This window comes from Capra hircus, chromosome 27 (assembly GCF_001704415.2).
Source record: "Capra hircus breed San Clemente chromosome 27, ASM170441v1, whole genome shotgun sequence".
In the NCBI taxonomy this organism is placed as follows: domain Eukaryota; kingdom Metazoa; phylum Chordata; class Mammalia; order Artiodactyla; family Bovidae; genus Capra; species Capra hircus.
The window spans coordinates 26197143-26318766 of NC_030834.1; the positions used below are offsets into that span (position 1 = coordinate 26197143).

Sequence of the window (121624 nt, forward strand, 5' to 3'; positions counted from 1 at the left end):
CCTTGACGGACTCCTTTTCCTATTTGGAACCAGTCTGTTGTTCCATGTCCAGTTCTAACTGTTGCTTCCTTACCTGCATACAGATTCCTCAAGAGGCAGGTCAGGTGGTCTGGTATTCCCATCTCTTTCAGAATTTTCCAGTTTCTTGTGATCCACACAGTCAAAGGCTTTGGCATAGTCATATATATGTATAAATAATATATTCCAGTCTCTTTTCCTTTATTTGCCTATTCTAGTATTCCAATAATCCCTCTGTAGCCTCTATGAGTGAAATAAGACTTCCCTGGCCACTTGCCCTACCCCTGAGCTCATCCACCTAGGCTAGATGTCTTCCTATGTGTTTCCTCTCTTACATCACACGTCACTATATCATGTACTAGAATTTTTCTTGTCATTAAAGACTGACCATGGACTTTTTTCTTGCTTCTCTATCCACAGCATCTAGTATATACATATCATACAATAGAGGCTCAAAAATATTTATTGTTCATGGAACAATCCCCTGTGTGTAATAGTATATAATAAAAGATTCAAACTTGGTAACTTAAATGAAGTACTCACTACTGGGCCTAGTACACATATGACATAAATTTTAGTTTCTTATTGTCTTGAAGCAGGAATAAGCCTATTGAGTTTAATCTATAGAGAGTGAGGAAGCAATATATACACACAGATAATTAAAAGTTTCACGTGCTAAGTCACTTCAGTCATGTCTGACTCTTTGCGACCCCATGGACTGTAGACCACCAGGCTCCTCTGACCATGAGATTCTTCAAGTAAGAATACTGGAGTGGATTTCCATGTCATGACCCAGGGATCAAACTCACGTCTCCTGCAGATCCTGCATTCAGATTTTTTACTGCAGAGGCACTGAGGAAGACCTACTAGTTTCTAATTTGCTAATTTAGATGGAGAAGGAAGAAAGTGATTTTTAATAATCCAAAATTATTTGTGAGATGGGGAAGAGGTGAATCTGGAGACAGTATCCTGCTCTTAAAATAATTTTCTAACAATGCCAAACTCACGTCGAGCAGAATGAGAATTTTATATTCCAATAAAGAAAGGTAACAGAAGCTTCTGCTTTGATCTATAATGGAAGTGCTTGTAGCAGAACAAAATTGTTACCAAGAAAAACATGAACACTTAGGAAAATAAATAAGACTATCTGTATGAAATCATCAGGAGTCACGAAGGCAGTCAGGGCTTAAGGGGCCAGACCATAAAGAGAAGAAAGCTGCCCACAGTCATCATACAAGAAATGTAAATTATTCTTGGTTTTTAAAAAAGCATAAACAGTTGATGAAAGCAAAAATTACACATAGGAAAAGTGCACAAATCATTAGTATATAGTTCAATGAACTTTCTCAAACTACTTTTTCTGTAGTGTAGACATTCTGGTGATTGATTTTTCCATTTTTTTACATCTGAAAATATTTCTGCCTTAGTTTCTGAAAGGTATTTTGCTGCATATAGCATTCTCACCTGCATTATTTCAACAAGAAATGCTCTAGTATCCTTGTTTCTCCCTAGGTAACACTTGTTTTTTCCGTCTTGCTGGTTTTAAAGGAACTAAGTCTGTCCATTCAGATTATATTCTCCAGGAAGCTAACTGTGAGATAGAGTTTTGTTCTTCGGATATTCATGAGGGAGTGGCTTGTGATCCATCCCTGTGGAAGGGAGCAGGTTTGGGTAAAGGGAGAAGCTAGGTAGAGTTTTGAACTAATACGGCCCATCAGAGGTACACTGTTTTGAGCCAAAACTGCTGGACCTTACTCCCTGCTTGATGGGACATGACATATGGGCTACCCAGGGAGGCAAGAGACCTTGGCCAGAGGTGGCTCTCTATACTGAGGGAACCCTTTAAAGGGCTGACAGCACACCCAGCAACAGGGCTACAAATTCTCCCTTGAAGTGGTCATCTGGAGGCGATGCATCACCACTTTGATTACACCTACGGATATGGTCGCAGGAATTATTCATTCACTTGGTGGAAGAGAGCAGAGTCTATTAATAGATACCCAATAACAGAAAGGAAAGGAAAGTGAAGTCGCTCAGTCGTGTCCAACTCTTTGCGACCCCATGGACTGTAGCCTACCAGGCCCCTCTGTCCATGGGATTTTCCAGGCAATAGTACTGGAGTGGATTGGCATTTCCTTCTCCAGCGGAGCTTCCCGACCCAGGGATCAAACCCGGGTCTCCCGCATTGTAGAGAGACCCTTTACTGCCTGAGCCACCAGGGAAGTATACAAAAAGCTCTTTGTAACCCAGATAACCATGATGGTGTGGTCACTCACCTAGAGCAAGACATCCTGGAGTGTGAAGTCGAGTGGGCCTTAGGAAGCATTAGTGCAAACAACCTGGTGGAAGTGATGGAATTCTAACTGAGCTGTTTCAAATCCTAAAGATGATGCTGTTAAAGTGCTGCGTTCACTAGGCCAGCAAATATGTAAAACTCAGCAGTGGCCACAGGACTGGAAAAGGTAAGTTTTTATCCCAATCCCAAAGAAAGGCAATGCCAAAGAATGTTCAAATTACCATACAATCACACTCATTTCACATGCCAGCAAGATTATGCTCAAAATCCTTCAAGGTAGGCTTCAGCAGTACATGAACTGAGAATTTCCAGATAAACAAGCTGGATTTAGAAAAGGCGGATGAATCAGAAATCAAATTGCCAACACAGGCTGGATCATAGAAAAAGCAAGGGAATTTAAAAAAAAATCTACTTCTGCTTCATTGAATATGCTAAAGTCTTTGACTGTGGATTGCAACAAACTGTGGAACATTCTTAAAAAGATGAGAATACCAGACCACCTTGCCTGTCTCCTGAGAAATCTATATGCAGGACAAGAAGCAACAGTCAGAACTGGACATGGAACAACAGACTGGTTCAAAATTAGGAAAGGAGTAACATCAAAGCTATATATAGTCATTCTGCTTATTTAATGTATATGCAGAGTACATCATGTGAAATGCCCGGCTGGATGAAGCACAAGCTGGAATCAAGATTGCTGGGACAAATATCATAACCTCAGATATGCAGATGATACCACCCTTATGGCAGAAAGTGAAGAAGAACTAAAAGGCCTCTTAATGAAAGTGAAACAGGAGAGTGAAAAAGTTGGCTTTAAAACTCAACATTTAGAAAACTAAGATAATGGTATCTGGTCCCATCACTTCATGGCAAATAGATGGAGAAACAATGGAAACAGTGACAACTTTACTTTTGGGGGCTCCAAAATCATTGCAGACGGTGACTGCAGCCACGAAATTAAAAGACGCTTGCTCCTTGGAAGAAAAGCTATGACCAACCTAGACAGAATATTACAAAACAGAGACATTACTTTGCCGACAAAGGTCCATATAGTCAAGGCTATGGTTTTTCCAGTAGTCATGTATGGATGTGAGTTGGACTATAAAGAAAACTGAGTGCTGAATAATTGATGCTTTTGAACTGTGGTGTTGGAGAAGACTCTTGAGAGTCCCTTGGACTGCAAGGAGATCCAACCAGTCCATTCTAAAGGAAATCAGTCCTGAATATTCATTGGAAGGATCAATGCTGAAACTGAAGCTCCAATACTTTGGCCACCTGATGCGAAGAACTGACTCATTAGAAAAGACCCTGATGCTGGAAAAGACTGAAGGTGGGAGGAGAAGAGGATGACAGAGGGATGAGATGGTTGGATTGCATCACTGACTTGACGGATATGAGTTTGAGCAATCTCCGGGAGTTGGTGATGGACAGGGAAGCCTGATGTCCTGCAGTCCCTGGGGTCGCAAAGAGTCGGACATGACTTAGTGACTGAACAACAACAATATTCCATTGTATGTATATACCACATCTTGTTTATCTATCCATCTGTTGATAGATATTTGGGTTGTTTCCACCTGTTGGCTACTATAAATAATGCTACTATGAACATTGGTATACAACATATCAGTTGCTTTTTAATCTCTCCATGACTAATAAAGGATAAAAGAGAGCAAGAGGCCAAAATATGAACTATGAACTTCAATTGGGGAATTCAGTGTCAGATTTTGAGTTTTAGGTCATTCAAACTATATGAGAATTAAAAGCAGGTTTGCAAAACAGGTAAGTGTCTTAAAAAGGACTGTTCAGCTTTCAAAAGAATAAAAGTCCAGGAAAGATCTGAACAAACTCATGTTTCCTCCACCCCAGCCAAACTGGATGTGTGCCATTTCCCAAATACAAACTGTACTTTCTGTTTCTGTACCTTTGCCCATGCTCTTCATTAAGCGTGCAGAAAACTTTCCTCAAAGGACCTGTGATAGTCAACTCCAACCTTTGCTCGGAACAGAGCAAAATGCTAATAATTATTTTCCTATTCTGAGGCAATTTCATTTAGCATCTTTTCATTATACTGTTAATGCCTGTTTCGACTTATTCCTTTTTTATTTTTCAGTTTGTCTTTTAAATACTACATCATACATATTACAGCCAACGAAAGTTGTACGTTCTAGATCATAAGGTTCTTATGTGCTGTGATCAGATGGTCAGTCATGTCTGACTCTTCGCGATCTCATGGACCATAGCCTGCCAGGCTTTTCTGTCCATGGAATTTTCCAGGCATAAATACTGGAGTGGGTTGCCATTTCCTCCACCAGGGAATCTTCCCGACCCAGAGATCAAACCCAAGTCTTTTAAGTCTCCTGCATTGGTAGGTGGATTCACTAATCAGTGACCAGTTCTGCATCATCCACAGTCAGCAGGCAGCCCCAGACAACAGCCCTGTCTAGTTAACTGAACTGTCTGGTTATCTGCAGTTCTTCTGCCTCCCAGCTTCTGTTCCTCCTCTCTAATAGCATCTCTATTTCTGTCTGGGCTTCTCCATAACTTTTTGGGGAATTAATTCTGTGCTTAAGGTTCCCTGGTGGTTCAGACGGTAAAGTGTCTGCCTACAACGCGGGAGACCCGACTTCAATCCCTGGCTTGGGAAGATCTCCTGAAGAAGGAAATGGTAACCCACTCCAGTATTCTTGGCTGGAAAATCCCATGGACAGAGGAACCTGGTAGGCTACAGTCCATGGGGTTGCAAAGAGTCGGACACGACTGAGCGACTTCACTTCACTTCCACTGCAGGAGCCAGAGGACAGTGGGCTGAAGGTGCTAGATGCTTTTCCAGAATTTGCCCATTTAAGGAGGGACACAAGGAGATTATGCATCCCAGGAGAGCAGAGGAGGCAGCATGCTGGCCAAAAGGCCCAGGATATGACACAGCTGCTCTACCCTCTGCTTCCTGCTTCTTGGCTTTCCAGAGCTCCCTTAATTTCTGTGCATCCTGAAGTCTGATGGTCCCAGATGCATTATGATTATGTGAGCTCCACAGTTTCCAGTAAACTTCAATAAAATTGCTTAAATTAGCCAGTCAGAAATAGGAACTCTGATACATTAGTATTTTCCTGCTCCTACTCATCTCTCAAATTTCTGTTCTGCTCTGGCCTGTATCTGTTTTTAAAATTGTATATATAATTATATATACATACATTATATATATAAAACATATATATATATTATATATATCAGATTGATTATATTCTTTGCAGCCAAAGATGGAGAAGCTTTATACAGTCAGCAAAAACAAAACTGGGAGCTGACTGTGGCTCAGATTCATAAACTTCTTATTGCAAAATTCAAACTTAAATTGAAGAAAGTAGGGAAAACCACTAGACCATTCAGGTATGACCTAAATCAAATCCCTTATGATTATACAGTGGAAGTGACAAATAGATTTAAGGGATTAGATCCAATAAACAGAGTGCCTGAAGAACTAAGAACGGAGGTTCATGACATTGTACAGGAGGCAGTGATCAAAACCATGCCCAAGAAAAAGAAATGCAAAAAGGCAAAATGGTTGCCTGAGGAGGCCTAACAAATAGCTGAGAAAAGAAGAGAAGCTAAAGGCAAAGGAGAAAAGAAAAGATCTACCCATTTGAATGCAAAGTTCCAAAGAATACCAGGGAGAGATAAGAAAGCCTTCCCCAGCGATCAGTGCAAAGAAATAGAGGAAAACAGTAGGATGGGAAAAACTAGAGAGCTCTTCAAGAAAATTGGAGATACCAAGGGAACATTTCATGCAAAGATGGGCTTGATAAAGGATAGAAACGGTATGGACGTAACAGAAGCAGAAGATATTATGAAGAGGTGGCAAAAATACACAGAACTATACAAAAAAGATTTTAATGACCCAGATAACCATGATGATGTGATCACTAACCTAGAGCCAGACATCCTGGAATTCAAAGTCAAGTGGGCCTTAGGAAGCATCACTACGAACAGAGCTAGCGGAGGTGATAGAATTCCAGCTGAACTATTTCAAATCCTAAGAGATGATGCTGTGAAAGTGCTGCACTCAATATGCCAGCAAATTTGGAAAACTCAGCAGTGGCCACAGGACTGGAAAATGTCAGTTTTCATTCCAATCCCAAAGAAAGGCAATGCCAAAGAATGTTCAAACTACTGCGCAATTTCACTCATCTCACATGCTAGCAAACTAATGGTTAAAATTCTCCAAGTCAGGCTTCAACAATACATGAACTGAGAACTTCCAGATGTTCAAGCTGGATTTAGAGAAGGCAGAGGAACCTGAGATCAAATTGCCAACATCTGCTGGGTCATGGAAAAAACAAGAGAGTTCCAGAAAAATATCTACTTCTGCTTTACTGACTATGCCAAAGCCTTTGACTGTGTGGATCACCACAAACTGTAGAAAATTCTACAAAAGATGGGAATACCAGACCACCTTATGTGCCTCCTGAGAAATTTGTATGCAGATCAAGAAGAAACAGTTAGAACTGGACATGGAACAACAGACTGGTTCCAAATTAGGAAAGGAGTACATCAAGGCTATATATCGTCACCCTGCTTATTTACTTAAATGCAGAGTACACCATGAGAAATGCTGGACTGGATGAAGCACAAGCTGGAATCAAGATTGCAGAGAGAAATATAAATGACCTCAGATATGCAGATAACACTACCCTTAAGGCAGAAAGTGAAGAGGAACTGAAGAGCCTCTTGATGAACATGAAACAGGAGAGTGAAAAAGTTGGCTTAAAACTCAACATTCAAAAAATCAATATCATAGCATCCAGTCCCATAGCTTCATGGCAAATAGATCAGGAAACGATGGAAACAGTGATAGACTTCATTTTCTTGGACTCCCAAATCACTGCAGATGGTGACTATAGCCATGAAATAAAAAGATGCTGCTCCTTGGAAGAAAAGCTGTGACCAACCTAGACGGCTTATTAAAAAGCAGAGACATTATTTGCTGACAAAGGTCCATCTAGTCAAAGCTATGGTTTTTCCAGTAGTCATGGATGGATGGGAGAGTTGGACTATAATGAAAGCTGAGCACCAAAGAACTGATGCTTTTGAACTGTAGTGTTGGAGGAGACTCTTGAGAGTCCCTTGGACGGCAAGGAGATCAAACCAGTCAATCCAGAAGAAAATCAGTCCTGAGTATTCATTGGAAGGACTGATGCTGAAGCCAAAGCTCCAATACTTAGACCACCTGATGCGAAGGACTGAGTCATTTGAAAAGACCCTGATGCTGGGAAAGATTGAAGATAGGATGAGAAGGGGACAACAGAGGATGAGATGGTTGGATGACATCACCAACTGGATGGACAGGAGTTTGAGCAAGCTCCAAGAGTTTGTGATGGACAAGGAAGGCTGGCATGCTGCAGTCCATGGCGTTGCAAAGAGCTGGTTATGATTGAGCGACTGAACTGAACTGATATAGATGAAAAGTAAAAGTGTTAGTCACTCAGTCATGTCCAGCTGTTTGCGACCCCATGGACTGTAGCCCATCCAGCTCCTCTGTTAATGGAATTCTCCAGGCAAGAATACTGGAGCGTGTTGCCAGACCTTTCTCCAGGGGATCTTCCGAACCTAGAGATTGAACCTGGGTCTGCTGTATTGTCAGTGGATTCTTTATCATTTGAGCCATCAGTGAAGCCCATATATATATATATATATATATATATATATATATATGATATAGACATATTTGTATATGAATACATAGATGTAACTTTAGACACAGATTGGTGTAGACAAACATTATCTATTTACCTACCTCTCATCTCGAAAAATGAAGGATCAGATTTAGAAACAATGAAAAGTGAAGGACAAAAACATAAGTTGGCAGTTGGCTTTTATTGCTTTTCCCATTTCTTTTCAGAATAGCCTTACCCTAGGCTACTCATCTGATGAAAGAGTATTATTGGCACAAAGACAAACAAGCAAAAAACATAGCTTGTGTTTTAACAGCCATGTACTCAGTTTGGAAAGAGTTTAACAAAAGTGACAAAGTATGATTTGTTTGGAAAAGTCCAAGACTCAGAATTGGAAAGCTTGGGATAATGTTCTAACTCAGAATCTATTTAGATCGGGGTACCCCCAAAGCAAAGCCTGAGAGACAAAGTTTTGTATGCAAGTAGTTTACTTGGGGGATGATTCAAGGAATCATAAGTGAGGGACTAGTCGAGGGAACAGGGAGAAAAGCTAGTAAAGGGTGCCGAGTGAGTGGGGGCACAGCCCTAGGCAAATGGGGCTCAAAGTGCTGGACCCTCTCAGACCCACATCAGAACCTCCCCTCATGTGGCGAGAGACCTGGGGTATATATCCACCCGCTCCAGCCCCTCATTGCTTGAGGGTTGCTTCTGTAGGTACTGGCTCCTCTGTTTGAGTTCTTTCCTTCTATCTAAACTCTGAATCCCAGCCCCTTTCTTCTCCTTATCTTCCTCTTTCTCACTTATAGCATCACTCTCTCTGCCCATATTCTTGTCCCCCTTTCATCCTAAAGACAAGTTCAATTTTTTTAAACCCTAGAAAATGAAAATGTCCCTTATTCCCATCTCTAACTACCCTCTAATTGTTCTCTCTCCTTTCCAACCAAACTTCATAAAAAGGGCACTCTACATTCACTTCACAGCAGATAAATGGGGAAACAATGGAAACAGTGACAGACTTTATTTTCTTAGGCTCTAAAATCTCTGCAGATGGTGATTGCAGCCATGAAATTAAAAGGCACTTGCTCCTTGGAGGAAAAGCTATGACCAACCTAGCTGCTGCTGCTACGGCTGCTAAGTCGCTTCAGTCGTGTCCGACTCTGTGCGATCCCATAGACGGCAGCCCACCAGGCTCCCCCGTCCCTGGGATTGTCCAGGCAAGAGCGCTGGAGTGGGTTGCCATTTCCTTCTCCAATGCATGAAAGTGAAAAGTGAAAGTGAAGTCGCTCAGTCGTGTCCGACTCTTAGTGACCTCATGGACTGCAACCTACCAGGTTCCTCCATCTATGGGATTTTCCAGGCAAGAGTACTGGAGTGGGTTGCCATTGCCTTCTCCAACCTAGACAGCATATTAAAAAGCTGAGATTACTTTGATAACAAAGGTCTGTACAGTCAAAGCTATGGTTTTTCTAGTAGTCATGTATGGATGTGACAGTTGACCATAAAGAAAGCTGAGTGCTGAAGAATTGATGTTTTTGAATTGTGGTATTGGAGAAGACTCTTGAGAGTCCCTTGGACAGCAAGGAGATCAAACCAGTCCATCCTGAAGGAGATCAGGCCTGAATATTCATTGGAAGGACTGATGTTGAAGCTGAAACTTCAATACTTTGGCCACCTGATTGGAAGAACTGATTCATTTGAAAAGACCCTGATGCTGAGAAAGACTGAAGGTGGGAGGAAAAGGGGTTAACAGAGGATCAGATGATTGAATGGTATCACTGACTCCAAGGACATGAGTTTGAGCAAGTTCCAGGAGTTGGTGACGGACAGCGAAGCCTGGCATGTTGCAGGCCATGGGGTCGGACACAAAGAGTTGGACACGACTGAGTGACTGAATCAAACTGAACGTTCACTGACTCTGGTCTCACTTCCTATTAATCCCACAACTAAAGCCAGTGACTTCTGATCTTTTCACTTTGCTGCAGCTGCTTACTATGAGATTGCAAGCCTCTTCAGAGCAGTTTATTGATTTCTCAGACTGCTCCTTCTTCTTCAAGACTTACTCTTCAAAGAGTTTTCCTAAAACCCTTCCCTCTTAGCTCTCTGGGTGTCCTCCAAGTTTTTCCTCTTTTCTTTATAGAATAGTTACTCTTCCTCTGCTAGTCCGCTGAAAGTCAGTGTTTACCCACTCCCAAATTTCTAACTCCAGCTTTCATTCCTATCTGTAACTCTAGAAGTGTTTGACCAACAATCAACTCATAGCCTCGTTCTCTTCTGTTCCCCTAGAAGAAAAGTCTTGCCTTTGCGAGAACACAGCGAGTTGGTAAAACTCCTACTTATTTACTTATTTAGTTCAAAAACCTTGGCATTATCAGACATCACTCCTCTCCCTCATCCGTTATTTCCTTAGTAAGTCTTACTGAATCTACCTCCTAAATCTGAATTCTCAGCATCATCCCCTTGGTTACAACCTCATCGCCACTGCAATCTGAATTTATGTCTTCACCATCTTAGCTTAGTATAATCTGTTGGTAGCTACTCCTTTCTCCAGGGGATCTTCCCAACCCAACAATCAAACTGGGGTCTCCTGCATTGCAGGTGGATTCTCTACCAGCTGAGCTACCAGAGAATCCCATAATCTGTTGGTACCTCCTCTGTGATCAATCTGTTTCTAGTTTCCTTCCCATGGTGAATATTTCCTATGCAGTTAAAAAAAAAGTTATCTGTATAAAAACAAATGTGACCACATCACTCCTCTAAGACTCAAGTGGCCCTCCATAATCAACAAGGTAAAATCCAGTTTCTTTAATGTGGTGATTTTGTCTTGGTGTCAGTATCCATTGGTAGTCAAGTAGTCCCTATGGTTAAAGCCATCTGTGACTTAGCCAACCTGGCATACTGTGAATGCTTTGAAACCTCTGCTAAAATGTGATGTAGGAATGGGTCTTGAAAACTTGAGGCCCAAGTCAGTATTGACACAGAGCCTTCTTTGCAAGCTTAATAAGGGTAAACATTTATATCTGTTTTCTGTGTATTAATTCATTTAATTCTCATAACAGCTCTTTGAGAAATGTATTTCTTATTTTTATTCCCATTTTTTCCAGTGAGGTAACTGAGACATGAAAAAGGGCAAATAACTTGCTAACGGTGGTCACATATACTAGAGTTTGACTTGAAATAGTCTGGACCCAGAAGCATGTTTCTCATCCACTTGCTGAGGCACTCTGCTAGCTTTACACAAAGGCAGTGGGGTCACCCAGCCTTAGAACATCATTGCAGCCTGTCCAGGGATCTATGCTAATCAGAGGCAAAGTGTGGGGGCTTGAGTCAATGGCAGCTGAGTGCAACCTAAACCTGGAGCATAACATTTTAAGGAGAATCCTTGTCTCCACGTCTTCCCAGTGCCCCCAACCTCCCCCTCGCCAGCATTCCATGAAAAGCTCTGAGAGCCCAGAAGTGGAGTCATTGCTGCAGGGGATAATGATGACCACAGATCATACAGGGATGTTTTTAAAGAATGCAAGCTGAGGGCAGTGGAACAAAGAACAAAACGTAGGACCTGTCTGGAAAATCAGGCATAGTCTGCCCTTCTCTCTGGGTTTGGACTAGACTGACTCTTAAGAACCGAGTTAAGCATCCTCCACTCCATTCTTGAATATTAAGGGAGGAGATGTCAGGGAAGTGGTTCAGTTCAGTTCATTCAGTTCAGTTGCTCAGTCATGTCTGACTCTTTGTGACCCCACGGACTGCAGCATGCCAGGCCTTCTTGTCCATCACCAATTCCCAGAGCTTACTCAAACTCATGTTCACTGATTCAGTGATGCCATCCAGCCACCTCATCCTCTGTCATCCCCTTCTCCTCCCGCCTTCAATCTTTCCCAGCATCAGGGTCTTTTCAAATGAGTCAGTTCTTTGCATCAGGTGGCCTAAGTATTGGAGTTTCAGCTTCAACATCAGTCCTTCAAATGAACACCCAGGCCTGATCTCCTTTAGGATGGACTGGTTGGATCTCCTTGCAGTCCAAGGGACTCTCAGGAGTCTTCTCCAACACCACAGTTCATACCATCAATTCTTCAGTGCTCAGCTTTCTTTATAGTCCAACTCTCACATCCATACATGACTACTGGAAAAGCCATAGCCTTGACCAGATGGAAGTAGAGGGACATATTTCTTCTTACAGTCTCTGCTAATCAGGATAGTTAAGTCTTAATTGCAGCATTCAAAGAAGACACAACTTTCTTAGAACTTCATGCTGAGGAAATGGGTCACATTAATTCCTGTAGCAGAAGAAGAACATTGTTTATTTTAATGGTAGGTCTAGCTGGGGCAGGCTAGAAGCAAGACCAAGGGAAAAACACTGTTCTGACAACAAGGAATTACTGAAGAATTTGTAGTTTCCATGGGGAACCCAAGAGGAAGAGGGTGAAAAGTGAGGAGTGAGTGAGATAAGAATGGGGAGTAGAATGTGAAGAATTCATCAAGATGACAAAGTTCATGAGCGGTAGCCAGTGAGAAATTCCAGCTATGGCCAAAGATCTTTATAGAAAGGGGTATTGATATCCATTTTTAAGATGTTTGCTGAAGCACGAAGTCCTCTTTCTCTTCACCCCCTTGCACTGCTAGCTTTTCTTCAGTGAAAAGCTACCAGACACAGGTGCCTTGTGTCCATGGTATTTTGAGAAAATAAAGAGGAAGAGGCTGTGTTTGCCTTGGGAATGATGTGGGATGAAGAAAAAGAATAGCCAAAAGAGGCTAGACTTGAGAATTCAGCAGCAGCAAAAAATAATAGAAAAACATAAGCTCCAAGGATTCCAGAAGATGTTGGCAAATGAGACTAGTTTCCTGCTGTACCTGTGACTGCGATGTGGTTACCCCTGCAGCCTCGAGGGCTTGGGATCCTTTAGGTAGCTGACATCTGAACTGTGTAAGTAAAGTGGGTATATTTCTTATGCCACAAACTTACATGAGAAAGATAACTGTAATTCTTATTTTTCCAATTGGATTTCAAGACTATATTCTATGGGCTTGAAGAAACTGAGTCTCACTTGCATTGATTTCTGGGGCTTATGTGAGGTCTCATTGGGCAATGAGAACCATCTAGTCCTGTTGCAGACACTGGCCCCTCTGAGTTCTCCTCAGTCATCAGTCCACACAGACTGCTGCTAAACCTTCCTCCCCTTCCTTTTCAGAGATGAAAGGGACGGCATCTAACTCTTTTGACTTCCCATCAGTTCTTCCTCTTTCCACAAATTCTAAGGGGTAGAAACTGCTCTGATTTTTTTTTTTTTGAAAATTTTCTGTCTCTGACTGTGACCACCCTTCACGGAGGCAATGCATACCTATAACTAACCCAAATGAGGGAAAAGAAAATACATAAGAAAATGAAACAAACTAACACCTACAAATACTGTTCAGTTGCATTTGCTTGATATTCTCCCTTTCTTCATTAGTTCAAAAGATTCCTCGAAAAATGATCACCCTGCAAAGTAGTGAAACTGTACTTTCTTTTTCTGTTGCTAACTTCTCCTTTGATCTATCATTAATTATCTAAAAACTTAAAAGTTCAGTACTCTATATCAGGGGTCAGCAAACTATTGCACCTGGGTTAAATTGGGCCCACTGCCTATTTTAATATTTTTAAGTGGTTGGAAAAAAATTAGGTGATTAATATTTTGTGACTTGTGAAAATTATATAAAATTTAAATTTTAGTGTTTTTTAAAAATATTTTATATAAAACAATATATTTTCAAAATATTGTTATGTTGCAACACAGCCATGCTCATTTATTACATATTGACTGACTGCTTTCACTGCACAATTATTAAGTAATGGGGCTGTATGGTCCACAGTACCAAAAATATTTAATATCTAGCCTTTCACAGAAAAAGCTTGTCAACCCCTGCCCTACATCATTCTGTTGCTCCTACTGGCAGGGTTTTATTTTTTTCCTTTTCTAGACTGGACTGTCCATCATTCAATATCTTCCAGTTTTTAACTCTGGAAATTTTGTACTCTTCTGCTATAGAAAAAACATTCTGACTTCTCTTACCTGATTAATCTGAGTTCACAAGTTTTGCCAATTCTCCCTGACCTTAGAGTCTTTCTTATGGAAGGAGGAATGTGGTGTGGGAAGTATTTTTATGGTAAAAGAGCAGAAATCACAGCAAATATAGATGGAGTCTCTCTAAATAATGGAGTGAATTGAAAATGACTCAATGTAATCCCAATCATGTTGGATACATTATCCCACCCTTTAGTTTCATGCATATACCAAATCTAGTTGTCACCTACAATCTCCTTATTTATTGGAGAAAAAAGCACCCAGAGTTCATCTTTTACTGAGTTACTCCAGATTACTCCTTTATGCCCATGGCAATTGTTGAGTTCTTATTTCATGTAATTTTAGTTTTAATAACAGGTTTTTAAAAGTAAAAGCTGAAGATTACTTTTCATAACTTTATAATATTTTTCATATGAATTAGGGCATAAAATCTCTATTAGCCTGTATTTCCATAAGGGGCTTTCTGAGTAGCTCAAATGGTAAAGAATCTGCCTGCAATGTGGGAGACCTGGGTTCGATCCCTGGGTTGGGAAGATTCCCTGGAGAAAGGAAGGGCACCTCATTCCACTATTCTTGCCTGGCAAATTCCATGGATAGAGGAGGCTGGTGGGCTACAGTCCAAGGGGTTGCAAAGAGTCAGAAACCACTGAGTGACTAACACTTTCACTTTTCACTTTCCATAATTACTACTTAATTACATGATTTCATTATTAACAACCTACATCTAGTTATTTTTACTACTTTTCTATTGTAGGGTTGGTGGGAAGCTCATAAAAAAATATAGATTATTTTCTTTCCAGTTTTTTTATTGCTACTCAGAATCTTTTTTTTTTTTTTTAATTCTTCATTTTTTGGTCAAGAGCATGGAGGATGCATACAAACATCCTGTGTGACCTTGGGCAAATGATTTAACTTCTCTGTGCTTCCATTTCCCTATTTTCCCCTCCACCCCTTTTTTGGCCATGCTACTCAGCATGTGGAATCTTAGTTTCTGCACTAGGGGTTGAACCCACATCCTTGCAGTGGCAGTGCAGACTCCTAACCACTGGACCACCAGGAAGTGAAAGTTAATTTGCTCAGCCGTGTCCGACTCTTTGCAACCCCGTGGACTGTAGCCCACCAGGCTTCTCTGTTCATGGGATTCTCCAGGCAAGAATACTGGAGTGGGTTGCCATTTCCTTCTCCAGGGGATCTTCCCGACCCAGGGATCGAACCCAGGTCTCCCGCACTGCGGGCAGACGCTTTAACCTCTGAGCCACCAGGGAAGTCTTTTTTAAATCCCTCTAACTTGATTTTTCCTGGGAAGCAAGCATTGTACACAGGAGTGCATGACTGCAGCTCTGATCAGGTTTACAGTGAATAGAGAAGGAGGGGTAAAAACATACAGACTTCCCAGGAATATATACAAGCAACATAGATGAAGAAGGGTATAGTAATTATAACTCTACATTTGGAAAGCCATGTAAAGATTGATCACCTGCAAATATGTATGGGATTGTTGGAATCACAAGGATTGCATATATTGAATGAGTGAATTTTGAAAGAAAAGGACCATAAATTGGTTCGGAAGGAAAGAACAGTTTGGATTGATGTAAATGTTATTATTATACGTCGGAAGGGGTGATTAGATATTTTGGAATCTAGAAGTTAAAGCATCTGCCTGCAATGCAGGAGACCTGGGTTCGATCCCTGGATTGGGAGGATCCCCTGGAGAAGTAAATGGCAACCCATTCCAGTATTCTTGCCTGGAAAATCCCATGGACGGAGGAGCCTGGTGGGCCTCAGCCCATGGGGTCCCCAAGAGTCGGACACGACTGAGTGACTTCACTTTCACTTTCAGTAAAAAGTCTGAGCTAAACAGTAACGAGAGATGTCATGGTAATTAGATATGGGGGAAACAGACAATGGTAAGAAGAGCCTTGAAACATTACTTATGCATGTGGAGTTGATATAATTATGTGATGTAATTATATAGTAATTAATTGATTTAATTATTTATAGTAATAATTAATATAATTATTTAGTTCAGGTTTTCTGAGCAAAAGAAGTACATAAAAATTATAATTAACACAGTGGTTTCTCATTGCAAACACTAGACAGTGTTTCCCAACTGGGAATGATTTCGCCCTCACCTCCCCACCCCACCCTGACTTTGGAGGGTATTTACCTATGTCAGGAGACATTTTTGACTGTCACAGCTGGGGAGACAGGGTGCTACAGGCATCTCGTGGGAAGAGGCCAGGGGTCCTGCCATGCCCAGGACAGCCCCCCACAGCAAAGAACATCCAGCCCCAAATGTCAATCATGTCAAGATTGAGAAACTCTGGGCTTACTTAAGGCAGAACAGTAAAATGCTCAGATTTAACCAAAAGGTGAAAAAACTAGGCCAGAGGTCTCCAACTAGTATCCTGTGTGACATGATCAATCTTTTTTTCATCAAAAAGCTATTTTACTCACAAAGCTAAGATAAATAGTAAAGACAAAATCAGTTATATTCAATTGGAGAACTATCCAAAAATTAATTTTACATTCTGCTCTTAATAGATCTTGTGTTTCTACCCATCAACATGGATGAATCTCAGAAATGTTAACAATGAGTCAAAAAGCAAGTCGAGCAAGAAAATAATCAGCATGATATGCATATGAAGGTTGAAAACAAACAAAACTAAAAAACATACTATTTAGGGATATATAAATATAGTAACACAAGGAAAATGAAGGAATTATAACACCAATGTCATTTAAGATAGTATTTATGTCTGCAAAGAAGAGGAACAAGCTTGGTGGAATGCAAAAGAATCCTCAAATATACAGATTATATTCTACATTTTCTGTTAGTAAGTGGGTTCTTCAGTGTTTCTTTTCTTATTGTACTTAAAAATTTCCTTGGGTATATCAAAAATCACATAAAAACAATCTTAAATTCAGTTATAATAGTAGTATACTTTGGCCACCTGATGCGATGAGCTGACCCATTTGAAAAGACCCTGATGCTGGGAAAGATTGAGGGCGGGAGAAGGGGATGACAGAGAATGAGATGGGTGGATGGCATCACCAAGTCAATGGACATGGGTTTGGGTGGACTCCGGGAGTTAGTGATGGACAGGGAGGCCTGGTGCGCTGCAGTCCATGGGGTCGTATCTGACTGAACTGAACAGTGGTCACTGAAGGGTTTTCCTTTAAGTTCTGTTGCCACCTGCAGGTTATAACTAAGTACTGCAAAAATTGTCTTCAATGAACATCAAAATTAATGAACATCAAAAGGCCTGGCGTGCTGCGATTCATGGGGTCGCAAAGAGTTGGACACGACTGAGCGACTGAACTGAACTGAACTGAAAACAAATGAACTTCACAAGGCATATACTTCACAAAGAAGCATAAAAGGCAGGGTTTCTTCTCAAGCCACACTTAAAATCTATCTGTGGATAAAGAACTTACAGAACACATTAAAGAGATAAACAATATAGCACAAAACATTATATTTTAAGTGCCCCCTGGTCAGTGTCATACTGAAACTCAGTAACACATTTTGATATTTTACACAGCATGACAACTGATTTAATTAACTATCAGATTCCAACCCCTTGACTTGATTCATTCTGCTACCACCTTAGGCCAGGCCTTAATTACTTCATGCCAGTTACCACCCATTCTTTGTCTCTCCTCTGTCCTCTCCCTAGTCAGCTCTAAACATTGCCACTAGATTAAAGTCTTAAAATGACTACTTCGCTATATCATTGCCTCTTCCAAATCCTCATCTGGTTCCACACTACCTTATAGAACAAAGCCCAACCTTTCAGATCAACATTTAAGATTGTCTTTTTAGCTTGGCCCTAACCTGTTCATCCATTTTGCTTTCTTCTCCTGTTTCCCCATTCCCCGCCACATGAATTCTCTATTTGACCCTGTCTGTCTTCTGCATTATCTATTGCTTATTTTGGACGTACTATCTAACTTATAGCTCTTTTTCCTTGAACATCATTCTTCCATTTAGGCCTTCACACCCATCTTTAATACACGTTAAGTTTTTCTTAAATGTGGAAAACTGAGATGTAGTTTCAACCTGTATCTCTTAGAGGCCACTCATTCTTTATTTACATTTCCACCAGGGTGTTGCCCCTAACTTCACCCTACATAGATATCATAGAACTATCACCATCTTTGAGGCAATGGAGCATACTTAATTCAACAGAGCGTCCCAGTGATAAAGCATCTGTTTTCCAAGGTGGGAGATGCAAGAGACGCGAGTTCAGTCCCTGGGTCTGGAAGATCCCCTGGATGAAGAAATGGCAACCCACTCCAATATTCTTGCCTGGAAAATCCCATGGACGGAGGAGCCTGGTGGGCTACCACCGGCCCAGAGGGTCACAGAGTCAGACACAACTGAATGGCTGAGCACGCATGCATTTACTAGAACATACTCTTTCTCTGCATTCCTAAAGCACTTTCTGTATCATTTATTTGCCATATTCATACACTAACACTACCGATGCTAAACTGGTTTATTTGCATCGTTGTTTTCTAAATTAGATGTGAAGTTTTTAGAAATTGGGGATAATTTCATCATTTTGGGGTTCTCTCCTCTGTCCACTGCCCATACTTATTTTGAGGTCCCAATTTTAATATAAACATTTATCAGGCTCCTCCCACCACCAGATATAAGAGTATTAGCCTTTTTTTAGGGTTCGTAAATTTTAAAAAAATATAAAAAATAATGACCACAATTTCAGTAGTGCTTTTGAATTCATTTGAATTGTTTCAATGCCAGTAGCTTCTATCACCATTTTGTTTTATGCATATATGTTATTATAGGCATAAAACAAAATGGTGATGAGGATGGCTTATTTTTTTTTTTCCCATGCATTTTCTTAATTAAAAAATTCTTTCAAGGGGACAGTAGACCTCAGTTTAAACCTGGGCTCTCCCATTTGGAGCCGTCAGAATTTTGACGATTTATTTAACCTCTCATTAGTGAAATGGAACTGATGCAGAACCAGTTATCTTCTTAACAGATGTGAGAATTAAAAAAATTACAACAGATGAAATGCTGGAACCGCTGTCCAGTACAGAATTAACGTTACTTTAAGGGGGTGGGGGGGAAGCCTTCCAAGGTAGGCAACGTTACTAGCTCTTGTCCCTCATTTCATGGATGCGGCAACTGAAGCTCAGGAAAGTTAACTTGCCCAAGGTTTTAGTGGGCTAGAGTAAATACCTAATCCATTATCCCATCGGTGGTGTGAGTTCTCACAGCACTTTGTTTTCTTATAAAAAGAATTTATTTACATCATACCTTATTTCTTCATCATTCAATAAAATACCTCTCAAAGGGCAGGGACTAAGTTTTTGTTACCTAAATAATGTACTTAAAAATGTATGACGAAGTGTCAAAGATCACTGCACTGAAACTGAACCTAGATTCAGTTGCAAATTACAGTAGCAGGAAGGGCTTTATTTATCTGAATTATGTATTGACATGCAGTTCTACTAATCTGTTTTGCGAACAATTTTTATTGGTGACTGAGCGCCAAAGAATTGATGCTTTTGAACTGTGGTGTTGGAGAAGACTCTTGAGTCCCTTGGACTGCAAGGAGATCCAACCAGTCCATTCTGAAGGAGATCAGCCCTGGGATTTCTTTGGAAGGAATGATGCTGAAGCTGAAACTCCAGTACTTTGGCCACCTCATGCGAAGAGTTGACTCATTGGAAAAGACTCTGATGCTGGGAGGGATTGGGGGCAGGAGAAGAAGGGGACGACAGAGGATGAGATGGCTGGATGGCATCACTGACTCGATGGACGTGAGTCTGAGTGAACTCCAGGAGTTGGTGATGGACTGGGAGGCCTGGGGTGCTGCGATTCATGGGGTCGAAAAGAGTCGGACGCGACTGAGCGACTGAACTGAACTGAGAACAATTTGCTCTTTGAACTCGGTGCGTATTCTTCATTCCTCCTACCCTTATCTTGCTTAAAACAAAACTATCCCGCATCTGCAAACTGTCGAAAAATAAAATGCTCTCGTACGCAAGAAAAACTGAGCAATGTTTAAAGCTTTCAGTTAGCCACACCGAAGACCTTAACTATCACTTTACTCATTTTGGGGGGTTTACGAGAGAACCTGTCAATGTATTACTAACCTTAACAGTCGCTGGTGAGAGAAGAGAGTATATACACAGGGAATTCAGAGACTATAGTTTCAGATAACATTTCTTGAGATTCAATTTTGATGAAAATCATCTGGCTTTTCTAAGACCAGCAGGGCATGAATTCAAGCTGGCATTAATTACTGACTGATGATGCTCCCACTGACCAAATGGACGATTTCGGCTAACAAACTTGCGTGGGTTTATCTCCTCAGGTGTAAAATTAGGCCCAGATTGTAAAGGCCCTTTTGGTTCCATCCCTTCCCGACCCACATACAGGTGGAGAGCGACCCCAGTTTCTGGTCTCTCTCCTTCTTCCGACACTTCCAGAGGCTGGCATCTCCCTCCCCATCCCCCGCCCCAAGGAAAAACGAGATCGCGCCTCCGCTCCTTTTCCATCTGCCAAGGCCGGTCTCCAACCACTTCCTCAGAGGCCTCGCCCTCCTTGTGGAGGAGCCGGAAGTGCACAGCATGCTGGGATTCGTAGTCACATCTGTCTCGGCGAACGAGCGGGAGCGTGTAACCCGAGATCGAGCTGGCATTCTGGGATATGTAGTTTCTGGTGGTTCGTTTGTGGACTCGACACCGGGCTCCGGAGCGAGAGGTGACACCACCGACTCCAGCGGGTCACATGACTCCGGTCTAGCGCGCGGATCGCACTGCGGCTCCCGCCCGGGCGAGTTTCGCCACCGTGCGGCCGTTGCCGAGGAGACGGCGCATGTCTCCCGGCGCGTTGCCCCCTCTGCAGTCCCCCCGCCCGTCTTCTCCCACCACAATGAGATCCTAAGATGGCGGTGGCTGCGGCGGTTGGCGCTGAGGAGCTGAGGTAGACGAGGCGGCCATTGGGCCCTTAAGCAGCCAGGGAACTTGGGGCTTCTCCCTGCTGCGGTCTCTAAGGGCGGCCCGCTGCCGGTGGCGGGTCGCGGGGGCGCTGACCGCTACTCTGCCTTTGGCAGGAGCGGCTGCTTCGTTTACAGGTAATGCCTGCGCGTTCCCAGCCCTTGGCAACCGAGGGCAGCGCGGCGCCGGGGCGGGAGAGCAACGGCCCTGGGACACTTGATCCTGGAGAGCCTGGCCTCAGGCCCGCGCCTCTGGTGGGGCTCCTTGCTGCTTGCTTCCTGTCCCCTGGGCGGGCCGATTGCCCCTTCCCCCGGACCGAGCGATGCTGATCTCGGGGTGAGCATCTAGGGACGCGTCGGCGACTGCAGGACCCCCTGGTTGCCTCCCCGCCCCTCTTGCTGGCCCCGGGGAGGAGGCCGCCCTGGGGACTCGGGCGCCCCAGGAATGTCCCTCGCGAGTAGAGGAAGCGGCGTCGGGGTTACGGTTTGGTTGGGAGGGGGAGTCTCGTTTTCCATAGCAAGGGGCCTTGGTGGGCCATAATCTGCACCTCTTCTACCCTACCCCCCAAATTCCGTTCCGTGGGGCTCTCGAGCTCCAGAATTTGGAGTGGAGAAGAGCGGGTTAGGAGCGATGCGACTTTGGGGTTGGGCCGTGAGCAGCAGGATTTACGCCGTCCCCGGCGTTTTAGAGCAGAAGGGCCGGGGGAGGCGTTCCTGACTTTGGGGTTCCTACTGGCGAGGCGAATGCTAATTTCACCGCGCTTCCCTCCGCCCTCCCGCGGCGCCCCTTCGCCATCCCTTACTGCAGGTCCAGTTTGGATGGGCCCCGGGTGGGGAAATACTAAAGGCCAAATGGATTCGAGGAACGTTGCTTGCTCTGCAGAAACGAGTGTTTGGGGATTAGGTCGTGGGCCCCGCTGGGGAGGCGGGGCCTCCAAACTTTTAAGCCCCGCGGCTCATTCCTCTAGAGCTCATCCTATCTGGGGGCGGGGGGGGATATATATATATATATATATTCTATATTTCACCAATTCGAGGTCTGTGGCGGGGGCTCTCCGGGTGACGGATCGTGTTTTGACGCTGGAAAAAGCGGGGTTTCTGGGCGCCACTTCCACCCCCGCCCCATAACTGCCTTCCAGACTCCGCCTTGTGCTATTCTCTGGTTACTGGAGTGGGTGGTGGTGTAAAGCTCTGGGTGCACCTGCTTCTTTCTTTCCCTAACACCTTCCCGGATAGAGCCGCTAGAAACCATTATAATTCTGAGTTTTTGAACTGAAATGTAAACCTTGCGTTTCTGTAGTGACAGTTATTTTTAAATGAAGTTGCTAGCTTTAAAATAAAAAAATGTCCTCATCAACGGGGATGCAAAGTTCTGGAATAGTTTTGCGTGACAGGAAGTTAATGACTGGGTCAATCTGAAAGAGTAATCTTTTGCTTGGATTTTAACATTGATGGAGAAATCTGTATGATGATTGCATTATAGTGTTTTTACATTATAATTTCATTGTATTCCCAAGTAGATATTAAGGTATCACAGTGCTGTTTGGTAGGCTCTTAACAGGTTTGGAGGATTTAAACCTGTTGAGCGCCTTGTTTTCCTAAAGAATTAAAGTACGTTGAATTTAAAATATTGATTAATTGGATTTTTCCTTTTCTGTTGATTTTCTGAGCACACTTTACGTTATAAATACTGTTTGGTATTCTGTACATCACGGTCAAATGGGCTAAAATGATTTTTTTTCTTTTTTTTTTTAAATCATAAGCACACAACAGCTTTGAAGTGTGAAGCAGGAAGGGAGCTGTTTCTGAGCTACGAAAACTAGATTTTAAACAGGTAATTAGACATCATTGTATGTGTTATTGGCTTTTGTATTCCATTTGAAGAAGGCTTGATGCTGAATACTGTTATAAAATACCAGTGCCTCTAGTAAACTAACGGCCTAGGTTTGCTGCCCGGTTTGGCCTGCTTTTTGGTGTGCCACTTGGGTCTGTCTTCATACTTTTGTTTGAAAAGAGCCATGTCATTCGCAATTATTAAATGCTGCGATAGTTTATGTAACATTTTAAAAAATGTCTTTGTCTTCACAGTTTCTTCATCTGCTCATTTGAGTTTGAATGTTTCCTGTAGCAACTATTTGGATAGCCTCTTGTTCCCAATTCATTTACTCTTAAGTCATCTGGTACAACTTTTCTATTAATTGGCTATTTTTGTTTTTTTATTGACAAACTCCTCTACGTTTTGAGCTTATGTATACTGTCGATTGAAGTTTGTTAGTTTCAGTTGTCTAAACTTACTTTAAACTTTAGTTTCTATACACAGGGCATTCTCAAATGCTGGTTATGTAAAGATACTCTCTGACCAGCAGGAAGAAGTCAAGTTCAGTTCATTGAGGGAAAGTTAAGAAATTGTTTGTTAAGGACAATTTAGAAATTAAATGACTAGAGCATGAGGATTAGAAGAAATTTTTGTTAGAACCGTTTTAGCAATAATTACTCTTTTAAAGATTTCAGAAAATTTAGTTCTCCTGTTAAAATTTTGAAGATAGCCTGTCTCAAAATATGATGAATATATCCTTGCTTTCTAGGAAGGCAGACAAATCTTCAACACACTTATGCAGTAGGTTATCATAAGAATATAGATTGGCCATTGATTTATATCTTAATTGTACTTCTTGGTATCTTTTTCTGTTAGTTGAAAGACTATAATAGAATAAGACAAGAAAAATAGAACTCAGAGGAAATGTCAGATATGAGTCTGTGTTTTAGAGTCTTTAACACTGGAGTATTTGGTAAAATAAAAAGTTGTACAATCAGTCACAATTTTCCTTTTAACACTTTAGCGAAGATGGATAAAATAGAATAAAAATACAAAGCAGTTGAGTTAAACTTGCTTTAAAAGACCTTGGTTTTCTCAATAGGACATTTGGCCATTTGTTGGAAAAAGAGGTAAATGTATGAGATTTGGGAAAAATAGAGTGTTCAGAGTAATCACACTAGGGAATTTATTAAGAAGCCAGAAAAGGGTAACATAGCAGTACATTCATCATACAAATTTAACTGAGTGCATACAATGTGTTACTTCATGGCTACAAAGACCTAGAGATAGGGCAGTGAGCAAAACAGGTAAAGTGCCTTGCCTCAAGGAGTAAACCTACATTTTGAAAGTGTCAATGTGTAGTATACCTTAATATTGGACACAGTCAATGCCATTTTATAATTATTTGACAGTTTTGAGAGTACAAACAGAAAGAGAAATGAGGTTTATGAAAAATTGAGTTGATAAAATGGGCAAATTGATGAGGAGGCCAAGGATGCTAGCAAGGCATTTTTGGAAGTGGCATTCATGGGTTAAGTAAGAAAGTGAGAAGTGAATGGATTCTTGGAAAGGAAAATGATCAAGGGACAGGAGGTATTCAGCAGGGCCAAGGGGTAAATTCAGTAGGAATGAGCAGGTGAGACAAAACAGAATGCAAGGACTTAGGTTCAGAAAGAGGTATTTCAGAAGTTTAGGATGTTGAACAAATTACCTGTCCAGAGTAGAAATAGTATTGGAATAGAGCAGATGAGATGGATGTTGTAACTGAGGTCAGAGTCTTAGAAAAATCATTACAAATGTTCGGGTCATGAAAGCAGAGAGTAACGTGGAGAGTGAAAACCACAAGCCAGTTAAAAGTGTAAGACTGTCTTGGGGTGAACAGTAGGAAATGGTACCCAAGATAGGGAGAGTGGTGTTTTTGATGGTTAATTTGTTCAAAAGAGGAAGGCTAAGCATTGTTAAATAAGAATAGTCTGTAAATGATACTCTTTCCCCATGAATCTGAGAGACTAGGAAGAGTAACATCTTCTAGAAAGGATTTCTAAGGAAATAGTGCTTTCAGAGTGGTTTGGGATTTTAATGAAGCCAAAGAAGTAGGAGGAGTGTTTGGGAATAGATCGAGGTTGTATAGTAGGGAGTGAGTTTGTAATGGTCCATTGGAAAGGAATCACAGGAAGAGCTGTTATCAGTGGAGAGTATGGGATGGAATGGCATTGAAGATTGGGGTTGGTTATAGCAGGATGTATAGATTTGCCTAGGGAGGTATCAATGACAAGGAAGTGACAGATTTCAAATATAAGCTGCAGAGAGAGATTTTAACAAGCCGAATTTAGTTGACCTCAGGGTTCTCATTTGCTTTTGTAGTCAGCGAGGATATATTAAATTTTCTTGGTGTGGAAACGTTCTACGCAGAGTAACTGTACCATAAGATAGACCAGTACAGTACATGGTGAGGTCTAATCAAATTTTTGTTGATTCAGATTGAGTGTTGTATGGCAGTCTATTCATTTTCTTCCCCTCAGTACCTAAAGAGCTTTTGTTTTTTTTAAAGAGGGTAATTATAAAGAGACACCTTAAGTTCTAAAAAATTACTGAAATTTTTAATAAGTGTCAAACTCAAAGAACTATGCAAAAGATCTGTATGGTTTTTAGGTACAGAGAAGAAAATGAGAAATTCCTCAAATGAAACTAAACAACACATAATGCCAAAAACTTAGACGTTTTCTTCTCAGTTTCCATTAAACGTGCTTAGTGTGGTTGTGCACTATGTTAAGGCTTTCAAAAGAGTATACTGGATATTTCCTTATATAACTAGTAAAAGAAATAGCTCAGCTAATTCAACCTTTAGAAAACTTGTACAGATGATATAAGATACCAGCTCTGGTTATTTTGTGACTCTAAGCAAATGTAAAAAAAAAAAATATATATATATATACTTTCTACAATATTTTATTTGGATGTGCTTAGTTGCGTCCGACTCTTTTCTACCCCATGGATTTAGCCTGCCAGGCTCCTCTATCCATGGGATTCTCTAGGCAAGGATATTGGAGTGGTTTGTCATGCCCTCCTCCAGGGTTACATCCCAACCCAGGGATCAAATATTCATCTCTTGCATTGGCAGGTGAATTCTTTACCCCTGAGCCACCAGGGAAATCCTTTATTTTGGTTTACAACTGTCAGTTGAGATGTAAGATATTTCCAAAGACACTTAGGAGTCATTTAATACCATTTGAGAAATAATATCTGAATTTTAAAGATTTTAGGAAAAATAATTTTTTCTTGATTAATTTGTATTTTTATTTCAAAGGTAACTTTAATCAGTCATGGGTATTTTCATGGTAATTAATACTGTGATATTCCACTTAGATATCTGTAATACTTATAGTAAGACTTCTACATCAGGATTTTCTTCAGAAAGATCAGTCACTGAAAGTAGCTTGTAAATTGCCATGATATTTTTGCATTTCCTATCCTTGTAAGATGAGGAAACCAAATAAGACTGTCAAAAATAGCAAAATGAAACTTATAAATAATAGTTTCGACTTAACTTTAGTAGGTCATAGGATGGATGAAAGTGCTTGTTTGAAGTAAAAGAATTTTATCTCCATTCTGCTTCACATACGATCATCCATCACTTGTGCTAATTATTTTCCAGTGGCTTCAGCTTTCCCATCTCATTGTTTTTCTATTAAACCTGTCCGGCAAAATCCCAACCTTGGACAGATTCAGTGGAATCCACTGCTTTACATCAAGGCTGATGAGCACTTCTGGGGAAAAAAATGGAAACTGCAGATTAGTGTTACATTAGTGCTAACAGTGAATGTTCTCTGCTCTCGTCTGAGTCCTTAGTGCTGCTCATTCACTCTCGTCACCCTTCCCCAGCCTCTCAGACACTGTCATCTTACCCTCACATATTTAACGAGCAATCTGTTTTGCTTCACAGCAATTAACAGACTCTTTCAACTTCCTACCACCAAATCTGCTAACTAGCCTGTATCCAGTTCTATCCTTTCTTTCTTTCATTTCAGTGAAAGGGGTGTTCTTTTGCCTGTCTAATGCTAATCATGTTTCTTAAGCCCTAGATCCCAGTTGGTCCCAATTTTTCAGAGACCACACACAGTTTGCATCTTTGTCTCCCTCTATGAGCACTGTCCTGACAAATTTTAAATGTACTCAAGATACCTCCCTCTTTCCCCCCTGGTTAGATATATATTTATCAGTTTTATTAGTATTTTTTTAATTTTATTTTTAATTGGAAGATAATTACAATATTGTGTTGGTTTCTGCCATACATCAGTATGAATCAGCCGATGGTATACATATGTCCCCTCCCACCCCTCTAGGTTGTCACAGAGAACCAACTTTGGGTACCCTGCATCATGCAGAATGCATTTGAGTCAGTTCTACTGAGGTGGACAAACCTAGAGTCTATTACACAGAGTGAAGTAAGTCAGAAAGAGAAAGACAAATATATATTAATGCGTATATATGGAATCTAGAAAGATAATACTGATGATCCTATTTGCAGGGCAGTAAAGGAAACACCGACTTTTGGATACAGTGGGGGAAGGGAAGAGTGTGGGATGACTTGAGAGAGTAGCGTTGAAACATGTGCATTACCATATGTAAGATGCCTCCATTTTAAGGAATCTTTCTACTTGATCTTCTCTGCCTGTTTTCCTTCACAGAATGGTTTTTTGAAAAAATCACCTAATTATTTCCCTTAGTTTTTTCTCTTCCCCATCAATAAATACATTTCAGTTATGGAATTGATTTTTACCAAGGTTGTCAGTAACCTCCTTGTTGCTAAATCCATGTGTACACTTCTCACTAGTTTGTTTACATGGTAAAGTAATACTTGGCATTCTTATCATACCCTCCTTTACATACTTCTCCCACTTTCTAGCACATTCTTCTGGTTTTGGTTTCCCTCCTGTCTTTCTGTATACCTTCTGAGTGTTCTTTTCCTTTCTTTTTTAAATATCTATGTTCTTCAAGGGTTAGTCTTCTCTTACTCTTTATCTTCTCCATTAGCCTTCTGTTCCACTTTACATTCTTTTATGAATTGATGATTTGCACATCTCTGTAGCCTAGATTTCACTTCCGAGAGATGGCTGTTTGCCCGCTGGACAAATTTAATTGGGTATGGAGAAGGCAATGGCACCCCACTCCAGTACTCTTGCCTGGAAAATCCCATGGATGGAGGAGCCTTGGAAGGCTGCAGTCTATGGGGTCACTGAAGGTCGGACATGACTGAGTGACTTCACTTTCACTTTTCACTTTCATGCATTGGAGAAGGAAATGGCAGCCCACTCCAGTGTTCTTGCCTAGAGAATCCCAGGGACGGGGGAGCCTGGTGGGCTGCTGTATATGGGGTCGCACAGAGTCGGACACAACTGAAGTGACTTAGCAGTAGCAGTAGCAGTAGCAGTATGCAATAGATATCTCAAACGTCTCTAAAACTGAGCTCATCTTTTTCTCTCATTAACAGAAATGTGTTTCTTTTCAAATTACTTTAAATGTATCATCATATACCCTGTTTTCAAGCTAGAAACCCAGGGGTCACCTGTTAACTCCTTTCTCCCTGCCTCATCTCCCACTCCATTATAATTGCTAAGCCATATTGATTCGGCCATCAAAATCTTCCTTGCATTGGTCCTCTTCTCTTACACACCTAGTGTTTTGATTATTAAAAGTCTTTCTATACAAATAATAGTTTATAATAATCATAATATAATCAAAAACTATATAAATTATATTAATGTGTTTACAGAATAAAATTTAGAGGATAGATATCAGTAGTTTTAAAGGCGACTTTGAAAAAAAAAAAAAGGCGACTTTGAAGAGGTTAAAGAGGTTGACATAAGAAAGAAATGACTTGCCTTTGTTTTCTACCTGTTATAGGGTGAGATAGCTACTCCCGTAAAGAAAGCAGCTGAATACAGTGAGAATTGATCCACAGGCAGTAACTTCATTATCTTCATGCTGATAATTTTATTTCTGTAGGAGTATGCCTTCTCAACCATTTGGTATCATTATTACTGAGATATAAATACTCAATATCATCTTACATCAATCACAGCTAGACAAAGTTGTTTGTAAACTTCGTAGACTTTATTTAGTAAATGGTCTTTAAAAATGATTTTTAAGAAATAGTTGATATATTTTCCCCAGACTAATTTTAATATGTTTTAAATTGTTTTAGAAACTTGTGTTCAAAGTCATTAGCTTATCACTAGATCCTTAGGAAAAGCTCATTTTAGGAAGAATTCATCCTAATAAAAAAATGAGTATAAAACATCTCTTTGAATATATTTTTAATTTATCTTAAAGTTACTTTATTATTACTCTCCTGATAGAAAATGTAACATACTGTATTTTACCAAAAAATTGGTTAGAGTTTTTACTTAAATATTTTAGTAATTTCTCTTCTAATCTCCACTTTAAGATAAATTGTTTTTTGTAATGTTAGGTATTGTTTTCACCTCTGTTGCTTATGTATTTTTTTGAGCTCCTATTCTTTAATATTACAAATTACATCAGTGCATCTTAGAAAAAGGTAGATGTAAAATGTTTCATTTTAATGAGTCAGTTCACTGGACATACCTCTTTATGAGTATCAGTTATTTTGCAAAGTTCTTAAATATATTTCTAGTATAAAAAATGTTGTAAAATATTGCTGAAAATATATAAGGTAAAGAGCAAAAATCACATTCCTACCCCATAATCAACAACTGCTTTCACACAAGCATTTTTTAATATAGTAAAGATATTAATTATATACTTCATATTTCTTTCAGATTTTTTTCCCAGCTTGTCATTTACTATTTATTCTCAGTATACGTAGGATTCACTTGTGCGTGAATAAAATTGGTTGAACATATTCCTTTTTATTTCCACATTCCAAATTAGTAAAAATCTCTATTTTTAAAGCTTGTTCTTTTTTCTTTTATTTTATTTGACTCTTTAATCTTATTCATCTATTTTTAATCTACTGGATAGTATCTTGGTTTATGGTGTAAGGCTGACTTTTTCATCTGAGGGGAATTAAGCTCTAATGCTCTAAGGCATCTGTTGTTTACTATGAATTAATTCTTGTGTGTGTCTGGAATGGTACTGGGTATGTACCATCCTTGGGAGAATTGAGAAAATAGTCACTGAAATCATTTTTCTGTGTTTTGTGTTTAAGATGATGAATCCTAGTTTAGGAAGTCTGTTAAAGCTTTAAATAAACTTTTTTCCACATTGTTAGCAAATTGTCCCATCAATTGAATAATCTTTTACCACTCAATTATTGCAAAGGTTAAATGATAAAAATGTTTAGCATTAGCACTTGGCATATAGTGAACAAAATTGATGTTAGCTATAGTTAATTTTTGTCATTAAATTTTTTGATTTGGGTATATTTGAGGATTTTCTTTATGAGTGGTGCTTATTGAACCATATAGATACTTAATGTGGTTTAATATCTTGGGATTAATTTTCTACTCTCTTGACTACTACAGCAACTCTTGCTTTTATTTTTCAGGTAATTTTTTTTTAACTTGTTTGTTCTTCCAGATGGTTTTTAGAATTGTTCTGTCAAATTCCAAGAATCCCAGTGGGTATTTAATAAAGTCTATAAATTCAGAAAAAATGGTTAGTTTTCTCATTAAGGAGATAGTATGTCTTTCTACTTATTCACATTTTCTCTTGTGTTGTTTTATAGAGTTTAATAGTGCTTCTTGTATGTGTTTAACTGAATCACTTTACTGTACAGCAGAAATAAGCACAACATTGTAAATCAACTATACTTCAATTTAAAAAACAATGTGTCTTTACATAGGGCAAAATTGTGTTATTTCTAGATAATTTTACTTTTTGTCGCTATTATAAGTGATGTCATTTCCATCCAGTAACTTTTTCCTACCTCTTTACCTTTTTGGTGTCAAATAAATTGAGTAACCTTAAAGGATGCAAGCCTGCAGAAAGAGTGGATATTCCAAGGTTTTTTCCTTCCCCTCCCCATCACTTCAGCTACTTAATGCATGCTAAACATACTATGCCTGTGGCAGCTAAATCATTTTGTGTGTGGTTGACAGTGCCTCTTTCCTTTCATAAAACCAACTTTTCTGATACTTGTTTCTATTGCTAAGCTTCATGGAATGATTTATATATTACAGTTTTGTTTTTATATGTTAAAAAGTTAGTCTTCACTTGTTTTGCAGAAGATTAATTGTAAAAGCCAGTATGGCCACAGGAGGAGGTCCTTTTGAAGAAGGTGTGAATGAGCAGGATTTACCAAACTGGAGCAATGAGAGTGTTGATGACCGACTTAACAATATGGTAAGATATCTTATTATTGATGGTGTGTTGTTGGCTACTGATGTTAAAATGCAACTTTCCCCTGACTTAGCCAAGTCATCCTCACTGAAACTGTGTAGACACAGTTTTTCTTGCTGGCCGATATATTAAATGACCCTGGGCTATTTGGTGTATTAGTTGAAGACATTTTTGTTTGCAGGTAACATATCAACTTGAGTTAGCTTAAACTGAAAAGGAAGGAGGTTTATTATAAGAGTATAAAGATGTTTTATGGAAAATAAGTTAAAGGAATATAGCTAGGTTTTAGGAAGGGACTAGAAAAAGCAATCAAAAGTTGTCAAGAATTACTTTTTCACTTCACTAACTCTGCTTCTGAATGCCTCTACTAAACCCAACTTTATTTTCATAGACCAGTTTTCTCTATCGTCTTGTCCACATGATATCCTGTGGCTGCCCCTTCATTCTACAGTTTTCAGTTATGGCTGCTGTTATAGACTGACTAGTTATCTGTTAGTTTCAATTTGAAATTTTAAAGTATGATTATCCTAACTTGTATTAGATATGCATCTCTTTTCCAGTCACCTGTGGCCAAGATTGGGTGGGGTAAGTAGAATAGGAGGTTGGCAGGAACATTCACATGTGAATTGTGCTGGAGGGACAGTGTATAGAGAAGGAAATTTTATTACAAGAGAGAAAAATATCCCAAAAGGTGTTAGTAAAGTAAAACTAAAACATTCTTCTAATATGGATAAGGTGGGAATTTATAGAACTTTTGAATGTGTTATGTAAGTATAGCTAAGTAAATAAACATATTTTCTGGTAAAACATTCAGTTCAGTTCAGTCGCTCAGTCTTGTCAGACTTTTTGCGACCCGATGGGCTGCAGCACACCGGGCCTCCCTGTCCATCACCAACTCCCGGAGTTTACTCAAACTCATGTCCATTGAGTCAGTGATGCCATCCAACCATCTCATCCTCAGTCGTCCCCTTCTCCTCCTGCCCTCAATCTTTCCCAGCATCAGGGTCTTTTCAGATGAGTCAGTTCTTCCCATCAGGTGGCCAAAGTATTGGAGTTTCAGCTTTAGCATCATTCCTTCCAAAGAACACCCAGGGCTGATCTCCTTTAGAATGGACTGGTTGGATCTCCTTGCAGTCCAAGGGACTCTCAAGAGTCTTCTCCAACACCACAGTTCAAAAGCATCAATTCTTTGGTGCTTAGCTTTCTTTATAGTCCAACTCTCACATCCATACATGACCACTGGAAAAACCATAGCCTTGACTAGACGGACCTTTGTTGGCAAAGTAATGTCTCTGCTTTTGAATATGCTATCTAGGTTGGTCATAACTTTTCTTCCAAGGAGCAAGCATCTTTCAATTTCAGGGTTGGCAGTCACCATCTGCAATGATTTTGGAGCCCCCCAAAATAAAGTTTGTCACCATTTGCACTGTTTCCCCAACTATTTGTCATGAAGGATGGGACCAGATGCCATGATCTTAGTTTTCTGAATGTTGAGCTTTAAACCAACTTTTTCACTCTCCTCTTTCACTTTCATCAAGAGGCTCTTTAGTTTTTCTTCTCTTTCTGCCATATTCTTTTTTATCATTTCATATCAGACCTTATCATGTAGTACATTGTTGTTCCCTATAGAAAATAATAATAGATAACATCGGTTGCTTACTACATGCTAGGCACTGTGCTGGATGTTTTATATATGTTATTTTAAATTGTGTTTTAAAGGTGACGCTATTTTAGAGATTAGGAAACAGATTTATGAAGGTGAAATAAATTGCCTAGGGTCACACAGTGGAGCATTTCTTCATATAACAGTAATTGCTTTAGAACACAGGTTGATTCCTGATCTATCTATACATGTTGACTTTAAAGGAGACCAGTGAAGATATCTATAATTTTATTTCACTAATCAGTTTATAAATAATAAGGAACCATTTTAAAAAATGGTTTGAAAATACTTAGACTGATGCTAGGGTTAGAGGTTGGGTATTTATTAATGATTTGTGATAGGGAAATAGTTATTTTCTGAATAATTACAATAATTTCAGCACAGTTTACAATTTAGGCTATGTGTAATAGAGGGAAAATGGGCTAATGCAGGTAAGTAATTGTCTCTAAGACTGTGTATTTATGTGAAAAATGTTTTGTCATTTCTAACTTTAAGACCCCAAATTTTACAGCATACCAAAATATTTTCCTGATTTGATAGAGGCCATATTAACATTTGCCTTTACTTTTTTAAAGGATTGGGGCAGCCAGCAGAAGAAGGCAAATAGGTCATCAGAAAAAAATAAGAGAAAATTTGGTGTAGAAAGTGATAAAAGGGTAACTAATGATATTTCTCCGGAGTCATCGCCAGGAGTTGGAAGACGAAGAACAAAGACTTCACTGACGTTTCCACATAGTAGATACATGACTCAGATGTCTGTTCCCGAGCAGGCAGAACTAGAAAAACTCAAACAGCGCATAAACTTCAGTGATTTAGATCAGGTTTGTAAATTACTTTACAAATCAAGTTATGACTATGGAAAGTATTTGCCATAGATAAATCATTTGTCTTAATGAAATTGAACTGTTTATTTCTTTTTCTTAGTTTCTGTGCATATGGAAAGAATGTTAATCAGTGCTGATGGTACTGTGTTCTTTGGAAGGCAACAAAGTCCTTATTTCTAAACTTGCTGAGGACAGGTTTTACAGAACTTTATTATTACAGTGTTTGGCTGACTTAAATGATTTCATTTTGAAACTAAAATTTGCATGCTACTAACTGGGTAAGATAGCTATTAAGCAAAAGAGAAGATCCAGTTTAGAATATTTATCATTGGCTAAGTGTGGAATGTGCTGTTATCTCAAGTTTAGAGTAAAACTGTTATTTGTATTTATAATCACCGAAGTCAAGTTTTGAACTAAAAGCAAGTAGAAATGAAAATGAACTTTTCACATTTTATTGTCTGATCTGTATTTGATAAAGTTTCTCTAAATATGCATAAAGATAGATTCTAGTCTGGTATGATGACAGTGATGATCATATATCATTTAGTCACCTTTGTATCAATTATTGAACAGTTACTATATGCCGGGCACTAAGTTGAATAATTTATCAGACAGTGCTTCACGTTGACACATCCTTACGTTAATGTTTGTGTTAATTAACATTGATTCATTAGGTCCAAAGCCTATGTTGTATTCTGTGATCAGGTATGACTAGCAATCTGAGTTATAAATATGGTTCATAATAGTTTTGTGGGTCTGAAGCTGCTCTGAATCTTATGACAGATCTTTTATATATATCTCCTGAATCAATATCTGATGATGAAGCTGACTAAGAACATTGGATTTTTTTTTTAAATTTTGAAAGATTAATGTTTGTGGGATTTGGTTTTTCTTTCATATATAGAGAAGCATTGGAAGTGATTCTCAAGGTAGAGCAACAGCTGCTAACAACAAACGTCAGCTTAGTGAGAACCGAAAGCCCTTCAACTTTTTGCCTATGCAGATTAATACTAACAAGAGCAAAGATGCCACTATAAGTCCTCAAAAGAGAGAAATGATTGGATCAGCACAGTGTAAAGAGTTGTTTGCTTCTGCTTTAAGTAATGACCTTTTGCAAAACTGTCAAGTCTCTGAAGAAGATGGAAGAGGAGAGCCTGCAATGGAGAGCAGCCAGGTGATATATTTCTTTTACTCTTTGCTTTCATAAACCTCAAAGTAGAAGCATGAAGATTTTAAAAAATACTTATACACATAGAAATTTCTGTTAGGTAGAATTAAAGTACTTCCCAGGTTTCCCATGTGGCACTAGTGGTGAAGAATCCACCTGCCAGTGCAGGAGTCATAAAAGACAAGGGTTTGATCCCTGGGTCAGATAGATGGCCTAGAAGAGGGCATGGCAACCCACTCCAGTGTTCTTGCCTGTAGAATACCCTGGACAAGAGGAGCCTGGCGGGCTACAGTCCATAGGGTCGCAAAGAGTTGGACACAACTGAAGTGACTTACCTTGCACTCAAAGTACTTCCTTAACTTTTTGCTCATTAATCCTGTCAGGTTTATTCAAAACTGTATAAATTTATTTTTACAAAAATGATTGTAGAAGTGGCATAGTCAGGTAAATTAAGACTTTCTGTTCACCTGTGAAATGCTGTATTGTTAATTTTTAGTAAAGAGAAGTAGGAGTAATGTGATGAATAGATTGTTGTAGAAGTTTCTTTAAATGGTTATATAATTCATTTGAAAAGATAATTCTGTTTTTAAAGTATTTTAACTTTTAAAATTTATAAAGAAATATATAAACACTAGAAGAATTTATATAAACAATAGTTTAATATGCTGTTTTATAAAGTTAAGTTTTCAAGTAATGTAAATTAAAACTAATTTTGAAATTAATGGAAATTGGAGTTGTTAGTATTTCCTATTAAGTTTTGATTCAATTGTAAACTTGGTTCAGATCTTTTGCATGTATGAATTCATGCGATAAACCTAGAAGTATCTTTGGTTATTTGAAATTAAAATCTATAAAGTTGTTGCTATTCAATAAATTATGCTCATTTTCACATCCTATTTATTTTCTTGTCCTCCCCCCACACCCCTAATATTTCCCCTGCAGATTGTAAGCAGGCTTGTTCAGATTCGTGAGTATATTACTAAAGCTAGTTCCATGAGGGAAGACCTTGTAGAGAAAAATGAAAGATCTGCTAATGTTGAGCGCCTCACTCATCTAATAGATCACCTTAAAGAACAAGAAAAGTCATATATGAAATTTCTCCAGAAAATTCTTGTAAGTTTTGAACCTTTTACATAACTTACTGAGTGATTTTTGTAGTACATCAGTGTGTACCTATGGTGATGACATTCTGATTGCCACCCCAGAGGAGTTAATATATTTAAAAATCGTGCCATCCCTTGTAACATTTTATTGCCCTTTTTAATAGTTGTATGATTTATACCACTAAAATATTTCAGGCTAGAGAAAATGAGGAGGAGGATGTTCGGACTATAGATTCAGCTGTGGGATCTGGTTCTGTAGCTGAGAGCACATCGCTAAACATAGATGTGCGGTCTGAGGCTTCAGATGCCACGGTAAGCGGCTTTTTAGTAATTAAAGTGCTGGAAATGAAGATAAAAACTTTCCCCTTATTTTTCACAATAGTACTTTTGTAGGCATTCCTTAATGAAAAATTTATCTCAGGGAAGAAACCCTCAGATTGTTAATGCTGTATATATTCTTTTTGAACATGGAAATTTAAAAGTTTTATTAATATGAAAAGTAGTTTTAATGGTTGATTAATAATTTCTGGTCTTCAGCTTGCAAAAACCTGGGTTTCCTCATCTGTATTATTAAGCACAGCTTTGCTCATTTTAAGAGGCATTGGGAGAGTTAAAATTCTTTGTAGATGTACTAGTTACGAGGACAGTGTCATTGCTTGGCATATTGTCTTTTGGAAAAGCCTCCCAAGTTTCTCTGCCATTGAGGACCCATTTGAAGGCTGTTAGGATTTTCATTTGTCAGACTAGCCTAGAACTGAAGCCAAAGCAGATGGCTGATAAACTGAGCTGAAAATGGGACAGGTTAGCATTTACTTTGGGATTTATTTAGTGAGAAAAGTATATAAATTTTAACTCTGCAAAATGAGATGTATCAAAATACTGTCTTTTGGGAAAATCAGAAATTTTCAGAACTTCGAGGCAAGATTTGTAAAACACACTTCGTTAAAGTTAGTATGAAACTAGTATACTTGTAAACATTTTAATTTTAGCAACTGCTCCTATAACCATGCATTAGTAAACTTGAAACCCTGTTGTCAGTAATGCCTTTCTTGTGGAAGGACAGACCATGTGTATTGTTGATTTCTGAGGTATGTTTCCAATTTCTAGTCAGCATTAATCTGAGGGTTTGTTTCCTTTCAGCATCGCCCTGCATAGTTTCTTATCTGCCTCCTTTCTCATCCTGCCCTTCCTGATTCGAAGAGGAAACTTGAATTTTTTTTCCTCCATTATTTTCACCAGGAGGTGCTCAGAGGGCTTGATCCAAACGGTTGTTGAAAAATGCAGTCTACTGTGGGGAAATTGTTTTTCTGTTTACAGTGGTGTGGGGAATGATTTCTTTCTCACATTTCATTCCAGCAGAAATGGAAGGGTGGGGGCATGTGTGTAAAGGAATTGTGTTTGAGAGGGGTGGGAAATGGTATAATTGATTATAATAATTTATCTGTATATCTAGTGTATACAGTGTTCACCACGATGAGATTTTCTTTCATAGCATAAAATCAGGACATTTTGGAAATCAGTAACGTATAATAAATGTTAAAATATGCTTCAGTGATTGTTATATAGCTTGGAAATTGCCTAAGATATGATACTTATTTAGAATAAGCCAATAGTCTAGTCTATGGGAATTTAAAAGTCTAAAATTTTATTGCCACTTGGGGAGAGGGTGGATTAATTTTCTAAATCATGGATTGGTAAATTTTCATATTTATTTACAAGGCTGGCTTGTATGTTAAACAGGAGTTTGTATTAAGAAATTAATATGCTACACTATTTAATAAAGGAGGCATCTTTTAGTCTGAGAATTCGGCCGTGCATTGAGGACAAGCTAGGGAATTCAGCTTCACAGGAACAGGTTTCAGACACTGACGTTACTACAAGTCCAAAGGGGAAAGGTGGCAGACCTTCTCAGCATGGCAGGGAGCTGAGGCCTAATAGGAAATGTAGCCGGAAACGTGGATTTCCCTCAAAGGTATACTTTACAATATTAACTTGGGAACCCTCTAAATGAGCACATCTTTTGTTCATATTTCCTCTTCCTTATTTGCTTTTCTGTTATTGCTGTAACTTTTAAATTTGTATGTTATTAACATGGTTAGTTGTACAGTAATTTGCATTAGTAAAAATCCTTTAGTGTTTTTCTTCTTTTCTGCTTTCTTATTCTTTTCTTCATGGACTATGTGTGGCAGCTGTTTTTAATTTGCATTAACAAAAGACTTGAAATTTAATCCATTTTCCTTTTTTTTTTTTTTTGCTATTGAGAGCTCAAAATATAACACATTCTTAAACCCTGATCATTAGTTGCCTTTTGTTTCTGATATTTGTGTCGGTGGATTAAAATGGTCCTTTTAAATCTTGTCTTAATTCCTTAGTCACTTATTAAAGAGAAAAAATGGAGCAAGCTGTTAGCTTTCCTTTTTTTAAGGATGAAATATTTTTATAGTGTTTTTGGTTTATATTTTTCCTTCCCATTGGAAATCCCTTCCCTTCCTTTTATTTTAGAAAAATTTTTTATTAGTCAGTTGACTTATTTCCTAGTGTTTTTGCTCCTTTTTTTTCTCCAGTGTTTGCTCTAAATGTTCTTTCTTTAGAAATTTTCCATGACTTGCATCAAGACATTCAGGAAGGGTTTGAAGACAACTATTTGTGTAGCTCCACTTAAAACAGTTTGAATAAAAAATAGCATTTGTGAAAGTGCTCCCGTCCATTTGACAAGAGTACAGTACTATTTTAATAATTGATTATAAATAAGACCAATTTTATATGTTTTATTACTAGCTTATTGCCTAGGCCTAGTCTTTATCTTTGGAGAAAGCAATGGCAACCCACTCCAGTACTCTTGCCTTGGAAAATCCCATGGACGGAGGAGCCTGGTAGGCTGCAGTCCATGGGGTCGCTGAGAGTTGGACACGACTCAGTGACTTCACTTTGACTTTTCACTTTCATGCATTGGAGAAGGAAATGGCAACCCACTCCAGTATTCTTGCCTGGAGAATCCTAGGGACCGGGGAGCCTGGTGGGCTGCTGTCTATGGGGTTGCACAGAGTCGGACACGACTGAAGCAACTTAGCAGCAGTAGCAGCAGTCTTTATCTTGGAGAAGGAAGTGGCAACCCACTCCAGTATTCTTGCCTGGAGAATCCTGTGGACAGAGGAACCTGGTGGACTGCTGTCCATGGGGTCACACAGAGTTGGACATGACTGAAGCGATTTAGCATGCATGCATGCATTGGAGAAGGAAATGGCAACCCATTCCAGTTTTCTTGCCTGGAGAATCCCAGGAACGGAGGAGCCTGGTTGGCTGCCTTCTGTGGGGTCGCACAGAGTCAAACACGACTAAAATGACTTAGCAGCAAAAGTGACCCCAAAAAATTAAAATGACTGAACTTAACCTCTAGTTATTTTGGTGTCCTACCCCAGCTCCCACAAGGTTTTTAAGATATGGTTTCAAACCAGCTGAGCTTCCCTGGTAGCTCGTAAAGAATGTGCCTGCCAGTGCAGGCAACAGAGGTTTGATCCCTGTATCGGGAAGATCCTCTGGAGAAGGAAATGGTAACCCACTCCAGCATTCTTGCCTGGAGAATGCCATAGACAGAGGAGCCTGGCTGGCTACAGTCCAAGGAGTCGCAAAAGAGTTGGACGTGACTTAGCCACTAAACAGCAACAACATAGTGATCTTACTATAAAATGTTAAGTAAAAGGTGTCCCAATTCAACAGAAGAGTAAAGTAGCTGATTATTTTTAAAACTACTAGCCCTGGAGAAGAAAAGGTGAGTGGGGGAAAATAGATATCCTTTAGAACTTAGTGTTCCTTTCTTCTGAAGTCTTTGAATAGCAACAAGCAGAACTTGAGTTGACAATTACAGTAGCATAGTATCTGCTAGCTTTTTTCCGTAAGGCATTATGTTTGCTTTTAAAAGCTATTGTTCTGTTTTTAGGTTTCTTTGAATAATGACCTTATAAATGAATATGATTTTCTCTTGAACTTCTGTTTTGGAGTTTATTTTAATTTGCTTCTTCTGAATCTTTTGATTCTTAGGGCCTTCCTAGGATAGTTCTGTCAGTACTCTGTTCATAAAGTGATTTCAGTGTCTTAAAAAAACCCCTAATTCCCACTGACTGTCTTTATCCTTTCTCTGCTATGCAGAATCTCTTGTCCTCCCCACCTGCCTTCATTCCCTCCTTAACATGTTTGAAAATCTAGTATTCTGTTACAAGATTAGGGAAAAAAGTTGGCATCTTAACCGAGGTTCCAAGCTTAAAGCAACCTTGTGAATTGCAGCTTAATAGGAAATAATTGATATTCTTGAGTTGCCTATAAGGGCAGAGTCTATTTCTTGAAATATTTTATAGACATGATATCATTGCATAATTTCTTAAAAAAGCCTTCCCAGAATGCTTTCATTGTTTTCCCACACATCCTCCCCCCATACTTAAATCTTACTTCTTAGAGAATTCATAAGCTTTTCAAAATGCCATCTACCCATTTTTTGCCATTAATATTATTTTTTTATCATTTCTGATTATTTCATGTGGGCTAGATTTGTCTCCCAAGCCAGATTATGCTTCTTCAGAGATAGTTCTAAGTAAATAAGACATAATCTAAGGATGTAATTTGTGTAAGAAACCATGATATTAAATTGTTTAGTAAATTCTTTAATCTAATTTTGAGAGATGAGAAAATTATGAGTTGGTTGGAGATACTGCATTCTTGGTGGAGAAGGCAGTGTCACCCCACTCCAGTACTCTTGCCTGGAAAATCCCATGGACGGAGGAGCCTGGTGGGCTGCAGTCCATGGGGTCGTTAAGAGTCGGACACGACTGAGCGACTTCACTTTCACTTTTCACTTTCATGCATTGGAGAAGGAAATGGCAGCCCACTCCAGTGTTCTTGCATGGAGAATCCCAGGGATGGTGGAGCCTCGTGGGCTGCCGTTTATGCGGTCTCACAGAGTCGGACATGACTGAAGCGACTTAGCAGTAGCAGCAGCAGCAGCAGCACATTCTTGATGGTTTTTTCCCTAGGTGAATTATTGTCTTAATATGTGTAATGTTTCTTTTCTAAGTTATTTACCGTTGATGCTTTATTGGAGTATTTGATTGATGTCAATCTGGAGATAGTTCTCTGAATCTTTCCAATTGAAATCTGTACCTAATTGGATCTGGTTTATATTTTACCAGTGCCTTTGATGAAATTGCTTCCCTTGTGGCTCAGCTGGTAAAGAATCTGCACGCAATGCGGGAGACCTGGGTTTGAGACCTGGGTTTGATCCCTGGGTTGGGAAGATCCCCTGGAGAAGGCAAAGGCTACCCACTCCAGTATTCTGGCCTGGAGAATTCCATGGACTGTATAGACCTTGGGGTTGCAAAGAGTCGGACATGACTGAGCAACTTTCACTTTTTGATGAAATTAATTTGGATCAAATCTGAGATGACTCGCTATAGCAGATTCATAGTTTTCTCTCACCTTTCAAGTTATTTTATGAGATGTAAACAATCTTAAATTGAGCCAGAACTAAGAAGATGACTTTTTATAGGAATGAGTGTAATGTTAACAGAGTAACTCCACTTGTGTTGGATGGGAGAGAACTGAGTAAATTGTTGTTGATTTGAAAATGGGTTCAGTTTATTGGGAATTTCTCCAGGAAATAGTAGCTTAACCAAGATGTGTTATTTCTCTTCCATGTTCATGATAGATAGAGCACTGACCTGGCTTCTCTGTTACGTTCATCAAAAATTCTGACTGCAGTCTTCTACGTATTATTTGATCTTCATTTCTTTGAGTTCTTAATTCTGAGCCATGTACTTACTTTTATTGCTTGCCAAGTTACACGGTTACTCATTCTTACTCACATTACTGATGAGTTCTGCTTGGGGAGGTAAAGAGAAGAAGTTTTTGCAAAGTATTGGTAAGGACTGTCACCCAGAAGGAAACTTTTCTAGAGCCATTTATCTTCTCCTTAATTTCTCCTGGAATTACATGTACATAGGGAATACAGATCAGTGCATTTTTATTTTCAAAAGAAATCATTGAACTTCTTTATTTTCCTTGTTAACTTCAGTCAGGGCCAAGGGAGGTCATTCATTTAAAGTCTATAAATAACCCCAACAAAAATTTGATAGCAATGCAAATTTAAAATTGACTATTTCTAAGCTGATAGAAATACTTTATGTAAATATTAGGTAAAATCATTAGACTTTTAAGATATAAAAATTTTAAAAGGCAAATCAGTGATGAAAAATACCATTATGGTATAATTTCATGCATAATTTGACTTCAAATTTTATTTCCAAGTTTCACTTAAATTTGTGTCTTTGATTACTTGAACATAATGTTTCTGGTTGAGTTACATTTGAATAGGTTGAAGATTAATATTTAAAACTTTATAGTTCTTTATAATTGACACCTATTCAGTCTGTTCCTCTTTTAGGCAAAATGCTATCTTTAGGGGGAATTTCAAAGTAATTTGTGTTCTTAGACTTATCTAAAGGAGCATCTTTTAAAAGAAAAAAACATTTTTCTTTATTGTTTGCTTGTATGAAGTGATACAAGTAAATTAAAGCCTTTTACATCAGATAATCAAATAAAAATGCATTTTAAAAATCAAATAAAAATTAAAAAGATTTTCATCTGTTGGTTTTGTTGGGTTTAAATATCCTTTCTAGGAATGAGGCAGAACATTTTTTTGGTCTGGGCTTCTTTTTATGGTCTGGGCTTTTTCAGGGCTACTTTTGGGGCATTAACCTGCTATAATATGCTTCTCCTTTTCTATAAGACCTGTATCTCTCATTCCTGTGTGTGTGTACGTGCACGTGTGCATGTGTCTGTGTTTCTCTGTGTAGCTCCTTTTGCCTTCTTGACCCTTTTATCTTTGTTTTTGTAAGCCTCTTCCTTTATTTTCCTTTTGTTAATTCTTCATGCTAAGTCTGTGCTTATGGTCTTTTACCTTGAAATTACTTAATTACCTAATACTTAACATGACAGGCTGTCTCTGTGTCGTCATTTTCTTTTTCTGTCCCTTCAAGTCTGTATCTAGGGTTGTATTTTTGATACAAATTTATTATTTATGTTTGTATTTTACCATTGATAGTTGACACATGAGCATAGATTTTAATAGATATAAGTGTTATTGGTCTTATTTTTCAGGCCAGAGATCCTCAGCAGGAGCCTATGGAAGAGATAGAAAATTTGAAGAAACAACATGATTTATTAAAAAGGATGTTACAGCAGCAGGAGCAGCTGAGAGCTCTGCAGGGACGACAAGCTGCTCTCCTTGCCCTGCAGCATAAAGCCGAGCAAGCTATAGCTGTGATGGATGATTCCGGTATGCTGTACTGTCTTAGGATGTTGTTCTTATAAGTAACGCCCAGTAAGCAATGATACGATTGCAAGGTGGATGCTGGTGGTTATTTAATCAGATTTAGGGTTGTTGCCTAGTTTAAAAACCTACATGTAAGGCTTACTCTGTCCTGTGCTTTTCTCTGGTTATGCAGAAAAGGTTGCGGAGACAACTCCTGGTCATCGTACTGTACCAGGTAGACAGCCGGCTCGTTCACCTTTGCATCAGAGAGTACCTATAAGAGGTAAAGGGACAGGCTGTCATTCTGTTTTTGTACCTCAGATTGATAGGGCTCTTGTTGCTTTTATTTTTGCCTTTTGTACTTATTCAGCTAGGATTGCTATACTTTGCTTGCCTGCCAAGGAAGGGTTAAAACTTTTAAGTGAGGCAGCTTCACTATTGTATCAGTAAGGTACCCAGTTGTATGCACTAGTTTCTTTGAACTAAATTTATATCCTATCCAGTCTCCCTGAGACTCAGAAACATTCTTTCATTTCTTCTTTCTTCCCTCAGAGCTGTGTATCACTTAGATGGAAATAGTATTGAGTTCTTTGGTATTGAATCTAACCTTAACAATTCTTCTCATTACCTTCAAACCTAAGTGATTAATTTCTCAGTAAGTCCAAAACAAATTGTTACTTTTTAGAACTCAGTAAAACTAGGGTCTAATTTGTAGTAGTGTGTCATCCCAATCTAATAATAATTTATCTCCTGTAGGCTCTCCATTTTAGGTTCTTACTGTGGTTGCCCTGTTGTTATTCAGTTTATCATACTGTCTACACTGAGCCCATTGGCTCAACCTTCTGATCACTGTTATTTGTAATTTAATTTTCCATTTTCATAGGAAATTTTTATGACTTGTAAGTTAACTTACTCTTTTGTAGTAATTATATATAGTATAGCATATACTGTATATATATAGTTGTATATATATGGTATAGTATATAATTGTAATTATGCAAATCTTCATCCCTATTTTTCCCTTGTAGTAAGCAGGTAATTCCTTTTTTTATTGTGCTATTATGAATCTGGGACCAAGAGGAGAATGGAGAGGAATTTAAATTTGAATTTATTTTAGTTCAAAAAGAATATTAGGTTAATGATTGAAGACAGTTTTCCTCTTGTACTTCCGAGATTTTGTAGGAGAATACTGATGAAAAAACAAACTTAGAGTATTTAATCTTCTGGTCTGTAAGAGAGGCAACATGATTTTCATGGGAAGGAGTTTCCCTTTCATCAGTTAACTAGCTTGTGTGTTATCCTAGAGTTTAATTTATTTTTTTCAAATAGTTTGGACTAGATACGTGGGATATTATCCTGCCCTGAAATTCTAATTTCTCATTGAAAAAGCTAATATTTTCTTTCAAAACAGAAATAGTTTATAGTGTCCCTTAGAGCTGGAAAGATAAGCATGGTTGAGTGAGTAGTAGAGCAGTAACTTATCAAAATTGTCATCAGAATACTGCCTTGGGAATACAGCCTGATGAAGATAAAACTGTGGTCTTTTAGTATTGCTTGTATCACAAGCAAGTGCTTCAGTAAGTTACCTGTTCTGTTGTAGAACTGGCCTGAAATAAAGTTTCATGGAACATAGCCATGTTCATCTGTTTATGTATTATATATAGTTGCTTTTGCCCTGCAAAGGCAGAATTGGGTAGTTGAGACAAGTAATGTATTTCCGCAAAGCCTAACATATTTACTGTCTGAATCTTTAAGAAAAGTTTGCTGACCCCTGTATAGAGCGTTGATGTTGTTGGGTGAGGTGGGGATTGAGGCTGGTGAGAATCAGCTGGGCTTTTTCACACTCACCACTTTCCCTGCCACTTTTCCAGCCCAGTTTGGTAGATCTGCTTGCACCTCGACTGTGTTGAGTCCCTATTATTTTTCCCCTTTTAAAAAAAAATTTATTTTTAATTCAAGGATAAATGCTTTACAGCATTGGTTTGATTTCTGCCATACATCAACATGAATTAGCTTTAGGTGTACGTATGTCCCCTCCTTTGAGAACCTCCCTCCCACCTTTTACTACCCCTCTAGCTTGTTACAGAGCCCCAGCTGGAGTTCCCTGAGGCAGACGACACATTTCCGTTGGCTGGCTGGCTGACATATGGTGGTGTATGCGCTTCCATGGTACTTGCTGCGTTCATCTCACCCTCTCCTTCCTTCCCCTCCCCTCCCGCCCTTGTGCATAGGTCTGTTCTCTGTGTCTGCATCTCCACTGTTGCTCTGCAAATAGGTTCATCAGTACCATCTTTCTAGATTCCATGTATATGTGTTAATATATGATATTTGTTTTTCTCTTTCTGACTTACTTCACTCCGTATAATAGGCTCTAGGTTCATCCACCTCATTGGAACTGTGTTGAGTCCTTTGCTTAATTGAGATGTAGCAGTTTCCCTCTTGAGTGCTGGGACAGAAGAAGTTGAACCACAATACTAGAGTTTTATGAGTTTTCCTTTATTTCAGTTTAGATGGAAACATAAAATGATTGGTTTTCAGATAAATCTAAGAGTTAACTAGTTTCAACTTACATTAAGTGACTTTTTTAAATCCCCACCCCTACCCTTCAATTTAGGCTTCCTTGGTTGCTTAGATGGTGAGGAATCTGCCTGCAATGCAGGAGACGTGGATTTGATCCCTGGGTCAGGAAGCCCTTGGAGAAGGAAGTGTCAGCCCACTCTAGTATTCTTGCTTGAGAAATCCCATGAACAGAGGAGCCTGGCATGGTACAGTCCATGGAGTCACAAAGAGTCAGACATGACTGAGTGACTGAGCATGCCCCTTCCAATTTATTTTTAGCTTCTCAGAAGTAAAAGTGTTGTTTTCATTTATTTGCTTTAATGAATGGTTGTTAACTTACTTTCTAATTGTAACAGAAACTACAGGTAGCCTATCTGGAGTCAGTATCACCTCTGAACTAAACGAAGAATTGAATGATCTAATTCAGCATTTTCATAATCAGCTTCGTGATTCTCAGGTATCTGTGATTCTGTATGCCGTGATTCTTATGGCAGCACTTCATTATTTTGGTGTACTGGATTTAAAATCACATTAATGAAAGCAGTGCTTCTCAGACTTTACCAAGCATAATGATGTCACACAGCATGATTGTTAGAAATTGTAGATTTCTCATCAGTGGGAACCTCCACTTCCAAAATTGTTTTGATTCACACATTTGAGATGGGCATCCTGCCATGCAGTTCCACTGCTGGACATCTTGGGACTATACTTTGGGAAACACTAAATTAGAGGAAATACCTCCTTTAAACGTAGTGATGAGTAAAACTTCCCCTTCGTATGCTTCTAGATGACACATTTTTATTTCACCTTAAAGATTGTATAGTCACAACTGTTAGGTTATTGTGAGTCTGTGTTTTTGCAGTGTTTTACTAACAAGAAAGTCCTAAAGTTTAATTTCAGAGTTAATAAGTTTGATGACCTTTGTAAATAATGATATAAATGAAAAATTTCAATCTGTGGACTTCGAATAATAAAGGGTGAATTAATCTCTCTCCACTGGAAATGAGTATGGTTGACAATGCATTATCTCCTGTCTGCTGACCGAGTTAAAATGACCCAACTACTTTGGAGAGTTTCAACTACTTTGGAGAGTTATTTAGCAGTATCTAGTACATTTTCTTTAAGAGAAGGCAATGGCAACCCACTCTAGTACTCTTGCCTGGAAAATCCCATGGATGGAGGAGCCTGGCAGGCTGCAGTCCATGGGGTCGCTAAGAGTCGGATACGACTGAGCGACTTCACTTTCACTTTTCACTTTCATGCATTGGAGAAGGACATGGCAACCCATTCCAGTGTTCTTGCCTAGAGAATCCTAGGGACCGGGGGAGCCTGGTGGGCTGCCGTCTGTGGGGTCACACAGAGTTGGACACAACTGAAGCGACTTAGCAGCAGCAGCAGCAGCAGTACATTTTCTTTAGTGACCCTGCAGTGGCCCACCGTGGAAAAACTCAGATATTCAAAAGGAGATACATACAAGAATGTTCATGGCAGCATTGTATTAATAGCAAAGCAGAAACAATCTAAATGTCCATGAACAGGAAAATGGGTTAATAAATTAAGATATATACACAGAGCAAAATCCCATAGCCAGTTATAGTAAATGAACCAAAGCTAGTGAATGAAAATGAAAGTTTAAGAAGGATACCATGTAGCTTATCTTTTAAAATGTGTAATGAGTGTATATTTTTTATGGATACATACATAGGTATTGCAAAATAAAAACATGTATGAGAATGGTAGATGTCAAATTCCAGATTGTGGTTATCTCTTGAGAGAGTAATTGGTTGAGGTTTTATACATATAAAGCTTTAGCTTTAATATTATATCCATAATATTTCTCTAAAAGAATTGATGCGAATGTGGCAAAATATTGAGTTAGCCAAAAAGTTTGTTGGGGTTTTTCCCATAACGTCTTAATATTAAACTTTGAAATTGGACTAAAGTCAGTGGTGGTTATTCATATATGATTCCCTAATCCTTTGTGGATTTATGTTTCATAAGTGTTTCATTAATTTTTTTTAATAGGAAAGAAGTGTTAGGAAAAACCAATAGGTTAAGAAGTTCATGATGGTGATTCTAAAAAGATGGCAAGAGAGAGGATGAGATATTTGAAGGTTTATTCTGTATAAAATGTGGCATTTCTAGCACTTAATTTAGATCCAGGTAATAACATCTAGTAGATCCCCACTGTGTAGTTATTTGTGTCTATAAAACAGTATATATAACAGTATATGTAGTGGCGCATCAGAAAACTGTATGTAATTGAGAAAAAGGAAAGACATATGCTTACCCAGCAGTACAACCTACAGATGTTTATCTCTTTTTATGAAGAATCTTTAAAATGAAAATGCAACCTTGAATTGCCTTTATTTTTCTTTTTTTTTTTTTTATTAAGCCTCCAGCTGTTCCAGACAATAGAAGACAAGCAGAAAGTCTTTCATTAACTAGGGAGATTTCTCAGAGCAGAAATCCATCAGTTTCAGAGCATTTACCTGATGAGAAAGTCCAACTTTTTAGCAAGATGAGAGTGTTACAAGAAAAGAAACAAAAAATGGACAAACTTCTTGGAGAACTTCATACACTTCGAGATCAGCATTTGAACAATTCATCATGTAAGTAAATTTGGCTCAGCAGTCTTAAGTATAGGATACATAAGTATATATGTCAACGTGTAGTAATTACTTTGTAAATATTTTCTGAATGAATGAATGCATAGTTACTCAAGAAAATTAAGATTTTTGTGGTGAAATAGCACTTGCATGAGAAACATTTTTGAGTAATAAAGCAATGTAATGTAGAGCCAAATAGATGGTAGATATGTTCTCTAAAATTCAGAAAAAAAGATGAATTTGGGCTTAAAAATTGGTAGCATTTTAGAAGGGGAAAAGGATCAAAGCACTTAGATACTTGGACACAGTAATGCTGCACTTTTTAGCATATCCAAAATTTTTCCTTAAAAACTGAACCAGATTAGTACATTTATTTTAAAATTATAAAACAGATTTAGGAAGTATTTATATGAAAAAAAACCAAGATATGAAAAAATAACTTAGTGCAGAAAGTTCCAAACACTTCATTTTTTGAAATATAGCAATAGTCAATCATCTCAGGCAGGAGTAGAAAAGGCATACAGTTAGCCTAGTTATACTAGTTAAATAATTATACAACCATTTGTTAGTATCCATGGGGACTGGTACCAGTACTCCCACACATACCCTCTACAGATAACAAAATGTGAGGGTGCTTAAGTCCTTTATCTAAAATGGCATAGAATTTACATATAATCTAAGCACCTCGTCCAGTCCATTTGAAATCATCTCTGGGTTACTTAAAACACATAATACAATGTCAATGCTGTGTAAACAGTTAACTAGCATGCTGCAGATCCATGTGTTTTTTTTTTTCCTGAATATTTTCTGTCTGCTTTTTGTTAACTCTGCAGATCTCTTAGATATGGAGGGCTGATTGTACTAGTTATTTATATTGATTTACGACTGGTTAGTTATATAAGAAACCAATGGTCATCTCAGTTATACTATAGAAACTGTTTTTTCCGACCTCATGTTTTACTTGCCTTTGTCTAATTGAGATCTAGTTACTTGTCCTCATTTAACCTCATCCTCCAAATCTGGTCGCTGCCTCTTCCTCAAACAGTTGATAAGTAGGAGCTATAGCGTTGGAAATTGGAAATTGGAATTGGCAGGATCAACCCCACTGGTCATTATTCTCTTAACATTTCAGCTGCTGTCTTATTAAAGGAAAGACGAGGGATAGAAAACATCTCTGGATCCCTGTTCCTTGTTCTCCAACCTAATTCTCTGCCACCCTCGAAGAAGTGTACTATTTCTGCCCTGAAACATACTCCTTTCTTTCCCCCGACTTCAGCTACTCCTCCCCCTCCTCCAGAGTATAATCTAATCCCAGTGCTTATTCTTCCTGAACTGATGATCATAACCAAGAAAAACGTCTTTAAGTTTTTCGGAAGTTGTACTCAGACCCTTGTGGTCAGTTTTATACATATAAAGAAAAGAGCACTCTGTCTACTGAGACTAAAAAATCATATTTTTCTCTGGGAAAAAGCGTGAAAGCAGCAGCAAAAGGTAGAACAGTCAAGGAATAGAAAGAAAAGACTATTGGAAACCAGCTGTAGTAGGTGGTAATGTGAGCAACAAATGATGGTTGTCATTGTGCGAAAGATAAATGATTATAACTTAGAGTGGTAGGAGAGAAGCATGAAGGTTCTTAGTCTTCATTCATTGTGCTTGAAAGCATAAGATATCTTTGATCTGTGTGGACAGAAGAGTAATTAAAATGTAGTTCAAGAACTGCAGAGGATTAGCCATCAACCAATTGGAAAATTTTATTGCATTTCATGGTGTAATGTACTGCAGTCACTTTAACAATTTTGCTTTATCTTTTGGAACAAGAAGAGTTCCATCTTGGAGACCAGATAGAATCCCTCTGGAGTGGAACATTCTCAGGGACCTGATCAGCTAGGGCTGCCCCATAAATTTGTAGCTCGTAGGCTGTACATCATACACAGTGGCTGTGTTTAACTTAACCCAGAACCAAATTGATCAGAGAAGCACTCTCGTTACTTTTTCAAGGTAGAATATCATAGTTCTTGGTGATTTCCATCTTGTCCTCCTGCTCTTCTTTCCTTTCTGTTTTAACTCTGGTTGGTTGAGGGACTTGTTAATAAACAAGTAGCCTGGATGTTATATGCTTAAGTTTCACATTTTAAAGCTGCAGAATTTAAGATGTTAATGACTTTTAGTTTTCATTTTTCTCTATCCAAGCAAACTGTGAATGTGTTGTTTGATGCTATATTTATGTATGTTACCTGGCTTTTTTTTTTTTTTTTGATAGTTGTGCCTTCTTCAGCCTCTCCACAAAGGAGTGTGGATCAGAGAAGTACAACCACAGCTCCCTCTGCTCCTGTAGTCTTAACACCAGTGGTCAATGGAGAATCCAATAACCTCACGCCATCTGTTCCTTATCCTGCTGCTTCTCTAGTTTCTCAGAATCAGAATGAAAATGAAGGCCACCTAAATCCAACTGAAAAACTCCAGTAAATCATTTATACGCACATTGTTTACATAGATTATAATTGAATCATAGGGTCAAATTTGGGGGGTTTTTGTTGTTGAAAATTCTGGAAAACCTGAATTTAATATGATAAACATTCTTAAGTGATGTAGGGGAAGAGTAAGTGTAGGTGTATTATACATGCGTTTTTGAGTTATCCTAGAGAAATGTAATTTCTGTGAGCTAATGTATTCCTGGGGTCTTCCCCGGTGGCACAGTGGTAGAGAATCTACCTGCCAGTGCAGGACATGCAAGAGATGCGGGTTTGATCCCTGGGTTGGGAAGATCTCCTGAAAGAGGGCATGGCAACCTGCTCCAGTATTCTTGCCTGGAAAATTCCATGGACAGAGGAGCCTGGTGGGCTATAGTCCATAGTGTCACTAAGAGTCAAACAAGACTGAATGAGCACAGCAGTACATAATATATTCCTATTTTACAAGTAAAGGAACTGCAGTTAAAAGATCTATGTATTTTAGCCCAGACTGTAGAGTCAGAGAGCCTTGAAGTTGTATTTCACAAGGCTGTGTGACTATGGACCAGTAGCACTCTCACTAAGCCTCTTTCTTCATCTGGCATAATATATTTGATGATAAAAGTGTTTTAAGTATTAAAAACTATTGGCATTATTCCTGGAATTCAGTAAAAACTCAACAACCTAATTATTATTTTTGTTAAAATGTGACATACTTTATAGAGCTCTATATATTGTAGACAAATTGAGAATTCGGTAAATGCTCAGTAATCCCTATATGTTGGATTTGCCTGAGAGGTACTATTTAAATGAAATATTTAGTACTTCACATTCTTGATACTTATTAAGAAACCTAGGAATATCTTTGATATTAAGGTTTAAGCTGTTAACATTTGTACCTGTTTAAAGTGAGCACTTTAAGGAGAATTTCTTGTATTTTTGTCTGTAACATTCGGATATAAGGTGATGAGATTTTGAATAACCTGTACTTGAAGTTAAATTCATTGCAGTCTCATACCCTGGGTATTTGACTGAGTTTAACATTTGTATGTGCTGGCTGCTACTGTATGGAAATAGTGTATGCTTTATTTTACTAAAATGGGTGTTAATTTGTATATATTTGTTGTTTATCAGGAAGTTAAATGAAGTTCGAAAGAGGTTGAATGAACTAAGAGAATTAGTTCATTATTATGAGCAAACATCAGATATGATGACAGATGCTGTGAATGAAAACACAAAAGAAGAAGAAACTGAAGAGTCAGAATATGATTCCGAGCACGAAAACTCTGAACCTGTTACTAACATTCGGTGAGAACTTTTTGCAAGTTTGTTTTTCTAACATACTCATTCTAATAGTACTTTTAATATGGAACAGAAAACCCTCAGTACGGTGCTTACTGTTTGCATTTTACTTAAGCTTTTCTCCTGTAAGTCTGCTGTTTGGTCAGTGTAATCTTAACTTGTCCTGTAAAGAAAAGCAAGTAGGGATGTATTGAGTACAGAAGTTTAGTAAATTTGCTGTTTGTTACATCAAATGTAAGTGAATTATAAGAAGTATATAACTTCTCATTTTCCTGTGTCTTTATTTTTTGGTGTAATTTTAATTTTCTTTGTTGTAATTTTGATTTTTTTTTAGATATTTTTCTTCTTAAATTTTTGAATAGCTGAAGCCAGTGAAATGCAGGAGCCATTTATTTAAAAGATGAAATTAAATGGGGAAATAGCCAATGATGTTCATAGTTTGGAATTATTTTTATTAGTAGTTCTAAAACTCTGATTTTTTAATATTACATATGTCTTTTTACCTTAAGTAACTTGAGGCTGTTTTCCTTCCTTTCAGAAACCCACAAGTAGCTGCCACCTGGAACGAAGTAAATAGTAATTCTAATGCACAGTGTGTTTCTAACAATAGAGATGGGCGAGCAGTTAATTCTAACTGTGAAATTAACAACAGGTCTGCTGCCAACATAAGGGCTCTAAACATGCCTCCTTCTTCAGGTATGATTGACTCTATTCAAAGATACTTGTACCATATTCTTGGGAAGTGGATTTTCTTTCTTTAGAGCTCTTAATTAAGTTCATTAAGTTACTGCATTTCAGTGATACATATTTTCAGCAGATTGTCGATACAATAGAGAAGGAGAACAGGAGATGCCTGTTGCACAAGGTCACGATGAGGAGGAGGAGGAGGAGGAGGAGGAGGAGGAAGCAGAAGATGAGGCCCTCAGCGGAGCTTCAGTGTCTAGTCACAGCAGCAGCCTGATCATTGAGACCCCTGAAGATGCTGAATTTGAACATAAGATCCAGAAGCTTATGGCTGCAAAACTGAAACTTAGACACTTACAGAACCTTGTTGCCATGGTGCAGGTAAATACTGCCTTTTTTTTTTTAATCTGTCGAAAAATGTATAGTCTTATAAGGTAAAATGTGTGTATATGTTTGATAATTATGTGGGTATAAGTATACTAGTATATGTTTATTGAATTCTAACTACATAGTGGTTTATGTGCTTAGCACTTTACATGCCGTATTACCAGAGATCAGCAAACTTTTCCTAAGGGTGAATTAGTAAATATTTTAGGCATTGTGGGCCATACAGTTTCTGTCCAGCACAAAAGCAGCAATAGACAGTAAACAAATGAGCATAGCTGTGTACCAGTATAACTTTATTACAAAAACAAGTTTGTCTTCCTGCCAGAGATACTAGTTGTGTATCATGTAGAACTCAGTAGCATCTCAATTAGGTGGATATACATACAGATTAGAAATGTTAATTAACCACAGTTGTACTATTGTCAGAGCCAGAGTTGAGACTTCTGGCTGAGATCTTAACTCACTTGATGCAGAAAAACCATATGTTGTCTGAATTTTATTCAGTAAGGCCAAAGAAGTAAAGTTGGACCTGTTAGCTGTAAATTTTAAAAAAGCCATTTGTATATGTGAACATAAAATTACATAATTATTAATACACTTCTAGACAGTGTATTTATGGACTGTTGTGGTCCAAAGTTATGACTAGCTCTAAACCTTTTTAAAAATGACTAAACTTTTAAAAATCAGTCCTTTTCGTCTGTTACATATATATTTCTGTTGTTTTCTCAGCAACATAATCACTGTATAGAAGTATCCTTAAGAGTGTTTCTAAAGTATTCAAATTTATATGATTTTTGAAATCCAGAAATCTTCTGGTAAAATTAGTGATTTGTTTTCATTTAGGTTTGCTTAGCTTATGTTATGTCGAAAAAGTGAAGTATATATAACCACACTAATAAAGGTATATAAAAATTTTTTTTGTCAAATAAAAAATTTTCAGTATTATTTACAACCTCTTTTAAAATGCTTATTTTGAGTTACTCAAGTGAAAGATGACTGTGTACTTTATTTTAAAATAAAGGAAACATTACTTGTAAACTCCTTCTGAACCTTCATAATCCCATTCTCCTTCACAGAGATTGCTGTGCATTTAAATGTTTGCAGTTGTAAACAAAAATTACATAAAAGTTTTGTTTTTTATTTCTTTGTGTTTATATAGATTGTATTATTTTACAACTTGCCTTTTTTCCTACTGCACATGTCAGAGATTTCTTCATATCAGTATGTTGTTTTTCAGTCACTAAGTCATGTCCGGATCTTTGCAACCCCACAAGCTGTAGCATGCCAGGTTTCTCCAACTTCATATCAGTGTATATAAACCTGTCTATGTAATTATATAGATACATAATTATGAAATATAAATAATACCCTATATGTTTATTTATACATATATGTTGTTCTGTTGCTAAATCATGTCTGACTTTGCAATCCCATGGACTACAATGCACCAGACTACCCTATCCTTTATTATCTCCTGAAGTTTGTTCAAATTCCTGTCTGTTGAGTAGGTGATTCTGTCTAACCACCTCATCCTCTGCAACTGCCTTCTTTTTTAACCTTCAGTCTTTCCCAACATAAGGATCATTTCCAGTGAGCCAGGTCTTTGTATTAGGTGACCAAAGTACTGGAGTTTCAGCTTCAGCATCAGTCCTTCCAGTGAATATTCAAGGTTAATTTCCTTTAGGATTGACTGATTGGATCTTCTTGCAGGCCAAAGGATTGTCAAGAGTCTTCTCTAGCACCACAATTTGAAGTCATCAGTTCTTCAGTGCTCAGCCTTCTTTATGGTCCAACTCTCACATGTGTACATGACTAATGGAAAAACAATAGCTTTGACTATATGGATCTTTGTTGGCAAAATGATGTCTCTGCTTTTTAATATGCTAAGTTTGTCATGTCTTTCCTTCCAAGGAGCAAGTGTCTTTTCGTTTTGTGGCTGCAGTCACCATCTGCGGTGATTTTGGAGCCCAAGAAGACAAAGTCTGTCACTGTTTCTACTTTTTCCCTTTCTGTTCGCCATGAAGTGATGGGACCAGATGCCATGATCTTAGTTTTTTTAATGTTGAGTTTCAAGCCTGGTTTTTCACTCTCCTGTTTCATTCTCATCAGGAGGCTCTTCAGTGTCTCTTCACTTTCTGCCATTAGAGTGGTGTCATCTGCATATCTGACCTTGTTGTTATTTCTCCCAGCAATCCTGATTCCAGCTTGGGAATAATAGATCAGAAATGGTGAATAATTTGGCGGCTTATAGATGAGTCAGCTTAACTTCAGGTTTATGTTGATTGGAGCTCTTTTGTTTTAGGGAAATGACATGTATGAAAAAAAAAAGAAACAGCAACCCCAAAGGATTAAGGGCCCTTGTCCTGAGAACTTTTTAAAAAATGATCCAAAACTCCCCAAATTTTTGTATGTTTAAGATTGATAAGTTTTATTTATTTATTATGGGTAGTTTTCTTTTGCTTGTGCCTTTACTTATATCCTTTTTTCCCAAGGGACTCAGGAGAAGTTCGAAACAGTTATACAGTTACCATGACTGTATAAAACTATCGTTATTCCTGATTAGATTAAGTGAGACAGCTTATATGTTCTGTAAAACCTTATGATGTCTTGTAAGTCTCCACACATCCATCTGATGTATTTTAGTTTGTGAAACAATGCGTTAGTGCCCTCCAAGAGTAGAGTCTCTGTTTCCTGTCCTGTGGAAGTTCTGTAATCAAACCCCCCTGGCCTTCAAAGTCAGATTCCCTGGGGATTTCCAGTCCCTTTGCCGGATCCCCAGGCTGGGGAGACTGGTGGGTGGCTTGGAACCTTGACAATAGTGCGAGAACTTCTTTGGTAGTATTGTTCTCCAGTTTGTGGGTTGCCTACCTGCTGGGTATAGGATTTGATTTTATTATGATTGCAACCCTCCTACTATCTCATTGCGGCTCCTCCTTTGTCCTTGTATGTGGAGTATCTTTTTTTGGTGGGTTCCAGTGTCCACCTGTTGATGGTGGTTCAACAGCTAGTAGCGATTTTGGTGCTCTCTCAGAAGATGAGCGCTCGTCCTTCTGCTCCGCCATCTTGAACGAATCTCTTGTGATACAACATGCCTTACATCAGTAATTCTGTAGTCAGTTACTTTTAGTGTTGGAGTTTATATTAAGTGTTCAGACACCCTCACATAACAATCTGAAACTTAAGGGTGTTTTTTTCCTCATACTTTGGTTTTTCTGCTTCTTATTGTGTGAAAATGCCTCATGATCCATCTTTGGTATCCTTGGGTTGCAACTCAGTTCTTTTTAAGCTTACCATTTTAGTAATATATTAGCTTAGCTTTTAGATCTGTGAGAAGACCAGAGTAACACCATATCTGGAAGCTTAAAATGGATTAGATAGGTTTGCAATCTAGTCAGCTTTAACTCTTTAAGATTTTACTAGAATTCTATATCCAGCAGTTAAAGTTTCAGTTGATATCTGCAGAAAAAGCATGTATAAAGTGTACAGTATTAAATATTTTTAAGAAAATGTGACAGATGACCTCCAGTCTTAACAGTTTAATAAGTACATTGATTTTGACAGCAGATATGGACCTACTGTTAGGAAGATAAGTAATTTTTTGTTGTTTTTCCAGTGACACATTTGAGATGGTACATTCTCATTAGCTTTTCTATTGGGAACCATTGGTACTTGTTTCACAAACTAAATACCAAAGTGAGGAAATGGAAAACTAACTGAGCAAATGATACTAGACATAAATTTCATATAAGCTGTTTTTTGATAGTTCACAATCTGGTCAAGGAAGGAAAAGACAAACTAGTATTTGCCATTACTGGGTAATTGGCAGCTCAAATTATTAATGTACTATTTTAGTTTTAATACTTTATTTCCTGTCATTGGTAGAAGATGAACTTCATTATTCTCTAAAAATCATATGCTTTCCCTACTGCTTTCAATTTTATGTGAATTTTACAACTGAGTCATATTTACTAAGGTATGACTTGGATAATGTTTTTACATATCAAGGTGATTTTAATATAATGATGCTATTTTAGGATGATGATGCAGCCAATCAAGGAGTTACTTCTGTGGAGGATTTCTTCCCAGCAGAAGACACCAAACAAAATGCAAATAACACTAGAGGAAATGCCAATAAAACACAGAAAGATGCTGGAGTAAATGAAAAGGCAAGGTATGTTAAGCTTCTGACTTTCATGTCATAGAAATTGAGTGCTTGTTAGAAAGTCTCCATAGGCACTCGACTGCATCGTGTTTAATGCTATTATCAGATTTACTGGAGTCCACAAATATAATGTCAATTTAATTATAGAGAGAAATTTTATGAGGCTAAACTACAGCAGCAACAGAGAGAACTCAAACAATTGCAGGAAGAAAGAAAGAAACTGATTGAGATTCAAGAGAAAATTCAAGAATTGCAAAAGGCATGTCCTAACCTACAGGTAATTAGGAAATTTCTTTGTTTGTCTGAAGAAACATGTTTAAAGCCTTAATGTCAATTGAAAGTACTCCTTGTCTTTTCTAGTACTAATACAATAGATTTGTAAATCTTTTATGATTAAAGAAATGGAGGGACAAATGAAATGGGTTAGGGATATACCTTTATACTGTGAAAGATAGCACGTAGGAATTAACTCTGATTATTTACATTCTTTCACTTGTTGGGCTGCCTGGCTAGTGATTCAGAACATGTGTATTCATAACTGTTTATTATATTAAGATATTTTGGGTTGAACTTTGCAGTTAAGGGAGAAGCATTTCCATTTCTTACTGGTCTAAAATTACATGGTAAAGCTGTTAAGCTACCGTGAGTTTTTTGGGAAATTAAAATAGTTTATTTGTAGTTTGAATATTACATGTATATATGGTTATTAAATAGTACCCCACGCATGGGTGTTTGAGATTGAGCAGAGAATGTACAATCTTTGTCCATGTCACATAATCAGGAGTAGGGTTAATATGGGAGGGAATGATCCATTCTTTTTGAGGTTTTTCCTACACTTTATTGTTATGAATAGCTTTATTTATGAGTCAGGTTTTGTTTTCAAAGAAAAGGAAATGTATCAAGTGATATTTCTAATATTACTTTGTTTTCTAGATATTTATCTTTTATTCTTTGTCTAAGTCTTTTTTCTTGTTCCCAATCTAAATACCAGAGGAATATATGCTAGAGTTGGGTTGAGTATATGACATTTTCCACAGTAATGTTTTATCCCTCATGTCCTGTTGTTCTGGAGGGTTAATAATACTGATCATCTATAGCCTGCATTTTCATCTTTTTTTCTTATGTTGGGTTTTCTATGAATAATGATGGCAATTGAGGTGTGGCAATAACAAACTAAATATGGTACCAAAGCCCTAGAGAAATGAAATAATTGCTTTTATGAGAAATTAACATAATTACTTCAATTCTTTATAGTAGTTTTTATTAATTCTTTTTTAGCTGTCAGCTGCTAGTGTGGGTAATTGTCCCACAAAAACACATATGCCAGCTGTTACTTCATCCCCAACCATTAATGAAAATGAAGCCAGTACAAGCAAATCTGGTTTTGAGCCTCATGATTCTTCAGTGGTAGATAATGAGGTATTGTATATTGCACTTTGTTCCTGGGTCTTAAGTCATGTCTTAAGGAAGAAAACTGAATATCCGTGAAACATGTTTTTAAATGTAGCTTATTATGTGCCTTTAAGTTGTGGGAAGAAATAATTTTTTCCAAAAAGTAATTAAGTTGAGGTACTTCTTAGTATCTTAAGTTTTGCCCTTTATTAACAAATATTTGGCAGACTTGTATGTAAGGAATAGTTACAGTAAGTAGTATTCACTTCAATTAGAAAAACTTGTCCTTTGGCATTTTATTTATCTGTGATTTATGGAAAACATAACAACTTTCTCTCAGTTGATGAAGTTACTATGTCCGTGTTCAGTTGCTTAGTCATGTCTGACTCTTTTGCAGCCACATGGACTGTGGCCCAGGCTCCTCTGTCCGTGGGATTTCCTAGACATGAATGGAGTGGGTTGCCATTTCCTCCCCCAGGGGATCTTACTGACCCAGAGATGGAACCCGTGTCTTTCGTGTCTCCTGACTGTATTCATTAAGAATTAATGGTTGCCTAATTTTTTCTAATTTATTACTAAAATAGCATTTTAACCTTCATGGGTGTCTCAGTGTAAAAAGGATAGAGTGAGGATAGAAATTTTTGTTGGTATTAGCAATAGTATTAACCTGTTTTTCTTTAAGGCTGAAACAAATCCAGTATTTACAGTAACTTGACTGTAACTTTTGAAATAACAGGTATGGTCAGATATGCGAAGACATGAAATGTTAAGGGAGGAGCTACGACAGAGAAGAAAGCAGCTGGAAGCTCTGATGGCTGAACATCAGAGGAGGCAAGGTCTGGCTGAAACTGCATCTCCAGTGGCTGTTTCATTGAGAAGTGATGGATCTGAGAACCTGTGTACACCTCAGCAAAGCAGAACAGAAAAGTAAGAGAGGTGTTTGAATCAGTTTAAAAAATGCCACCTATTTAACACTTGTAGGATAGGCAGCCTCATTTTCCCTCTGTATCACAGCACAAGTCTGCTATTACAGTGAGGCTTGGGTGTTAAGCATCACCTTTGTGACTCAATCCAGCTACTTTCTGTTGTAACTTCTCGTAGCATCACCTTTCTCTCTTTTAAAATATTTTTAAAAAATTACTAAGACACTTGACCAAACTGATAGAGATTTTCTTGAGGATTTTGATCTAGAAAACTGTCACTCAAGGAAAAGTTAAAAGTTGAGGGAGGTTTACTTTAGGAATGAGTCCCAGGGGATATGATTACTAGTTTAATTTATTTGAAGAATTGTTTTGTGGAAGGCAGAGTAAACATTTTATATTATAGCAGTTGGAGAGTAATAGCCATCTCATAGTTAATTATGCCTAAATGAAGTTTTATATACACACCCATGTATGTATATACATGGGTGTGTGTGTGTGTGTGTGTATATATATATATATATATAAATATATATAATTTTTTTTAGCGAGGGGTACAGAGTTTGTTTCATAGTAGGAGGTGAAGTAGCTCATCTCCAGAATGATCTGTATTTTGTCTCTTAATCTCCAGAACAATGGCAACTTGGGGAGGTTCTACCCAGTGTGCCCTAGATGAAGAAGGAGATGAAGATGGTTATCTTTCTGAAGGAATTGTTCGGACAGACGAAGAGGAGGAAGAGGAGGAGCAAGATGCCAGTTCCAATGATAACTTTCATATGTATCCTCCAAACAGTGCAAATCGTAATTCTTACAATGTAAAGGAAACTAAAAATAGGTTAGTTTCAATATTTTAATTTTTTGCTTGATTTTAAAGAGTTTCCCATCTTTCTGACACCAAGCAGTTCTTCAGTTATCTGAACCAAGTGCATGTTCCACTATATAATTCCAATACTAACTACCTGGAGTTGGCCAGATTCCACAGGTTAGAAGACTCAGTCCCAAGAAGAGTGCCCTCACTTCAGATGCCACTTTAAAGTCTCGAGTCTTCAGAGCACCCGCACTTCTGTCCAACTTGGCTACAGATTTTGGGGTTTCCATAGCTTTGCTTTGCTGACAAAGGTCTGTATAGTCAAAGCTATGGTTTTTCCATTAGTCATGTATGGATGTGAGAGTTGGACCATAAAGAAGGCTGAGTGCCAAAGAATTAACGCTTTTGAACTGTAGTGCTGGGAAGACTCTTGCGAGTCCCTTGCACAGGAAGGAGATCAAACCAGTCAATTCTAAAGGAAATCAGTCCTGAATATTCATTGGAACGACTGATGCTGAAGCTCCAATACTTTGGCCATCTGATGCTAGGACCTTACTCCTTGGAAAAGACTGATGCTGGGAAAGATTGAAGGTGGGAGGAGAAGGGGGTGACAGAGGATGAGATGGTTGGATGGCATCACTGACTCTATGGACATGAGTCTGAGCAAACTTAGGGAGATAGTGATGGACAGAAAAGCCTGGTGTGTGCAGTTAGGACGTGACTTAGCAACTGCAACAACAGCAACACCTTCTTTCATGTTCCATAATTTGCTAAAACAGCTCATAGAGCTCTGGAAAATACTTAAATTTACTGACTTATGAAAGATATTACTCAGAGAAAGAGATGTGTAAAGCATGGGTGGGTTGGGAAGGAGCAAAGAGCTTTTATGCCCTCTCTGGGCACATCAGCTGCCTAGTACTTCACTGTGTTCAACCCAGAAGCTGTCCTCACCACGTTGTTTAGGAGTTTTTATGGTGATTTCTTTACCCAGGCAGAATTGATTAAGTCATTGGCGATTAAGCTCAGTCTGCCTCCCTGGAAGTTTGGGGAATGCTGAAAGTTCGAACCCAACATCTGGTTGGTTTTTCTGGTGACCAGTCTTCATCATGAGGCTAACTAGGGTTTGCCAAAAGGAGTGCATAATGAGTAACAGAAGGCAGTCGTCACTCAGGAGATAGTCAGGAGTTAGGAGCTGTGTGCTGAGAACCTGGGACAAAGACCACGTAGGGTGTTTACTTTATCACAAGAGTACTGTTGTTAAGATAGATTCCAGCTTGATAGGAGGAAGGTTGATTATCTTTGATCTTCACTCTTGTTTGGGGGAATTAAGCAAAATTAAAAATCATAGATAGTAAAAAAGATGTGTCAACAAAGATGTCTACTGCATTGTTATTTATAACCAAAACACATTTCATGTATAAAAAGATGGTTTAAGTAGTTGCACTTGATGGGGTGTTATGTGGCTAAGCTTAAAGGCTTGAAGAGTGGAAAAATGCTTGTGATAAAGTATCCATAATAACTTTTCATTTTGAAGAATACAGAATTATATGGACTCTTCTCTGTAAAACATAAGTGAAAAAAGACTGAAAAGGAATGCAAAGTGATACTGTACAAGACTAGAAATCCAGAATTTTTCTCACTCTATTTTATATACATTTTAAGTCCAGTGAACTTAAAAATGGAATACAGGCGTATGGACCAAGCAGAGTATCAAGGTTTTTTGCCAGATTTAAAATATACATAATTACATAAAATGACAATGCTTTAAATCTTGTGTTAGGTGGAAGAACAATCGCCCTTTTTCAGCAGATGGAAATTATCGTCCTTTAGCCAAGACAAGACAACAGAATATCAGCATGCAGCGTCAGGAAAACCTTCGCTGGGTGTCCGAACTCTCTTACGTAGAAGAGAAAGAACAATGGCAAGAACAAATTAATCAGCTAAAGAAACAACTTGATTTCAGTGTCAATATTTGTCAGACTTTAATGCAAGACCAGCAGGTAAAGTTTACTCTGCAAGTAAATTTTTTTAATCTTGTGTTTGAAGCAGTACACATTTTTTTCAAGTCGTTGGTAACTGTTACGGAAAATTTTTTCTCTCCACAGACTCTATCTTGTCTGCTACAAACTCTTCTCACGAGTCCTTATAGTGTTATGCCCAGCAGTGTTGCATCCCCTCAAGTGCACCTTATAATGCACCAGTTGAACCAGTGCTATACCCAGCTAACGTGGCAACAGAATAATGTACAGAGGTAATTTGCTCCTTAGAAGTAGTGAGAATGTATAGTCAATGCTAAAACTCAGTTTTAGCATTGGTTTGCAGTGTAAAAGCAAGGGTTTTACAGTTACCTTCTGGGAGAGAAGGGCTGAACCAAATTGCATTTTTGAATCTTCTCTGATTCCTGAGAGTTTTATAAGCAGTGATTTTGCCTGATGTTTCCTTTTAATTCTGTGGACCAGACTTAAAATAACTATGGTTTTCAACTTTACACTTACCTTAGGTGAAACTGTTGTCATTATGCCTATCTCTGATAGAAGTGCTAAGTGTAGTTCTTGTTCCAAGGGCTAAGTTATTAAGTGTGCAGCACAAGCAAATATTTGTTCTAGTAAACATCAGAGCAGCCAGCTTGTTCCACATACTGTTTTTTGTTTTGTTTTTAATTAACTGTTATTTAACATTATGTTATATTTATTATTATAAATATAATAATATTATAAATATAATAAATATGGCTGGGTTGGATCTTCATTGCTGTGTGGGTTTTTTCTGTAGTTGCAGTGAACATGGGCTACTCTGTGGTTGGCACAGGCTTCTTATTACCGTGGCTTCTCCTGTTGTGGAGCATGGGCTCTAGGGCACCCAGGCTTCAGTAGTTGCAGTTCTCAGGTTCTCGAGCACAGGCTCAGTAGTTGTGGCATGTGGGATCTTTGCAGACTAGGGATCGAACTCATGTCTCCTGCATTGGTAGGCGAATTCTTTACCACTGAGCCACCAGAGAACCCTGTGTTCCACATACAGTTGAATCATTTTATATATATACACACACACTTTCTGGATGTACTTGACATAGATGGTAATATAACTAACCTTTAAACTACTGACTCCTTCAACTTTTATAGGTTGAAACAAATGCTCAGTGAACTCATGCGCCAACAAAATCAACATCCGGAAAAACCTGCAAGCAAGGAAGGAGGCAGTGGTGCGTCACACCCTCCTTCTCCCAGTTTATTTTGTCCTTTCAACTTTCCAACTCAGCCTGTAAATCTGTTTAACCTACCGGGGTTTACTAATTTTTCATCATTTGCACCAAGTAAGTGGCCAGAAACTTAAATGAAAGTAAGTAAATGCAGAGTCCTTGAGAATAACATTTGTCTAATACATGGATTTTTATCAGTCACTTTTGGAATGGTAGGAAATGTTTGCAAAGAAAAATATAAATTCTTTTCTACTTTAATTCTTTATAGTGAATGTTTAAACTGAGTATGGTTGCTAATGAAATAAAATAAGTTATGAAATGTTTGCTTAGTCTTACACCTTTGAATTAGTCCACAACTGTTTATCAAGGAGAAAGAAATGAACCTGTTTACTGACTGCTATACATCAGGTACTGTGTAAGATATTAGGAGAGGAGAGGTGCATAAGACAGCACCCTTCTAGAGGAGTTTTATGTCTTTGTAGGGAGATATACCTCTAGACTAAGGGTGACTGGATCAGGCTCATAATTACTTTTCTTTAGTTCAGACTTTTATTCAGACTTTCTCCACCTGTCTTATGCCATATAGTGTATAAGTGGCTGGGATTCAAAGATGAGTAAAGCTGATGCTTTAAGGGATTTAAGGGTCTAGTGGAGAAGCTAAAAGTGTCACTAAGTGCTTGGTGCTTTGTCATGGGTGCTGTCAGCTTGGTGCAGGTGGGGTTGAATAGCCTGCTTTTTGCTGGGACAGGATTGTCGGCAAATATAGAAAGGGATAGTAAAGCTAAAGAACTGATGGAACTTTTTTCCAGGGAGATTAGAAGGGAAAGGACTTTCTGATCAATGGAACCACTTAGAGTGGCAAAGCAGGGGAACAAGTGTATCATGTAGAGAATTTAGAGGTCATAAAGTGTGGCTGGTGTTTTGGGCCATGGCAAGAGCGGGGTAGTTCATGTGCTGGGACACAGTAGAGGCCCTTGTGCTGGGCAAAGAAGCTTGGACTTTCCATTGCTTATTAGAGGGGCCACTGGCAGACTTTGGGCAGAGGAATGGCATGAAATTTATATTTTAGAATGGTGACACTAGTCATGGTGTTGATTGAGATTGGAGGGACAGAGCTGAGAGTATAAATGGTGAACAAAAGGCTATTGTAGTAATAGCAGGAAGGGGACGATGGTTTGACCTAAGGCATTGGCAGTAGTGGTAAGAAAAAGGAGTAATTTTATTTTATTTTTTTATTTTTATTTTTTTATTTTTTTTAAAGGAGTAATTTTATTTATTTATTTATTTTTTAAAGGAGTAATTTTAAAGATGTTCTGGAGATAGAATGATCAGTTAGATGGGTCATGAAGAGAGAGGAGTTGAAGGTGTTTGCCAGAGAATATATGAAGAGAAAAAAGGTTGGGAGGGTTTTGTAAATATAAATATTCATATATCACAGTGTATTTTCCTAATGGAATTGTAAAAGTAATGGTGTTAAACAGTTGAACAGGTTTTTTAGTTCTTGAGTGTGGGTTAATACTGGCAGTAAAAGTTTTTGACTAGGCTGTTTAAGTAACAAATAATATAGGCAATTACACATGCTGTTCCTTTTTAATATAATATGCCTTTTACCCATGGCAGCTCTGTTCAGAGACTGTTCATTCTTCATCATCTAGTTCAGTTTCCTGAAACCTCGTTCCCCTTCTCCCCCAAGTTGTTAGTGGCCCTTTTGCAAATACCTCTGATGCAGCACTGTATGTTAAAGTATGTGATTATATTTTACTTCCCAGTTAGAGTGGAAAAAACCTGAGCTTTGAAGTCATGCAGACCTGAGATCTAACTTTCTCTTTCATTTACTAGGCATTTGATCTCTAAGCCTATTTTCTCACTAGTAAAATAAATATAGTACCTATTTCACAGCATTGTTTTGAGCATTGAAAGAAGTCACACGTAACATGCCTACAGCAGAGTCTAATGCACCTGCAGTAGAGTCATGCTTACTTTAATAAATATCATGTATTATTTTTTTAACTTTTAACTCTTGAGGAGGTAGGGATCGATATTTATCTTTGAATCACCAGTGCTGAAAACATAGTAGGACTGAGCTGTAAAACAGTGATTAAATAAATGAGTGATGTTTAGTTGCTAAATCGTGTCCAACTCATTTGCAACCCCGTGGATTGTAGCCCATCAGGCTCCTCTGTCCATGGCATTTCCCCGGCAAGAATACTGAAGTGGGCTGCCATTTCCTTCTGTAGGGGATCTTCCTGACCCAGGGATCAAACCTTCATCTCTTGCATTAGCAGGTGGATTCTTTACCACTGAACCACTCTGTTAGTTTATTTTAATTAGTTTTTTGTTTTGGTGGATTGGAATGGTACATTTAATTAAAACTATCTTTCAATTTTGTTTTAAGGTTAAAGGTGCTTCTGTATCTTACCCATTGTTTTTATTTACTAGGTATGAATTTCAGCCCTTTATTTCCTTCTAATTTTGGAGATTTTTCTCAAAATATTTCTACACCCACTGAACAGCAGCAACCGTTAGCCCAGAATCCTTCGGGGAAAACAGAATACATGGCTTTTCCAAAACCTTTTGAAAGTAGTTCTTCTATTGGAGCAGAAAAACAAAGGTACTTTATTGTAACCATAATCCATTATTTGCTTAAGCGTCACTTGGTGATTATATGTATTATATGTCATTTGAAAATGTAATTAGGGAGGATGTTTGTGATTGTTTGGCTTGAGAGTGTTGAGAATGAAGCTTTGACTTCTTACCAGAGGTCTCTCGGGCATACATCTGCTGCTAACGCTGCTTTAAGAACAGTTCAGAGTTTTGATCAGTGTCCTGTGAGATTCAGTTTGAAAGGATAAGACCTAACCTATAGAGTGTCTTTGGCCTTGATTTTGTATCTTTCTTTAAGATTATAAACAGTTCACTGTTCATTGGCTTAGAACTGGAAACTAACATTAATACTGGAGGATGGTTTTTATAAAGTGATGACTTGTTTGATTCGTAGCCCCTGATTAGAGTATGTGCCCAGGGCACATCCAAATGTAATGTTGAGTACTATTAGATTGTAAAAACAAGTTTTGCCAAGAAAATTTTAGTGATACATGTTATCAGTCATAGTCAAGGTTTTCTTTGTTTCTCACACATTTACTATTTTTCAATGTGATATTCTTCCCAGTTATAATTTTGACTCAAACAGTGTGAAAGACTTATTGGCCCAGGTTAATCATTCTCTAAGCATTTTTATGGCTCAGTAAATAAGTTTTTAATGATTGTTTTAATCCAGAAAATGATTGTGATAGCCAGCTGGTAAAAATATTATAACTTTTTTATTGTTATTTCCTTCAGGAAAACTTTAAAAGGATGAAAAATTAGAGATTCGTTGAGCCGAATACTTGTTCTGTCAGAACTGTCTGTATGATTTTGTCTTTCCTGTTCCTTTATAAGTGTCTGTCACACTACTTTCCTTTCAGTCATGTGTTGGGGCATGTCTCAAGCTGTTAACGTTTTGATAGTTTTAGATCATGAACTTTTTTTTTTACTTAATTAACAACAAATTCTTAGAATTCGACTTCATGTTTGTCTTGAGGAATCCTGGGATAGACTGCCCTGAACTTGTTGATGCCTTTTCTTAGCTGTGCTAACCACTTTTTCCTGTTAAGTCTCATTTTATTCTGTGAAAGTATCCTATTGTCAGAGCCTGAGACTGTGTTTAGTGCTCAGTTGCCATTCAAAAATGATTCAAGCAATGGACATTTATTTAAAGCTTTAGCCTTCCTGTTGAAAGGTCCCCAGTTCAGTATTAACTATATTTTATATGTAATTGGTAGTTAAAAAGTAAAGGATGGGTCGGGATGTTACTGTTTTAAATATTTGACTACTTCTAATTAGACCTCATCTCTTGCTAAAATTTCAGTTGTTACAGGTTCTCTGAATTAAATGGCTGGAGATAACAAAGAGGTCAAATGAAACATTGTAGTCTTGAGCTGGGATCAGAAAACTGTTCCTATAAAGGCCTAGCTAGTAAATATTGCTAGAGATAGAGATAACCATTTGTCTATGCCATTTTTGTATAGAAGCATTCATAAACAGTTATGTAAACATATGAATTGCTGTGTTCCAATAACATTTGATCTATGATCAGTGAAATTTGAATTTTATATGATTTTCATGTGTCACAAGCTATTTTTCTCTTTTTTTCCCCTAACCTTTTAAGAATATAAAGCTCATTCATAGCTCTCAGGCCATACAAAAACAAGCAGCAAGTTGAATTTGGCATGTAAACTGTAGGTCTGCTAGTCTTTATCTTGAGTTACTCCCTGTAGATCAGTGTCTCCCAAATTATATTCTTAGAACACTGTTGCCCATGTCAGGTTCTGTAATACCAGTTTTGTACATGCTGTTCACTGTGTTCCCTTCTAAGACATTTATTAAAGGTCATTGGCATATTAAAAGTTCTGAGAAGTGCCTGTTTAAATTTGTTTTGCCCATTTCTTCCCCTAGACTTAGGTAACCATTGAATTCCTGTTAACATATTAAAGGATGTTTAGTAGATAAAATTTGGAAAGTGACACTAGACTAGTAGAGCTAAACAAGGTTTAATGTGCAGAGAAATAAATTACTAGTCATGTGGCCAGTTGTCTTCACCAAATTCTGGTTATATTTGGACTTCTGTAGGTGACACAGACCCATGCATGTTTCTAGCTATGGTTCTTTTTCAGTTGCTTCTGTGTTTTGTTTTTTCCTTTTATGTCCCATCCTCCCTTGATTTTTCTTTCCCACTCTTTTCCATCTTGAATGTTGGATCTTTGGAACTTTTACTAGTGAAAATGGTTTAGTGAGAAAGGTCCAAAATTAAATTTTAAAGTAATTCAGTAAATTAGTCTGTGTAATGTTTTCATATTTAATGTGTATTTGGTGTGAATATTTTTATAGCCTGTTAATTTTTATTTCTCTGACTCTACTAGTACACTACAAATTAAGTATATCTGGAGTTTTCCACAGACATAGAAATGTGCCATTGTAACATATAAAAACTTATTTTCATTGGTAAGGAATCAAAAACAGCCTGAAGAGGAAGTGGAGAACAGTAGGACACCATGGTTTTATGACCAAGAAGGTGAAGTAGAAAAGCCATTTCTCAAGACTGGATTTGCAGTGTCTGTAGAGAAAACAACAAATAGTAATCGCAAAAATCAACTAGATACCAGTAGGAGAAGACGCCAGTTTGATGAAGTGTCCTTAGAAAGCTTTAACAGTATGCTTGACCCAGTAGATCCAACAACAGTAACTAAAACATTCAAGTCAAGAAAAGCATCTGCACAGGCCAGCTTGGCATCTAAAGATAAAACTCCCAAATCAAAGAGTAAGAAGAGGCATTCTACTCAACTGAAAAGCAGAGTGAAAAATATTGGTAAGTACTGAAATTTGTTGGCTGTTGATAGGCGTAACTATTGGTAACCTTACTCTCACTGTTGTAAATAATTGCAGTATGGCTAGATGTGTAGGTGCTGTTTAGACCCACTTGAACAAAGTCATTTTTTAGTTACCTTTAAGAACATTTTAAATAAAATGTATTAAGTAGGATTTAATGTTGTAGATATTTTAAAACATGACATTTATTCTTTTTAGTACCTTCTTAAAACTTCTTATGTTTCCTATGTATGGTGGTTCCTGTGAGCTTGGAAGTTTTTACTGTTCTATAGTTTAATATTACACATAACACTTTATACATGATTTCTGGCTAGATCTGTGATGGATTCATGTAAAGAAATGTGGCCCTGTAACTACATTGCAGTCTTTGAATATCATGTAGATGAAATCACTTTTGAAAGAAGTTTGCTCTTAATCCTTCAGGAATTGAACCTTAGCTAGTATGATAAAGCATTAACCCATATTTTATTGAAGCTTGTCATTGAGTATCACATTAAAGTTCTCTTTATAGTGTTCACTGCATGCCATGATTTTTGAAGGATTTACTGAAGTCTACTGCTAGATTAAAAATACATTTATTAGCTAAAATCTGGAACATTGTAGCTAAACGATGCTCCTTCCAATTTGCAAGGGACACTTTTTGACTGTGGCCTTGAAAGGTTGTTCTGTGTTCAAGGATATAGTATCTGGTGCTTGAGAACAAAATATTCTAGGTTTATAATCAGAAAAGTTTGAAAACTTACTGCACCCACTGCCTCCCTCTCTTGGAAGCTACAATGCATATAAGTGTAGTAGGAGATCCAACCAATCCGTCCTAAAGGAAATCAGTCCTGAATATTCATTGGAAGGACTGATGCTGAAGCTGAAACTCCAATACTTTGGCTACCTGATGCGAAGAGCTGACTCATTTGAAAAGACCCCAATGCTGGGAAAGATTGAGGGCAGGAGGAGAAGGGGACGACAGAGGATGAGATGGTTGGGTGGCATCACCGACTCAATGGACATGGGTTTGGGTGGACTCTGGGAGTTAGTGATGGACAGGGAGGCCTGGCATGCTGCAGTTCATGGGGTCGCAAAGAGTCGGACACAACTGAGCAACTGAACTGAACTGAAGGGTCCTAGGGCACTCTGCAGTTAAAAATCCACTTGTGAACTTTGGCAGCATTTATCTCAAGCATTTTTGGATAATGAAACCCTTGAAAAATCTGATGAAAACTATGAACATGAAAAAGAATACATGTACATTTTTTTTTCCATTTCAATACTTCATGTTTCCTAAAGTCCTGGACTCATACCTCTACTCCCATGTAGAGAATATGATTTGATGGTTAAAAAAGTGGATTTGAACAGAGGCAGAATTTTTCTCAGCATATGCATTATCATCCTTGAAGTGATTTTTCAGTTGTGTAGGTTTGGGAGGAGCTGGTTACTTAGCAGATTAGTTAGTGATCTTAAACCATCCAAATGAATGAAAATACATTTGTGCCTTCTCCATGGTCACTCTTGATGCCACTAGATAACGTTTGAGTAGATAGTGATCACTTAGAGAGAGACTGTCTGGGTAACTTTGAACATCATATTGAAGTATAATACCGGCCCCAGCAAAATAGTTTTTTGTCTTATGAATACAAGGAAAGAAACTAACATTTGTTATCCCAGCATTCTCTCTTGCAGCTAATTAATTTGTGTGTACTAGGACAGTGCTTCTTAAATGTTAACATTTCATACAGATCTCCTTGGGAATCTTGTTTAGTGTCAAGAGTTTGATTCAGTCAGTCCCAGGAGGGACCTGATAGTCTTCATTTCTAACAAGCTCCCCAGGATTGTTGACCGGTATTGACATTGTAGTCTGTGGACTACAGTTTGAGTATCAGGGTCTTGGAGACTCTGAACCAACATTTGGCCATGGCTACCTTAACCTAGAAATCCTGGTGAATTTGTATTTTTGAAATTTGTTTGCTGCTACTGCTAAGTCGCTCCAGTCGTGTCCGACTCTTCGTGACCCCATGAACTGCAGCCTACCAGGCTCCTCCGTCCATGGGATTTTCCAGGCAAGAGTGCTGGAGTGGGGTGCCATTGCCTTCTCTGAAGAATTATGGTTCCAGATATACAAGTCAGTTTTTTTTCTACCTTAAGGCAAAGATGGACATTCTAATCTATTTGCTCTCACATTTAAGTATCAAAATACTTGCCCAGAACACACACATTTGTCAAAGAGGCATTTAAGACCATCTGTCAGTGAGAGTTCCCCTTTAAGGCTCGCACACAAAGATAAAAGACCTAATAAGCTGGAATCAAGATTGCCGGGAGACATATCAGTAACCTCAGATATGCAGATGACACCACCCTTATGGCAGAAAGTGAAGACATCTAAAAAGCCTCTTGATGAAAGTGAAAGAGGAGAGTGAAAAAGTTGGCTTAAAGCTCAACATTCAGAAAACGAAGATCATGGCATCCGGTCCCATCACTTCATGGCAAATAGATGGGGAAACAGTGTCAGACTTAATTTTTGGGGGCTCCAAAATCACTGCAGATGGTGATTGCAGCCATGAAATTAAAAGACACTTACTCCTTGGAAGAAAAGTTATGACCAACCTAGATAGCATATTGAAAAGCAGAGACATTACTTTGCCAACAAAGGTCCATCTAGTCAAGGCTATGGTTTTTCCAGTGGTCATGTGTGGATATGAGAGTTGGTCTGTGAAGAAAGGTTAGCGCCAAAGAATTGCTGCTTTTGAACTGTGGTGTTGGAGAAGACTCTTGAGAGTCCCTTGGACTACAAGAAGATCCAACCAGTCCATTCTGAAGGAGATCAGCCCTGGGATTTCTTTGGAGGGAATGATGCTGAAGCTGAAACTCCAGTACTTTGGCCACCTCATGCAAAGAGTTGACTCATTGGAAAAGACTCTGATGCTGAGAGGGATTGGGAGCAGGAGGAGAAGGGGACAACAGAGGATGAGATGGCTAGATGGCATCACTGACTCGATGGACATGAGTCTGAGTGAACTCCAGGAGTTGGTGATGGACAGGGAGGCCTGGCGTGCTACGATTCATGGGGTCACAAAGAATCGGACACGACTGAGCGACTGAACTGAACTGAACTGAGGAGAACCAAATTAATATATACAGAGTCAAAATATTTAGCAAAATCAAATGACCTAAATCCTTGCTGTTTAGAATGTGAACCATGGACGGGCAGCATTTGTATCATCTGGGAGCTTATTAGAATTGGAGACTCTTGGGCCCCATGTTACACTAACATTGCTTTTCATTACACATGTTAGCAAGATTCCAGGTGTTTTAATATGAGTATATGCACATTAAAGACTGAGAAGTGCTGAGCCAGACCACTAACTTATGCTGCTTTTGTTCTCTTTATGGGATAGGAATAGCCATGACTTCTTAGCAAAAAGAATGTTTGCTTTGTCTTAAAGGATTTAGGTATGGAGGTCGATAGAGGGAAGATTGGAAAGCATTCCAAATTGTAGTAACAATAAGAAAAGTAGTATAGAGTCAGGATGAAGCAAGAAGAGAGTTTGAGAGAACTGCGGAAAGAAATAGGATGTGGCAAATAGACCAGCATAGTGGGAGTTAAGTTGCTATCTTGCGAGATAAAGGATAGACATATATACTGTCCCGTATGAACTGTTAATCTGGTTTTTTGCACATGTTGACAGTCTTTCAGAGTTAGTATGCTAAATCTTAATTTAACTTTGTTTCCCATGACGGTAGTATACCAATGACGATAATCTTTAGAAGGTCTTTATGAAGATATGTATTATTGCATGCAAAGTAAGATTTTACTAATTATGTGCCAATCATTTTTCAAACTTCAGTTCAAATTCAGATTTTATGAGTTTAGCATGATTTCTTGGCATTGCTGGATGGGTACTTGAGTTATAACTTGGTTATCAGACCCATAATTTGGCTCCATCTACCAGGCCTGTTTCCTCTTTTGATGTTATTAGAGGAGTAGAAGCACATAGTTGAGATGGTCCTTGTTCTTTTGGGAAATTGGTTGGGACTGTTTGTGTAATGACTCTGGGGTTCTACCCAGCCCAGAATCTTTCCATTTCTTCCCCCACTCTTTGTGCTCACTGATGAAGACTGAGGTTAAATAAATGTCCAGCATCAGGCAAGACAAGTCCCGACAGATGTGGCCCTCTTTAGATCCAGAGAGTTTATTACTCACAAAGTCAGAGAAAGGCCAAAAGTGCCCACTCCCTGTGTCCCTTATCCCACCACAAAGGTGACACCAAGATGGCGGTTGCATCATGCATGGGACACCCTGAAACTTCGGAGCCAGTGCTGTGCTGTGGCTAAGCTGCAGTACAGAATGGAGGTGTGCCCTCAGTGGTGTGAGCCAAACTTGGTCTTATATTTTATCAGAGCCCAGGAGGAGGTGAGAAATCCTTTCATGAAATCTTTCAGGGGAGAGAGAGAGGGAGGTTCCTGTGTTCCATGTTACAGGGGGACGATAAGGCCTTCTCCCAAGACTTAGATTCATTGACAAGTCAGTCCTTCTCTGTGTGGGTACATGGAAGGTCTAGGCCATGGCCAGGCTGTTTCCCTGTAATGGTGACTCAGCTGGCTGTGTCAGCCACTTGTGCTGAGGAAAACAGAAAGGAGGTTGCCGGGGTCCTGCCCCGGTGGATCCAGGGTAATTCGAAGGGGAGACGGCGTAGGCGAGGAAAACTTATTTATTTAGAAATATGAAAGAGAGATTAGTAAAGAATAGTGTAGTAGGAAAATTTAGTGGAGAAAAGAGGCTGAATAACTTGGTTTACGTGGAAAACCAGTAAAGTTCCAAGACAAGGAATTTGCACCATCTATGTTAGGCCACCGGAGTCCTCTTGAATAGCGGGGGTGCCCCGCCTTGGGCTCCCTCTCGCGTGGATCTTAGAAGCCAGGGCAAGTAAGTAGACATGGTGATCCTCCACGCCCCAGATGGGAATTCAGCCTGAAAATAGAGTAAGAAAAGAAGACATGGGGGAAACCAGTCTTTCCAGTGACTGGCCCAACCTCTATTGTTGTAAAGGCTTTTTATACCTTATTTTGTACATAGAGATCAATGGATAATATAAAATTATGCAGCGTCAGCAGCCCTGACTCTTATCGAGACCAGGCTTTCTCTCTGCATACTTAGTTGTATACACAAGTTTTAGGTGATTTACATCATCTTCTGGCCAGTGGGCCAGTTAACATTTTACGGCCCTTTTCTGATAAGGGTTTGTCAACCAGAAGACTTATGTGCCCTAATAGTGTTTTTCTTCCCAAAGTCTGGTGCCACTCTCAGAAAGCACTAAATAAAGTTACATTCTTACATAGCAAAGACACAACAATTTATAACAATGAAAGAAGTACAGTGATTTATAACAAAGAGAAACTTAATTCAAAAGTCTAGTGTTGCTAATATCAAAACTACTATATTCCTTTTTCTATATCCCAGTTACATTCATTAATATCCTTCAGGTGCCTAAAACCTGCCTAAAAGATAATATGGAGGCCTGGCAGCAGTCATTGACTCAACAGTGAAACCTGTCACCAATATAATTTTTAGCTCTTTAGAAAAGGCTCTGTATCTTTAAGATGCTTTAAGCTTTGTGCCTCTCGTGGTTGGGGGCTGTAAACAATCCACAAGTTGTAAAGACCGGTCAGATAAGTTAGAAAGCCATCAAAGGGGTTTTAAGCCAAGACGTTCTTTTTATATGCAGGAGACTGTTAACTGGAGCTCTGAATTAACTCTTTCCAGAGAAAAGGTGGTAATGTCAGAAGAGTGGAAAGCACAGTACAATAAGGCAGGCAGACTCTGGTTTTTTGGGGGTAGATGTTCAGGAAAACCCAGGGGGAACCCCTGAAGCCAGATCATGCCTTTGCGTTTTGTCGGGCTTCCTTCCTCATGACCTTTGCCACGGGCGGGATTCCTCATGCTGGCTCCTGACATCAGGTAAGGGAAGGAAAAATGAAGTAAGACAAGAAATAACCCCCTTATATGAGTAAGGAACATTGTAGTTGTTATTGCTGCTGTTATATCAGCTGGCCTGGCGAGTGTCACTCTGAAGTATTACTAACTTTAATTAAATCTCCTGCTTTCCTGGAGAATTACTATTAAAGTGCTCCAAAGAGAAACTAATAAAGAGTAGTACCCTAATTTTGGAAATCTAGCCCTTGACATTTTAAATCTGAGACTCATGTAAAACCATGGTTCTCCCCCACCCCCACCCCGCATTTTGGTAGCATCTTAAAAATTATAGCATGTTTCTGTCAACAATTTCAACTCTTTTGGAGGATGACTGAATTTTTTTTTTAACTGTTAGAGAATTAACTGCTTCCTAAAGAGAATTTTGTGTATGCTACATAATATATATTTTAATTTTGATTAGAATTCATTCAGCACTTTTCACATGATTCAATAATAGCAGTCAGAAACTTAATTTCATTTATATAAATATTCTTATTAGAATGTGTGCTTAGTCAGTCATGTCTGACTCTTTGTGACCCTATGGACCATAGCCCACGAGGCTCCTCTTGTCTATGGGATTCTCTAGACAAGAATACTGACGTGGGTTGCCATGCGCTCCTCCAGATGATGTTCCTGACCCAGGGATCAAACCCATGTCTCCTGCATTGGTAGGTGGATTCTTTACCACTGCGCTGCTGGGGAAGCTTTTCTTACTAGAATAACATACTTCATTTTCTTTGATCTATGTTTGCTATTAAATGAGCAATAGTACTACCATTCATATCATTTTACCTGTTACTTTTGGCAAGCATACCTTTTATTGCTGTTTTGTGTAATAGTCCATAGTAACCAAGAGAGCTCTTTTCCTAATAAGCTTCATGCAAAATGAATTAGGGTGGCTTGAGAATCTGGGAGACCAACAAAGAAATCAGGAACCTATGTATGAGATGATAAAGTCCTAACTTGAAAGATGGTTTCAGAGAAAGAAAGGGAAGTTGAATCCAGATAGGCTACCACAAAAAATAAACTGACAGTATCTTGGGGACTTATTTGTTACTAACAGCAGCTATTGTGATCTGGAGGTAGAAGCAGCAAGGCTTTAGGATCTGCTGGCTCTTGCAGAGAATGTCTGGAGCAAAAGTCAGAGATCTGTGGTTCTTGGATGAAACTTGATTGGAGGAAATCCATGCAACCCCTTCTGTGAGAAGGGCACCTCGTTCCCTTCCAAGAGTGGCAGTCTTTTGCCACCTCAAGGTACTAATGGGAAAGGGTGTCATTGGAAAAGAAGGTGGCATCCTGCCTACCCTGAACATGGTAGAGCATATACCTTTGCAGCAGATGAGACTGAGGAATCGAGAGACTTCCTTTTATTGTCTTGATGTGCAGCTGACAACTTACTCGCCAGAGCATTGCTTCAGTGTAGTCAGGAGACTTCCAGGCACTTATCAGTGTGCTGCCAATAAAGCTCCCCAGCAGTTGGGTCCAGCCCTAAGGGTAGATGAGAGTCATGACTAACCTAGTGACTATAACAGTGCACATAGAAGGGAGCAGCAGTCAGAGAGAAGACACAGAGGCTGACCGCTGGAGCAGGCAAAGTCTAGTAAAAACAGAACTGTTGCAGGAAATACTCACTTGAGTGAAGTCAGAATACTTACGCAGACAGAATTATTTTTAAAAAGCAGGTTGAATTGTAAATTCTTTAGAACTAGAAAAAGTGATTTTACATTTAATGTCTAGATTATTTGGAAAAGAGAATGAATGTTATTAAGTTCCAAATTACTGGCCTAGAAAATTAAAGGGAAGAACTGTGTCATTGCACAGAGCAGAAAGTGCCATGCCATGTTTAGTTGCTCAGTCGTGTCTGACTCTTTGCGACACCATGGACTGTACCTGTCAGGCTCCTCTCTCCGTCCATGGGGTTTCTCCAGGCAGGAATACTGGAGTGGGTTGCATGAATCCACCAGGGAATCTTCCCAACCCAGGAATCGAACCCATATCTCCTGCATTGCAGGTGGATTCTTTACCACTGGGGCCACCAAGGAAGCCAGAAAGTACTAAGAAATAAAAGAGGGAAATGACTAGAGGTATAAAGACAAATCTTGGGAGCTGATAACACAAGGAGTTCTAAAGAAGGAAAAAAATAGATGGGAAGGCAATTATTAAATAATAAAAGAGTATCTTTAATGAAGAAAGACTTAAGATTGCAGATCAAAATAGTTCACCATTGTCTAGCCAGGAGACACAGAGAGAATGTACACACCCTCAAAAAGTCCTCTTCTCTGACAAAGAGCTCATCTTCACCTGTCAAGATGAAAATGTTGGCATATCCTATCTTTATAGAAACAACGTAGAATGAGATAGGGACCTGTGAAAAGGAGAGGTAACAGTTCAGTAATTTAATCTCAGTAGTTTAATCTCAGTTGTTAATATAAATTCAGAAGTAAAATATTAGCAGATTTGCCAGTCTCTCAAAAGAATATTAGAATGTCAAAATGTAATCATGATTTATTATCAGGAAATCTGTCAGCATAGTTTATTGTATCAAATACATTACAGGACAAATCATGTAGTCATAGCAGTAGATTAGATAAAATTTTACATCATTCCTAATGAAAATGCACCTAAAAAGGGAGGCAGTTATTTAAATACAATAAAAGCTGTTAGCTGATGCCAGTTACAAGCACTATTGTAATGAAAATACTCCAGAGATAGAAATTAACTGGGATTCCCTCTCTGCCACCATCATTATTAAGCATTTTTTGTAAATTATCTTGACTAAATTAAATGACTGGAATAATGTTTGAAAAGGAGGGAAACAGATTTTTTATTTTTTTCTAAGCTAGCCCAAGAGACACTGGAAAATAGCTACCTAAGTTAAGTTAAATAATTATGAAATAAGGTTATAAAGTAAGTGTATCAGTATTTTTCTTTATCATAGTATTAATAATACCCAGTAGAAATGGAAGTGGTGGAGAGTATTTTCTTCATAGTAGTATCCAGAGCTACTGGGACAAAAAATCCTAAGGAATTAATTTAGCAAGAAATGTACTAGATCTATAGAAAAACTTTGAAGAACATGAAATAAGGTTGAGCAAATATAAAACATAATTGTATTCTTAAGTTAGAATGTGTAAAATTATTTAATGTCAGTTCTCTGCAAATTAATAAATACTTCAAGTGAGATTCCATTTTGAGTCTCCATGGATTGTTTTTTAAACCGGGGGCAAAAGATTTTAAAGCTTATGTGGAAGGACAGATGTCCAAAATTAGCTAAGAAAAGAAGTTAGATAGGACTTGCCTTACCAGATGTTTAAACATACTGTGAAACTTCTGTGGCATTGGAATAAATAAAACAGATGGAATGTCCAGAAATAAAACCCAGCAAATAAGAAGATTTAATGTATCGACCAAGCTTGCATTTTAATTCAGTGGGAAAAGTATTGGTATAATCAATCAGCTATTCATGTGGAACAAAATTAAGTTGAATTTCTACCTTGTGCTAGATACCAAAAAGCAAATGTAAAAAAGATTAACCACGAAGCTTGGAAAACTTAATAGAATGTATGTATAACCTGTGGTTGGGGTAGCAATTCCCTTATAGCTCAGTCGGTAAAGAATCTGCCTGCAATGAAAGAGACCCGGGTTTAATTCCTGGATTGGGAACATCCTCTGGAGAAGGAAATGGCAACCTATTCCAATACTCTTGCCTGGAGAATCCCATGGACAGAGAAGCCTGGCAGGCTGCAGTCCATGGGATCACAAGAGTTGGACACGACTTAGCGACTAAACCACCACCATGGTCGGGAAAGAATTTTTAGACCAAGTCTTATTATTTATAAAAGGTATATAAAAGCAGATGTTTGATTGTTTAATGCCCTTTATTCTTCTGTCTATTATGGACATATATAGACTAGATATGATTCTTATATTTACTAATATGAAAAATTGTCAAGTTGGAGTCTAGTAGAGAATTTGGGTTATGTGAGGTCTACCATGAAGTTTGAGTTGGGGATATATTCACTGAGGTGAATATCAAAGGACAGTGAAGTGTTAGAATTTATTGCTGTTACCCCATGCCTCCATTGTTACAAAGGTATTTCCAAGACATTTTCTTTACTGTTTTGATTTCTTCTTAAACAAAGCCCTCACAACATTATAAATTGAGTTACTCGTACTATTTCACTATGGAAATCAATTTCCCTTTCAGGTTGAGTTAGTTGCAACTGATAACAGTTGTCAATTTTTTTACTCAAGGGTATGAAAGTGCCAGTATGTCTAGCACATGTGAACCTTGCAAAAGTAGAAGCAGACATTCAGCCCAGACTGAAGAGCCTGTTCAAGCAAAAGTTCTCAGCAGCAAGAATCATGAGCAGCTGGAAAAAGTAATAAGATGTAGTAGGTCTACAGAAATATCTTCAGGTATGTTCTATTTTGGTTTGTTTTAATTTAAGGACTTATTCATCCTAGATTTGAAAAGCTGTATTAAAACTAGCTGAAAATTTATCTATTGCACGTTCCTATCATGTATAAGTTGTTATAGTAGAGTTTAAGTACACAATTCTTAATACCAAAAATGTAAACTGGAAATATTAATATATTTTATTGTTACCGTGATACTGTCTTTGATGCATTTTGATAAAACTCTGAATAAACAAATTAGTTGACATTAATTTGGTTCTCCTAATTTGAAATTCTGATAATATTTTCTGAATAAGAATTCCATATAAAATCTTATATTCCCCTGCCTGAGATCTTTGGTCTTCAACCATGCCTACAGAAGAATGTCCTGTTGTCTTAATGCAACATATCTGGCCAGCAGAGATTTGATTCCTTCCTGCCTGCCTCTCCAGATTCCTTTCTCATACCTTCTGCCTTGAACTTGACTCTCTCAGTGGCACTGAACTGGCATTTTTTCATAGCCACCGCAGGAGTTGTTTCACCTTGACAGTTGCCTTTTTTGCTTCAAGTCCTTTTCTTTGTAAGCCCTTTTCTCTGCTGGCTCTTAAATAAAATCTTAATTCTGTGATTATATCCATGTCCAAGCAGGGATAGGTTCCCTTTCCTTTTTGTTTTTCTGTCAAAGCCTGTGTAAACCTCTTCTGTTGCCTGTATTACATTATACAGTATTCACCTGTTTAGTGTCTGTATTGCTTCTTTGAGTCCCTTGGCAATAGATAATATTTTCATATTTGTATCTTAAATGTTAGCGTGGTACCTGACGCTAACCTGACACATGGTAGGCACTCAGTGAGTGTTTATTGAATGGATGGAGTCATGTATTTGCCACCATTTTAGTTTAAATACATACTAGTACTTTCCTGATTTATAAAGAATAAGTACATCTCAAAGAAATGTGGAGAAAGAGTCAGCAAATATTGACTCTTAAATTTTCAGTTGTCCGTAAGACCTTCCGTGAAAATGATAATACCAGCTACCATTTATAATATGCTTTACTGTTTACAAATTAAATTACTCATGTCATTTGAACTTCATAATCCTATGAATTTATTTTCATTTTGTAGATGAGGAAACATTATCGCAGGGGGTACCTATTTTTTCTCAGTCCTCATAAGGGACCAGTAATATAAATTGGTCTGGTTTAACTGGTTCTTGGGAAAAAAGTCATGCCTTTAACTCGGTAATTGTACTTGTAGGCATGCATCCTAAAGGAAACAAAAGTGAAAGAAGAAATTGGGATTTAGGTGTTGACTAAACATTGTGATTCCAACTATTTTAAACAAAAATCTGGATGAAAAAAAAACTGTAAGAACATCAAAGTATTAATAATGGTTTTATTATCTTTAAACTCCTCTATATTTTCTAAAACTTACAATGAGTATTTATTTTTCATATTTTGAAATGACTTCTTCAAGGTCATATTGCTAGCAAATGGTAGAGCTGAAGTTTCAATCCTAGTCTCCTCTTAAGTCCAGGATCCTTTTGTCAAATATATCAATTCTGTTGTTCTGACCCCAGCATTTTATTGAAATTTTGTAGTTTCCGTCTCCTTTCGCTATCTTTATAAAATAGTGATGTTGTCAAACAGTAAACAGTTAGGTGAAGGTTGGGGAAGGGCACTAAATTGATAGGCTTAATAAATTAGTTATCATTACCTAAATAGTTGATAGTTGGTCATAGTACTTCAGATCTTATTACTGTCACTTAGAAACCATCAAATTTTGATGAACTAAAAAAATTTTGAATAATATAAATATTCCTTTTTTTTAGAAGACTTAATTTTAGTTTTAACCATTACCCTAAAGTTCTTTGTAGCGTGTAATAGTAGTTTTTGTTACATGATCATTTGATTGTAACATCTAAGGCTGCTAGTATTGAACTGTATACGGTTCAGTACAGTCCTCTGGTCCCTCAAGGATTGTGGGAAGTTCCCTTGATGTGTATGCTTCTAAGAGTGAATGATGAAAGTTTACTATATGAGAGTCATATCAGTCATATCAACGCAAGCTTGTAGCAGATCATTTGATATTTTCCCCAAAGAGATTATTTTTAAATAGAGCATAAACCATGCCTTGTGGTAACATTTCAGTTCAGGCAAACGATTTTAAAGAAATTTGCTTATTTCTTTTTTTTTTCATTCATTTATTCATATTATAGACCCTGTCTTTACTATTCATACACATTTTATGTTCATCCTTATGTCTGCCCTTTCCTACAGCACATGCTAGGAGAATACTACAGCAGTCTAACAGAAATGCATGCAATGAAGCGCCAGGTAACAATCTGCTTAGTTCTGGTGTCCGCTTTTTGTTAATTTTTACCATTGGTCCTAAAAATCCTTAGTTTTATTGTTCTAATTATTTTTAGATTTAGTTTAGTGTGTATATGTTATTTGGCTGGTAAAAGTGAAAGAGAATTCATACCCATTAAATTCTGAAGCTTTTCATTTATAATTCTTAATTGGTAAAATTGCCTGCTTTTCTCTTACTTCCATTTTCTGTTAGTGTGTGTAACATAACCAACATATTCATGTAGGTAATAGAAAGCTTTTTTTGTAATTTAGTGTTTTATTTGAACTTATTTATTTTGTATTCTTTAAATGCTTATGAGATTTAATATTTTTGGAAACAAAAGTACAGTTGTTTTTATTCTTAGCTCTGATTTACAGTGTTAAGTATTGTGTATGACTTCTGTTTTAGTTCTTATTTTTTTTTTACCAGTCCACGTGTAAAAAAATAAACCATTGAACAAAACAACTATGACATGTAAATACCATGATTAATAAAGGTCATGGAAAATTGCAGAATGCTATTTTTGTCTTTAAACTATGAATATTTATTAGACATGTATGATTTAGAATTATAAATATTCTTTAATGCCTCCTCTGTTACACATAAGTGAAAAAGAAAAGCCTGTTATGAACCTTTAGGGGAATTTAAAGAAAGAAAAAACACAAAACAAAACAAGGATCTATCACAGATGAAGTTAAATATATCAGTGGCACTTCCTAAAGAAAAGAACTCTGAAGAAAGTAGGATAAAAACAAGATGGAGTCATAGAAATCTGGCTGAAGTCAGAGATTTTTCTAGCTTAAACTAGTGCACCTCAGTCCAGAAAGAGGATGGTAAAAACTTTCCACTTCTCTATTGTAGGGATGAAGTATATGTCTGCTATAATTCATTATTTGGAAATAATTTAATCTTTACTGATATATAATTTAGAGTGATCATTTTATCACATACGAAGGTATGAAAGATATCATTAAATATGCTTTGTTCTTATATCTTTAAGATATAAGAAACCATTTAAAAACCATTTTTTAAAACAACTGATCAAACTACAATATAGTGTATGAATTGGGAAAGTTTGTATGCTGTCACATCTTATCTGGATTTTTCCTATAAATAGAAATTTCCTATAGAGATAGTTCCAGTTCCTGCTCATAATAAATATTTTTATAGTAACAGTGCATCATAGTATATCATTTCATTTTATACTCATAAATGTCTGAGGCACGGTAGGGACATTGTATATTTATTATCCTTATTATTTTATACTTGTGGAAATTGAGGCCTGAGGATGTTAATTTGCTTAGCAAGTTAATGGAAAGTTTTTTCATTAAACCACATTTGCTTTGCATTTTAAAAATTTCTTTCTTGGAAAAAGTAAATTAAATCTTAATGATCTTGCAATATTTATTTGAAAGCACAATGTATTAAAACACTTAACATTTCAAATTCCCTGTTGTGAAATTTTAGCACCACTTTTTGTGAACTAAAATGAACTTAAACTTAAGTATTTATCTATTTGTGGTTCTACTATTACTCTAGAAAGTTTATAGAGTTTGACAGCTAGAAGAACACTTGGAAATTTTTTTTTTCATAGAGAACTCAAAATGGGAACAGTTCCTAATTTATGTTTTTAAAAGTAAAGGTATGATTATATACCTTTAAGTGTGATAACTCTTTGTTTATAAATAAATACATGCAGCAGAAATGTTGCTAAATAGAGTGATACCTAGATTCTGGGTAACTGAAAAGTTCATTTGGGTCACTGCTTGCTTCACCTTATACTGAGTGTGTCAGTAAGACACTGTAGTAAAATTGTACCTATTTTGTTACAGTTACAAATTCAGTTTTTCATCAGTACAGCAGGATAGTAGAGATTTGAGAATCAGTAGATCTAACTAGATAAACCTTAAAGTAGTAGGTCTCCTTGGCAGCATTTAGTTTGTTCTCAACATTAACAAAATAAATTTCCTTTTCTGTAAAAAAGTTCATATTAGCAAAAAAAGAAAATGATTTGCAATTCACTTACTTTATTCAAGTGCTGAAAGATTTCCACTGATTATTCCTATGAAACATGTAAAATTTTCCAGATATTTTTCACTGAGAAATAACTTTGGTCTAAGTAATGCTAGATAATGTTATTTCTCTAGTAAGTAGTATGTATCTTGAGATTTTTAGAATTATCTTTATCCTGGTAATTATTAAGATTCTTTTTTACTTTAAAACCTCTGCGATAGAATTGTGTTCTGATTTTTAAGTAATTTAACGTTGAGAGTAATGAGGCAAGTTAATAGAAATAGTCAGGAATATATTTCACCAGTATTAACTTTCTGATCTTTAATATCTTCCAGAAACCGGGAGTGATTTTTCCATGTTCGAAGCTTTGCGGGATACCATTTATTCTGAAGTAGCTACGTTGATTTCTCAAAATGAGTCTCGTCCACATTTTCTTATTGAACTCTTCCATGAGCTTCAGCTACTTAATACAGACTATTTGAGACAGAGGGCTTTATATGCATTGCAGGTATCTTGTACCTAACATTTTCTTTCCTCTGCTTTCTGGTACTGCCAAATTTCCCAATTCTACCTGTTTACTTTCTTAGATTGAAGTATGTCCTTGTTCCATAAGTATTTCAATCTGTTTCTTTATGTATTTCCATGCCATTTTAATAATCTTCTTATATAGCTTAAGTGGCTTTAGATAAAAGTCTTTCTCTGACAGTTTTTCATTGTATTGTCCTGTTATATCTTCCTCATAGTTAATCTTTGAAGTTGGGAGGATTGCCTTTGTTCTGCTGTCTGCTTCTACTTTTAATTTTGTGATTAAACACAAATGTTTTTCATAAATAGCTATCTTCTCTCCTTATTTTAGGACATAGTATCCAGGCATATTTCTGAGAACCATGAAAAGGAAGGAGAAAATATAAAGTCAGTGAATTCTGGTACTTGGATAGCATCCAACTCAGAACTTACTCCCAGTGAAAGCCTTGCTACTACTGATGATGTAAGCTGATAATGATTAATGAAATGTAGACATAATTTCAATATGCAGTGAACAAAAGTTAAGTAGTTTGTTAATAAATTGTGATTATACCCTATGTATTTAGTTTTTAGCTTTTTTCATAAGCTAAGTGTAATGTATTGCTTAATTTTGAGGTGAGGTATAAAATTCATTCAAGATATGACAGCAGTCAAACACCAAAAGTTATATAGAAATGATAGCTTATAAGGTCTAAAATAACTATTTATATCTTCTTTGTCCAACATAGGAGTTGAGTCATAATAGTTACTAAAGAATCTGCCTGCAATGTAGGAGACCCTGGTTCGATTCCTGGGTCGGAAAGATCCACTGGAGAAGGGACAGGCTACCCACTCCAGTATTTTTGGGCTTCCCTTGTGGCTCAGCTGGTGAAGAATCCACCTGAAATGCGGGAGACTTGGGTTCAGTCCCTGGGTTGGGAAGATCCCCTGGAGAAGGAAAGGCTACCTACTCCAGTATTCTGGCCTAGAGAATTTCATGCACTGTATAGTCCATGGGGTCGTAAAAGAGTCAGACACGACTAAGCAACTTTCACTCACTCACTCACACATTTAGTAAAAATTTCTGTGTTCATTCAAGACGTTTGAGTAAATCATACAGCAGTTAGATCACAGAACCCTTGAGTAAATACAAGATAAATTGTGTTTTGGGGTTAGAAGAGAAGCTAGACAAAAAAAGCCTAGAAGAAAATGTAATTTAATGTATTAAAACTGTTGAAGAAAATTTTAAGTAAAGTAAAAAGGGCCTGGAAATGGAAGAGTGATGAGGGAAGTATATATTTTCAATAAACTATATTCTCCAAATAGCACCTACTTTGCACATAGTGGATTGAATGTATGCCAACTGCTAAGAGAGGAGGTAATGAGCTCAGTATTTGGAAATCACCTGTTTAAAGGTTCAGACCCTGATTCTATTTTAAAAGATTGTATGTATGTGGTCCTGGGATAGCAAGTATGTTCTTTCTTATACCACCTTCAGCACCTGGATATTCATGGATCAGAGTACCATAATTGATTAGCAAATGTCTGCTATGATTATGGAGTTGGAAGCATATTATTGTGTTTCTTCCCATGGTTAATATGATAACATAAGCTTTTTTCCTGAAAAGATAGTGTTTTCTCCAGAGATCATCTTCTTTTCTTCATGTGTAGTAATTTCCTTACAAGGATTGAGGACTTCTAAATTTTTGCTCTATTTTTGCTCTTGTGTTTAAAATGATACTTTCCCAAGTCATCTTTTCTGCTTAAAATTTTTCTTCACCAGGCTCCAGCCCTTAAACTACTACAAAAACCTGTGTACAAAAAGTACATGGTTTTGCTTGACTTTATTATCAAATAAGTTAATGTAACAGATTGGTACTTGGAATTAATTGTTACTGTAACCAGTTGAAAATTGTGTTCTCTTTTTTGGTGGGAAATGAAGTGTTCCAGCTGTATACGTAAAACATAGGAGGTACTAGCTTATATTATGGAGAAGGCAATGGCACCCCACTCCAGTACTCTTGCCTGGAAAATCCCATGGTCAGAGGAACCTGGTAGGCTGCAGTCCATGGGGTCGCAAAGAGTTGGACACGACTGAATGACTTCACTTTGACTTTTCACTTTCATGCATTGGAGAAGGAAATGGCAACCCACTCCAGTATTCTTGTCTAGAGAATCCCAGGGACGGGGGAGCCTGGTGGGCTGCCATCTATGGGGTCGCACAGAGTCAGACACGACTGAAGCGACTTAGCAGCAGCAGCAGCAGCTTATATTAAATTTATTAGCCTTGAAATGACTGAGAGAGCATGAAGAATGTCTTTTTTGAAAAATCTTTTTTAGTAATTTTATATCCTTAACTCTAGTGCGTTTCTTTTTATCCAAATTTCATATAGGCAGCATTACTTCCAATTATTTTAAAGGATTTGAGCCCATTTTTTTGCACCATCAACAATAAATTTGGAAAATTGAGCTACAACTTATGATATAATTAACCTGACAAGGTTTTAAAGTTAAATAAGATTTAAAGATGCAGTAATACTTTGTAAGTAGGTGTCTTAGCTTAGGCTGGTTCAGTAAAATACTGTAGACTGGATGGCTTAAACGACAGAGATTTATTTCTCATGATTCTGAAGGCTAGGAAGTCCTGAGACTGTTGGACCGGCAGACTCGGGTCTTGGTGAGGTCCCTCTTCCTGGCTTGCAGATGGCCACCTTCTCCCTGTATCCTTGTGCAGGGAGAGAAAGCTCTGATGTCTCTTCCTTGTCTTAAAAGGGTCATCAGAGGGATTCTACCCTGGTGACTTCATCTAAACCTGATTACCTCTCAGCCGCCCTACCTCCTAATATCTCCACATTCGGAGTTAAACTTCAATATATAAATTTTGTGGGGGACACAAAAATTCATTCCATTACCATAGGAACTTGGCACAAATAACTATACTTAGAATTACTTTTAAATAAATAAATCAGTTCTTTAATTTTTCATCTAAAACTTAAATTCTTCATATCTGTCGTCATCTTCCCTTTATTAATGTCATTTAGTCAGCAGCAGTGCTAGCGCAGCGTCCAGTGTTCATAGCCACAGATCCAGGGCAGTGCTAGCCACTAGAATGTTCTCCAGTGATGAAATGTCTTACAGTCTGCATTGCCTAGTACAGTATCTATTAGCACACGTGGCTTTCGAGCACTAATGTGGCTAATAGGATTGAGGAACTAAATTTTAAGTGTTGTTTAACTAGCTGCATGGCTAGTAGTTACCATATTGGGTGGATATAGAGTCTCATTCTCCATGTTACTAAGCCAGGATCCTTGGAGTTCCATTTATGGAGGTTTTCAAATATCTTTTATGGCATGTAAACATTTCCATGCCATGAAAGAGAGAACTGAAGTGGTTATCTGGAGATTATAAATTAGGGAGGATGAGGAATTGAGGTTTAGGAAGAGGAAGAAACAGTTTCCATCATCGACTCCAGCTGCTGTAAAATGGCAAAGGTACATCGACCTTTGGGTCTTGCTTGAAGGTGTAACAAAATGTTTCCATTTCTTAAACCATGTTCCCTTATGCCAGAATTTCCTTTAATCAGGGACAGACCTTTCATAATTTAAGAGTAACTTTAAAAGATCAATAACTTGGAAAGAAGATAGTTGTGAAATAGTTGCAGTCAAAATATAATTGAGACTCCCTCCTACTCATACTGTACACAAAAATAAATTTGAAACTACTTTATAGTACTAGAAGGAACTTCTCTGGTGGCTCAGTGGTAAAGAATCACCTTCCGATGCAGGAGACCTGGGTTCGATCCCTGGGTCAGGAAGATCCCCTGGAGGAGGAAATGGCAACCCACTCCAGTATTCTTGCCTGGGAAATTTCATGGACAGAGGAACCTGGCAGGCTACAGTCCATGGGGTCTCAAAAGACTCAGACACAACTTAGTCACTAAACAAGAAGAGTACTGGAAAAGTTAAAACTATAAAACTTATAAAAGAAAAAAAAAAAAACTATGATTTTGACATGAGAGAGATTTTGTGGGACACAGCACTAATATGAAAGGAAAAAAATAAATTGGACTTCATCAAAATAAAATCCTTCTGCTTTTCAAAAGATACCATTAGGAGCTAACAGCCTTAGTACATGTATCTGGCAAATGACTGTATAAAAAGCCTAACTATAGAAAGGACTTCTACAACTTAATTGTAAGAAATCAACTCTAGGGACTCCCTGGCAGTCCAGTGGTTATGGCTTTGTGCTTCCAGAGGCCTGGGTTCAATCCCCGGTTGGGGAACAAGGATTCCATACGCCATGGGGTGCATCCAGAAAAAAAAAAATCAGCTCATAAAAATGGGCAAGAGATTTGAACGTGTGCTTCACAAAAGAAGATATATAAATGGCCAGTGTTCAAGTTAAAACCACATGAGATTCTACCTCTCACCTGCTAGAAAAGCTGACATCTAAAAGATGGACAGTAAGAAGTATTGGTGTGAACTTGAAATGGTTGGAACTTTCATACGGCTTGTAGGATTGTAAAAATTGTAACAACCACTTTGGAAGGCAGTTGGGCAGTTCTTGTAAAGTTAAACATAAACTTGGCATGTGACCCAGCAATTTCTCTTCTAGGTATTCATCCTAGAGAAATGAAAACGTGTCCACAAATACTTGTACACTAATGTTAATAGCATCTTTAGTCATGATAGCCTCAAACTGGAAACATCAACAGATAAATGGATAAACAAACAGTGGTATATCCATATAATGGAATACTATTTCAGCCATTAAAAAAATAATGAACTTCTGAAACACAACGACGTGGATTAATTTCAGAAACATACTGAGTGAAAGAAGCAAGACACTGAAGAGTATATACTGAGTGGTTCCATTTATATAAGGTTCTATTAACAGCAAAACTAATCTCTGGTGATAGAAATTATGTGAGTGGGAAGTAGAGGATACAAAGGAACTCTCTGGACTGATGGAAATGGTCTTATCTTTAGGAAAGATGGTTGCCTCACTGCATATATTTTTCAAAACTCATCAAACTGTACACTTAATGGGTGCATTGTTGTATGTAAATTATATTTCAATAAAAATTTTAAAAAATATAAGTGGTGCCGTCAGTGTTTTTCTTCTGATATGAGACAGCCAGATATCATAGTAAAGTATTAGATATTGTTAAGAGTTTGAAGATAGAATTTCCCCAAGGGTGTAGAAGTAATGTTACCTTTTCCAAGTTAGAATGTAATTAGTAGCTAGCACTATGTATTTTCACCTCCATAATGACAAAGTGTTCTGCAACGTTACTTAATATTTTGATATTCTCTGTGACTCTGTATTCAACCATTTATAACTTTCATTATATCAGTTTTAAGTGTTTTATGCAAATAGTTTCTATGTTAAATTGTTAATATTCCATAAAATTTTAAAAGCAATACTAGTAACTTTTATTTGTTTTTTTAAACTACAACTTAGGAAACTTTTGAGAAGAACTTTGAGAGAGAAACACATAAAATAAGTGAGCAAAATGATGCTGATAATGCTAGTGTATCTTCAACTTGTGAGCCTTTTGCAACAGATGTTCTGGGTAAGCAGATTTTTTTGTAATCTTAGGACATGATTTTAATAAAGTCTTTGAATTGCATTGATAAGGAAAGAAAAGTTTAGAAAGGGAAGGTTGGTAGAAAGAATGTGAGCTTAAAACACTACCCATCCATCAGTCTAAATTCAGCCATCTCTTGACTGTTAACTCTTTTACTTTGGGCCAGTCATCTCACCTTTCTGACTTGCTGCATATACTTAGGAATTGGGGTCTTATTTACTATGCTGTGTTCTTGTGGAAAATAAGCAGTTTTCTAGCATGCATAATAGAAGTTCAGAGGAAAGTCATCCCTTGTCAGTTCTGTGAGAAGAGACTCTGAATGCTTAGTTGCCAGAACAATGACATACCATGTATATTAGGCAATTAATGTTTAATAAATGAATGAAATCATTTTTTACTAAATGTTGGATTTCAAAATAAAAATCATCTAATTCAAAAAAAAAGAAAAGGTCATCCTCTAAGATCTTCTAGTTAATCAGTAAGAATTTAGAGGTAGCATTGCCTCATCCAGTCACATCTTCAATAAAAATATGAACTTTGTAATTTATAGTAAGAACTGAAATTTCTTAGCATATATAATCTATCATTGGAAACCCAGGCAACTTTAAGGCATGACATATTGTATTTTTTCCAACATATTTTTTCCATCAGTAGTAAAACAAAAGCTTAGAGGGTCTCATAGATCAGAGAGAAAAAAGCCTCAAGTCCTAAATTTGGAAAGAAAATTAGAGAAAAGAAAGATGTCTAAGTACCTGATTCATTTTCCAGGCTATAGCATATCAGAATGTCCCCAAGTATTCGCTCATTCAGACTTCCAGGACACTTAGTTGTTAAAATAATGTCCTGTAACTCTAGTTTTTGTTTATATGATGAAAACAAGATTTCGATGATTTTAAAAGTCTTTTCCATGACAAAAGAAAAGGGTCAAGCCTTGTTGTATTGTTAGGTACCTATCTTTCAGTAAGCAGTAAGTTTTTCTTTTGCCTTACTAAGTATTAATATGAGAACTCTAAACCCTAGCTCTCTCTAGGAGCTCCCATCTATTAAATATTAATACCTATCAAGTCTGTACTGAGCTCATGTCATTATAGAGAAAAGGCACTCTATAGCCAGCCTTCTCCTCCAATTTTACCTACTTTCTGAGTTCTCAAGCGATTTTGAATTGTACCCTGTTTAGTTTCATTAGCTGATACAGTTCTTCAACATTAGCTTTGTCTGAAGTGAGCAAAAGAGAATTTGGAAATCTCATTCTTAGGTCTTGTCTTTACCTTAATTGCTTGTATTAGGTTGTATTATTTACATCAGAATTTGCATGATATTTTGAAATTATTTTTAGTTGTACTGTTTATGTGAAATAACATATGGACTTGAGAGTCTGAGAGACCTGGGTTCCAATTCTTGATTCTATATTTAACTGGCTGTGAAACCTTGGGCAGTTGCTTAAGCTCTGGGAAAATGAGCGTACTATCATCTACTGTATAGGGTTATTTTAAGGATTAAGTACATGTGATAATACATGCCAAGTACCCAAATAGTACAGTACATGTGGTAATACATGTCAAGTACCCAAATAGTACAGTATCTGAAGCTTGTTAAGTTAGTTTTTCTTCCCTATATTCAGGCATTATGTTTTTATTAGTAAATTTTATAGGATACATGAAAAAAGTTTGCTTTTATATCTTCTAGAAATATTTCTGTTCTGTATACAGGTGACACTGTGATTCACTTAGATCAGGCATTAGCCAGGATGAGAGACTATACGCATATGAAGATGGAGGCTGAAAGCAGTACAGACGTCAGGTGTACCTGCAGGATCATTGAGGATGACGATGGTGCTGCTGACACAACCACGATTAGTAATAATTTGGAAGGTGTGTTCTTGAATTGACTAAAAATCTGTATATAAAGAACTATGAACCCCACCTGATGTATAATGGAAATTTTTGGACCACTTTTCTTTTAATTATCAGTGGTACTAGAACTACATGGATGTTCCTTTGTGTTATTTTAGCATAAAATCATCAGAATTCAATGTTCTTTAGAATTTTACATAAATGTATACATTTCACATCATGGACTTTATTTGCTAATGTAGCATTTTCTCTTTTAAAATAGAAACTCCTGTTATTGAAAATCATAGTTCACAGCAACCTGTGAGTGAAGTTTCTACCGTCCCATGTCCTAGGATTGATACTCAGCAACTGGACCGGCAAATTAAAGCAATTATGAAAGAAGTCATTCCTTTTTTGAAGGTAAGTAATAATTTTTAAAAATAAGTAAGTGTTCTGTTGTGTATTTTAAAATTCATGCCAAAGACTCCATCGTAGTAAATAGATAAATAGATAAATAGATAAAAGAAAAAAACTAAAATCACTCATAATTATGTTACCCAGAGATAGCGCCTGTAAATATTTTGTCAACCTTTCTGTAATATTTTGCCCACATACATGGGCATTCCACTTTTTTCAAATATTAATGATACCATAAACATCTTTCTAGATCACTGTTTTTCTATTGCATATTTTTTAATGGTTATACATATGCACATTGATTCATTATTCATTCAAAAATTTTTGTGGATTACCTACTTTATGCCAGGTGTTGGGACATAGTAATGAACAAGTCAAGGCCTTTGCTCTCATGAAGTTTACATGCTAGGATGAGAATATGGATTTAAAAAAAATAAGTAAATGTAGAACATAAAAGTGGATGTATGTCAGGTAGTCCATACAGAGAATTAAAATATGGTGATGTGATGGTTTGTTTTTGACTGGATGGTCAGGTAAGTCTTCTTGAAGCGGGAACATTTACGCAGAGGTGTGAATAAAATTGAGCTAGCTTAAGCTCTAGCTTAAGATCATTCCAGATGGAGAAAGGCCTTGAAGTAGAAGCTTGCTTGGCATGTTGAAGAAACTGGAGTAACAAGTGTATGGCTCTAGGAAATTTGTGTGAGATGATGTTGGAATAGGAGGAAGGGCCAATTATGCAGACTGTCATAGGCATAGGTCAAAGCTTGGATTTTGTTGGAAGTTCAAAGGGAACTTCTAGGAGATTTTAAGTAAGAGAAACAAAATCTGATGTTTCTGGAGAATTGAGTATAGGGGTCAGAACAACAGTGAGGAGGAGAGAAATGATCATGACTTAGATAAGGGTGTGGTACTAAAGATGGGGCACAGTAGACAAATGGAATATATTCAGCAGATCCTACTAATAGTAGATGGGGTCACCTAAAGCACAGCACTAGATAAGAGAAGGGAGCCTAGAAGTAGGGCCCAGGATCAGGTGATCAAACATATAGAGGTTGTGCGAAAGCAGAAGAGCCAGAGTTGACTAAGTAGAACTGCCAGTAGTAAGTTACATGATTGCTACTGTGAGGGTTGAGTATTCATAGAACGGAATTTCCTGTTAATTATTTTATTAGTTCCTGTTGTTAAATGTTTGTGTTTATTCTCTTCTGGTTTATTTTTCACTATCATGAAAAATGCTTAAATGATTTACCTCAATTTAAATATGCATCCCATTTTTTATTTCCTTTGATATAATTCTTAGACATAGAATTTGTAGCTTTAAGGGTATGAATATTTTTAAGGCTTTTGAGACATTATGCTACATTATCCTTCAGAAAGGTTAACAAATTATATTCCTAGCAACAGTGAAACTATGAGACAAGCAGTACCATTTTGTGTTTAATAACAAGGAAGAGGAGAGAGAAGCAAGCATGCAAAGTCAGGACTATTTTCTGAGATGGGACTCTCACATTCTCATTTAATGGAAATTAAAAAAAATAGAGATGAAAAGACAATCTTTTCATTCAGAGTTGTTGTCATTAGGTTCAATGACAAATATTTTGTCATTAGGTTCATTTCTTACAACCTGCTTGTACTTGCCAATGTGTTAGACGCTGACAGCAAAAATTTTTGTTTCCGTACACTTATATTTCTTCCCTCGGTGGAAGTAATTACTTTCTTTGGAGTATTTTGAGAGAAGAGAGAAAAACAGTTCTAGGAGCTCTTTTCTCCGAAGAGGCTTGATAGCCAAGAGAGGAAAGAGGATCCATCTGTCTACGCCCAAATTATTGCATATAGAAACGAAAAACCTTAGCCTCTTCCTGAGCACCCGCAGCAGCACCAGATGGTTCTGTCTCTGCTTCCTCTTCTAATCATTCAACTCTCCTGCTAGCATTACTGGTGCTTCGAAGGCTTTGACACTTGCTGATACTTCTGTCTAGAATGCTGTTTCTTCACATGCCTGCATGGCTTTTTCCTTTGAACCCTGAAGGCTTTAGTCAAATGTTATTTTTTTTGGTGAACAGATCTCCCCTTTCCTTACCTGCTTTTCTTTATCTTCATAGTGCTTGTCACCTTATAACCTATTTAATATTTGCTCATTGATTTTGTCTGTTTCCCTTGTTACATGTAAACTCCATGAAGTCATGAAGAGTTAGATCAGAGATGTTAATCTGTTTTGGTCACTGTCTTACCAGTGCCAGGAATAATACATGCACGTAGTAGTACTCAGTAAATACTTACTGAATGTTAGTAAGTGAATTGATCTACCAAATCTTGACTGTGGTTTTTAAACTAGTCAAGTATATAGGTTGAAAACTGTTGGCCTACAGGATCCAGATCAGATTCAGCATTGCTCATAAAACTTCTGCAGCCTGATCCCAGCCTCTTAACTGTTCCTTCCACATGCCTTGTATCCTGCTTGACAGTGTTCAAAAAGGCACATTGCCCATGTTAACTTCCTTTGCCCAGAATGGCCTTTATCCTTCCTCTGTTGGTCTTCCTTCAGGATTCAGCTGAAATACTTCTGTATATATTTGCTGGCAGAATTTCTCCTTCTTCCCCCTGCTCTTGGGAAACTTGGTACCTGTCTTTATTAGAGCACTTATGACAAAGTGTTACAATTTTCTGCTCTGTACCCCGCCAGTAGAACAAGATCTTTCCCAATTTCTTAGTTCTTACCCTCAAGAAGGACCTCAGAGACTAGATAAAAGGAATTTGAGGAGATTAAACAAATACATCAATTTCACCAATTATTTTTGTGCCTTTATTAAAATATATTTTCACCGCCTAAAATATTTATATTCCTATAAATTATAAGAACATATACTGTTTTATTCCATTTAGGTTATTGCTTACTTCCATCTTAGCCATAAACACAGTATTGCCTTTTTTCTTTTACGTTTTTATGTTCATGTAATGCAATAAATACTTTTAAATGTGTCTTTTTTGTTAAGTATATTGGTAGTGATATTTATTTGATATGTATAATTATTTTCTAAATGTTAAAAAAATATAAATAACTTACCTTCATGTGTAGGGAATGAAACCATCTCAGAAAATTTTGTTGCGTTGGCAATTTTGTGTCTGATTCTATTCTTTCATGAGGATTCCCTTGCTAAATTTATCACTTCAGAAAATTTCTGAGGCCAACAAAATTAGTAGAACTAACGATCTGATTTCAACTATTTTATTATGTCTCATTTCACTTCAAATCTTGATTTTTTGGGGGTAGACTTCAGAGGGCTGCTCGACATCTTCTAACCCACAGGATGTCAGCAGTGCCAAGGCTAAGGAAAGTTAGCAGATAACACAGGAAGTTTGGTGGAAGGTGAAGTACAATTGTGCGAGTAGTTGAACTGAACTGCAAACAGGCATACAGGCGATATGGACACTATGGCAGGAATAGTTCCTTAAAGTACAGAAAGGAAGTAGTGGAAAATGTTGAATCAGCCAGTTTCTTTTTGGCTATTATCTGCTTCGGTGAATCAAAATTTGCAAACCTTTTAATGTATGTAGTGGGGAGTTGGCTGTTCTTAAGAACAAAGTCTCTAAATGTGCTTCTAAAAGTTGAGGAGCTTATGCAAGAACAATACAATTTCATATATCATGTGGATTAACACTTTTTATACAATAGGTAAGTTATATCTTAACCAACTAGAATTTTTCTCAGGAGCACATGGATGAAGTATGTTCTTCTCAACTTCTAACCTCAGTAAGACGCATGGTTTTGGTCCTTACTCAGCAAAACAATGAGAGCAAAGAGTTTGTAAAGTTCTTTCATAAGCAACTTGGAAGTATACTACAGGTAAGAGTTTGTACTTGTATGACTTACCAATATGTACCATGTGGTTAGGACTTTTTTCCCTCCATTTTCTGGCATTACACAATTTATTCAACTAGATGTTCATTCTGGCATCCATTTAGGATGATGCTGTAATACTTTTTAGGTTATTCCTTACTTAATTAAAAAATACTGTATTAGGCCCTGTGTCTTCATTCAACTTTACCATCTCTAAGGCTTTTCCCAACTCTAATAAAATTTTGTTTTGATTTTTCCTCTACCTAAGAACAACATTTCAAGTTTGAAATGTGTAGAAAGTATTCCTTGGTATTCTCTAAAATAATTTTTCTTTCTTTCTTTTTACCAATCTGGGAAATTGTAGAAGCTGAAAACTGTTGATAGTAGAGACTTCCTGGGCTGTAACAGTAACTAAATTATGTAATAGTAGTGGATCGTAACTGGGGGCAGGACTAGCAAGAGTCCTGCTTAGTAATATTCTTAGTAATATTAACCTATCGTTTTTTAGCCTATCTTATACATTAGTTTTAAGTTTTTCAGTACTAAAAAGTTCTAAAATTGTTTTTCCCTTCATGAGTATTATAATTCAAATTTGTTAATATGTATTTCTCTACCCACAGGTAAAGTTTGCTATAATCTTAAAGTGATTTGATTTATCTTTGAATAGGATTCACTGGCAAAATTTGCTGGCAGAAAACTGAAGGATTGTGGAGAAGATCTTCTTGTAGAGATATCTGAAGTGTTATTTAATGAATTGGCTTTCTTTAAGCTCATGCAAGATTTGGATAATAATAGTGTAACTGTTAAACAGAGATGCAAAAGGAAAATAGAAGCTGCTGGAGTGATACAGTCTTATGCAAAAGAGGTAAATGACATTCATTTTGATATAGAAATAGTTGTAATTAGTGTATAAATGTCCTTGATCTTTATGAGTAAATAAAATCATACTTGACGTCACCAAAGCAGGTTTTTTTTTTTTTTTGTAAATTGAATTAATCAGATTATAAGTCAGTACCTAGACCAGCCACTTACTGAATCTCAGTAACAGCAGTGGCTCAAGATCAAGGATGCTCAAGACAGGAACAGGTGGCAGGGGATTGTCAAGTATCTACTTCATGTTATGGCTGCTTATCCAGAAAAGAGAGGACTGGGATATGGCTGTTGGCCAGCTGCCTGCCATGGCTGTTGTCAATCACAGTAGATGCCCCAGGAGTATTAGCACCCCAGCCAACACACATGCTTGTTAGGACCCTGGTTGCACATCCCTGTAGCTCTTATGCTGTGTTGAATTAGTCTTGATCACATATGAAATTGGATGTTTTTTCCCCTCAGCTGAGGCCTCAGTTCGGTCACTCAGCCATGTCTGACTCTTTGCAATCCCATGAATCACAGCACGCCAGGCCTCCCTGTCCATCACCAACTCCCGGAGTTCACTCAAACTCACGTCCGTTGAGTCGGTGTTGCCATCCAGCCATCTCATCCTCTGTCATCCCCTTCTCCTCCTGCCCCCAATCCCTCCCAGCATCAGAGTCTTTTCCAATGAGTCAACTCTTTACATGAGGTGGCCAAAGTATTGGAGTTTCAGCTTTAGCATCAGTCCTTCCAGTGAACACCCAGGACTGATCTCCTTTAGGATGGACTGGTTGGATCTCCTTGCAGTCCCAGGGACGCTCAAGAGTCTTCTCCAACACCACAATTCAAAAGCATCAATTCTTCAGCGTTCAGCTTTCTTCACAGTCCAACTCTCATATCTATCCATGACCACTGGTTTCATAGCCCTGACTAGACGTACCTTGGTTGGTGAAGTAATGTCTCTGCTTTTGAATATGCTATCTAGGTTGGTCATAACTTTCCTTCCACAGAGTAAGCATCTTTTAATTTCATGGCAGCAGTCACCATCTGCAGTGATCTTGGAGCCCAAAAAATAAAGTCTGCCACTGTTTCCACTGTTTCCCCATCTATTTCCCATGAAGTGATGGGACCAGATACCATGATCTTCGTTTTCTGAATGCTGAGCTTTAAGCCAACTTTTTCACTCTCCTCTTTCACTTTCATCAAGAGGCTTTTTAGTTCCTCTCCACTTTCTGCCATAAGGGTGGTGTCATCTGCATATCTGAGGTTATTGATATTTTTCCTGGCAATCTTGATTCCAGCTTGAGCTTCTTCCAGCCCAGCGTTTCTCATGATGTACTCTGCATATAAGCTAAATAAGCAGGGTGACAATATGCAGCCTTGACATACTCCTTTTCCTATTTGGAACCAGTCTGTTCTTCCATGTCCAGTTCTAACTGTTGCTTCCTGACCTGCATATAGGTTTCTCAAGAGACCTCAAGGTCAGGTGGTCTGGTATGCCCATCTCTTTCAGAATCTTCCACAGTTTATTGTGATCTACACAGTCAAAGGCTTTAGCATAGTCAATAAAGCAGAAGTAGATGTTTTTTCTGGAACTCTCTTGCTTTTTCGAGGATCCAGCAGATGTTGGCAATTTGATCTCTGGTTCCTCTGCCTTTTCTAAAACCAGCTTGAACATCTGGAAGTTCACAGTTCACATATTGCTGAAGCCTGGCTTGGAGAATTTTGAGCAGTACTTTGCTAGCGTGTGAGATGAGTGCAATTGTGTGGTAGTTTGAGCATTCTTTGGCATTGCCTTTCTTTGGGATTGGAATGAAAACTGACCTTTTCCAGTCCTGTGGCCACAGCTGAGTTTTCCTAAGTTGCTGGCATATTGAGTGCAGCACTTTCACAGTATCATCTTTCAGGATTTGAAATAGCTCAACTGGAATTCCATCACCTCCACTAGCTTTGTTCGTAGTGATGCTTTCTAAGGCCCACTTGACTTCACATTCCAGGATGTCTGGCTCTAGGTGAGTGATCACACCATTGTGATTATCTGGGTCGTGAAGCTCTTTTTTGTACAGTTCTGTGTATTCTTGCCACCTCTTCTTAATATCTTCTGCTTCTGTTAGGTCCATACCATTTCTGTCCTTTATCGAGCCCATCTTTGCATGAAATGTTCCCTTGGTATCTCTAATTTTCTTGAAGAGATCTCTAGTCTTTCCCATTCTGTTCTTTTCCTCTATTTCTTTGCATTGATTGCTGAGGAAGGCTTTCTTATCTCTCCTTGCTATTCTTTGGAACTCTGCATTCAGATGCTTATATCTTTCCTTTTCTCCTTTGTTTTTCGCCTCTCTTCTTTTCACAGCTATTTGTAAGGCCTCCCCAGACAGCCATTTTGCTTTTTTGCATTTCTTTTCCATGGGGATGGTCTTGACCCATCTCCTGTAGTGTCACGAACCTCCGCCCATAGTTCATCAGGCACTCTGTCAGATCTAGTCCCTTAAATCTATTTCTCACTGCCACTGTATAATCATAAGGGATTTGATTTAGGTCATAGTGAATGGTCTAGACCACTGAATGGTCTAGTGGTCTTCCCTACTTTTTTCAATTTCAGTCTGAATTTGGCAATAAGGAGTTCATGATCTGAGCCACAGTCAGCTCCTGGTCTTGTTTTTGCTGGCTGTATAGAGCTTCTCCATCTTTGGCTGCAAAGAATATAATCAATCTGATTTTGGTGTTGACCATCTGGTGATGTCCATGTGTAGAGTCTTCTCTTGTGTTGTTGGAAGAGAGTGATTTCTGTGACCAATTCTTTATCTTGGCAAAACTCTATTAGCCTTTGCCCTGCTTCATTCCGTACTCCAAGGCCAAATTTGCCTGTTACTCCAGGTGTTTCTTGACTTCCTACTTATGCATTCCAGTCCCCTATAATGAAAAGGACATCTTTTTTGGGTGTTAGTTCTAAAAGGTCTTGTAGGTCTTCATTGAACCATTCAACTTTAGCTTCTTCAGTGTTACTGGTTGGAGCATAGACATGGTTTACCATGATATTGAATGGTTTGCATTGGAAACGAACAGAGATCATTCTGTCGTTTTTGAGATTGAGGCCTACCAGGAGGCTTTTCCCCTAGACACCAGCACCCTTTTCTTGACTCTCTAATCATAAGAGGAAAAACAAGTCAAGACCCAAAACAAAGAGATTACCCTTCTTGCAGAAATCTAAAGTAGATAAAATCAGTCCATCTTTTTCAAGCCTTTCGTAATGTTTTTCTTCTAGACATAAGTTTCAGATACTTTCAGCCATTACTTAGAGCTTGAAGAAAATAGAACAGCATGATATGATAAAAGTGATAGAGAGGACTGCTTTAGATGGCAGAATCAAGAAGCTTCTTCAGGGGATGAAATGTGAGCTAAGGTATGGAAAGACAAGAGTTTATAATGAAGATGAGAGGAGAGAACTGTTAAGTGTAACAGTTCAGGCAGAGAGAATGATTAAGTGTAAAGACTTTAAAGCAGGATTGAGTGTTTGGGGAAGAGAGAGAAACCAGGGAGGCAGGAACACTTTAAATGAGGTGAGCCTGTAGGAGATGAAGTCACAGAGGTATATAGGACAAGTTTGTGAAATCTTAGAAACCTTATCTTTTATTTTATTCTAAGCATGATGGAAACGCATAGGAAAGTTTGAGAGAGAGGAGTGTCATAATCTCAGTTTAAGATTTGTCAGGCTTCGTTATTGAGTAGGAATTGTAGGTGAATAGAGAGAGAAGCAGAGAGACTGCTTGGAAGGTTGTTGCAGTTGTCCACGTAAGAAATGTTTCAGCTCTGGTGAGTAAGAAGTGTCTCAGCTCTGAGTGTGTAACAGCAGATACATTAGGATGATTGAGTCAAATGCAGTGTAGTAGTTCAGATGTGGGTAATAAACATATAGTACAGGCTGATTCTGACTTGTGCATTTTGGTAGATGAAGGGCCATTTACTGAGATTAGGAAGACTGAAGGAAGATGGGGTTTTAGAAGGAAAGGAATCAAGATTTTTGTTTTGGATTTAGTAAGTTTGTGATGTCTCTTAGATATACAAGGAGATGTCAGGTAGACTGTGTTGCTTTTTGTTTTTCTTCATTTAAAAGATTTATTTAATAAGAGTTGAATTTATATTTCTAAGAAAAACAGTAATATCTTTGGATGATGGTTTAAGAATGCAGGATTTGTTAAAGTTTACTGAGTACTTAAGTGTGATAATGAATGATCACCCCTGAATTCTGCCTAACCGATTTGCTTATAGGCCAAAAGGATTCTTGAAGGAGATCACAGTTCACCTGCTGGAGAAATTGATGATGAAGACAAAGTATGTGCTAATTTAGTGGCTTTTGAAACAAAAGATTAAATAATTTTAGTAGCTTTTACCTTAATGGTAGAGAGCAAAGTAGATCATAAAATATCCTTTCTTCTCACAGAGTTTTATTTTCTTTTAAAAACAACTAAATTTAAAAACATTCTTTATATTTTTAGTTAGATAATGACTTACTAATTTTTATGATAGACTTACTATATACCTTTAAAAAATGTACTTTAAGGAATTAATTACTCAAATTTATTTGTGGCTAGGACAAGGATGAGACGGAAACAGTTAAGCAGACTCAAACGTCTGAGGTTTATGATGGTGACTGCCCCAAAAATGTGAGATCTGATGTTTCTGATCAAGAGGAAGATGAAGAAAGTGAAGAATGTCCAGTGTCTATTAGTAAGTCTGAAGGCTCATGCATTAGTTCTTTACAGATCACTTACTGAAACAGTTTGTTGGAATGGAATGAATATAGAATTAGGTGTCACACAGCTCTGAATTTCAGTGTGACCCTGTCTAAATTACCTGTCCTTTCAACACGTTTCCTAGTACTTAGGGTTTTGAAGACTTCAGATACTGTGTGTGAAGCACTTACATAATGTAGGCAGGCAATAAATGGTAGCTGTTACAAAGTCAGTACTGAAATTTTTACTAAAAATTGTGTGTTAATCAACTTAGATTTGTCCAAAGCTGAAACTCAGGCTTTGACTAATTATGGAAGTGGAGAAGATGAGAATGAAGATGAAGAAATAGAAGAATTTGAAGAGGGACCTATAGATGTGCAGACGTCACTTCAGGCTAACACTGAAGCTGCAGAAGAAAATGAACACGATGGTCAGGTATTCCAGTGCAGACTCGCACACTCTTCACCAGTCTCCCTGTGACACCTCAAAGCACGTTCTTTTTAAACATGTTAAAGTCAACAGCTTCCCCATTCTCATTTTCATGAATACAGACTTCTTTAATATCCTTATTGAAATCTAAAACACTTATTATTTTTTTTATTCAGCAATGTTTTTACATTTAAAGCACTTAAAATATTTTAATAACAAGTCCTGAAAACTATGTGATGACTTTAGATTTTTATTTTTAACTTATGTTTTTTCTAGTTATACATGGAAGTAGTATGTAACAAAATAAAATCATTCCCCTTCCTATCCTCACCTCATCCTGCCCCAGAGGCAGAACTTGGTATGATTTCTTCTGCTGTTTACCCTCTATCTGAATAATATGTGTGTGTATTTATTTATTCATGTATGTGTTAGACATTACCTTTTGAATTCTGTTATAGCAGGTGAAGACTCTCAGGTCACGTATGGTTCCTCATTTAAGCATGTCTTTGATTAAATCTGTATTTAATCAAATATTTAGATTTAAATGAACCATGCAGATATTACTGGCTGTTGAGCTAAGCAAATAGTGTTTATTGCTTAGTCTTGTACGTTTTTTTCACCTGAATTTAATAATTGTCTTAACTTTTTATTTATTTTCTTTAATCACATACTCAAGTGCTTGCTCTGCCCACCAGTAGCTTAATAAATCTCTCAGAATTTTCTTCATGAACCAGTCAGTCAGTTTTGTCCTTTCTGGAGCTTTCTTCCTTCCTGCTCCATTCTGGGTTTGGCTCTTGTTTAGACCTATGGATAGTTACCAGCTAGGGAATCCCCTCTTTTGTACTTTTAGGTCTCAGTTTCTGGAATCAAATCTTGCCTTTCTCTTCCTTGGTTTATTACCTAATTTTAGTGGAACACATCTTCCAGTCACTCTCTAAGAAAGAGTGCAAAACATATCTTGACTTTTTTTTTCCCCCCTGCTCAATGTCTGACTCTTTGAGACCCCATGGACTATAGCCCACCAGCCTCCTTTGTCCATGGAATTCTCCAGGCAGGAATACTAGAGTGGGTAGTCATTCCCTTCTCTAGTTGCCATTTTATATTGTCTAAGAAAACTCAGTATTTCTGTGTTGAAAATCATTTCCGCTCAGGTCTTTGAAGGCCTTTCTTAGTTCTGATTTTCCATATGTGTCCTTTTTTCTTTGTAACTCTAGGTGTTTTTTTCACCTGGAGTTCTGAAATTTTACAGTGATAATATACACTGTTGCAGGTCTTTTTTATTCACTACTCTAGGTTTAGTCAGTTAATCTATAGCATGTTTTTCAGGTTTGGTAAATTTTCTTCAATTTCTTCCTTACCATTTTCTCTTCTTTTCTTCTGAAATAAATGTTATCAGATGTTAATTAGCCCTGTTTTCTCCTTTTCATTTTATTGACCCATTGATCTGTTTTATTACTTGCTGGGAGATTTATTTGACCTTAACTGTATGATATTATTTTTAGTTCAACTGTCATAATTTTAATTTCTAAGTACTTTTTTCTGATTATTACTTCTTTTTAGTACCCTCTTACTTCATGGGAGCAGTATTTTCTCATACCCACACGTAGAGGCTTTCTCCAAATATCCACTCTACCTTTGGTGCTTACATTAAAGAATAATACACCAAAAAGCCAGTTGGAATTCTTTTGGGCTTTACTGTGGGCCAGCCAAGTAGATAACTGATAGAAAATCCTAAATGTCAATTCCTATTGGAATAGTTTACTCTCTCCAAAGTAGGGAGGGTCTACCCATCTCCTGCCTGGTAGGAGGTCCCTTTCCTTGGCTATTGGTGTTCTGAACTTGGATGTAGGCTTAGGGCTGAGTCCCACCATTATATAGCCTTGCACTAGATCATTTTGACACTTCATCCTGTCATTCATGCTTTCTACAGCCTGCCCCTTCCATGGTGGCCCCCTGGTCTGAGACTCACTAGCTCATTTCCTCCAAAATATAATTTCCTCCTCTGTTGAGCCTGGGGAGGGAATCTTAATGTCCACGTTTTTCTTACGCTTCAAACAGCCGTCAGCACCTCCTGCTTGTCACCAACTCTCTCCCCACCACTATGTCCCTTCCTTCCTAGAGTCTGGGGCATCCAATTATGAGGTGAATCTTCAGTTTTTTCTCCTCCTACAGAAAGCAGTTAGCTTGTTCATCCTTCTCTCCTTCCCTGCAGTTAACATCTACATATAAGCAAGTATCTTTTAGTTTCATTTAATATAGAGTCAGGTCTGAAAAAAAAATAGTAAAATCTGTAATACTCCAGTTCTTCGTGTTGTTCTGAAGTTAAGAATAGTAAACTTTTTAAACCTAGCCATCTTGAAATTGCAACCACAGCCTTCTTGAAACAATTCTAGAAGATTATTTTTAAATTTCCTTGTATGAAGGTCTCAGGTTGGAAATACCGTCCATCTCCTGTATAGTGACTATATATTTAGATCCCACTATTAAGACGTTATTTTTTCCTTCTAGGTTCCACAGCATGATTTTGAAAAATCATCAGAAAGCAAAAATGTCCCATCAGAACAAGAACCCACTACTAGTAAAGGTAAGAAAAGTTTAAATTTTCCATGTTAAAATTATCTGCAGTGTCCTTTATGTGCTTAAAAACAAATCTAAATTCTTAGCTAATGGAAATTCGAAGGTATTTTGGATCTGATACATGTCTTTTTTCTCTCCCTAAATCGTTTGTAAAAAATGCTAGGGCTTTGTTTCTGCAAACAGCTGTTAAAGAAAAGTTGACAAATATTTAAACACAAATTTTGTAAGGAAAGTAGTCTGATTATACATTTATACATTTCAGTCTTTATTTGGCGCATTAGTAAAACTTAATGATGGTTGCATAACACTAATGTTAAGAGTTTCTTTTGATGACAGGTGACCAGGATAGCACTCCTGTGAAGCCCTGTTACCTCAATATCGTGGAAAATGAGCAACCTTTAAATAGCACTGTCCAGAAGGATACTCTGACTACCATCGACTCGTCCAGTCAGCCTAACCCTTTGCCTTTACCTTTAACTGAAATTGAAACCTTGGTGCCTAGAGTCAAAGAAGTGAAATCTGCTCAGGAGACTCCTGAAAGTTCTTTGGCTGGAAGTCCTGATACTGAATCTCCAGTGTTAGTGAATGACTATGTAGGTATCGTGTGCATTTCATTTCTCTGCCCCTTTATTCATTTTCAGGTTAACATTTCTAGTATGTAAACACAATTCCACTTTGTGTTTGGGTTTAGAAACAGTTGGAGCATTCTTATTTCTCATTCAGACTTATTTTAAACTCAAGCAGAAGAGTGATAGTGAACCAGTATGACCATTTCAAAACCTATAATTCTACTTTTCATAGTTTTGAGAACCAAAGAGATAAATTGTATGTGGTAACCTTGAGAGTTCATTTGACAGCAGTAGAGTCCCTGTCTATTTATAGTGAATGACAAAAAAGTAAGCTAGCACATTTGCATTTATAATGTAAGTAAGTTAGTTTAGTTTTTCTCCGGACGTTTGTTTCAATTTAATTTTATAGCCAGTACTCTTGCCTGGAAAATCCCATGGACGGAGGAGCCTGGTAGGCTGCAGTCCATGGGGTTGCACAGAGTCGGACACGACGGAGCAACTTCACTTTCACTTCTTACTTCATGCATTGGAGAAGGAAATGGCAACCCAGTCCAGTGTTCTTGCCTGGAGAATCCCAGGGACGGGGGAGCCTAATGGGCTGCCGTCTATGGGGTTGCACAGAGTCGGACACGACTGAGCGACTTCACTTTCACTTTTCACTTTCATGCATTAGAGACGGAAATGGCAACCCACTCCAGTGTTCTTGCCTGGAGAATCCCAGGGACAGGGGAGCCTAATGGGCTGCCGTCTATGGGGTCACACAGAGTCGGACACGACTTAGCAGCAGCAGCAGCAGCAGCAGGTTGTTTGTTGGGTCCTTGGGTTGTGTATGTTTTATATACTTTCTCTTGTGGGTAAAAATGAAGGGATTTGTAATAATGTACCTTTAAGTCTAAAGAGCATGTTTCACATATTTTTTAATCAACATCAGTTTTCTTCCAAAAGATATGTTTATAATACAATTTCAAAGCTTCTCAGCAAAAGGAGGCTTATAATATTTCAGAAATAGTAGAAAGAGTAACTATCTTAATTGTTTTATTTGCTTCACTAACAGTAAAATTTTCCATTGAAAACTGTAAAAGTCACTTATTAGGTTTCTTATTGTTATTATTTGATGAGTGCATAGAATTGCTACAGAAGGCATTTGCTCAAAATTTACTTGAAGTTAGATCCTAGAAGGTCCTGAAGGATTTTGGATTTTAGGCAGGGAACACTATTAAAGGTCTTTGTGTAAGAAAGTGAAATGGTCAGAGTCACGGATTTTGAAGATGAATCCGATGACTGTATAAGAAGTGTTGTTGAGGAATCAGAGTTGAGAGTCTCCATTATCATATAAATACAAATTGAGCTGAATGAGAGAGGAATGGGTGAGAAATGTTTCAGGAAAAAGAACTTAAGGTTTCCACTTGGGTAATTGGTAGAATGATGATACTATTAAAAATCAAAGAACTGGGAGAAAACGCTACAGGTTTCAGAAAAACAGTGTGAGGTGATTTTTAATAACTTTTGTGAATTACTAAATTCACACCTCATCTTTCTATTTGAGCTTCCAGAGTTGATATCGAAAGTCTAGGTTTCCTTATATTCTTCTGAGTACAGCTCTAATGCATTCTGTTAACATATCAAGAGCTGAGGGTTGTTGTAATTATTTTAGCCCTCAATGTAACTACTACTGTTTCTTCCTTTAACCTGTATGAATGGGCTCTTTGTAAAACGGGTGCCCAGAAGCTTCACTGTGTGCCCACAGTTACAAGTGGGCAACCCTTCATGTTGAACTCTAGATTTCTGTTCTACTCATTGAGCTAAATATAGAAGAAAAGCAAATACGACAGAATTACTGACATCTATACACATGTGAGAATCCACTTTATCTCTTGGCATGGATGACTTTGGTTTAGATCCAGAGATAGAGTGGATTGCCTTCATTAAATATAATGTGTTAATCTTATAGGAAGCAGAATCTGGTAACATAAGTCAAAAATCTGATGAAGAAGACTTTGTGAAAGTTGAAGATTTACCACTTAAACTGACAATATATTCAGAGGTATTTCGCTCTTTTTAATTACAGTTGTTGTTATCTAGCAGATATTGTTAAGATGAAAAATGATTTTGTATTTTTCATTTTCATTCTACAGGCAGATCTAAGGAAGAAAATGGCAGAAGAAGAACAGAAAAACCACTTATCTGGTGAAATATGTGCAATGCAGACTGAAGAATTAGCTGGGAATTCTCAGACACTAAAAGAACCTGGTAAGAGTTAGCAGTTTTAATCATATCACACTGAAAAGTTACTGAATCTTAATACTGTCATTTTGTTTTAGTTTTTAAAATGTGCTACTAGTACCTGGAAGATAGAAGCCAAACATTAGAAGCATAATTCTATAAAAATTTTAGTTCTACTGCCCAATTTATAAAATAGTACTATCAGATAATTTTTTCTATTTTTAGTTTTAAAGTGTAATAGATGCACATGGCTTAAGAAAGAAAGGTACAGTGGAGTTAGTGATGATTGGCAAGAGCCCATTGCTTTTAATCATTGGTTTTCAGTTCTTTTGGAAGAGGCCCTTTATATCTCTATTTACTATTCTTATAATTCTCCTGAATTTTAAAAATTAGAAAACGTTTCTTCTCTCCCAAATGAAAAGTTATTTAAACCTACCTCTTCTTTCAGTGTTTATGTTATTTTTGGTTTTTCTGTTACCTTTGTTCTTATAAATGTACGCATTTTCTAGTTCTGTCAGTTTGGGTCATTACCCAACTGCTTGCTCCTCCTCTTTTCCTTCTCTGTTTGATTTACTCATTTCATACTTTATAGACCTTATTAAACACACTTATATTCTGTTTTTGTAAATATAAGAATGAAATCTTTTATACTTTCCTGAAGATGATTTTTGATTCATTGTAGAGCCAAGTGATAGTCCCAGGAAGTCTGGGAAGATTTCCTTCTTTTTGGGTCTAGTAGCACAACCCAAGGGCCACTCAGAGGAGAACATTTCTTGCATTAAGGTCAAGGATTTTCTGTTTGTTCATCCATAGATTAAACTCAAGGTTTTTTGTTTCTTTTAATAAATAGGGTGACTAGAAGAGAAACCATATATCAAACCTTCAGTTAATCTCCCAGTTTTCAGCCCATTCCTGCCTGTTAGGCTGCAGTTGGTACCCTCTCCCCGGCTGCCTGTCTGCGTGTCTGGGCTGTAGCTTCCTCCATTCCGCCCTGCGCCTCCATCTGCTCTCAGTGTTCTGGAAATTTGTTTTTATCTCCTGTCCTCTGGTTCTCTCACAACCACCCTTCTTTTGTTGGTCTGGATTTATTCATTTTTATACTTTTTTTTCCCTAATGGATTTTTTGTTTTGTTCTTTTTTGAGAGCAAGTATACGCTCAGTCTGCCATCTTAAGATGGAAACCCTTACCTATGCCTTTTAAACTGTTGGTGGTGTCATCAGGGAATTATTGTAGCAAAGTAAGTTTCTTTTCTAATAACTTTATATTAAAATTGAAAGTTTTAAATGGAAGAGAGCAATATTAAACTAAATTCTATAAGGTCATACTAACTCTGTAAGTAATTTATAAGGCATTAACCATGATTCTGTTTTTCAGAAACAGTGGGAGCCCAAAGTACATGAGACGTCTCCAGAGGCTCATCTAACTCTTTCTTGACATAATTAATACGTATATGAAAATGGCACTAAATAAACATCTGTTTTAATCTGTATAAAATGTAAATCAGTTTGACACTGCATTTTTGGTAGGTGTGCTAATTTCTGCCCATGGCAGTTTAAAACATCAAAAACTGAATTCTGGACAGATTCAAGCCTTGATACACTGTGGGGGTTTTTCTTATTCTTTCTTTCATTTTTTTTGGTCCTGATTTTTTTCCCCATTGTGATGTTTAGTAACGTAGAATTTAAAATGTAGTTTTAAATAAAGTTTGGACTTATCTGTAAACTTATCTTTTTTGAAAATTATGTTGAATTCTATACAGCAAGTCATTATTCTATATAATTAGGCTGTTCAGAGAAGAGCAACCGTCAAGAGTTAGAGAAATATACTATTTATTATAAAGCCCGGCCTTCAGGCCAGGCTTCCAAATAATGCCAGTGTTGCTGCTATTGAGTCTAATATTCTTTTAGATACCTGCAAGTCTTATTCCTTTGCAAGAATAGGGCAGGTTATAAAGGTATCCAGGATTTCTGAGAAGTTATTATAGAATATAAATATTCTATTCAAATTGGATAATAAGTTTAGAATACTTGTCCTTAGTACCTAGAATTTACATAATTATCTATTAGATAAATATTTTCTAGGATTTCTATTCATATCTGTGTTGCCTCAGTTTAAATGTTAAAAGAGAGAACATTTTCTATAACTAGAGAATATTTCCGCTTAAACAAGGAAAGTAATATTGTGATTACTTTTAAAAGGAAAACCAAGCTCTTTAAATAGGGATTAATAGAACTAAATTTACGAACCAGAGCACTAAGGTCCTGTTTGCTTTTGGACAACCTTGCTTTCTGAGACGATAATTTAGGCCAAAACGTAGCAGTTGTCTCTGTGTAGTGAGAGAGAAGCAGGTTTGCAGATGAAGTACTGTATGGAGTAATGGGAATCTATGTGACCTCTTTATCACTAAGCAAATCAGCTTTTCAAAGGAGGTGTACTTCTAGATCCCATCTTGCCGTATACTGAGTTAAAGGCTTCATGAAGCCAGTTAACAAGTCAACTTTACAGATTGTTCCTTGAATAAAATACGAAGCATTATTCCAAATTAGTCTTTTAAATTTGTCAACAGTTTACTGAAATACCCCATGAAAAAAGAATTTGATTGGTATTCCTTTGAAATTCTTGCCTGATACCTCAGTGTAAAACTATAATGTCCAGTCAGGGAATATTAAGTGAGGATTTCCCTCTGAGGACATTGACTATATTGTTCTGTAATTTAAATTATGTGAAGCATATATCTCCAACTTTATTAAACTTACTCAGAACACTGTCATTCCAGAAGCAGGAATTATTCAATTGGCTTGACTTCAGAGAAATTGAAGCATAGTAGGTATACATATATATTATATGTATACTTAAGTTCTATATTTGTTTTCTAGACTCTATACAGAAACTTCATTTTGATACACTCAAGCCAAGCCTTACACATTAAATATTAAGACTGTCTCTCTCTCTCTGCATGCCAATTAAAGATGGATACAGTGGAATCATTGTACTTACATCTTAAGTTAATGTAGTATGTGTGAACCTTATCAAATTTGCTTATTTGACTTACAGCTGTTGTAATCTGGTCTTTTGTTTTCTATTATAGTAGATAATTTAGTTTTAAGTGCTTGAGAGCAGATAACTTGCTTAATATGTTTTTCTCTGGTAACTGTTGCTAAAGGGTTAGGCATTCAATATGTAGTTTGTCTTAATTTTTAAGTTAAAAATTTGGTTAGAGGTAAAAGAGGAAGAAAAGGTCAAAATAAGTGGGAGAGAAACCTAGGCAGGTTAAAATAATGCCTACAAGATTGAGCTCACCAGACTGTGCAGCAGGTACTCTTTGTATTTTTAACATTCACTTTGGGTAAATGCTTTTTTCACTGTTAATAAATGTGTATCCTGCATACAACCCTGAATTGCATTTTCATTTAAATTAACATACTCATTTATGCTTTAGAATTTATTCCAGAATTTTCGCTTATTTGATGATTTTAAGTGTGTTTAAAAAAAAAAAACTCAATACAAACTATTATATATAAAATAGAAAACAATAGGGTCCTACTGTATAGCACAGGAAACTATTCAGTATCCCCTAATAAACTATAACGGGAAAGAATGTGAAAAAGAATATGTATATATATATATAACTGAATCACTTTGGTGTATGTATACCACACACTAACACTACATTGTAAATCAACTGCTTCAATTAAAAGAAAAAAAAAAGAAATGAAAGATAATGACATATCAACCAGCCAGAGAGATTTATTAAAGTAGAAACATTTTTCTTACAGTGCATCTGTGCTCTTTTATTTTTTAGTTACATCTGTCTTATATACTGTGTACAGAAAATTCTCATGTTTACTCAAAATTAGATTGGTATATTTCTTGTTCAACTTTCTTTAATATAGCAAACTCATTTTTAAAAAGCTGTCAAAGAAATAATTGGCTCTGAGTTTCACTTGTTTCACTGTACAAATACAGTTGCCCAGTTGCCTTGCCTGGAGGAACCAGCATTTCTTGTTCTTTCTGCACAACTCACTTTTTAATGTTCACTGTCTTTACATGTCTAGTTTTTTCCTCGTATTAACTAGTCTCTCTGGCTGACCCACTTTCCATTAAAGGAAAAAGGAACACAGGAAAATTCTATGCCTACAAATGACTGATTCATATATGAACAGAGTTTTAATTATCTTATGAGTTCATTTCATCTGCCCAGACTCATATCCACAACAGAATATCCTTCAGGCCAGCAGTTTATAGAAAGCTATTGATTTATTTTGAAAACTAATCACAGCATGTTTCAGTATAACAGAGTTCTGTTCTCTCGCATACTTAATATTATTATTTCTTGCATTATGACTTTTGCTATGTGTAGTTATCCCCAGTATACATGTCTGGCAAATCACATGTAATTAACTTACTATAAATAGTATAGTTATAAGTATTAAGAATATTAGTTAGAAATCTTCACCTTTAATGAGCTGAATATCCCAGAGTATAGTTGCATGTTTAAGGCCATTTTGTTAATCAAATGATATCATGAAAAGACTGAAAATTATAAAGTGCTATGCCAGCCCACAGTGGTAGCATTCAGCATTGGCATTAAACCTCACTCTTTGTTAGGCTGTGTCCATATATATACATTTCAGGTGTTTTTTCATTTTCATTGCCCTTTCACCTGTTGTCTCACAGTTGATATTCAGTTTATCTTCCTAGAAGAGTATACGTGTAGCCACAGCTTACTCTGACAGATGAAGTAGTGCTTGTGGAAATGCTTTGATGACAAGTGCCATATAAATGTCAGGTATCATGTACATATTCATGTTGAAGAAAAGAAAGATCAAAAAAAAAAAAAAAAGGGTAAGATTCTCCTCAAGCTTATACAGCTCAATAGTGAGGTTTTTGCTTCCTTTTCGGTGTGCTGACATTATTTAAAATCTATTTCCAAAACAGAGTTTTTAAAACTACTTACCAGAACCTTTTCTGACATGTTCTGGTTATATACTCAAGTAATTTTCCCTCTTTTGGTAAAGAGGCAAAGTCTAAAGAGCCTTCCTTATAATGGATTTTAGATGTGGAGTTTTCCCACAGTGTCACTTTCACCAAGTTATCTTCCTTTTGCTACTTCATTTTATTTACTCTTTTATTCCCTCACTCTTAGCATCCCCAAATCACCCACAATGTTTAAGACACAGGAAGACTAATGGAGTTTGTACTACAAAATTAGTATTTCACATAGCTTTTTGGTTTTTGTGTGTGTTCTTTACTCAAGTGTAGTGAATTTACAGTATTAGCTTCAAGTGTGCAACATGGTAATTCATTGTTTTTATAGATCATACTCCATTTAATATTTTTATAAAATACTGGATCTCTGCCCTGTGCTGTACAATATGTTCTTGCAGCTTATTTATTTTATACATAGTAGTTTGTGCCTCTTTATTCCCTACCCTTGGCTTGCATCTCTCCCTTTCCTTCTCCTCCTGGTAACTGCTGGTTTGTTCTCTATGAGTCTGTTTCTATTTTGTTATACTCATTTCTTGTATATTTTAGATTTTACATATAACTGGTAAGATACAGTATCTGTCTTTCTCTGACTTATTTACTAGGCATAATATACTCTAGGTTCATCTGTGTTGTTGCAAATGGCAAAATTTCATTCTTTTTCATGGCTGTGTGTAATATTCCATCGTGTGTATGTGGGCATGTTTTCTTTACCCATTCATCTATTGAGCATTTGGGTTGCTTCCGTATCTTGGCAATTGTAAATAATGCTGCAGTGAACACTGATGTGCATGTGTCTTTTCAAATTAGTGTTTTTGTTTTCTTTGGGTATGTACCCAGAAATGAAATTGTTGGTTCATATGGCAGTTCTGTTTTTAGGTTTTTGAAAAATTTCCATACCATTTTCCATAGTGGCTGCAAATGTGCATTCCCACCAACGGTGTACACGATGTTTTCTCCACATCATCAACAACACTTATTTGTTGTTCTTTTTGATACTAGACATTCTGACAGGTGTGAGGTAACACCTCGTTGTGGTTTAGATTTGCATTTCTCTGATGGTTAATGATGTTGAGCATCTTTTCATGTGCCTCCTGGCCATCTGTATGTCTTTGGAAAAATGTTTATTCAGATTATCTGCCTATTTTTTAATTGGGTTGTTTGTTTTTCTGTGTTGAGTTGTATGAGTTCATTGTATGTTTTGGATACTAACCCTTTATCAGATAAATCTTTTGCAAGTATCATCTCCCATTCAGCAGGCGGCCTTTTCCCTTTGTCTATAGTTTCCTTTGCTGTGCAAAAACTTTTTAGTTTGATGTGGTTCCATTTGTTTATTTCTGCTTTTGTTTCCCTTGCTTGAGGAGACATATCTAAAAAAAATTTTGAGGGAACTGATGTCAAAGAGTATACTACCTGCTTTCTATGAGTTTTATGGTTTGTGATCTTACATTTAGGTCCATTTTGAGTTTATTTTTGTATATTGTGTAAGAAAATGTGCTAATTTCATTCTTTTATGTGTAGCTTTCCGGTTTTCCCAGAACCAGTTATTGAAGAGACTGCCCTTTCCCCATTATGTATTCTTGTCTCCTTTGTCATAGATTAATTGGCCATAAGTGTGTGGGTTTATTTCTGGACTCTCTTGACTGGATTATTATGGTTGTTTCTCAGTGGGCCCTACCCCTTCCTTGGCTTTCTGTAACCTAGTCTCATTACAGTAGCAAGAGTGGTTCTGTTCAGATGTTAGTAGCTTTTTCTATTTCATTTCAAATAAGCGCAAAACAGTCTTTCCGAGGCCCTATAGGATGAGTTCTCAGCCTCTACCTGACTTCTCAGTTTCCCCATTATTCACTCAACTTGAGTCACAGACTTTTTGCAGTTTCTCAAACATGTGCTCCAGGGCCCGTTCCACTCCTGGCCCTTTGCATCTGCTGTTCTCTCAACCTAGAATGCTTTTCTCAGCAATTTTAATGACACACATTTAGTGAGATCTGTGTGTATCCAACTTAAACAGATGACTCTCATTCCCTTGCCACTTTTTTTTTTTTGGTCTATTATTTAGCAACTAACACTTTTTTACTTACTTATTTTCTGTTTCCTTTTTACCCTGTAATTAAGGGGAAAGGGCAGGAATTTTTCTCTGCTTCGTCTATTGCAGAATAAGTGAATTTTAGAGCAGATCTTGGCTTATAGAAAGTGTTTACTGCCTATGAATAAATGATTAAATTCTGTTAGTGTTTCAAAGAGAGGTTCAACTTGTTACATTTTACTAAGTAGGATTGGCTATCTCATTTAATTAGGACAGATTCTTTTCTACTTCAACAGTTTTGAAAAGAACAGTGTAATAATCCTATAATAGTGTCTTTCAGACAGAAAAGTTCCAGCTGAGGAAAATACAAATATATTCCTAGCTATTATTTTTCAAATTTGCTAATAGGTAAGTCATATGCCTTGATTGATACAATTAAAATGAATATAGAATTATTTAAAATGAAGTGAATTCAGTGATAGGACAGTAGATTTTAAACCAATCATTGGAAAGCCATTCAAAAAACCAGGTTTTTATTCAGATTTAAGAATATCTACTAAGGGTTTCTGGGAAGGGACTGAGAGACACAGTCGTCCCCCCACCCCCAACCGGTTTTCCTACTAAATGACCCATTTGGTACTACCTGTAAGTTTGGCAATATGCACCAAGGTTTTTTCATATTTATTTATATCCTTTGACAGAGCAATTCAGTTTGTAAAAGTGTATCCTAAAGATAAGTTGTAAGAATTCTTTTTATATTCTCAGTTCTGTTCAGTCACTTGGTTGTGTCCGACTCTTTGCGACCCCACGAACCACAGCACACCAGGCTTCCCTGTCCATCACCAACTCCCAGAGTTTACCCAAACTCATGTCCATCGAGTCCGTGATGCCATCCAGCCATCTCATCCTCGGTCGTCCCCTTCTCCTCCTGCCCCCAATCCCTCCCAGCATCAGAGTCTTCTCCAATGAGTCAACTATTTACATGAGGTGGCCAAAGTACTGGAGTTTCAGCTTTAGCATCATTCCTTCCAAAGAAATCCCAGGGCTGATCTCCTTGCAGTCCAAGAGACTCTCAAGAGTCTACTCCAACACCACAGTTCAAAAGCATCAATTCTTTGGCACTTAGCTTTCTTCACAGTCCAACTCTCACATCTATCCATGACCACTGGAAAAACCAAAGCCTTGACTAATTTAGGATAGACCTTTGTTGGCAAAGTAATGTCTCTGCTTTTTAATATGCTACCTAGGTTGGTCATAACTTTCTTTCCAAGGAAAAATTCTAGATAATAGCTAGTCCTTTGTCTTATATATTTAAATTATTTCCTCTGAGTCGGTGGCTTGTAATTATGATTTTTTTCTTTTTAAATGTTTGGTACTTTGTATCCTAAGGAATATTTATTTGCCTGTGCCAAAGTCATTGAGATTTTTTTCCTACTTCTAAAGGTTTTATAGTTTTAGCTTTTATATGTAGGTGTATTGTCCATTTTGAGTAATTTTTTATATTATGTGAGGTAAGGATCAGATTTATTTTTCTCCCATATAAAGATAAATGGGAGCAAACACCATTTGTTGACAAGACTGTCCCTCTCTATTACAAACTATCTTGTCACCTTTATGGAAATCAGTTGGCTATGTGTGGTCTGTGTGTGGAATCTCTGTCCCACTCATATATCTAGTCTTACTAGACATGTCCATGTCACTATTGTAGTTTTTTAGAAAGTTTTAAAAGTAGGCAACGTAAGTCTTCTAAGTCCTCTTTTTTTCTCAAGAACTTCTGGCTATTCTGTGTCTGTAATCTTGCATTTCCAATTGTGGAACTGTCTTAGTTTTCATTAAAAACATGCCAGGATTTTAATTGGAATTGCACTGAATAAATAAATCAATTGGAGAAAGTAATGTAAATGATACTATTTTCCAGTCCATGAACACTGTAGCTTTCCAGTCATTTGGGTTGTCTTTTGGCTCCATACAGAAATTTAGTTTGATTGTATTTGTCAACTTCGATAACATGCACTACTTATGTAATAACTCAGCTGACCTATTATTTGCTGGACTTTGGCTACTCAGAGAATTCTGGCATTGCTGATTTCAGGGTCACCAGTTTGTGAAAAGGGAAGTGGTTAGGTAGACTTTTGAAAGAAACTTTTTCAAGAACAGAGGTAATTATTGTTTCATTACCATGACAGTTTACTGATTGGTGGCTAAACTGTAGGAAACAAGAACAACTTAATGTTAACTCTTCTTCAAAGCAAATGAATTCCATTCTGTCTACCTCTCTATAAATAGAAGGCCAAACATCCCAAGAAAGACTGTTATTGCGGATCCAAGATGTGGGAAGAAAAAAGGACAGGGCCAACCTTATCAATAGTTTCTAACCTTAAAGGCAAACGGAACCTTGCTTGCCTTGTCATCTTCTGTTATTGCCAAGAGTGGCCAAGTAGGCAGAGGAGGAGCGGTAGTGTGTCTCCCGTCTCTAGTAATATGCTGGTCATATAGGAGGTCAGAGAACAGGACAATGCAGTCACACTACTAAACCACAAACATCTTGTACAGTTTCTCAGCAAAAACAAGGCCATTTCCTACTTGGTATTTTGCAGAGTTCATTTCTTCATGTTTGTTTTTTTTGGGGGGTGGGGTGGAGTACCGTGGGGAGTATAGTTATATATATTTATTTTGCACCACCTCTCTTGTGACATTGTGTATGTTGACAGCAAGGTTTAAATGAGACATCAGTGATTGGTCAGGCCCTCTGAAGGCCATTTCTGCTGAGTAAGGATTTTTTTATATGAAAAACACCATGAATTCAGCAAAGCATCAGATCCATCAAGGAAAATTATATAGATAAGTTTGGGTAGAGGAGATTAATTTGAAGTCTTTTTGTTCTTGTATACAATTACTGATGGTGTTCAGTATTACAGTGGATGCCAGCACATCTGACTAGTTGTTTTTCACTGATATGTTTTAAAATCTACATTTGTCACTGCAAAATGTTATGTCAAGTTTATTTCCCTGCCCTTATCATTACCCTTTCCTCACACTTTAACTACAATTCAAAGGAAAGGATGGAGAAAGCATATGTGTGTATACTGTTCAAAACAACGTGTATACTTCACTGTTACAAAAACTTTTTTAATTGAAATATTCATTTACAATATTGTGTTAGTTTCAGGTGTACAGCAAAGTGACTTTTTTATTTGTGTATATATATTTATATGTATTATTATATATTTACTATTATATATAATATATATTATATATTCCTTTGTGGCTTCCCTTGTGGCTCAGCTGGTAAAGAATCTGCCTGCAATGCAGGAGACCTGGGTTTGATCCCTGGGTTGGGAGAAGGGAAAGGCTACCTACTCCATATTCTGGCCTGGAGAATTCCATGCACCTCATAGTCTATGGGGTCACAAAGAGTCGGACACGACTGAGCAACTTTCACTTTCATATATATTTTAGATTATTTTCCCTAGTTGTTACAAGGTATTATGGTTCCCTATGCTATACAGTAAATGTTTGTTACTCATTTGTTTTATATATAGTAGTTTGTTAATCCCATGCTCCTAATTTATCCCTCCCGCTGTTTTCCTTTTTGGTGACCATAAATTGTTTTCTGTCTGAGGCTGTTTTATACATAGATGCATTTGTACTTTTTTTAGGTTCTACATGTAAGTGATACACTATTTGTCTTTGTCTGACTTATTCACTTACTGTGGCATTCTCTAGGTCCCTCCATGTTGCCGCAGATGGCAGTATTTCTTTTCTTACAGCCAGTACTCCGTGTGTGTGTGTGTGTGTGTGTGTGTGTTTACATACATGTTAAACCAGCCATCTGTTGATGGGCTGTTATAAAGTGTGCTGCAGTGAACATTGGGTGCATGTACCTTGCTAACTAGTTTTCCTTTTTCCTGGATGTGTGCCTAAGAGTGGCATTGCTGGATCATACGGTGGCTCTATTGTTTTTCAAGGAAACTGCATACTGTTTTCTGTAGTGGTTGCGCTGAGTTGCATAACCATTGACAGTCCAGGAGGGTTCCTTTTTTTCCACATCCTCTTCAGCGTTTATTATTTGTGGGCTTTTTGATAATGGTCATTCTGATCAATGTGAGATGGTACCTCATTGGAGTTTTGACTTGAGTTTCTAATAATTAGCAGTGTGGAGCATCTTTTCATGTGCCTATTGCCCATCTGTGTGTCGTCTTTGGAGAAATGTCTTTTTAGGGTTTTCTAGTCATTTTTTAAATTTTGGGTGTTTTTTTTTTTATACTGAGTTGTATGGACTGTTGTATATTTTGGAAATTAAGCCCTTGTTGGTCACATCATTTGCAAATATTTTCTCCCAGTCCATATCTTTTCATTTTGTTTACGGTTTCCTTTGCTATGTAAAAAACTTTTATGTTTGACTAGGTCCCATTTGTTTATTTTGGGATTTAGTTTTTTAGCTTGGGAGACTGATCTAAGAAAATACTACTATCTACATCAGGGAATGTTTTGCCTACGTTCTCTTCTAAGAGTTTTATGGTGTTACGTTTTACATTTAGGTCTTTAAATCATTTTGAGTTATTTTTAGATATCGTGTGAGGGAGTATTCTAATTTCATTGATACACATGAAGCTGTCCCACTTTTCTAGCACTGCTTGCTGAAGAGACTGTCTTTTCTCCATTGTATATTCTTGCCTCCTTTGAGGAAAATTAATTAATTATATGGCTGTGGGTTTATTTCTGAGCCCACGATTTTAACCCAGTGCTGGCTTTTCTGAGGACAGCTAGACAGCTTTCCTAACAGTACAAAAATAGATGTCACTGTCTCTACAGACAGAGGCCAGAGAATTCTATGCAGTTCCAAATAGCCGCCAAGTCTAGCTTCAGGCTCTAGGATGACTAATTCTAGCAGCCCTTGCCTGAAGCAGTGATCCAGTGAATCCTCTTTGATGTTAACAACTTCCTCCTATGACACTGTAGTCACTGAGAGGAAGTGTGTGTGTGTAACAGGGAGCAGGAGCTGAGCAAGAAAATGGGACAGAGGATTCTTCAGTGTCTTAAGATCTACAAAGACCTTGCCTTTTCTTTTTTAGCTCAACATGGTATCCACAATACTTAGCAGACCACCCATGTTGTTGGATGTGCTGCCAAGTATATTTAACAACCTTATTTGAGGGATTATTGTGAACTCTGTGCAACTTTCCAAGTTTTTAGCACAATCAAGATGATAAACATATCTGTTGTCCGTCAAAGTTTCCTGAGGCCTCTTGGGAATCCTTCCGTCTAGCCTCTGCCCCACTTCACCTCACCTCCAGGCAACCACTGATTTGCTGACACTATTGATTAGCGTGCATTTTCTAGAAACTTATATAAATACAACTATACTGTATCTAAGTTTGTCTGGCTTTCTTCACTCAGGGTATTAGAGATTCATGTTGTTGTTCAGTTGCTCAGTTGTGTCCAACTCTTTGCAACCCCATGGACTGCAGCACACCAGGCTTCCCTGTCCTTTACTAATCTGCAGCTTGCTCAAACTCCTGTCCATTGAGTTGGTGATGCCATCCAACTATCTCATCTTTTGTTGGCCCCTTCTCCTCCTGCCCTCAATCTTTCCCAGCATCAGGGTGTTTTCCAAAGAGTTGGCTCTGTGCATCAGGTGGCCAAAGTATTGGAGCTTCAGCATCAGTCCTTCCAGTGAATATTCAGGACTGATTTCCTTTAGAATTGACAGGTTTGATGTCTGCACGTGACTACTGGAAAAACGATAGCTTTGATTATACGGACCTTTGTCAGCAAAGTGATGTCTGTTTTTCAATACACTGTCTAGGTTTGACACAGCTTTTCTTCCAAGGAGTAAATGTCTTTTAATTTCATGGCTGCAGTCACCATCTGCGGTGATTTTGGAGCCCAAGAAAATATAGTTTGTCACTGTTTTTTTCGCCATCTATTTGCCCATGAAGTGATGGGACTAGATGCCATAATCTGTAAGTTTTTTGAATGTTGAATTTTAAGCTACCCTTTTCACTCTCCTCTTTCACCTTCATCAGAAGGCTCTTTAGTTCCTCTTCACTTTCTGCCATTAAAGTGGTGCCATCTGCATGCATATCTGAGGTTATTGATACTGAGATTCGTGTAGCATGTATCAATAGTTCGTACCTTTGAATTGCTGAATTGTCCATCGTATGGACAAACTGAAACCACTAGGTGGTGTTCAGGGGTGCTTCGAGGAGCTCTGGTTCTCCAGTGGAGTTTTCTTGTCCGTGCCCAGTCAAGCTGTGACTGTCATAGTGCAGTGGAAATGCGCAAAAAAGCAGTAATGTGCTAAAAATGGTAAATCATATCAGGTTCTAGTATAATGTAGCCTTTTCCTTATAGTTTTTAGTGTGCACAGAGGAGTTATCCTAAGCGCTTACTGAGCTCACTGGGCAGGGACGTGGGTCTCATGCCACGATTGTTTGTTTGGGGGCATGTCCTCTGCTTCTGTTGCATGGTTTTGTTGCTGAGCAAACGGGCTTTCTTGAGTGATCTGGAATTCAATGACTCAGTAGCCAAAAGGATTGAATTAGGTAGTTGGTGTTTCCAAAATGACTTAATTTATGAAACGATTATTATAGCACCTTGAATACATCACTAAGTGTTGAATTTGTTGACTTATAATGTGAAGTGAGTTGGTCACAAGCTGTTTAGGTGTAGGTGGAAAATACTGTTTTGGCACATCAGCCAGGAGTCCTAATTCTTGATTTCTTCCCACCCTTTCAGATGTTTTAGGTTTAGAGGTCTTCTGTTGGTCTTCCTTCTCCCTTTTTCAGTTGCTCCAACACAGCACCTGTTATCAGTACTCATAGTGGACCCTCGCCAAGTTGGGGAGTTGTAGGCCACCTGACCCCATCTCCCGAGGGATATCTTTGCAGGATGTGCCAGGGATTCTCTGAAAATGAATCTGGTAATAGAAATAGAGGAACTGTAGTCTCACCCTTACAAATATGTTCACAGATGTCATTTAACTACAATTACTGTTTGCGTGTCTCAGGAAGAGCCATTCTCCCCACTGCTGGTGGAAGTGCATAAAGATTCAGACATTCTAGAAGGGACTTCAGTAGTGTCATACAAAATAAGTGTGCACCTAAACACATCTTTATCTGTTACCTGCTTTATAGGCTTTCATTCCAAGTATGTTCACTATAGCATTACTTATAATTGCAAAGCCATGAAAATGAACTAAATGTCCACAGATTGTAT

The 121624-nt window shown here is 37.5% G+C and overlaps 1 protein-coding gene and 1 long non-coding RNA gene across 9 annotated transcripts; one reads left to right on the plus strand and one right to left on the minus strand.

Annotated features, from left to right (window-relative positions):
• On the plus strand, positions 20741 to 110998 carry PCM1 (pericentriolar material 1). 8 transcript variants are annotated; one of them, XM_018041941.1, is made up of 44 exons: positions 20741 to 21154; positions 22780 to 22850; positions 31040 to 31157; positions 33393 to 33638; positions 34546 to 34815; positions 35752 to 35922; positions 36108 to 36224; positions 37696 to 37884; positions 43059 to 43236; positions 43406 to 43495; positions 46128 to 46228; positions 48167 to 48383; positions 50641 to 50842; positions 51965 to 52138; positions 52671 to 52828; positions 52950 to 53197; positions 57238 to 57374; positions 57513 to 57642; positions 58644 to 58784; positions 59494 to 59684; positions 60309 to 60512; positions 62266 to 62485; positions 62591 to 62736; positions 63605 to 63795; positions 66121 to 66292; positions 68727 to 69085; positions 79322 to 79486; positions 81744 to 81800; positions 84165 to 84337; positions 84686 to 84817; positions 89797 to 89908; positions 91633 to 91794; positions 92039 to 92175; positions 95882 to 96016; positions 96678 to 96875; positions 101129 to 101191; positions 101452 to 101587; positions 101867 to 102027; positions 104530 to 104605; positions 104935 to 105191; positions 107119 to 107211; positions 107303 to 107417; positions 108534 to 108628; positions 108766 to 110998. In XM_018041941.1, exons 3-44 carry the CDS (start codon positions 31062 to 31064, stop codon positions 108823 to 108825), a joined length of 6675 nt encoding a protein of 2224 aa, XP_017897430.1. In that variant the 5' UTR covers positions 20741 to 21154; positions 22780 to 22850; positions 31040 to 31061; the 3' UTR covers positions 108826 to 110998. The 8 variants fall into 8 exon arrangements, with proteins under 8 accessions (XP_017897430.1, XP_017897432.1, XP_017897431.1 ...); XM_018041943.1 differs by lacking the exon at positions 101129 to 101191; XM_018041942.1 differs by lacking the exon at positions 81744 to 81800.
• Positions 74028 to 77989, minus strand: LOC108634085. Its single transcript, XR_001917365.1, has 3 exons — positions 77328 to 77989; positions 76395 to 76555; positions 74028 to 74065 (listed from the first exon to the last, which is right to left on the minus strand). It is a non-coding gene; the product is annotated as an uncharacterized LOC108634085 (long non-coding RNA).

What these genes read in the sequence shown, in the direction of transcription:
- PCM1 (XM_018041941.1), top strand. Translation starts at nt 31,062, where the DNA reads ATGGCCACAGGAGGAGGTCCTTTTGAAGAAGGTGTGAATGAGCAGGAT. An exon ending in ATCAGCTTCGTGATTCTCAG is followed by an intron (nt 46,229 to 48,166) that starts GTATCTGTGATT and finishes TTTTTTATTAAG; the next exon opens with CCTCCAGCTGTTCCAGACAA. An exon ending in CAGGGAATTATTGTAGCAAA is followed by an intron (nt 108,629 to 108,765) that starts GTAAGTTTCTTT and finishes TCTGTTTTTCAG; the next exon opens with AAACAGTGGGAGCCCAAAGT.